At 42.6% G+C, this 144,179-nt stretch overlaps 2 protein-coding genes across 4 annotated transcripts; both read right to left on the bottom strand.

The window, feature by feature from the left end:
• Positions 1-16,383: 16,383 nt before the first annotated feature.
• Positions 16,384-41,601, bottom strand: KCNMB4 (potassium calcium-activated channel subfamily M regulatory beta subunit 4). The gene is made up of 3 exons (XM_056847184.1): positions 41,235-41,601; positions 23,499-23,626; positions 16,384-16,843 (listed from the first exon to the last, which is right to left on the bottom strand). Exons 1-3 carry the CDS (start codon positions 41,586-41,588, stop codon positions 16,675-16,677), a joined length of 651 nt encoding a protein of 216 aa, XP_056703162.1. The 5' UTR covers positions 41,589-41,601; the 3' UTR covers positions 16,384-16,674.
• A 12,532-nt stretch (positions 41,602-54,133) lies between these two features.
• CNOT2 (CCR4-NOT transcription complex subunit 2) lies at positions 54,134-126,962 on the bottom strand. 3 transcript variants are annotated; one of them, XM_056847182.1, is made up of 16 exons: positions 126,873-126,962; positions 102,767-102,836; positions 82,210-82,332; positions 76,780-76,846; positions 72,966-73,113; positions 72,045-72,227; positions 69,464-69,543; positions 65,857-65,982; positions 64,666-64,790; positions 64,115-64,235; positions 63,856-64,012; positions 61,638-61,699; positions 61,495-61,544; positions 59,753-59,853; positions 58,918-59,062; positions 54,134-55,263 (listed from the first exon to the last, which is right to left on the bottom strand). In XM_056847182.1, exons 3-16 carry the CDS (start codon positions 82,318-82,320, stop codon positions 55,177-55,179), a joined length of 1,563 nt encoding a protein of 520 aa, XP_056703160.1. In that variant the 5' UTR covers positions 82,321-82,332; positions 102,767-102,836; positions 126,873-126,962; the 3' UTR covers positions 54,134-55,176. The 3 variants fall into 3 exon arrangements, with proteins under 3 accessions (XP_056703160.1, XP_056703161.1, XP_056703159.1); XM_056847183.1 differs by lacking the exon at positions 126,873-126,962 and adding an exon at positions 126,278-126,295; XM_056847181.1 differs by lacking the exons at positions 102,767-102,836; positions 126,873-126,962 and adding an exon at positions 126,278-126,353.
• Between the last annotated feature and the right edge of the window lie 17,217 nt (positions 126,963-144,179).

The raw sequence follows: 144,179 nt of genomic DNA, 5'->3' as shown, positions 1-144,179 counted from the left end.
GTGAGCCACCCTGCTGCATGTGACAGGGGAGGGAGGAAGCACTCCCATTGGGCTGCTGGGCCGAGGGGCGGGTGATGTGAGAAATGCCCTCAGGCGCGTGTGGAGAGGGGGAGGGGAGCAGCCCGGCCCCACGTCCCTCTGGCTTTCTAGTAACAAACTCAGGCGAACTCTGTGCTGGGGCAACGGCGCGTGTACCCACAGAAAGGGCTCTGAGTGCTCCCTCTGGCACGCGTGCTATAGGTTCGCCACCACTGCCATAGAGTCCACCTTCTAAAGTGACCATTTTCTCTAAGTGAACTGATTTCTGTCACCTGGAGATCAGTTGTAATCCCAGGAGCTCTTCAGACACCACCTGGAGGTTGGCAGACCTACCAAATGTCTAGTATACCTGTAACTCCTTAATTATTTCTCTTATCCCCTTCTATGTCTCCTTGAGCTCCTCTACAAATCTTAAAAAATGCTACTTCCATTTCTTAAGCATACAAACACACACACTGTGGAAACTGGCACCCCACTGGATCCAGACTATATATATATATATATATATATACACACACACACACACATACAGTATTTAAAAAAACATGTGGCTGGGGGAGGGGGGATGCATCGAGAGCCCTTATTTGCAGGGTGCTAGGTGCCACATTCCACCTTCATCCCATAAAAGTTTTAGTTCAATCAAAGCTGACAGCATCAACCATCTGTTCCACGGTGAAAGATCCTCATACACAAGATTGTCTGCTCAACCCACTTTTCACAGGTTTTTATTTTACAAGTGAGAGTGACGCACCACCACATCAGCCCTAAATGTATTTACTCTGAGTAACAAATGAAGAGTGTTTCCGTTCTTTGTTGATTGAATCTGAATGAGTTCCCGGTTTAGTGTACAGGCTCCCTCTCAAACAAGCATCAATAGCACCTTCCAATCTAATATTCTTTTGAAAACCAATTACATTTGCTTTTTAGCTTGTCTTTTATTCTCAGAACACAACAGTTCACAGACACCCACCATCTACCTGCGTTCAGATTGCTGTTTTCTATATTGCATTTATTTATTCTTCTCTGTTGACTGGTCCTCAGGCAGAGAGATCCGTCTGCTAGTGCTCAAATAAATTTTATTTTTAATTAACTTCCAAACAGTACTTTGAAACATGTATTTACTTACCGTTGGCTATATAAATTTATCTAAGAGCCCATAGCCTGACAAACAGGGTTTTCTCTCAATAAACCCATACAAGTTAGTCTTTGAAATGCTCAGAAGATAATTTATTCATATTCAAATCCCTTGTTAAAATGTTTTGTTACATCTCTGCTCACTTGCTTACCAGTGCTAATGCTATCTACTTTATGAAGCAGAAAATAATAGTTGTAGATTTTCCTTCTTATCCTCATAAACCATTAGCTTAATAAAACTGCATTTCCCCACTTTGTTTAAATAGGATATTTACTTCCATTTCCATAATGCTCAAAGATCATTTTACATGATGCAATCTGATGCCTGATTACATTCTCATGGCTTCCTGCAAACAACTAGTTCAGAGACTGCGGGGGGGGGGGGAGAGAGAAATTACGTAGATACAGATATGAACCCGTACTAGACCTGGAGGAATGGGGCAGTAATTGGCTGAGGAAGAGTTAAATATCCCTCCAGCCCCTGCTTCTCCCATGCAAATTGCCTCTTCTACAGCCATTTTACAGCTTAGAAGTGGCAGACCATTGGAGGTTTTCATACATGAGTTGACTGATAACTAGGTTTTTGGGGGCAGAGCCTAAGGAGGGCAGGGTTTGGGGAGGGGAGGGACTTCAATGTCATAGAGTCCAATTGCCAAAGCAGCCATTTTCTCCAGGTGAACTGATCTCTATTGGCTGGAGACCAGTTGTAATAGAAGGAGATCTCCTGCTACTACCTGGAGGCTGGCAACCCTACTGATAACATCTAGTTCCAGCTTGATTTCATTTAAAAATCTAGTTAGTGACTTAATAGGTATAATTTCAGTTCATCAAAATGCCTTGCTTTTCAGTGTTTTGAAATTGGTTTGAATAGTGAGATAGCAAAAAATATAGAGAATATCAAATTATTATATACCATGGATCTCAAAACACACAACTTAGAAGACAACTCTTACTAAAAAAAAAGGTAACAGCAATTATATGGTGCTCTGTATAAAGAAAGGAAAAGTGATAGCATATAGGAAATAATGTTGATATATATTCATTGATAGTATTTTGGGAAGGAGATGTTCAAGTCATTTTGAATCCCTGACTGATAGCCTCTTCCATAGCAGTGTGGCAAACAACAACATGAACTCCTTGGTAAAAGGTTAAAAAAAAAACCTCAGTGTCAGAATTTTGCTATGAAAATCCATGCTGTTATTAAAACCTTCAATATGCTTTTTTCAAGGGCTGCAAAACCTTTTTCTGCAGCAGGCAGCTTGGACATTTACTAAAAATGTATGTTACAACTGCAGCACTCTTACCAACGTGGTCCTGATGTCTTATCTTAACCACTTGGATAATCCAGACTACAGGAGGGCCTTCACCTTGATGCGATGTAATGTTCTCCCTTCAGCTATTTTGGAAGGGAGATACAAAAAGTTACCTTATGGTGAACGTTTATGCCCCTGTTCTGATGAGAGTATAGAGACCCTCGAACATGTCATGTTTGACTGTAAAATTTATAGTAAGATACGAGAAGCCATTTCCTCTGTAATAGCTGGTTTCCCAGGGAGATCCAGAGCAATCCGTCACTCTAACATGCTCTCAGATAAGGACATGGAGCTAACTTTTAAAGTGGCCAGATTTGGATGGCAAGCTATGAGGACTAGGCATGCATGGGTTGAACTCAATGGTTGAGCAATTTTAGACTTATATTTATGTTGATTCCAATTATGTATTATATTTTAAAATCATGCTCTCAATGGCTTTTTATGAGTAAGTGATTACTTGTGACAAGTATTGGGGTATATGCTTGCTATCCTTTTTATGTATGTATATGTATATTTATGTATATCTTTTATTTGCTGGTCTTGGACCGTATTAAACTGATTGATTGATTGATTGATTGATTGATTGGACTGACTGATTGACTGACTGACTGATTGATTGATTGGTCATTTACTGATTTGAGCTTGACATTTTATTATTTTACTGATAAATCTTAATCGATGTTTTTACAGTATGTTATACTGTATGATTTAATGGCTCCTTGAACCACCTTGAACATTTGGAAGAGCAGTATATAAATTCCTAAATAGATTAATGCTAGACTTCTTCTTTTACCTCAGTTTACAACCCTGGTCACACACTGGGATGTATCCCATGGCTGCTTTCCTCCTGCCTAAGGAAGCTCCCTGGGGAAGGCACTGGCAAGCCACCCTGTAAACAAAGTCTGCCTAGTAAATGTCGGGATGTGATGTCACCCCATGGGTTAGGAATGACCCGGTGCTTGCACAGGGGACTTTTACCTTTAAGGCTCCCACTGATGCAAGATGCTTCTCAAGTCAGCATAGCAGAAGAGACAGTTCAGTCAGAACATTAGGATCCATCTCAATGTTATTCAGCTTTTCAGGTAAAGGCTATGCCTAAACAAATAAGAAGATGAGTTGCAGTATCCCTGGTGCAATGCATATTGGGTCAGGCCAAGGTCAACTCCATTACAACCCCCTTCCTCTCTGCACAAAATTAAACGAATATAGTTTTGTCAAAAGGCAATGTTTTCATATGAACAAAAACCTGCTCTGAGCCCAGCTTGCTGGGAATGAGGGCAGGATATACATATAAGGAAATAAATAAAAAAATAAAAGACAAAAGAGTAATAGACCAAACCATAAGGCAGCTAGTTTGAAATGTAATGGATTTAAAACAGATTAGTTTCTACTCAAATCAATACAGATTATCCAATCCTTTCTAAATGGATAGAAAACAATTACCTATGGTTATTCATCAAGAACATGTTGTCTTTTGGAAACCATTTGTTGGTCTCACATCCTGACACAGAAATAACCATTTTACCATACATGGTACCACATATTTCATCAAATCCCTGCATGTGATGAGTGATAAAATCTTAATCTTTACCACTGCAGGGACAACCAATTACCCCAGGTGAGGGAGCTTGGTATTGGTGGAAAGTGCCATCAAGTCACAGCTGACTTATGGTCACCCTGTAGGGGTTTCAATGCAAGAGATGTTCAGAGGTTGTTTGCCATTGCCTGCCTCCAAATGGGCTAAGAGAGTTTTGAGAGAACTGACTGTCCCGAGGTCACCAAGCAGGCTTCATGAGGAGGAGTGGGGAATCGAACCTGGTTCTCCAGATTAGAGTCCACCGTTCTTAACCATTACTCCATGCTGGCTCTCTTAAATATTTTCTGTCTGCCTTCAGGGATATTAGTGTTTCTGAAAGAGGAAGTTGTTGTTTCTTTGGCCATTGTCACAGCTGACTTATGGTGACATCATAGGGTTTTCAAGGCAAGAGATGTTCAGAGGTGGCTTGCCATTGACTGCCTCCGAGTCACGCCCCTGGTATTCCTTGGAAGTCTCCCATCCAAATACTTGCCAGTGTGGAGTCTGAGAGTGTGTGACTAGCCCAAGGTCACCCAGCAAGTTTCCATGGTAAAGTGAGGTTTCGAACCTGGGTTTCCCAGATCCTACTCTGATGCCTTAACCACTACACCACCACTCTGGCTCTACAATATTTTAGTAGTTTGCATGGACTTAGAGGCTCTGTTACCTCTGTGAGAATGTTGTCAACATGTGTTAACCTAGTGATACAGCTAGATTCAAGTCCAGTAGCACCTTGGAGACCAACAAGATTTCTGGGGTATGAGCTTTTGAGAGTCAAAGTACCCTTTAACAGATACCTGATGAAGGGAGCTTTGACTTTCAAAAGCTCATACCCTGAAAACCTGGTTGGTCTCTAAGGTGCTACTGGACTCAAATCTAGCTGTTCTACTGCAGATTGACACAGCTAACTTTTGAAAATAGCCTAGTGATAGGTATTCTGATGGCTTCGGTAATTTACTATTAGGCCTTAAACTATTATTCGCAAAATAGTCCTATCCCTACGACAAATGATAGTTTGGGGGAGTTTATTAACATAGCATGTCCAGTAATAATAATAAAATTGGATTTAATACGTTCAGAGGGCAGCACTAAAGTTCTATTGGACCAAAAATGCACATTTGTTCTCAAGGCAGCCACACTGGGGTTTGGAATGAATGAAAAGCAAAGGCCTGCTTGGAAAATGTTTGCTGCTAGTACAAGATCTTTCCAGGGCCTGATCTGTGTCTAGCCTGGTGGTCTGTTCTACAGGAAAAGCAAAGTACAAAGTACAGAAGAGTTCAAAATATCACATGAGTCACCTAGAGACCAGGAAAATATATTACACCAGTGTTAAATTGTGATGATAATGCTGCCAATGATAGAACAGTACATCAGAATTCTATATACAATGCAAGTGATAGAAGGTCCCAAATACAATATCTGAAAAATTCATGTTTCTCCAGATCAATTCAACAAGGATAAAATATCCAGTTCAAATTAATTGTGTGTCCAACTACCATCAACAAGAAATCAAAAGGTGTAGTATATTCCAGAATTATACAAGGAATTCAAGCAGCAGTCACTAAATTTGAGAAGTGGCCATTGGTGGCATTTACACACCTACATTTAGTATCCTTCTGTAGCTTATACTTTGCTTTTTCAATATGAAGGGTTTCCTTCTGGGGGGCTGTTCTATCAGGAGTCATCTATCAGTCTTTTGAGGCAAGTTCCATCTCCAGCAAACTTGGAGAATTCCTGCTCAACCTGTTTTTATGGGGTTGGATCCAGCCAGGTTTTCCTTTCAATCTCACCCAATTATCCTTCTTACTATGGCCCCTGTCCTGCATGACTTTTGTCCACAGGGGTCTCTCAATCTTCAGCATAGACTCTGGGAGGCAGGAGGGAAATGGGAACCCTATCTCCCACTGATACCCCTCTGGCCTGCTGCCTGCTCAAAAAGAGATATTCAGCATGGAAAATGTCCCTTCAATCCAGTCACTTGCTGAAGTGTTCTTTTTTTCTTCACCTGGGCTTGCCACAGAATAAGTTAACTACAGAAACTCCCCCCTCCCATATGCAAAAGGAAAACACACATCTGACAATTTCTAACACAAATGACACTATGGGGGGTTCACTTGTATAATAGCTCGCATCTCAGGCTGTCCTTGTGAGTTGTATTATTCCTTCAGTCATCAATACTGTGACTTTCAAAATGCATCAATTACACTAGGTGATATTTGGAAAAAAATAATATATCCCTTGCTGAGACAGATGTACTTTTTGAGGTTAAGTTAATTCCTACAGATATAGATTACAGGGCTTTTCATGGACATTCAACCATTTTCTCTTTCTTGTTGGGAACCTGCCATTATAACAGCACGGTTGCTTCTTTTAGTGCTGTTTTCTAGTCTGTAAAGAATAATCAAATAATGCAGCTCCTTTGTTCAACCCCCCCCCCCAAACAAAATCTTTCCCCCTGATATTTCCTATCAGTTTGGGTTTAAAAATGCCCTCCTGAGAAGATGACTGGACTAAAGAAAAACATACACAATTGGATACAAAAAAATGTGAACAGGATAAATGGTTCTCTACATAATCAGAAACAAAGGCTTGCTAGGAGCTTCAGTCTAAGCAACTGCTTCAGCACCTGCTGGATCAGACCCATGGCCCATCACACAATCCAGCATCCTGCTTCCAAAAGCAGGTGCTCAGAGACCAAAGCTTCCCCAAGCCCTCCTGTTGCTGCTTCTGCCTCTCTAGCAGCTGACATTCAGAGGTATAGTACCTCCAAACACTAAGCAACCTTGGCAATTCACCCCTTTTAAAGCCATCTTACCTAGCAACTATCACCACATTCTATGACAGTAAGTTCTACAATGTAATTACATGTTGCGTGAAGATGTGCGTTCTTTTGTCTGTCCTGAATCTACTCCCAAGATCATTTTCAGACAGGGAGAATAAAATTCTATCCACCTTTTTCACAACAAGCATAATTTTATAAACTTCGACCGTATTTCGTATTAGTCATTTTTTTTTTCTAAACAGAAAAGTGCCAAATGCTGTAACCTTTTCTAGTAAGGATAGCATTCCAACCTCTAGATCAATTTGTCAATTTCTCCACCTTTTCCAGTGCAGCAACATCCCTTTGGAAGTACAGTGTACGGAATTGCAGCAGCACCCTAGATTTTATGCAAGAATGTTACAAGACTGGGCACTTTGTTTTCAGCCACTTTCCTGATAATTCATATCATGGAATTTGCCCTTTTATCCATTGCCACACAATGCAGACATCTTCATTAAGGTACCTACTATGACTCCAAGAGCACTTTCCTGGTCGGTTGATGCCAATCCAGACAATACAGTGCTCTCAAAGGTTAAAACTACATGTTATGATTGTAATGTGTGTTGTCTTGGTTCCCCAGATCCATCTTTGAGACAGTCAGACATCAGGTGTGAAGGAACACATTTCCCAAGCACATGGAGCCTGGAAGTGCCAGCATGAGGCTTTTCCTGCCCCCTCCTGTTCCTATCTTAGTCTCCAGCCAGCTGGTTTTGCTCCCCCCCCCCCACCGCCACTCAGCTGTTTGGCGGCGGTGTGGACTTTCTTTTTTGCTTTGCCACAGCTCCACGGCTTCCCTGGCGCCCCAGTGTGCGAGCCTTCTCTGCTGCACTCTACCTGGTGTCCCTGTTTCCCAGGCAGCTTTTCTCCCTGGCTGCTTTTCCCTGCGGTTCCTTAAGAGTGCTACAGTGTCAGCTTCTAGCACTCACGAGAAACCACAGGGAAAAGCAGCCAGGGAGGAAAGCTGTCTGGGAAACCAGGAACACTGGGCAGAGCGCAGCAGAGAAGGCTCGCACGCTGGGGCGCCAGGGAAGCTGCAGAGGTGCGGCAAAGCAAAAAAGAAAGCCTGCACAGCTGCCAAACAGCTGAGCAGTGGTAGGGTGAGGAGGGAGCAAAATTGGCTGACTGGAGACTAAGATAGGAACAGGAGGGGGCAGGAAAAGCCTCACACTGGCACTTCCGCTTACACTGTAAGTGACTTCATCACATAGATGATGCTGGTCACTCCCCCTCTCTTCCCCCACCTACTTCCGCCCGCCAACCAGCTGAGAATCAGCAAGCAACAGCAGCAATGGGTGGTAGATTGGCTGCCATAACCAGGCAATTGGCAACCCTACTTGTATCCCCTTCCCCATACCATTTCCTTTTTCCCTCTTCCTGGAAGCCCCCTTTCCCTGCCTCATTCTCTCCTTCTCAGCCATTCACCAAACTACCTTTTATCTGCCTCCCATCTTCAGCTATATTTATTATCTATTTTCTTCATTTATACCCCACCTTTCTCCACAATGGGGGCCAAGGCACCTCACATAATCCTCCTATTTTTATCCTCACAACAGCCCTGTGAGGTAGGTTAGGCTCTACATCACCTAATGAGCTTTTATGGCAGACTAATGATTTGAACCTGGGTCTAATAGACCCTAGCATGAAGCTCTAGCTGCTACACCACACTGGCATTCATAGGGTGGCTGCTGTTGAACAGTAGTAAGCAGCCAGGCCTGGGTGAGTCAAGCAAGTCAGGTAGTAGATGGCAGCCTGCTGGTTGCTCCAGGCCTGGCCCACTGAGTCCTCCCTCAAAGGCCAAAACAGCTGTAGAACAGGCTCTGCTTTCACCCCCTGCCTTTTACTTACAAAAACTGAGCCTGGAATGCTGTGGTTGCCTAGCAATGACTATGGAAGGATTTTGTTTCTTAAAGTTACAGACCCTTCTTTTATTTTGTTTTTTTTTTAACTCCCCCCTCCATGGTGTTGGTGTGTGTTTTGTTTTTTTAGATTTCAGATTTTTCTGCAAAACCTGGGGCATTTTCCAGATTTGTAGAAAGATCTGGCTTGCCTGTTCACATCTCCAATCACTAGATGTAAGTACCCTCAGATTTAGCCAATGTGGTTATTAGTGTATAGATGATGTTTATTATGCTGGAATTGCATTTGAATTTTGGAAATGGTAAAATTAATATCTTAACTCATGGTTTTCCCTGCTCCTGTATTTTAAATTCAGCATACACATAATAGGCTTTCAGAAAAGGTGTACTTTCATGGTCAAATCATTTTCTTTGCCAGATTTATTGAACTGAGCAATAAAGAGCTAACAGGATTTGGATATAAAAATAAATGAAATCTAATTGCAATACATGAAAGAGAATCCACATCCTTTAATAATGCTGAACATTGGAGAGTATACGGAGGCAGAATTCTTCAAAGAAATGGCAATATAAATATTGAATAAAACAGAAAAATCAGAACAGTGGTTGTGCTTGAAACGAGACACATTCTCTGTGGGATGTGCTGGGGGAAGGCAATAAAAAGATTTCTTCAATATAATGGTACATAAAGGATGCCTAATACCAGGGAAATCAAAAAGAAGGGTTAAAAAAGGAAACGTATAACTGATTAAGTTGATGTACTAGATTAACAAATTAATTGGGCCGATGGATGGAGCTGCTGTTGAGACAGATTGTGGTACATCTCACATCAAGCCTCATGATTTTCTGTTTAAAAATATAAAAGCTGACCTGTTTATATTGACCTTTACCCTGACTTAGTGCTGTCATACTGAAACAGGACACAGAGAAACTCCTCTGCCAGATCATGTGTTGCGTCTTAAACTAATACTAATAGGTAGCCGCAGTGGCCAAGACCAGGAGTGCCTTTCACCAGTTTTGGCTGGTGAGCTAGTTGTGGTTTTTCCTGGTTAAAAAAGATCTTGCCACTGTGGTGCATGCCATGGTATCATCTAGATTAGATCACTGCAATACACATTACATGGGGCTACCCTTGAAGAGTGTCCAGAAACTTAAATTGGTACAGAATGCTGTGGCAAGAACGCTGACTGTGGGTTGCAGGGACCAATATCACTTCAGTCTTGTTCCATCTACAATGGCTTCCACGCCCAATTCAAGGTACTGGTATATGGCTTGGGACCAGCATACCTAAAGGACCACCCACTCCCATATGAACTTTCCTGACCATTATGATCATTTTAGGGAGCCCTAAGACCAGTGACCCTATCTTCAGAGCCAAATGGTTGGTAAACTAAGATAGTAACTTCTAAGTCATACCAAAACTGGGCAATTTCCTTCCAAGGGAGTTTCATCCATCCCCCTCTATCATTATCTTTCACCAGTGCATGAAGACTTTGTTTCATTTGGCATTTCCTTACAGACCTTCTTTCCTTTGTATGTTTTGGTTGTTTTATGTATGTATGTATGGTTTTAAAGTTGGTTTTTAATGTTTAGCTGTTTATCACCATGAGAGCCCTAATAAGGTGGAAAAATGGAATACTAATGTTTCAAACAAAGAGTTATTTAAAGGTGAGTGGTCGGGGTGGGGGGGCTCCCAACCGTTCATGCCATGTTCTGTCCATCAGCTAGTTCCCACAGTGTGCTTGGTAACCAAAGTGCCCATTCTCCGTTTCTTGCTCCGATACATTAAGACTGTGGAGGGAAAAACTAGTGCCAGTGTTCATTAACTATTATGTTTCATGAGAAATTAGAGAGTGCCCAAGACAGTTTGGTATAATTTCCTCACCAGAGACCGCAAGTAAATAATTTATTATTTGTTGACCTTTAATGACATCCCCAGTCTGTCACCTGATTCAAGCCACCATAAAAGCAGGGGGTCCTGTGGGGAACAAAATACACTTCCATCTCATGTTTAAATAAGCTATTTGCCCCATTACAGAAAACATACAGGCTTGGCTAGATTGAATGCTAACCCTTCTATGGTAATGCAGGGCAGAATTCTGAATATACCATACTCAGACAGGATCTGCCCTTGCTCTTCTGGCTCTATTGACTCATTAGCCCATGCCCTTTTGGAATGCCGCTTTTACGAGGAACTTCGATCGCACTATATTTCCCCCTTTTTAATATACAAATCCAATGCCTCTGTGACTGACATAATGCCTTTTTTACTAAGCGATAGGGACCCCAAGGCTACATTGTCAGTGGCAAGATTTGTTTCAATCCTTATATCCCTCCAACACTAGATATATGCTGCTCAAGATCAATTGATCAAGGAACTTCTACGGGATAAAAGGAAAGTAAAAGGAAAGGAGAAAACATACAGGTTCCTTCAATGATACGATCATCACTGTATGACAGATTCACCCACTTCTTCGACTCTGGCTTAGTGTCATCCTTAGACTTCGAGAATGGCACAAAAGGCTCCGCAGAGCTATAGGGGAAAGAATACCCCACTCATGCATGTGAGCTGACTCCTAAGAATCATAATTCATGAAAGCACCTTGGGAACCAGGAAGTACAACTATTGGTAGTAGTATCTGCAGAGCCAGTAAACTAACTGACACTAAATTGCAATACTTAGATTTGTTTGCTTTTACTCACCAAAGCCTCTTGGAGCTAAATCAGGTAAGATGTAGAAAAAACAATGATTAACTCTTCAATGTGTGCTTTTTTCTTTTCTTTTTCCTGATCTCTCTCTTTTGGAAATAGCAGCCATATGAGGCCCTAGCTCAGATCAGGATTACAGTGCAGGAGAATGGGATTAATTTATTCACCTCGGCTCTTTTGTCCCATCTTCAAATGGCCACACAGAGGTACTATTCTCTCCACTAACGGAAAACACAGAGGTTGCCTGTTTCCCACCACAGGACAAATATCAGGGGTGGACACTCAAGATCAGGAAAATTAGCACGGAAAGAAAGAATTTTTTAAAACGTTCACCAAATATTGCTGAGCTAATTAAAATCAAGCCCTGACCTGGATGGCCCAGGCTAACCTGATCTCATCAGATCTCAGAAGCTAAACAGGGTCAGCCCTGGTTAGTATTTGGATGGGAGACCACTGAGGAATACCAGGGTTGCTGTGCAGAGGAAGGCACTGGCAAACCACCTCTGCTGGTCTCTTGCCATGAAAACCCCAAAAGGAGTCGCCATAAGTCGGCTGCGACTTGAAGGCCCTTCACACACACACACAATTAAAATCAGGATCAGTCACAGATCCTCCAGTGTATCACCTGACTTGACCCTGCTCTTACATTTCTTTATGCCAACTCCTCCAAGCAAAAGTCAAGTATGTGATTTATCTCCGAACCATTATTTATAATCCACCTCTCTCAGAGACTCAAAGCAGATTACACAGTGTAAGACAAAACAATCGACAAGATGGGACATCAAACAAACTACACAATAAAAGATTTGTATTACAAAAATCCATGGGCTTCTTCAATCTTGTCTAACAAATTTATAGTGCCATCCTAAGCAGTTACACACGTCTAAATCCACAAAAGTCAATGGATTTAGAAGGGTGTAGTTCAGTTTAGGATTGCCCTATTAGAGCTGAAGAATCCTATGGACCTTAAGGTCCTATGGACCTTAAATGTGTGAAGCTGCCTTCAACTGAATCCGACCATTGGTCCATCAAGGTCAGTCTTGTCTATTCAAACTGGCAGCACATCTCCAGGGTCTCAGGGAGAGGTCTTTCACATCGCCTACTGCCAGATTGTTTAAGTGGAAATGCTGGGGATTGAACCTAGGACCTTCTGCATTCCAAGCAGATGCTGTACCACTGAGCCAAGGCCCGTCCCTAGGCCTTCATCTAAGTACCCAAACTCAAGTCTACTTCTTACCTTTACAGAGAAACAGCTCAACATTTCTGTCTCTATGGACTTCATAGCAAAAAGAAAAAATGTGACGATTAAGTAGATCTGAATTTACATGTTGAATAAAAACACTTCGTAAATCTATTTTTCTTCTTCACAAAAAAGAAACAAAGGGATTTTACTGTGAAGATCTCGAGGTTTTCCTACACAGTGAATGAGGCTCAGAGTGCATCACTGAGAACAACATACAAAAGAGTTTGCCATCATTTGTCAAATGGTAAAATAGTCAGAAGGTGGCAATTTTCTGTTCCGTGAAATCTTAGTGTAAGCCCTGGAATGTTTTGCTTAGTTGTCATGGTAACAGAATTATGACATGTGGAACAGAGGTCTTGATAGCAAGATAGTGGAGCAGTCTAAAAAAAATATGTTCTTGGCTGATCAATATGGTTTTGGATAGTAATTTCTAAGGGACACTTGCTTTTATTAGGTACTTTAAAATAAACTCACATCTTTTATTTATGGCATTTTTAACATCTATTCTCACATAGTGAAAGACAAACAGATACATAAACCATTTTCAGTATAGTGGCTGGGAGAGGAAGCTTCACACACACTGCACAGGGAGCAACAGATGCATACATAATTCACTAAGGGAAGTCTGGGGTAACTGGATTTATTTTACTGGTGATGTCTAGGTTTCTGGAACATCAGTTTGAAGCCCCTGAAACCTGGCAAACACAGTGATGGCACAATTGTCACACACCAATCACATGGAGGCTTCCAAGGGTCAGGTCTACACCATTTCATACTGGACCCAGGCTGTCTAAATTCTGGCATGAAGTGGTCCAGGTCTACAGATTGGGGCAGGAACTTCCCAAATCCAGGTTTGGCAGATTGCACTCTGCACCCTCTCCAGCTTCCATGTAGTAGCATTTTGTTTTCATTACAAACAACTACAGTTACATAAATAAGATCCCTGAATAAGCTTTAACCCTAAATATTGTTGAAGGCTTTCACGGTCAGAGTTCATTGGTTCTTGTAGGTTATCTGGGCTGTGTGACCGTGGTCTTGGTATTTTCTTTCCTGACGTTTCGCCAGCAGCTGTGGCAGGCATCTTCAGAGGAGTAACACTGAAGGACAGTGCCTCTCAGTGTCAAGTGTGTAGGAAGAGTAATATATAGTCAGAAAGGGGTTGGGTTGAGCTGAATCATTGTCCTGCAAAAAGTATCAAAGGTAATGTGCTAATCATTGTCCTGTAAGTATCAAGATAATGTGCTAATGATGGTGTGGTATATTAATATGGAACCATTGTATCCTGAAGTGATCTGTTAATGTGTGCAATCCAAAGCTAATCTGCATGGCTATTGTGGACTGTAGTCTTTGTTAGTCTGGAGGTTTTCAGGACAGGAAGCCAAGCCTTATTCATTCTTAAACTTTTTTTCTGTTAAAGTTGTGCTGATATTTATGAATTTCAATGGCTTCTCTGTGCAATCTGACAAAATAGTTGGTAGAATTGTCCAGTCTTTCAGTGTCTTGGAATAAGACCCTGTGTTCTGTTTGTGTCAGTCCATGTTCAGCCACTGCTGATTTCTCAGGTTGGCCAAGCTTTAACCCTGTTTGTGTGATTTGTGAGTTATTTTTCTGGTATATAAACGATAACTCCAACAGAATTGTGAGAACTTTAACTTTTTTAAGTGGCACGCTCACAACCATGATGAAGGAGCGGTTAAAAAGAAGCCCAATCTGTTGAGAGTTAAAGGCTTAAAGTGACCATACTGTGTAGATTTTTCAAACAGCACATCTTTCCATTCCGACCCATGGTCCCTACAATTATTCAAGTCTTTTACACCAGAATGCACGACCAACATGTGTGACCATCTTCCACCTCTCCTTTCTCAATTCCTGATGCTAATGAAGACAAAACCAACCAGTACCTTGCAAAAAAATGTAGCCAAATTAAATTAAACGGATCTTTGTTTCTTTCTTCCTTTCTGTCTCTGCTCCCCTGATGTACAGGTTTTGAGTAGTATCAAGTCAATCCTAATTCAGAATAAAAGGAAGAATTAAAGCCATAGAGAACAGGCTATACCACATTAAAGATGACTTGTTACAAGCTGCCTAAACTTTCATGGCCTGAACAAAGAATTTAGCTAAGAAAAGAATATTTGCTGGCCTAGAATCCATCAACAATTTAGTAACTAAAATATCTAGAGGAACCTCGTTTCTCTGGCATATGTGGTTTGATCCATTTCTCCCTAGCCTCCTTATACCACAAACAATTAAATAGATTTATGCCAAATTCACTTAAATAGATTCAATTAAATGTATTTATGCTAATTTAATGATATAACCCCACTTCTCCAAAGTGAATGGCAAAACTCCCATTCATTTGAAGGGAGTCAATTATACCCCTATTCATGATTTATGTAAGAATTTGGCTGGAGTGACTGCAGAATTTCATATTTCCTTGGGTGGTGAACATGATGAAAGGTGATGTCCTTGACAATGGGCAACAGCCATTGAAAAGTAGGCCTTCCTACGTCCCACTGACCGACCAGTAGTATTCAGGCTCTTAGCTGTATGTACGACTGATTGCAGCAGCAGCAGCTAGAGATGCCTAATTCCCAGATTAGCAATTTCTGTCTAGAAATGTTGCACTATTTTATGATGAGAAATAAAATTTGCTTCCCTAAAGTGCACATGAAGAGTCTCTGCATGTAATACATTTTGGGTTAACACACTGCTGATTTTTGGTTGATGGAAAGCTGCTGTTTTTGAGAAAAGTGGATATGCAAAATTGGAATGTGAGGAGGTAAATATCATGGGGTTGATAGTTTTTGTTTGCAACATATGTAATCCTAAAAATCTGAGCTTTCATGTTCCTCAATATGAGTACAATTTTCCATTCATACAGGGGATGCCACAAGGGAAGGGTCTCCCACATATGGAACAGCGTAAGGGAAGGGAGGAAGCAGAGGGGAACGGGATCTTTCCTAATGTTTCCTTTTTAGTCACCATATTAATTCAGAATCTCATATGCTTTTTAAAATTCTCAGTTCTCAAATGGCACTGCTGAATACAAGAATGAACATCAACTTGGCATGTGGAAGAAAAAAGAGGGGAATAAAACCCAACCTGAAAACAGAAGCTGGGCAGCCAAGGTTGGGTAGAAAGAAAAAATATATGTGTGTATATAAATACTAAAAATATAATTCATTAGAAGCGCTAAGTAAAGGTTAAAAATATTTAAAAACATTAGAATAGCACAATAGCATTTCCTAGGCTTAACATGTGTTTTAATTAACCACTGATGAAGGCCTAGTAGGCTGAAACGCGTTTGGTATGTGGTTACAGAGATCAACCCTAGGAAATGCCATTGTGCTATTTTAATGTTTTTAAATATTTTTAACCTTTATTTAGCGCTTCTAATAAATTATATTTTTAGTATTTATATTTTTTTCCCCTACCCAACCTTGGGTACCCATCAACTTGGCATGCCACATTTATTTTGCTGATTTAGAAAGTAAACCACACTCACAAAATAAGACCACATGCTAATTAAAAAAACAACCACTTTTTAATATTTCAGAAATACAGTCTATGAGAAAGGAAATAATAAATATCCAATACTAAATTATAATGTTAAGAAAGATAGTTTTGCTAAGATGAACTCAACCACAATGGGATTTCAGAAACTGTCTTTCAATCCGTCCTGGAGACCTGGAGCGAAGAGCCATCATTCGGGTTTCGTTCAATGCAGTACAGCCAGTTTTGGTGCAGCTTAAGATCATTTGGTGCAATAAACATTATTTGCTTTCATAGTAGCAGAAGCGGATAGCTGACATTTCACAGCATGGTCACCTAAGATTAATCTTCAGGCATTGGCAAGACCAACATCTGGCAATACACTGGGAACGGGCATTGCTGGAAACGCACCATGGAAGCGCCCATCAACTGCATTTGGCACTTCAGACTTGCCTACGACTCCGCAACTTTCCTTCAAGGGAGTCCTCAATTTAGGAGTGCTTCCTCTTCTTTATTGCTTCTGCTTTAACAGCCAAGCTCTTTGCACAAATGGTCAGAATCACAATGAGGACTCCCACTAGGAAGGTAACCATTGGCCAAAGGAAGCAGTGCATAAGAACCGACTCATCATGCGTACGTCGTAACAGTACATCGTCTGGCCTGCAACAGACAAAAGCAAAAGAGGGAACAAAAAAGTCAGACAGTAAATTATGCCAAACCTATATTGTCTAGAACCTTTTAAGAAGTGATCAAGGGGACTATTTCATTTCATCCACCACCTTTATTTGCTTGTGTATTCATTTATTGATTTCTATCCCATCTTTCACTGTGGTACACAACTTTATCTAAAAGATACAACCGATTTTTTTTAAAAAATTAACAATTTACAAACAAGTACCTAATTAATATTTATAAAAACAACACAGCAATTGCCCAGAATACCTGCCATAAACATTGTGATGCTCTGTTCACATATTAAAAGGTCCTGCAACCTTTACAAGAATGAAATATAACACAGAAAACAGAACTCATAGCACAGGTTTTCGATATTTTGATTTTGGCAAAGGAAACCCTCATGAAAATGAAAGTGCGGTTTAATGCTTGAAAGCAATGTCAGCCTTAAGAAACTGCCTGGAATTTAGTTCAAGACAATGATCTGAATTTGACAGTCAAACTCTGTTTCTGCCTACAAAGGAAATTTGAAAAAAATGATGGGCCAAGATCATTTCCTAATTTTAACAGAAATTGGGAGTAGTTTGCACCTGGAACTTCAATCTGCGCACTGTTTCCAGGCATGCAAGAAACCAGTTTGAATCAGGACTGTGGTGTGCAAAGATAAAGGGCATCAATATATTTATGTTTCCCCAACAGGGTGAACAGTAGCTCCCTGAGGCCATTTCAGATTCAGAATACTGCACAGGGAGGGAGGCTGATGCTTAAGCCCATGTGCATCTGGAAATTAAGTTTTCAGATGGCAACTGCCCCCCAAATTTTTACATCTTATTATTATTTCCATTGTAAGCTGCCTTGAGTTTCCATAAGGTAAAAAGGCAGCTAATAAATGTTTAAAATAAATTAATTAAAATGTTCATAGAAAGTCCATGTGGAGGACACATAGACTTTGTAATGTGTGAACTGGCCCTGAGCCTGCTAGCAATACGAGGACTATAGTGACCCCATGCTTTTCCCAAGCATCTTTGTGATCACACTGCTTTTCAGGTATGCAATGAAGCTGCTGTATTAGGGCAACCATGGAATACTAACTGGATTACAATATCAAAACAGATTGTGTGGGGAGCCAGCGTGGTGTAGTGGTTAAGAGTGGTGGTTTGGAGCAATTGATCTGGAGAACCAGGTTTGATTCCCCATTCCTCCACATGAGCAGTGGAGGCTAATCTGGTAAACCAGGTTAGTTTCCCCACTCCTACACATGAAGCCAACTGGGTGACCTTGGGCTAGTCACATTCTCTCAGCCCCACTTACCTCACAGGGTGTCTGTTTTGGGGAGGGGAAGGGAAGGTGATTGTAAGCTGGTTTGATACTTCCTTAAGTGGTAGCGAAAGTCAGCATATAAAAACCAACTTTTCTTCTTATGAATACACAGGATGTCATTACAACCAGCTAACATTCTTAAGTAAAGGTTCCCCAATCAAATAATTTCTTATAAGTGTGGGGTTCTGATGCACACTTGGGCTTATCCACTGAATTACTGAAGTCTGGAATCCCATGAGCACATGGATTACGTGCATGATGGCACCATCTGCTTACAGAAGTGGATATGGAAATCCACTTGCACAAGAAGAGAAGAGTTGTTTTTTTATATGCCGATTTTCTCTACCTATTAAGGAGAATCAAACCATTTTACAATCTCCTTCCCTTCCTCTCCCCATATCAGAAACCTTGTGAGGTAGGTGGGGCTTAGAATGTTCAGAGAAATGTGACTAGCCCAAGGTCAACCAACTGGCTTCATGTGTAGGTGAGGGGAAACCAACCCGGATCACCAGATTAAAGTCCACCACTCATTGAAGGAGTGGGGCATCAACCCTGGTTCTCCAGATTAGAGTCCACAGTTCCTAACCACTACACAACGCTGCTCTCTTTGTATGTCTGCTTTGAAGCTCACTGTTCATCTCCCTGTATGAGAGTGCCTACCACCAAACTGTCACCATGGGTAGGCAGCTTCTCATATCTCTGCTGTTTTACTATCACCAGCCTATTTCATTTAGCCTATCCCCCATATGTTCTGATAGCTGCCCATTCACTTCAACTCTACTACACAAATTTTAACCATGGGATCCCTGTATCATGGTCTGGCAACTGGTGGTTAACCGAAAGAGGAGAACTGCATGAAGATAACAGAGTAAAGGTTGACAGATGTTCTTCTCTACAAAATTAAACCACCTTATTACTGGAAGTCCTTTATCACAGAAGGAAACTATTCCAATAGCCTCAAGGTACAACCCAGTAGTCCACAGATGTTCATTATCATATGCTTTCATTAATGAATAATTGCGTACAGCACTTTACCCTGTGCTTGGATAAAGGCAAGAACCACTCACGTGCAGTGTTGCTGCCAAATCACAATGGAAAATAAACACAGAACCTATTTTACAACAATGACAAGGAGGTTACTGAAACCCCAAAACAATAATATTAATCACCTGAAGTATTCCAAGGGCAAACTCAGCACCTGGCAAATTACTTTCCTCATCAGTTTAATGCAGACAGGTTTCACCCATTTCTGCTTATCAGTGAAACGGTTAGCGAGTGCGACTTTTAGTTTTGTGAGCCTATGTTTATACAACCTAAACAGGCAAAACAAGAGGGGAACCCATGAGTCTCACAGGGAGGGGAAATCCCATCTCCTCCTGCTTCCCCACCAGGTCAGCCACTTTCTGGGCAGCTTGCCCAGCAGCAAGGCCACTGCCTCCACTTCCTTCCTACCACCTGCCCAGCTCACCTACCCACTCACTGGCTCCCATGGGGGGCGTGCAGCATTGGCGGCTCCTTCCTTGCCTGCCAGCATTGCTGCCCCTCCACAGCTCGGAGGGTGGCCGGGGCATTGGTAACTCCTTCCTATGCTGCCTGTCCTCACTGCTGCCCTTCCGTAGCTCACACAGCAGTGGGGGTAGCAGTGGCAGCTCCCATCCATCCACCCGTACATCTGTCCTCATCCTCACCACTTGGCAAGGAGGTGGTGGTGTGGCAGCAGATTCCAGTTCCCCTCCATCACATGACCAATGTGCCATCACTTCAGTGGCGGAGGGGGGCCAGCAGTGGCTCCTGCTGTTTCTTGCCCAGAGTGCCACCACCTAGGGCTTGGCTTCTACTCTCTTCCCCACCTGTAGGGGTTCAGAACAGAGGTGTTCATGGGCTGCCTCAGGGCACATGGGCTCCTCCTCCTCTCTTCTAAGTGTAAGTTTATGTTGTCTGTACAGATAACGTATTCCTTTGGGGGGATTTAGAACCTTCCTCCATTTTTAACAAGTTTTCAATTTTATTTTATTTTTTGGAAACATGGGAGGGTACCTTCACCCTAGATGGCCCTGATCCACAGATTTAAGTATCCACAGATGATGCCGTGTTGAGATAAAAGGAGGCACCCTAAAGTGATTTTCTATTTTCTAACTTATCTAGCTTACACAAGCCTTGTCTTAATGCAGAGAACCCTTCAACCCCCATTTCTGTCTCTCATCAAGAAAAGCAACTGGTTATGCCAGCAGTTTTGTATGGGTGCCTACTCAATTGCAGCTAATACATTTTTGGTGATGAACTTCATTCTGCCTTCTGTTTGTAAACTGCTGCATGATCAGTAAAGGGAAAACATGTCTAAAGGCAAAATACTAAAATGCCAAGCGTGTGGTTGCCAAGAGAATCCAGTTCATTAATATAAAATACAGGCATTTCCAGAGAAAACAAACCTGAAGCGCTATGCAATCAATTACAGCACTGCTGATCTTGAAAGTAATTAAGGCTGCTGCAGTGAGTCAGCACAACGGAAAGGTGTATTTATTCCGATGCTCATCTTTCAGCATTGTGAGCCTGTCTGTTGCTGGCCATTGAAACTGGGTGCCACCTGAAGAGGCGCTTGACACTGTGAGTGCTTCCTCTTCAGGAAATGAATATTGCATTGTACACTGTTGATTCAAGCCCTGCTACAAACAGACAAAGCTGAAATACAGGTGTTCAGAAAACTGACAGAAATTTTCCTCACCAGAGGGATTCAGTCTTCCTGACTCGTGCAGACTGACAAGGTTGTGGTGCTCCTGAATAGATGCGAGGACTTGGAGGCCAGTGGCAATAATGCAAGGAACGCCTTTCACTGAATCCTGGTGAAATTCCGGGTCAGAGCCCCTTTCATTAATGCCTTTCTAATGTTGAGGCTAGACTACTGTAATGCATTCAGCATCGGGCTGCCCTTGATAAAGGCATAGAAGTTTCAGCTGGTAAAAAAAATGATAGTTCAAGGACATTGCAGAAGTTCTTCGGCTTCCAGACTGGACACCAGGCCCAGGTGAATAAGCTGCTCATGAATTGTACAGCCCTAGAGAACTGAGGTTGTGCTGGACGGTATCCTAAACACTCCATCCAACCTCTTCTCTGGCAGAAGGCTCCACACGTAGAGGAGCAGACTAGTAGGATACAATCCCGTGTACCCAAGAGATCAATTTCACCTCCCTAATTCATTGCAGTGTCATTGCATTTATTACTACATGAGTTTTCATTGGTGAAAGTCAGGTTAGAGATTAAATGATTAAAATTATCCAAGATCAATCAGGAATACCTGTCGTATCAGCACAAACTAAACACAGCACATATTCCACATACTAAACAAAAGCAACAAAGGCACCAAGGGAAAACATTCTTGGTGGCTGCTGCTTCTATAGAGAATTCCCTATCCCTTAAGAACAGTCAATGCCTAAATGAAATGCTTCATTATCCCAACACTACTGTATAAGATGGCAGAATCCCAGTATGCCAATCCCCATATATCCCAGCCTAGTCTACTTAAGGTCCCTCTTCTTTCACTCTCGTCTAAACATACAGGGCTTGCTTTACACTATTCGTTAAGTAGAAACTTGTACATAGATGTCACACCTGGCATGTATCTTTGCAGCTGGCCATGGTGGGCCATGATAGACCCTCTTAAGAGGGTTTCCAGAACCCTGGACTGACTGACCTTGGTGCCCAGTTATAACATTTCCTTCCTCACTCATATGCATAGTTACTTACTCTCACTTTATGTTACAGCCAGGTAAAAAGGCTGAGGGAGTTGGGAATGTTTAGTCTGGACAAGAGGAGGCTGAGGGGAGACATGATTGCTCTCTTTAAGTATTTGAAGGGCTGTCACTTAAAGGAGGGCAAGGAGCTGTTCCTGTTAGCAGCAGACAGGAATCGCAATAATGGGTTTAAATTGCGGGCAGAAAGGTACCAGTTGGATATTAGGAACAAAGGATTTACAGTAAGACTTGTTTGACAGTGGAATCAGCTACCTAGGGAGGTAGTGAGCTCCCCCTCACTGTCAGTCTTTAAGCAGAGGCTGGACCAACACTTGACAGGGATGCTCTAGGTCGATCCTGCGTTAAGCAGGGGTTAGACTAGATGTCCTGTATGGCCCCTTCCAACTTTATGATTCTATAAACCTCCAGAAGACATTCACACCTGTTCTGCAGTTTCCCTCATTCACAATAATGGCTGTGCAATTGCTCTGTCCAACCAAGTCCCAATTGCTGGGCTACAGACTGCTGACTGGGTCTTCATGCATACAAAGCTCCTAAGAGCTGGACTGGATGGCATCACGTATCCAGCCCTGATGGTTATTCTGTATGTGCCCAGGCCTCTGCAATCAACTCCCTATGACTGCTCCACAAGCCAGGATACCCTATGTACATGTGTCAGGGCTCACATACATATATTTTCAACAGTAACATTTCATGAGCAAAGTTTTACCTTTGGCAAATGTTTGACAGAGAAATTTTTAAACATTGCATGGCTGGAAAGTGCACATTATACCCCTGATGCAAATGGGACTAATTTTTAAAACAGCACTCCCATAAACCTGGAGACATAAAGTGGGGGGGAGGATGTGGCTTGCATTCATGGCATTAATAACTCTCCAATGTCATTCCCTCTCAGCTCCAGGTAAGCAAGTGTGGGGAAACACCCTCTCTTCCTGAGAACTGCTGCCAGTCAGAGAAGACAATACTGGAGACACCAGTGATCTGATTTAGGAGAAGACAGCTTCATATGTTTAAGCCCATTGTACATATACTGAACTCAACAGTCTTCCCAAGTGTAATGTTTTTGTCCCCACAGAGACTTGCCTTAGGATTCAGCCTTCAGAGTGCAGTGTTATAAAGCTGAAGGGACAAGAGCTTCTATCTGGGTCAGGCAAGGGTTTGAAGGGGCAGGCTTATCCAACTTGCGGTCTCACTGCAAAGCTATCCACACAACTGAGGTAGCGGCATGCACATTCAAAAAGTAGACGTAAGGCAGAGTAATAGATTCCAAAGGCATCAAACGAGCATGCCACACACCACAGGAGAAAGCAAGCCGTCCCCCATCATGTACCAAAAGGCCCTGAGCCAAACTGATACAGAACAACTTTTTCCTATGCACTAAATTTACAACTGGCACAACCTGTGTTTGTCCAAGATCTACTCAGAGTGATTTCTTCACAGAAACAATGCTATGTGGAACTCAGTTCAGTTTCAGCTTGAACGTCTCCTGGGATTTGGCTTCCAACACAGTTACAACGCAGGACGGAGCTCCAAAGCAGTACATATGAAGTGACAAGATACACAAAGATACTTACCTGAGGTGTTGATTGAAGTAGCATGTAAAAGGCTGAGAGCCAATTTCATCTTGCCAGTAATCCTGCCAGCGCGTTATCGTTTCAGAGTTTTTCTGATTTTCTCTTTCACAGGGTGGGATGTATGAACACTGTTGAAATAAGATGCCATTAAAATTGTGTTGTTTTAGCATGCAACAAAATAAAGTATCATTTCTCTTTGGACCATCCGCAACCGTTTTCATAATTAAATTAACGCAGATGTTCCAGAACTGGGAAAAAGACAGGTGGGGGATTAATCAAATACCGTCAGTTACTGATAGTGTTACTGTTTAATTGCTGAATATTAAAACGATCACACACAACAGTGGGTTTTCACACACAAGCCTGACCTCATATTTTAGATTGTTATATAAAAATGGGAGTAATAGAAGAAGAATCAATCTGTTGTTTCACATGCCAAGGAATTTGATTGCCATCTTCTTTTTAATAAGAATGTGTGGCTTGCAGACAGCAGACATTATGGCAATCGCCTGAACTGGATACAAATCATACTTCTTAAAACTCTTGACTATTTTAAATGTCTGATTAAAAAGTACAACCAGCCTTTAAATGACATCTGGGTGTAATACAAAGTCTTCAAATCTAATGTCTTAAAACTGAATTACTCAAGAGGAAACATAAAAAAGAACAGAGCTCCCAAATTTACAAAGCGATAAAAGGATGAAAATGCATCATAAGATTTAGAAAAGGCATCATAAGATTAAAAGTTAATAAGTTAATAAAAAATAAAGTTAATTTAAAAATCGTGTGTCAAAGGTATCTTTTCAGTGGTCAAAAACGACCGTTGGGGGAAAGGGCTCTAACAGATCACTGGATGCAACACTATCAGCGCATTCCTGAGAGGAATGTCTGCGCCTGTCATGTGAGGCAGAGTGGCTGCGCTGCCTCCAAAGGAGGTTTCGGGGGGCCCCAAAACCTCCTCACAGTGTAAAAAATCATGGCGTATCTCGGAAAATAAAAAAGGGGTGTTCCCGGGATGCCAGCGCAGGCTTTATGCCGGTGGGACGCCGGCAGAAGGTCCCATCGGTGTCCCGGGGTGGTGCTGACGCGGCAGCGCCCAGGCCTTTCCACTGGCATTTGGGCCACTAACGCTGGCATAAGTTGCTCAGATGCCGGGAGGGGGGGCAAACGCCGGTGCAGCGCCTTCCTGGCCTCCTAAAGGGCTTTCACCCTTCAGGCTCAGGAATGCGCCGTAAGTTTTGAATTGTTCTAGCACCTGGTTAAGAGGCATGTTAAGTTCTGGAAATGTATGGCTTATGTAGAACAGAAATCTTGATTTAAATATATTATTTTATGTGGGCTTTGTGTGTGGTACTCATTGTGGTGAGGTTTGAGAAGATCAGGAAAGTCACATGATGTGTCCCACTCTTGCAGCTACCACTCAAATGAGGAAATGGGAGGTCTTGCCAGAGACCTCTACAATTACTCAGAGACCTTCATGACAATTTGTGGAACAACCCCCCAAGAAGCTAGCCTGGCATCAACTCAATAATTCTTAGGTGTTAGGAGGAAATCTTTCTACTTTCCTCAAGCTTGAATGATTTACCTGCTGTGTGATCCTGAACTTTATAACAGTTTCTTGCTTATGTCATGCTTTTAGTGATGGTGTTGTTACAAATTCCTTTATTGGATTCTGAAAACTTGTTAACTTCCTTGAGATTTTTAACTGACAGGCAGGGTTCAAGCATTATACCCTACCAAGGCCCCTCCCCTCCCTAAACCCTACTCTCCCAGGCTCCACCTTTTAAATCTCCAGGTATTTCCAAACCCAGAATTGGCAACCCTAGAGCTCAGTGATGTTATATGCTCTCAAAATACATGTTTCAAGAATATGAATGTTGATTTCAGCAACAATACTTGAGCTGGCCCCTTGGCAAATGCAGTCCATGTCAAGGAAGGCATGACGCTTGGCTACTTGACTTGTGAGTTAAGCAGATGCTCCCCAAAGCCTGTAAGCTGTCAGCTTATGGTATGGGGAATAAATACATTCCTATTAAAGCAACCAAAAAAAGTCACAATGGCTCAGTTTAATTAATTTTCTCTCCAGAGCAAGATCCACAAAGCAGATGGGCTAAAGCAGCTTTAATCCTGTTGAATATTTTTACATTCATATTTTGAGATTTAGTCTGACCTACCTGGCCTAATCTTATAAGAACCAAAACAAATTTGGGACTGCATCACTGTATCCCTGAAATGCAGATGTGATATACTCAGCAGCTACCACCCAGGAGCTTTCTGGACCTATTAGTGCAGGAATAAAATTAGCAGGTGTGATCAATCTAAATCAAACTGTAATAACTATAGGAACTAGAAAATATTTTTACAGCTCCAAGCAGTGTTTTGAGAAGATTTCAAATGGCAGCTAATTTGGTTTTGTTGTGTAGGAAGTTGTAATGAGCTCAAAGTACACATTTTTTTTCCTCCACATTATCAGTTTGACAGATGGGAGCTAATCCTGCTGAACAGTCAAATGGAACCAAAAAGGAGAGCTGGTGTAAACTAACAGGACAAAAAAACAACAACAACCCACCATCAATAATGAATTCACTGTTTTCCCCCCCTTGAATAATCAGAGCAAATTCATCTGATAAGCATTCTGAATAAGCATACAACACTCCTAGGAGTACGTAGTGCTGATTGAGGCTGCTTACACATCACTCTTAGCTGCAAAGTTAAATAAGGACTAACGCTACACCAGCCTGGTGTAGTGGTTACAGTGTCTGACTAGTATCTGGGAGACCAAGGTTTAAATCCCCATTTATGCGATGGAAGCTCACTGGGTGACCTTGGTCCAGTCACACACTTTCAGCCTAACCTACCTCACAAAGTTTTTGTGAGGATAAAAAGGAGGAGAGGAGAATGTCGAAAGCTGCTTTGGGTCCCCGCTGGGGAGAAAGGGAGGGTACAAATAAATCAAGTAAATAAATAAATGCCATGATCACAGGCCTAACTCAATAGATAGAGCCTTTGGATCACCCTGCGTTACTTCACATGCCATTTAATGCAACAGAGACAGCTTGGGCCTGCCTGAAATGTGATCCAGGCAAGCCAAAGGCACTTTCTTACCCATGAGCCTCTGCACTCACACACAACGTCTCACTTCACCTTTGCTGCAACCTGTGCAAAGGCCACAGCTTGGGCTAGAGTGCTGATTAAGCACATGTGCGTTGCTTTGCACAGGTAGCAGCCACTCACGTTTTAAATCAGACCTCACCTGTTCAGATGCAAGTGCCCAGCAGTCATGCTGTTTATATGCATGTGTGAACCAGCTGATATAGTTAAAAACTACAGGCACAGTCCAGTGAAATGCTTCTGTTGAGCAACCATAATCCTAACAGTTTCGTTGCATTAGCTCAAAGCTATAGCAAAAACAATAAAAACAGCAAACAAATAAAACAATGCAAGCACATAATCAAGTAAAATCTATACAATAAAACACTAGGCTGTTTTACTAGGCTGTGTGACACACACACCCCGCCGCTACTCCACTGAAGTTAACAGAGGATAAACAAAGCAAAGTACTTGCTGAGCTGCACCACATCTTTCTAATAAATGAGCCTGAACTCTCCTTAGAAGCTAAAATGACTAAACTGAGGCTATCATACTTTGGTCACACTCTGAGAAGACAAGAGTCATTGGGAAAGGCAATAACACTAGGAAAAGTTGAAGGCAGGAGGAAAAGAGGGAGACCTAATATGAGATGGAGGGGAGGGGCCGTGGCTCAGTGATAGAGCATCTGTTTGGCATGCAGAAGGTCCCAGGTTTAATCCCCGGCATCTCCAGTAAAAGGGACTGGGCAAGTTGGTGATGTGAAAGACCTCTGCCTGTGACCCTGGAGAACCACTGCCGGTCTGAGTAGACAATACAGACTTTGATGGACCAAGGGTCTGATTCAGTATAAGGCAGTTTCATGTGTTCATGTGACGCCATAAAGGAAGCCAAGCCCCTCAGTTTACAAGACCTGAGCAAGGCTGTTAACAGAATGTTTTGGAAGACATTAATTCATGGGGTCTCCATGAGTTTGTTTCCAATGGAGAGACTAATGCGGCGGCCAGCAAAGATAATTTCACCTTCTGCAAACTTAATGATTTCTCCTTGTAAAGTTTTAAAGAAAGTCCTTTGATTACAGTTTGGAGCATATATAACTGAGGGTGTACTTCTGCTTTGGATGGCATGGTTAGCTTGCAGAGTTGGGTTAACATATAGTGAACACTGGAATACACTGTCGTTGCACTAAAAAGACAATGACCATGCACTGAGGAAATTAAAACAACCAAGCTGGAATAAGGACAAGGGAAGTCCCAAATGGATCCATAAACCAACATGGTGAAAAAGGGTTCCTGATAATCCAACACCTGTCACATCCCTCAATTACACCCGATTTTATTTTGTTCCTTCTGTGAATCATTGTGTGCTTCTCTCATCTCCCTGCCAGCACTCACTCATTAAAGCTGATATTATAGACATAGATATAAATCACTTTAGTCTCTTGCTGAAAGGTTCAAAACTGACACTGAAATATCCTCATCTCCATTATCTCCTTTGGTCTAACAGATACTTCATTGTTTGATAACTAAATAATAAAATGTTGCACATAGAACACTACTGAAGTTTCAACACTGGGACAAACACCAAGTAGCCTTCACAACACCCCTGTGAATTAATTAAGTGTTACAGTGGTGTATAACAATCTGGAAGAGACTGAAATATGTCCCCTTAAACCAGAATAAAATAGCCATGTGAATGTTCAAAGCCACACACTCTCCCAAACCAGCTATATACGAAAGAGAGTTTCTATACTGCCATATGCTATGCTACAGAGGCTCATTACAGTCCTAACACATGTAGATCTTGTTCTGTAGAGACCATTTTTTGAAAGGTTTTGGGTTATGCTCAGGTTCTGAAAAGAAAGATGCTGGGGATCAAACAAACATACACACTCAGGCCTGGATGTCAATACCCACAAACGTAGATGGGCGGGAGCTTAAGGTGTTTTTCACTGGTGAAAGCAAGGCACTCTGCATATGCTTAGGGGCCCTGTCACTGGAGACAATTCCAATTCCAGCCCCTAGTTGTTCCTGATTTAAATGAAGCCTAATCGGCCAAAGAGGGATGAACAAAAAGAAGCCTTTTTCCCTAATAAATGTTACACTACAATATCATCTTGTGCAACTCTTGGTTAGAGCAGCAGAAGAATAATTCCGTCAGTGCAGGTGATATAATTGTGCATTTCCTGTTTGAACTAACAGACCATGCTTGGAGCCAATTTGAAAGTATCTCATCTTTTTACCAGCGAATTTTACTTCCTTTTCTTGCATCATACACCAATAATCCACTTGGCCTCTTGCCACCCACTTGGTTAACCTCTGTTACCTAAACTCTATATTTCACCACAGTAGCACCAAACTACTTGCTTGGTAATGTAAAGAGATATATAGCTGTGACCAAAGTTGGTTTGGACTCTCCATGTCCAGTGCGCTTCCACCAGTAGGCTGACAGGAGCGATTCATCTGCGGCAGTTTGTTTATTTTTTGAAGAGCATCCCAATCAGTCTTCTAATCTGGAATGACTACATCGACAGGCAGTGATCTGCACAAGTCAGGGTGGAACTGATTTAAATTAAATTGATTTAAATCACTAGTCAGTGGCTAGATTTAAATCATGGTTTTCTACATAAAGGTAAATTCTTGCTGGGATAATCTTACTATTTACAATCAGATTACTGAAGGTTTCATTTTTAGAATAATAACTTTTCAGATTAGTTTTACAATTATATCAAAAATTACTGATTTGGTTATACTACGGTATTAGAAATACATAGACAGATAATTATGAAATTATTCTGAGGTGAATTATCTCCAGTCATTTGGGTCCTGTTGGTGTGATCAAAATGGTGAGATGTTACTCCCTCCAAAAAGCTGTATCCACAGGAATATTCTGTGTGGAAGGTTTTACAGTCCCTTATTTATCTATGTATATATTTAACTGAAAATATTCTAAACTTGCCTTTCCATTGCTTGAAGTCGTTTATAATTCTTAAAATTTATAATCCTAAAACAAGGGGGATGGTTTCCTATAAACCGATGCCTCACCATCTGCCTGAGACCCTGGAGAGCCGCTGCCGGTCTGAGTAGACAATACTGACTTTGATGGACCAAGGGTCTGATTCAGTGTAAGGCAGCTTTATGTGTTCATGTGTTCCATCACCTAGAGATGCTTTTCTGTATTTCAGCATCTAATACTTTAAAGAAAGCATATAACATTTCTCTATATACACATTACAATCTATAATAAAATACATGTTAGAACACAGGTTATATAGAATTGGGCACAATGTCATCTGGACGCTCCCATTTGTTGTGGGGCTTCCCACTGCCCATGTAGGGGGAAATCTTTGTTTGGAAGAAGTCCTGATTCAAAACACACCAGCCTTTAATAAATCACATGATTCCTTGGCTCTTTAGAGTTTTATACGTTTCTTGTTTCCTGTGTTGACACGTTCTTTCCCTCCTTTTAACATCTAGACTTGGACTGATGCTGCTGCAAGGTGTTCGAATAAGTGGGCTGAGGGTTACTTGGGAATATACAGGAGCTATGAAACACTCTAGTAGGAAATGAAATAAATCGGCATATTCTATTTTTAATTACTTTCCTTTCTGATCCTGGATCAGCAGGACATATCATAGCAGCTGCCCTGAAAGCCAAATGTGACACAAAGCAATCCCAGTTAGTGCTGCAGCCATATTACATTCTTCCCACGCACTTGGATTAATGGCAATGTTAAGAAGACACATTTTCCCCTGAGTAATGATGTATTTTCCCAAAGTAAATATTATGGCTTTGCTAATATTGCCCAGAGGCATTAGTTGTTACTGCAGAACAAATACAAAACTCTATTAATGTTCACTTAATTAAAATCATAACTTTGCTCATTCCTACCCATTTTTCGTTCAAATAGATGTTGAGAAAGCAGTCTCTCTGTGAAACCATCTGCGGGTCTGCTTAGATCTCTCATCACAGTAAAAAGCTCAAGTTTTTTGGCACTGAGAGCAGGAAGGCGCTCAAGGCCAAAGTCCACCAATCCCATTTTCATTACATGCAGGTCGAGCTACACCATACAGGTTTCTCAGGTGAGTTTCTGAGTTGGGTTGACAGACATGGTCTGTGAGTTTTGCGCTTCTCAAGCATGTGGAGGTCTTGGTTTGGATTGGGACTGTGCTTGCAGGGAGAGGGGAACAGAACCTCCCCCCCACCTGTGCTGTTTTCATAACCTATTACTTGCCCTGTTAGGAAATGTTAACCTGCAGCTCCTCCACATGCATTTAAGTTTCCCCCAGGAGCAAACAGTGATTCCCCAGGGCCATTTCAGGTCAGAAAAATGGAATGGAGGAGAGACTTAAGACCCCCCTCACTCTACATGCTATGATCTAATCCAAACTGGCACTGTGTGCCCGGGAAACACAGAACTCCCAGTCCTCATCTGTTGATCTGGACCCAGAATCATGCACAGGAAAAGCGTATCATGTATTCAGGTCCCAAGTCTTTCAGCCAACAAGGTGGTCTTGACCTAGCTAGCTCCCGCTCCCGCACCCCCACAGGCCATTTGCAGAGTCATGAAGCAGCATCTCAAACTATGAGGCAAGTGGAGAAACCTGAGTATATAATACTTCTGGGTTTTTTCTTGTTTCTTGTTTCTGAACCTGTCTGGCACTCTGCTGCCATCGCATGCCAATGAGAGGTGGGGCTTGTTCATACATTTAGCTTCAGAACGTGTTTAGATACCACCTGGAACACACCACACAATTCATTGCTTGCAGAGCTCCAGTGTTACAAAGGATTGCAGGAGCTGGGGTTGACCAAGACTGTAGCCATTACCAATGTTGAAGGCCTCGGCTGAAACCCTTTAGGGAATGGACTGGCGGCACCACAAGCGCATCGGCACCAGGCCCTCAGAATTACACTGTTGAAAGACTTGATTCACAACTCCTTTCTCCTTCGTCACCACGTCACTGCTCTCCTACCAAAGTGTTGCAAGTCTACTCCTGTTCCACCTTGTGGTGCCTTTTCTGTACCCATCTGGCTGTTAAGAAGTGTTTCTGGTTACCAAGCAACTAGAAGACACATCTCGGTTACATCAAGGCAAGCAGGTTGTTTCTTTTCTTTTTTCAACTGAAAGATGATTATTTTTTTCATTTCTCCCCCACCAGCAAATAGAGCCAGCTGCAATTTCTGTGGGCGGCAGATAGTACAGAATGAGGAATAGGAAAGCCTGATGAATTAAAATGTAGACAACAACAAAATGCCAAAAAAAAAGAGAAGTCTTATGGCAACCACCTACAAAGTGCTTAAGAGTCCTCTGCCACTGAAGTGGGAGAAATGGTGTTTTACAAATTATCATAATTAATTTATACAGCATTTTCCAGTGCTCAAGGAGATTCAGGTACGTTTCCTCAGCAATCCTGATACCAGATGGTATTATCCATCCCATGCCACAAAAAGGGCAACTGAGGCCAAGAGACAACAGCTTTCCAAAGGCCAAACACAGATACTAATCCATCAACTCTAAAAGATGTGAGAAGCTGCTCAGAACAGACCTCTTTTTCAAAGCATGCTGGCAAAAACAAGACTTCTGGAGGTGAGGAAAGTTCCACAAACAGCAATCTGACTTCCTCAAAATTTTCTTCCAGACACAAGCCTTCCAGCAATGAAGAAAAACAGTCTGTTGATTCTTTCACAAATCTACTAGTGCTGGAGGACCCAGTCAATCACTCACTTGGATGAGATCAATACTCTCAGGTCATGAAAAGCCAGTCGTTTCCCTTCCATTGCCTTCCTCAGAAACTTTATGCTTGAAATGAGGAGATCATAGAAAAAAACAGATAAACGGTCAAACCCACCAAATCCTGAAGGTGCAGCCTTCAGAGCTTGAACGGCTGGTGATGGTCATTGTTTTTCATTCATTTTAAAAAAATTATTATTGTTTAGGTTCTAGTTCACCAGACTTCTCTCTTCTGTGTGAAGCACTGATGGGATAGTCGTTCCTCTTGGATGCATTGCAAACATTATTTAGCTCCCCCCAAAGAATCAACAACCATAGGAATGCCAGCCCCAATCAGCTTCTGCACCTGAAGTGGAAACACCAAGAGGGTATCCACACCCCGCTGATCTGAAACTTACTTTTTAAATGACACACAAAGATAGACAATGACTGGAAGCTTCTGCCAAACTTCTGCCAAACTTCCGGAAGCTTCTGCCAAACTTCCGGAAGCTTCTGCCAAACTTTTGCTTTATAGCAAGGCCAGATCTGCTCCTCAGAGGCCTTTTTTTCTGTCCAGCTGTATAACTTGGTGATTAGTTTTCACTCCCCTCATCCAAGTTGCCTATGCTGAGTTCAGTTATTTTTTCCATCTTTTTGTGCTCTAAAATTTTAGAGCCATTTATATCTGACCTTGATTATATTTAGCAATTTCACTTCATCCCAAACGGCATGCTTATGAACAACATGCCGCTGCAGACTTGGGGCTCTAAGACACTGCCATAAATCACAACATAACCTTCCCAGCATTTAAATAAGAAAATCTCTATCACAAGCCAAATGTAAGGGACAAACTTTTCAAGGAAACTTATCAAAAGCAAATGAAGGAACCTTGCCCAGAAATGAGAAGTGGAGGTCTCACAATACGACAATCATTCAGAGGAGTCCTTCTAAAACTTCACAAGGATATTCACCAACAAAGTAACCTAAAGCCCCTAAGAAGGGCCAGAGCTAAAGAGCATTGTGCAACGTTCAGCTACTGGCTACTCTAATCCCTACTTTCCCCATTTGCCCTGCAACAGCTGGACAGACTTTTCTTCATCTCCCAAATGTAGAAAAAATATCTTCCTCTGCTGCTGGGGATGATAGCAGCAAGGCAGACAAAGGACTGAAAGAGAGGAGAGAAAAGGCAAGAGACGACTAACAGAGAGGGGGACAGAGAGCTGGTGGGGTGTAGTGGTTAAAGTATTGGACCAGAATCCAGGAGACCAAGGTGTGAATCCCCCGCTCTGCTGTGGAAACTTGCTGGGTGATCTTGGGCCAGGCATGCTCTTTCTGCCCTGCCTAACTTGCTGGATTGTTGTGAGGAGGAAATAGGAGGGGGGATGATGCTGTAAGTCATTTTGGATAACCACTGGAGAGAAAAGATGGGAATAAATATCTACATAAATTATATAAATAAATGTTAGAGAAGTCAAAAGGAAAGACAAGAGAAAGAGAGAAAATAGACCAAGTCTAGACTGTGTTTGGATTCAGAATTTAATCCCATCTCAACAATTTAGACAATATGCTGGTTGCATCTTGACCATATATTCTCAGTGGTTGGGGGTAGAGCTGTTGAATATTAAAAAATTGGTATAATTCGGATTTGGGTTTAAATGGCCTTTTCCCCCAGGAAATCCTGAATTCCCCTATAATGGTATAGGTAGGAATTCAGGTTTAAATTCAGGATTCCCAAATAATTCAGCCATTTAAAGCCATTCAAACACATTTGCTGCTTTCCGCAGTTTGGGGGGGGGCATTTTTGCAGGTAGAAGTCCCATATTTTCAGGGTAGCTTGAAGGGACTCTCCTTGCAAGAACCCCCATGTTTGGTGAAGATTGGGTCAGGGGGTCCAAAGTTATGGGGTCTGGAAGGGATTGCCCCATCCTCCCCCATGGAAATGCATTGGCAAAGTGGCTGTGTGACTCTTTAATCTGATCTAACGTATCTCAGGCCCTGACCTGGATGGCCCAGGCTAGCCTGATCTCGTCAGATCTCAGAAGCTAAGCAGGGTCAGCCCTGGTTAGTATTTGGATGGGAGACTACCAAGAAATACCAGAGTTGCTGTGCAGAGGAAGGCACTGGCAAACCACCTCTGTTAGTCTCTTGCCATGAAAACCCAAAAAAAGGGGTCGCCATAAGTTGGCTGCGACTTGAAGGCACTTTACACACACACAACGTATCTCAATGGGGAAGCCGGGCTTTAAATGGTGGGTGGGAAAGTTTGCCCGGTGCCTCCATAGAGATACTATGTGATACACTTTGTCTCTATGGAGGTGCAGGGTGAACTTTCCCACCGATTAAAGCCCAGCTTCCCCATTGAGATACACTGCTAAGGTCACATTAAAGAGTCTGAACACAGCCACTTTTCCAATGCATTGCAATGGAGGATGGGGCGACCCCTTCCAGACCCCATAACTCCGGACCCCCTGACCTACTCTTTACCAAACTTGGGGGTTCTTGCAAGGAGAGTCCCTTCTAGCCACCCTTAAAATTTGGGACATCTACCTGCAAAAATGCCAGCACAGGAGCCGCAGAAAGCCGGATATTTGAGAATGGCAAATTTGGCTTTGCCAACCTCCCAGATTTTGCTGATTCGGTATACCTGAACCAGAAATTTACTGAATTGGCATTTATTCGGTATTTTTTTGGTTCAGTTTTTACTGAATCAACAGCCCTAGTTGGGGGGCGCAAGGACTACCACTCAATCCTAATCCTTAACTACTGTTTTTAAAAAGATTTTACCTTTCAGGATTACCCTACCTCCGTGTTGGCGAACCTATGGCACGGGTGCCACTTCCGGCACGCGTAGCCCTTTCTGCCGGCACGCACGGTTCCTCCAAGCCACTGGCCTTTCCGGCTCTGCCCCGCCCCGGATGGGGGAGGCTGTAGCCCAGGGGTGGGGAACCTCCGACATCATTGGCGGTGGCCCCTGGACTCTCCCACAGAAGCTGCCGCCATTGCCACCACTGGAGCGTGCGCGGCCGGCCAGGCGGGTGGGAGAGCGGGGAACAGAAGCCGAGCGCTCACACTCGGCATGGCCGGCGGCTTCTCCGGCGCCCTCTGGGCCTGTGTGGGCGGAGGGGCATGGCTGGTCGGTGGGTGCGAAGGAGGCGCCCTCTGCCCCACCCTGCTCGCCTCTCACAAGCCTGCCACCGCGCCCCACCGAGTGGCAAATCCAAGGCAAAACCTCCCATGCATAAATGGCCTCTTTCTTTTTCTGTCTCCCTCTATCCTTTTCTTTCTCTCCCTTGCTCCATTTCTTTCTCCCTTTCTCCCTCTGTCCTTTTCTTTCTTTCTCTCCCTCCCTTCCTTCCCTTTCCCCCTCCCTTCCCTTCCCTTCCCTTCCCTTCCCTTCTTTCCTTCCTTCCTTCTTTCCCTCCAGCGGCTTCTCCGGCACCCTCTGGGTCTGTGAGGGTGGAGGGGCATGAAGTCCTATTCCACCTTTGAAGTGCCCACAAGCTATCCTCCAAACACCTTTCCATTTGTCTTGATATGTAGAGAGAAAACACTAAGGAACTAGTTGCCAATCTCCAGGTACTAGCTGGAGATCTGCTATTACAGGTGATCTCCAACCAATAGAGATCAGTTCCCCTGGAAAAAATTGCCACTTTGGCAATTGGACTCTATGGCACTGAAGTCCTTCCCCAAACCCCGCCCTCCTCAGGCGCCACCCCAAAACCTCCCACTCATGGTGAAGAGGAACTTGGCAACCCTAGCCTCTCCCTCTGGGCCCCCTCTGGGGGTGGCATTCAGGTTAAATTGCCGCATTGGCACTCGGCGATAAATAAGTGGGTTTTGGTTGCAGTTTGGGCACTCGGTCTCTAAAAGGTTCGCCATCACTGCCCTACCTCATCCTCTGCATACAAGCATCAGGCCTATGCCAGCTCTTGATTCTTCAACGTTCTTCAAAATCGCCAAAGTTAGAGAGTTGGACTAGGATCTGGGAGGCCCAGGTTCAAAACCCTGCTCTGCCATGGAAACTTGCTGGGTAACTTTGGACAAGTTACACAGCCTAACCTACCTCACAAGGTTGTTGTAAGGATAAAATGAAGGAGAGAAGAATGATGTAAGCTGCTTTGAGGCCCAATTGGGGAGAAAGGAGGGTAGAAATGAAGCCTTGTAGATGGATTAGCAGGAGTCCTATGTATTTACTTATTGTAGACATATTGGAGGTCCATTGGACAATCCACTGATTAAGAGGCAAATTCCAAAACAGCCAGAATGAGTCTGCAACAGTAGAAGTGCAGAAAGCTCTGTGAGCCCTTTTCAGCCAGCCTCACTGGTTTATCAAGGCAATGAGCTTTCATAGATAGCCAACAGCCCACTTAATGACATGTTCTAGTCTAGGACATAGATGTTGATTCTATTAGCCTGCAGCTAAAAGTGATTTTTATCTACTCTTTCATGTGCTTGTAGCCAGAGTGCCTCAACGAAGACTCAGTCATTCATTTGCCTTCGCCATCTCTTACAATGGACAGCAGACAGAAATGCTCCATTACCAGGGGGAAAGAAATAAGGTCCTCCCACCTCTAGATCACCGCTATTGAAGTTTTAAAAAAGATTTTGCCATACAAATCTCTCAGCATTATATGTATTTCATTACCTCACAAATTTCAGCATACACTATTAGTACTGTTCTCCTACAAAACTTTGTTAAGCTTTCTGGCAGGACAACTTTATTGCACAGCTGATCACAAGTTGTCATGCAAAACTCTAAGAAAATCTCAAGGGTACACAAAGAATTTACAGTGGCAAAGCAATGAAACATGTTTCCAAAACAGGCGGGTCACACAGGAAAATCTAAAAACCAGCACCTAACTGGTATCAAGCTGCATTCCCACTATGCTGGGAAGAAGCAGCAAAAATGGATGCCACTTAATTGAAATTACAACAACAGGGACTTGATGAGCTTGAGCACTGTTACCGGTAATATGTATCTCATGTTATCTCTCTCTCACACACACACACACACACATACACATATATATAATTATAATTATCCCCTTCCTCTTTCTTATTTCTGTACCCCTATTTGGAAAAAAAAAAAAAGAAATTACAACAACAGGTAAGTCCCCCCCCCCCCACATGTGTTTCAGGTGCTTATTGAAACCAGTCTGGCTCCTACCCATGTTGCAGATAGAGAAGCCACAAGAACGCGACCCCAAGATTTTCCCTCTCCTTCTTGCTTTTTAACAACCAGCATGATGAAGAGCTCTGTATAACTCAAAAGCTAGCACACCATACTGTGTTATTTTGATTGCTCTTAATAAAAGACATGAGATGGCTTCCGTTTTCAACTATAGACTAACTCTGCCTCCTTTTTTTCCTCTTATTTGTTGGAGGGGGGAGTCTACACAGGAAAATTTGTCAGCGTGCCAACACCAGCAGCGCCTCTTTATCAAGTGTACACTTATCAAACGTACACTCTGTGACCTGGGTTTGCAGCTCTGTAATATATGAAATGATCCTGGAGGTCAGCAGCAAGCAAACTCTTCTATTTAATTCTAAGTAGAGAAAATTGCTTCAGTACCCAATAGGGCATTGTGTTTTCATGGCCAGTTTTCCTATTCCAACTTCTGTCATTAGCCACACTCTCTCTCCTCCGGAGAACTAGAAGACCAGTTGTTTGTTTTATGTTTGTTTTTATCATTCCTTTATTGGCATAAAAACATAATACAGAAGGGTACAAAAGGAATAGAAGACCAGTTGCATCCAAGGGAGGCCGCACTGTTTTTGAGTGATGCTTATCTCAGTGGGTACCACACACTGAACGGCTGCTGAGTTCTGCCTTTGCCACCCCTCATAGATCCCATTGCTTCAGGATACATCATTCCCTTAAGTTGAGTAGACATCTTAATCAGACCCAACTTCTTTTCACAAGCCACAACCACTCTGATGCCAAACTCTTAGCAGGCATTATCAGCTGCCAAGACAAGGGAGAAAAATGGCAAGAAAAAGGATTTATGGGGAACTTTAGAAATTTGAGATCATTATACTAATGTGATGGAAAGTAGCCAGATGAGATCATGAGGGCCTGTAAGTAGCAGGTAGCATGCCCTCTCTGGAATCAGAACTGGGTTCAAATCCCCAGGGCCTAAGAATGGAGGAAGGAGGAGCAGGTATTTTACCAGGGCCCAGGTGTGGAGCTGCAGCAGCACATGGCTGGATACTGCACTATTGTTACAGCGATAGCTGTCATTCACAACTGGATCTTCATGTGTGGACACACCAACCCATCGGAAAGGACTGTTCTAGTGCAACGATAGTGCAGGACCCAAAGGTATGGTCTGGGCTGCAAACCCATTACTATGATGTCGTCTATTGATTTCAGAGAGAAAAAAAGAACTGTGTCTGTCATGATTCATATGATTGTTATGTCACAGATGGGCATGTGGGGCGTTCGTGTGCAAGTCTGCACAGAGCAAATGTGCTTGTTCAGAAAACCACTCATCTGCCCTGGACTCACTAGCCGTGGGCCCCGTCACTGCCTTTCGGCCTAATTTCTCAGTTTGCAAAATCAAAAAAGTTTTACCTCACAGAGCTTTATTATTACTGCATTTTATCCTACCCACCTTTACTCCACAAAGCTCAGAGCCAAGCACACAACAACAGCAATCCATTTTATCTTCACAACAACCCTGTGAGGTTGGTTAAGCAAAGTATGAGTGACTGACATGATTGTGCTCAATTTTCTAATGATATTCTCCCCTTCTCCATTTTATCCTTGCATCGACCCTCCTAGGTAGGACAGGCTGAGAGTGTGTGACCAGCCCAAGGTCACCAAGCAAACTTCCATGGCAGTTTGGGAATTCAAACCCAGGCCTCCCGGATCCTAGTCCAGCACTCTGCTATGCCACTCTGATTCTGACAGTAAAGGAAACACAAACTGCAAGTTATGATTGTTGTTTCACATATTTTGGCATTGAAGACAGACTCTGCAAGGAGATCTGACTATGGAGGTGGGAATGGGACACTATGGAGGGTGGGGCTTCCCTTGGGATTCCCACCCCCAAGCAGAATTTCAGCAGGTGCCCCCCCCCCCCGCAGCAAAGGTCATGTAGAAACTCCCATTTCTCCACCAGTCCTCAAAGGCACTGGCATCACTAGTCTTGGTGGGGTCTAGCCCCCTCTATAAGGTGGAGAATCTAGTCAATAAAGGCCATACATTATGTAGAATGCACACGGTGTCCTGGTCTGGGAAGGGGTGCCAGGGCCATTGCTGCCAGTAGGGACAGCAAGCTCCTCTCGCGCTGAAGAAGCTGGTGGATTTGCCAGCTGTCTTTGGTCCCAGAACATTATGGCACACACCTCCCTCAGACAGAAGAATCATGGAATCGTAGAGCTGGAAGCCATCTAGTCCAACTTCCTGCTCAATGCAGGATCAGCCTAAAGCATCCCTGACAAGTGTTGGTCCAGCAGCTGCTTGACGACTGCCAGTGAAGGGGAGCTCGCCGCCTCCCTAGGCAGCCAATCCCACTGCTGAACTGGTGGTTGAAAGGGCCCTCAAGTCATGGCTGGCTTATGGCCACCCGGTATGGTTTTCAAGGCAAGAGACGTTCGGAGGTGGTTTGCCATCGCCTGCCTCCGGGTGGGCTGAAAGGGTTCTGAGAGAACTGAGACTGACCCAAGATCACCCAGCAGGCTTCGTGTGGAGGAGTGGGGAATCAAACCCATTTCTCCAGATTAGAGTCCTCTGCTCTTAACATCATCCTGGCTCTCACTGCTGAACTACTCTCACAGTAAAAAAAAAAAAAAAAATCCTAATGTCCAGCTGGTACCTTTCCTAGGCATTATTGCGAGTCCTATCCTCTGCTACCAACAGGAACAGCTCCCTGCTCTCCTCTGAGTGACAGCCTTTCAAACACTTAGGCACTTTCACAAGGCCCAAATAATGCACTTTCAATCCACTTTCACTGCACCTTAAGGACCGTTTGCAAGGGGATTTTGCCAGTTCACACACAAACAGGCCATTTGTGCACGGGAGGTTTTGCCTTGGATTTGCAGCTCTCTAGACATATATTTTCCCCATACAGATTCTCAAAACTCAAAAATAAGCCCCCGTGCAGAGTTCTGAGAATTCGGATGGGGAAAATGTGCATCTAGAGAGCGGCAAACCCAAGACAAAACCTCCCGTGCACAAATGGCCACAGTAAAATCCACCTTCAAAGTGGATTGAAAGTGCATTATTTGGGCTGCGTGAGACCATTTGTGCACGGGAGGTTTTGCCTTGGGTTTGCCGCTCTCTAGATGCACATTTTCCCCATCCGAATCCTCAAAATGCTGCATGGGGGCTTAAGGTTGAGTTGTGAACAGTTGGAGGGGGGAAATGTGCATCTAGAGAGCGGCAAACCCAAGGCAAAACCTCCCGTGCACAAACGGCCTGAAAGTGCTAAGAGGGCCATCATGCCACCCCCCAACCTCCTGCCTGAGCATTCCCCAGTCTCTCGGAGACCCCCCCCCCGCCCCGCGCCCAAGCCAGCCACCGGCACATCTGGGGACCGGGGAAGGCGCAACAGGCGCCACCCGCCCAACTGTCCCGCCTCGCAGCGCGGAGCGCGGCAGCCATCCGTGGGAGCGAAGCCGGCGCCTGCCCTCCCGAGACCCCAATTCCTTAGCACACCGACCCACAGAGATATCCCGGCCAGCAACAAGCTATTCCCTTGCTGTCCTAATACATTTGCAGAAAGGAAAAGAGATTATGACAAATTGCTAAATCAGCGGATCTTCCAGAGTCAGGGGAAGTCTACCTTGCTGTCTCACCGATCGGGGGTGGGGAGGGGGGAGAGGGTCAGGATCCGGGTATCCGAAGCCGAACGGATGTCGGGCCTGACCTCGGTAGTGGGGCGAAGAAGGGCCACGACGCTCTGCACATGGCCGGAGGCCCGGGCGCGGCTCACCTTGGGGTTGGCGAGGAGCTGGTGCTCGTCCTGGTGCAGCAGCGCCCGGGCGTGGGACTCGGAGTTGTTGACGTAGATCTGGAGGCAGGGGTACAGGGAGGTGCCCTTGCAGTCCGCGCCGCACGTGAAGGTGCACTCGAAGAGCTCGCCGATCTGCTGCACCGACAGCACCGTGCAGTTGGCCGCCTTGCCTTGCAAGTCCTGCAGGGCCGGGTTGAGCCAGCAGAAGCCCAGGATGAAGAGCGACACCACGCCCGAGACGATCAGGAACAAGCCCAGCCGGATGCTCTTGTCCTCGGCCTCCGTGTACTCGTAAGCCACCCGGATCTTCGCCATCGCCTCGCCGGAGAGCATGGGAGGAGGAGGAGCAGGAGGCGGCGGCGGCGGCGGCGGCGGGGGGAGAGGGAAGAAAAGCAGCGCCGGCCGGTGCGCGCCGCTTCCCGCCCCTGCCCGCCAGGGGACGGGAGAGGAGCCCCAGGAACCAGCCCTCCGCCGCCGGGAACGCCAAGCCGGCCAGCCGGGCGAAACAAAACTCCCGCCGCCCGCTCGCTCCAAGCCGCGGCGCCTGCAGCCCCGGGAAGGTCCTGCCCGGCTCTCCCCCGCTAGGAGGAGAAGCCCAGGCGCCGGGCCAGTCCCCCTCCGCGCACCTCCTCCTCCTCCTCCTCCTGGCAAGGCGAGGGGGCTCCCCCCAGCCCGGCGGCCGGCCTCCGCGCCGAGCCCGCGTCTGCCACGAGGTCAGCCTCTTCGCGGGCGAGGCCGAGGGAGCCGGCCCTCCCGCCGCCGTCGGAGGGAGTGACCCGGGGGATCTGCCAGGCGGCCGCCTCTCCTCTCCGCCCGGCTCAAGCGAAGGGACAGCTGGGCCCGGGATTATCCGTCCCCGGCGATTTAAATCCGGGAAGAGCTTGATTGCGAGTTCTGATTAAGAGCATCGGAAGGCCACCGCCATAAAAAAAAGAGAGGGAGGGAGAGAGAGAGAGGGCGAAAACGCACGGCCGCTTGAGCCTCCATTCTTCCCTGTTCCAGCCAGGATCGAACGCACGGACGTTCTTCCCTGTTCCAGCCAGGATTCAGCCAGGATCGAACGCACGACCGTGCGTTCGATCCTGGCTGAATCCTGGCTGGAACAGGGAAGAAAGGAGGCTCAAGCGGCCGTGCGTTTTCGCCCAGAGAGAGAGGGGAGTCTTGAATGGGGGCAGAGCCACGTGCGATCTCATTCAAGCGCCTGCAACGGGGGGCGGGGAGGGGATCCTAGGCGGAATCGGAGCAGCACGTGCTGGCCAGGCGCCGGCCGCTGGGTTGGTGCAGGCCCGGCCCAGGTTCATGGGGGCGAGAGGACCCTCGGGCTCCGTCCGTCCCTTCTCCCTTCCGGGGCTGCAGGGGCCGAGGGAGAGGCCGAAACAGATGCGCTTGGACTGGGGGGAGGGGCGCTGGGGGGGGGGAAACTTGCCGTTCCAAAAGAAGAAGCGGAAGCGCCGCCGGAAGGAACGGCTGGGAATCGCTGGAAAGTTTGGGATGCTGTGGAAACCGAGAGCTCGTTTTATATGGGGGCAGCCACGGCCTTCAGTTTGCAGGATCTGAGCAGGGCTGTCCAAGATAGGACGTTTGGGAGGACTTTCATTCATAGGGTCGCCATGAGTCGGAAGCGGCTTGACGGCACTTAACGCACGACACGCACCTTGAACTGAGGGCGTGCGTGGAGTGGAGAGCTTCCCCGGCAGCTTGGGGCGGGGGGGGGGCGAGCTTTCAGATCAGAGGATGGGCCGTGCCGGCAAATCACACGGACAATGCCTCGGAGCCCATTCTGGAGAGGCAGCAACCTGCCTACGCCGATCTCTCGCTGCTGCTTCGGGAGCCACCTGCACAGAATCGAACTCTTCGTCAGGCGGGATGTGACAAAGTGTACATGGACACAAGGGGGAGGGGAAGCAGATTCTTCCAGCCCTGGTGTGAAGGTCTGATCTTGCGTGAATACATTAGTCAGGACGTTGGAGAGGGAGGAGGGTTTTTATTCTGGCCAGCGTTTTGCGCTGCGAGGGTTTAGCTGCAGGCTTTGCTTCGCCCAGTTCCGTCAGGCTGGTTTAAGGCTGGCCCGGAGTCCCCTACCACTTTCCTCTGCCTTATGCTTGAATTAATGAAGAGAATGTGGTTTCCTTAATGAGCCATCGGCATTCTTCATCCTTAACCTCCAAGACAGTGACAGTTCATTTCTCGCCCCTAGGGTCTGGCACTCCTCTCTGGGTAGTCAATAACCAGCATATTACTTTGGCTGACTGCTTTATAGATCCCTTCAGCCTCTGAATTCAGTTGACCTCAGCCAGTTCCTTGAGGATACAGCACTTTCTTTCCTACATTGGTCAGAGGCACACAAGTGTAGATTTTGTATCAGGGTGCAACTTAGGCTGGATCTCAGCCCCTGAGTGTATTTTGCAGGCTGGTTTCAGTCCTGCATTTAGACCCTATGATGCCATCAATAACAGCATGAATTGCCTTGGGAGTCAGGGCCTATGTCAAGGCATTCAACTGCAGCCTAAAACATTCAGCTACATTTTACTTATATATAGAACAGGAGTTCTCAATAGTATTTTGAGCCTGCAGCCACCTTTGTAATTTTGATAGTATTTTGAGCCTGACAGCCACCCTAAAATGGCTGCCACACACAATACCTCCTTCCTGGCTTTGCAAAAGAATTGCATGGTAACCACCTTGAATATATTAAGCTGTCTTATTCAGAGTCTGGCCTTTGGTCTGTCAAGGTTAGTATTATTGGTACCTTGGGCGCATGGCCCAGCCTCTAGAAGGACAGCAAGGGGGGCTCTACTGCTGCACACTTATCTCCCCCCATGCAACAGCCCACCTCCCTGGACTCTTAAGACCTAGAACACAGCTCCTCTGCTTTTCAAAAGGAGCTCATAGCAAATGGGTCAGGCCTGAAGGGGGAATGGAACCACATACTGTCAAAGGAAAGTCTGGGTGTTTACCAGTCCACCAGAACCTCCAGCATCTATAGTGGCTGCTGCAGCTGCGGAAAACCCTTTCATTTACATGAGGGCAGCCAATGACGAGCCCTGCCTTACAATGGTCCCATCCACTTTCTGAAAAGCTTGGCAGGTACCAGGAAAAGTAGGGCAGGTGCTATGGCACCTATGGGTACCATGTTGGGAAAACTTGATATAGAATTTCTCGAAGATATGACAACATTCTAGTTACTGCAATGAAAGAATGGGAATTTCTGCTCCGAGTATAGAACTAGTTTTAAGTAGGGGAAACAATAGATTGAGGGAGGAGGCATGCAGTACAATTTCCTACATGGACATTTTATTTTTTTTATTTATGCCCTACTTTCCAATGGAGACCCAAAGTGCCCTATCATATCATTCTCCCAACAAACTCCATGTAAGATGGGTTAGGCTGAGAGTATGACAGGCCCAAGGTCACCCACCAAGTTTCTATGGTAAAATGAACATTCAGATTTGGTTCTTGCAGGTCCTAGTCCACACTGAGTCTCAAGGTTATCTGTGCGCAAACATCCTGCACAGAGAGGAGCAGGACCTGGGCTGTGTGGCTAGCAGCAGAAACCAAATACACCAGCTTTCATTACATTTGGTGGGGGGCTGAGGAACAAGTAGGGAGGGGAGGGGAGGCAGCAGAAGGCAAGGGCGCATTGGAGATTTCTGCTCATTAGTCCACAGTAGCAAGGCTGGAATTGGGGGGTGGGGGGGTTCCAGCACATCGTTTGATTCTCCCCAGCTGTGACATCATCATCCCGTACAAAAGCAAAAAAGGTAACTCACCGTGTAACCCAGGGCTGTCCCAGTTACTTTTACAGCACACTCAGGGTATAAACAAGATCATCTCGCAGGTCAGAGGTCACCCATTGGCCACCCCAACTTCAAACTATCCACAACCAGACCACTGTTTCTCTCTACCAATTCATAAAATAGAATGTTGGCATGTAACCAGGAATATAAAGAGCCTTTTTGTCCCATGCTTCTAATGTACATATACTTTAGACTTTATTGATGGTTGAAGCCATAGAACTGCAGGAAAAGCAAATCTCACTGCTATGGTTTCTTCATACAACTGCTTCCAAATTATACTGAAGTCTGTTACAGTCATTTATAAATGAGAGAAATAAAAGAATAGAAATTATTGGCCTGCTGGAAGTGCTTTACTTTACAGAAAGAAAATTAATGACTTGTATGTTTACCTTACCTTCTATACCCTTTTCCAAATAGGAAATTTGCTGGTCAGATATAAGCTGCTTTTTTCCTCCAGTGTGCACAGAGGTATGCACAGGGAAGAGTCAGATATGCAAATGAAATTATTGTTCTTTAAAGAATTAGACAACTAAGCTTTTCCCCTCAGTTTCCCAAACAACAGAGTCTCAAGGTAACTTAAAAACTAACAAACTGATCATGGCATAAGATTTCATGGCTGGAGCCCAGTTTGCATCAATGGTATTAATAGAGACACTGTCCTTCAGTGTTACTCCTCTGAAGATGCCTGCCACAGCTGCTGGCGAAACGTCAGGAAAGAAAATACCAAGACCATGGTCACACAGCCCGGATAACCTACAAGAACCGAATGGTATATTTCTTCTTAGGTCTGCTAATCAGGACAGACCACACATGATCAGCTTCCGGAGTACCTGTGTTTCTGCATTATATACCAGTTTTATACATAGGATTGTTAAATTTTGCATCTTCTGAATTGACACCCAAAAAGTAACCCATATTAAAGTTTAGGGGTTACACTTTGTTAAGTATAAATTGCCTAGATAGTTGGCTCTGGTACAATGTATTTTATTGCATAATTTTAGGAAGATTCTCAAAATTAATTAATACAAATCAGTTCAAGATACTGTTGAGCTCTGCTTTGTAAGTGTTAAGAAAAGAATGCCATGGTATCAAAGATAAATCCCACTATAAAGTTAATTAAATATGCAGTAATTTGATTTCTTGCTAATTTCTTAAACTGCATTCTATATTCATTGAAATAGAAATAGAATTGCTGGATTTAAACCTAAGGGAAGATACCAAAAGAGACTCATGGACGGAAGGAGTAACACTAGTTAAAGCCATGAAAAACACACATAATTTACCAAAAGGACTATTACATTTGAAAACAAAGAGTTCTGAAGTACCATCTACATCAACAATCTCTGAGGGGAAAGATTCACAATGCAAAAAAATTTCTTGAGAGCCCTGCATAGGCAGCTACTGGAATTGGCAGGAATAACAGTGCAATCCTACGTGGACTTGGGTCCTTCTAAGCCCACTGACATTAACATACTTAGAAGGGTTTCACTCTGCTATGATAGTGCTGTATGTTCTTTGAGGCAGTCTTGAGTTTCTGTGGGGTGGTTTTTTTCTTTCAAAAACCCGCCTGCAGCTTTCTGAATCAAGCAGCAGAGATTTAAACATCTGGTTATTGTAAGATTTAGTCATTCTTGCATTTCCATTAACGTTTTGCCATTAAGTCACAGCTGACTTATGGCCACCCCATTGGGATTTCAAGGAAAGAGACGTTCAGAGGTGGTTTGCCATTGCCTGCCTCTGTGTCACGCCCCTGGTATTCCTTGGAAGTCTCCCATCCAAGTACTTGCCAGGGTTGAGGCTGAGTGTGTGACTAGCCCAAGGTACGCAGCAAGTTTCCATGGAAGTTTGGAGATTCGAACCTGTGTTTCCCAGATCCTAGTCCGACAACAAGCTTCTCAGGAAAAAAGTTCAAGGTTTACTGTGATGCCAGCACTTCCACACCGACCAATGATCAGATGAATGCCTACATCACGTTTCTATAGATGTTTCCAGGAGGGAAGCTTTTATAAGGAAACAGGAGAACCCACAGATAAGAACACTTACCACCCTGACACAGCAATTGTTCAGTGGGCACAAGCAAAGCAGTAGGAAACAAGACATTAAGAATTCAGGTCCTACCTTAGGGAGAACAGGGACACAGGGACCCCCACAAGGCAAAGCCTAGCTGTTGGAAATCCTTCCTACCAACATATCTTAAATGGAAAAAGAGGAAGTAGACTAGTCCATAGGACACAATCTTCTCAGGAAGACACTCTAGCCACACAGCATTAGGGAGAGGGAAAAAAAGATGTGTCCATTATGGGGCCTTCATAGTGCCCCAGGGGCCTAGCCTGAGTGACAACAGACAAACATTCCCCATAGAGGGTCCAAGTCACATAGCCCGGGCATGAAAGGCCTCTGACTCAGTCCCTGGCAATAGGCTCTCAGGAGATGGGCTAAAACTGGGGACAAACACTGGAGACTGTGAAAGACCAAGCGAATAGCACATGGACCAGTGGGCTCAATCAGGGAGTTGTCTGAACTCATTCATGTCCCACAAATAACCAAGAGTTCCCTCTCGCCTTACAGGCTAACAAGTTTTTGTTCTAGCACAGGCATTTTTGGACTGCAGCCCACTTTGTGCCCCAGGATATTTTTCCTGTTGCCCAGCTAAACCTCCCATTTATTATTTGATTGGTTACCAGCAGTTGCTGCCAGCAGTCTTTTTTTCAGTCACCCCCCCCCCCCCGCCCCACATTTCACACCAGCACCAGTGCTGGATTCATTACACTAGCAGTAACCAGGAAAAGGGGAGACAACTGCAGGGTTGTCTCCCACGCAGCCCTTGCTGGTGCTCCACTGGCATGAGTGTGGTCAGGGTGCAGACCTCCGGCCCTGCCAGAATGGGAAGCTGTTGCCCTCTTACTGTTCTGGGCTGCATCGCGCAGATCTGAGGCGAGCAACAGAGAATCCCTATCAGCTGACTCCCCCCCACAGGCAGAGAGTCTGGAACAATCAACGACACGGTTATTAGTGTAAGAAATGGGGTTGCATCAGCTTGGATGCTCTCTCAGGTCATCTGTTTCTTCGAAAGTTGAATGACAGACTGAGGGGTAACAAGTACAGCTTTCCCCATCAGTGCATCATCTCCATGCTAAATATTGCTGCACCTATTAGATGGCTGACAGTAATATAAACACACACACACACACATACTGGAGTCCCATGGGGAAATGGTAGCATTCTCAGAGACATTTGTCTTCTCCCTGGTCACTGCTGATGAAAGCTTTGCTTGTGGACTGCCGTGCACTAGTTAGAGGACCTTTTCTGTGAATGTGGGATGACTGCGTAGAGAGACATGGGAAAGAGATGGGGACAGTGATGAATAATGGGCATTAATGATGTATTTTAGGAGGGAGGGTGACACTGTGGCAATGGATGTCGAAAACGCTGCTGCTCCGAGTGTGGAAGATATTAAGGCTTTTCAGAAGTCCTGCTTTGAGGAATGGTCTCCTCTTTCTGACTTACCAGAGTAGAATTCCTCATCCTTTCAGTCCCATAGAAATTCCTGGTAGGTGTTTGTAATTAGAGTTTCAAGTCACAGTTCCTGTTAGGATTCTGAAGAGCCAAGCATTAACCATAGAGACATATACCCCAATCTCTTGGACAGGGGGTTTGATCAAGCGATGTATGAACAGAAAACTCTTAGTGCCACTTTACTTGTGCAAGCAGTAAAACAATAGCTGCAGCACCACACAGCACTTTAGTATAATTCCTGATTAAATAATGTGAATATGGAACAATGAAGTGTACCACAGATGTTTCACGTTTTTTAATTGGGATTTGGAATTGTAACGGAAGAAATTCCTTGAGCAGCATCTCAGGTACATAAAAGCAACAATACAATAATTCTCACTAAGCTCTTCCGGTTGAATGAGGACTCTTGTGCATACAGAAGTCTTCCATGGCATCTAACCCATTAAGTACTCAAATAATCTACATAATCTTTGAATTGTTGCCTGTATACCAGTATCAAAGGCTTCACCAAAGCATCAAAGGCACTCTATAAGATGATTGTACAAGTAACAGAATAAGCTGTATGGGAAGGCTAGGAAATGTTTTCTTGGAATGTAAGGATGAAGAAGTCTTTGCTGTGTGTGCTTTAGGCAACAGGTAGTTTGTCCTGATGATGGTTGATGGTGCAGCAGTGTTCTTCCCAGCTCTACCTTTTTATCACTTGCTTCATTTAAAAATGTTACAAATGATGGACAAGGCACACAATAATGAAACAGACAAGGGGGTATGGAAAAATATTACCCTGACAACCAATTGTTCCAACCCATATTAGAACACAGAAATGTTTTACAGTAAAGCACTCTATATATTTTACTTTTCCTTGACTGGGCTGGTTCTTAAAATCAAAGGTTATTGAAGACTAATTATTAACATGCAAATCCAAAGAGTTTTGCTTCCCTTCTCTCTCCCTATATTAATTGCCCATGGTCATAATTTATCCCATGGATTCCAGTGGTATTGGGGGTGCCATTGTTCCACTAAAGTGAATCAGGCTCAGGGCACAGTTTGATGTTAAAGTAAAAGGAATTTGCATAGCCAAGGAACCAAAGTCACTTTGAATGAAATAAACTAGATACCATAACTGCATGTTTTATTTTAGTTGGACAGAATTGTAATACTGAGTTTGAATTTCTGAATAAGGCACTCTGCTAGTCAAGCTTGCATTTAATTTTAGTCAATGTAAATATACATGATCATGTAAATAGCTTAACATTATGGGAACCATACTTAAATTAACTTCTGGTACACTAGAACTTGTTGGCTATCTTTTCAGCAATTTTATTTAGGAATTGGCTACCACCTTTGAATTGTCAACAGTGAAAGAGGCTTCAGGGAAGAACACAAATATTCAGGGTTTAAAACTGTCCTCCATTTTTGCTGTAGGATATTATAAAATCATGGGGTGTAGTCCTCAGATCAACCTATTTACAAGTGGCTTTAGTAAAAGTAAACTATATTGCTTATGAGACAGCTGATTCATAACAGTAGTCTCCCTCTGTTTTAAAGTCAATGGGTACTGGAAGTGATGGGCTAGGCAAGCCTTATCTCGTGACATCTCAACAGCTAAGCAGGGTGGGTCCAGGTTAGTACTTGGATGGGAGACCCCCAAGGAAATCCAAGGTTGCTATGCAGAAGCAGGCAATGACAAACCACCTCTGTTCATCTCTTACCTTGAAAATCCTTCAGGGTCACCATTAAGTTAGCTGCAACTTGATGGTTCTTTCCACCACCACCGGGAGGGAAAAATATTGTGGATAGGTGCAAGCGGATACAAGAAATGAGCAGCACATCAAAAATGGCAAAGCTTTATTAGACACCACTGTATTTGAAGCACTTTCAGAAGTGTGACCACGCTGACCTATGGTATATCCTCATTTGGATATAGTTCTGAATACATACAGTTCTGGTCACTGTATCTGAAAAAGAATATTGCAGAGCTGGAAAAATACAGAAGAGGGCAACCAAAATGATTAAGGGTTGAAGCATCTTTCCTATGAGGAAAAGCTGTGGTGTCTGGGACTTTTCCATCTTGGAAAAAGATGGCTAAAGAGGAACATGATAACAGGTCTATAAAATTATGCATAGGGTAGCGAGTGAACAGTTTTTTTCTCTTTCCCTAGCACTCAGGGTCACCCAATGAAGTTGATGGGCATTAGGTTCAAGACAGACAAAAACCTTCATTACTCTGCAAGTAATTAAATTGTGGAATTCAGTGCCAGTGGATGTAAAGATGGCCATAAGTGTACATGGCTTTAAAGGGGTTGGACAGATTCATAGAGGATAGGTCCCTCAATGGCTACTCACCACGGTGAGTTAAGGGAATCTCCCCACACAGGGGCAACACGTTTCTGAATACCATTGCTGGGAGGTCCTGCCTTGGCCTCTATGCCATGTATGTTGACTCTCCAGGGCAACTAGCTGGCTGGCTGCTGTGTGAAAGACTACACTGGACTAGATGGACCACTACTATGATACAGCAGGGCTCTGATATTCTTATGATAATACCAATAAAGTTAATTAAAGTCTTTCTAATTTAGTCCTTTCTTTTTGGTGAAGTAAGATTCATTTCTATCAAAAGGCCATGGGTTTTTTAAATACAAAATAAGGGTCGAGGAGACAAAAAACTCCCTATTTATCTAGCCTTTCACCTTAATAGACCTATTAATAATATTCACTTAATAAACCTCCCACAGGCCAATCCAGAATACATCATGGTACCAAAGCAGAACAAATAACCTGATCAAGACAGCCAAACCTAAAATGCAAGGAATCTACTGATTCTGAACTGGGTGAAAACGCCTTCTTGAACACATACACTGCTCCCCCAAACATTAATTATTGTTAACTCCCACCAATATAAATGTGGCAAATTAGTGGTGATTAACAAACCTTTCTGATTTCAAAATGAAATTTAACATCTACGGGCCACTAGTGAGGCATTAAAAAGAAATCGTAATGGTGCCCTTTATAAATTTATCTAGCTCTGCCTTCGAAACTAAGGACGTCCACTGTGAAACTATTGTTCCAGAATTTTAAAACCCCAATAAATGCAAACATTTTTGTGATATCCAGCCTAAATTTGTACTTCAGAAAATGGCCCAAATGCAGTTCTATTGTTCAAACTAAGTAAAGTCTAGTTGTGGACTGGAAAGTGCCTAGGAACTATAAGCAAAATGCTCAGATAAAACGCAAGGTATTTGAAATAATTGTGTTTAACCTTCTCTCTCAATTGTTATGAATGCTCCTTTTCAGAAACGATAAACAACTGGTTAGCATTCATTAATGTACTTGTAAGAAACAGATATGGGTAACATCCATAAAAGCAGCAATTCCTCAAACCAGCAAAAGGGACTACTTGAGGAGGAGATATGAACCCTGAACCCAAGGAATGGCTTGGAAAAAATTAAAACTTTACTATTTCTGGGGGGTGGGGGTGGGGAGAAATACTATTTTAAACTTACCTTGTAAATTGTAATGGAAATTTAATGATTTTCACCAATAAAAATGAACTAATAATAAAAGTTGTGACTGTATCTGCTAATATGAGATTGGTGCAGGAAGTAGTCTGCAACTCATTTGCTCCAGCATTCATAATCACTCAAAGCCAAAGTTACAACTAAAAGTGCAATGTTAACCAGTTACACCCTTTAAAGAAGAGTACATGGTATTGTACTGTAACTGTAGTTAATAAGCCATCTTCTGTTCCATGCATGACATACTTAACGTACCATAACTGGTGCTGTAGTTAGCATTCATATAATCACATTTACTATAGTTAGTTTAATTAAACCATGATTCTACATGGTTGGTGGCCATGGTTTCTCTCTTCTGAAACTAGAACAACTTCATATGTATTAATCGTAAAGCAAAGAAACCAGCAATGTGTTTTAAGTTTATGCTTCATACAATCACTTGCTTTCCCCCCCTGATTTTTCATGAAAGGTAGATTAAATAATCAGTGAGTTTCAGATTTATGAATGTCTCTCTTAAACAGAAAATAAATTGAATGGAGGATAAACAGACATTCAACATTGTAAGGAATACTCTCTCTCTCTCTTTCATACACTCAAATTTTTAAATATATCTTTAGTTCACTGTTAAGAGATCAAATGTATTCATTTGAATAACTGGATGAAATGGTTTTCACAACTCACCCTTATCTATTCTCAGTTCCACATCAACAACAGTCTAAAGTAGAACTCTGTTCTTGGCAGCATGTAATGCTTTATTTTGTTAGCATTAGCATCAAGATATTCTCAATCCTGTTTTATTCATCTCAAAGTTTGGATCATGTACAATATTGCAAGTTAGACCACAATAAAGTGCATCTGAAATCATATTTTTTTCAAAATATGGAAAATACACACTAACTTTTTGAAACAAGGTTCTTTCAGGGTACACTGCTTCGGTAATCTTCCCATAACTATAAATCTATAGGGCATTTGAAAGCACGTTAAGCATAAAACTGGGGGGGGGGGAGTCATTTTAGACACAACAAAATGTGCTGGTGCCATAGGATTTTTGTGGAGCTTTCTTGTGGTAATGAGTCAGTGTTCCACAAATGTCTACATTGTGCATAATATTTTTGTGTTGTCCCTTTTAAACATCTTTGTAAAAGTGTATTTGAATCGCTAAGAAAAAAATAGATAATCTGAAGCAATGTGTGTCATAAAGTATGTTACCAGCATGAACACAATTCAGGTTGAGGAAGCACTTTGCTTTAAAATAATAAGATGACAGTGGTTAGTTTATATTTTTATGTCTGTCATTTAACCCAAAATACATATAAAATGTAGATTTATTTCTGATATACACCTGATATAGAAACAGCAAATGTTATTAATGGCTGGTTTCCCATTGACATTTGAGGGGGGGGAAAACCTCAACAAATTTCTTTTGCACTAGATTGAGGGGGGGAAAACAGTTTAAAATTAAACATTTCACTGACATTATTTTGCTTCTTTTCTCACTTTGGTAATTTAAGGTACGATGTAATGTTTTACAACATCTGATTGTAGTATTATTCAAAGTGGACTGACTGAATTACATATTAATAAAAATGGGTCACACACTATCCCTCTTTCTCTTTGTCTAGAGAACAGTTACAGTGGCTTTCACAAATGAAATGTTATTCATGTTGATTTATTTAAATTTGAACCTCCAGGAAGAAAAAAATAGGCATCAAATGAAATGTACCTTTTCAGCTCAAAGGTTTAAAACAACATGCCCATGACAAAAATGAAGTAAATCTTTGGACCGTCCTCCCATGATCGCCCATTGCTAAAATACATTGTTCAATTCTGTTAGCCTGTCCTGAGATGACAACATGTTTGATCATGAGTTCAGGCCGACAGTGGAAGGGTATGCAACTCTTATTCAATGAAGCGTCAGCAGCAAAAGAGACTCTTCATTTTAAGTGCCACAATCACTTTATAGCTTGATATTTTTAATACTTCAACTTTTTCCATATTTTTTCCACTGTCGAAGAAGCAATATCACAATCTCAAATCAAAGTCAACACTGCAGTGAGGAGAGCTTTTCTACTTTATTACAAAGAGAAGAAGCCTTTATGTGGTCAGAAAATACAAGATTGATCTTTTTTTTTCTCTTCCTATGAAACGCTGCTGTTCAAACAGCCAAAGTGAATTGTCTCAGTTCACTTCGTTAAGTCCCATCACATTCACTTGGGTATGGATGTCCTTGGCTGCTGAAATCTGGCCCTTTAGTGCACAGGGCGACAAAGAAGTCCCCCGACCAGCAGTTCCAGAATGTCCCGTTTTCATATATTGCATCCATGCACACCTCCTAAAAATGAGGTACAGCAGGGCAAACATTTTCCAAAATAGATGTCATATATATAATATATACACATTCGTACATACATACCTTTATTCATGTGATGTCCAAAAATTTAAAAAAAATGTACACATTTATTACAAAATCGTAACAAAGACTGGACAGTGTTTTGCTCATTCTGGAAAGATGAAGCTCAGTAACACACAACCTTGGAAATGAACCCGAGGTTGTGGCAATATCTTTCTTCTAAACAGTCAGATATTCTTGCATTAAGTTGGCGAAAACTGCCTTTTCAAAAACTGAAGGGGAAGCAAAATGAAGGAAGCAGACCTTGCTCATCTTTCCAAATGAAATACGAGAAGGATCTTCACATAAAAATGCACAAACATTTCTTTTATTACCAAGAGTGCTACAATGAACAATGCAAATTTTGTTGTCTATTTCTTTTTTTCCTTTTTTTTACATTTTGGAAACTAAGTGGTAAACTTTGTCAGTGTACTTGCTTGTCTTTACAGACCCAAGCTTGTCTGCTGGCAAAAAAAATAAAAATAAAAAAAATCAGACCCTGCTCAAACTAAAGAAAAACAAATTATAAATTTAGTTGTTGGGCAGCACATAATTAGTAAGGCAGGACTTCAAATGGTGACCCCTTTGCATGAGCCAATTGCCAGATCCTCAGAAGGAATTAAAACCAGGATGCCTGAGCCACATCAGTTTTGCAGTTATGTTGAGTATTGTGCTGAGACAGCCATACCCCAAGACAAGGGAAGTCTTTAGAAGGCTTGCTGAGCAGGGTTGTAGTTGAATGTTGACGGCAGATGAGGCCTTTCTTCTAGTTTGTCGTATTCCAGATGGAACTCCTATAACCCAAATAAAAAGGTAATAATTTCATTATTAGCAGGTGGTCCATCAAGAACCACGGGCTCATGCATCTAATACACACACAAAAAAAATACAGATGCTGCTTTTTATAAAGGTCAACAAGTCTTCTTTTGGCTTGTTATCAGGAAAAATAAAAACCTTGCAAAACCAATATTCTTCACTTTACCAGCAATAGACTGGATCCAATGGTTGTTCTCCACAAGAATAACCACTTTCACCTTTCCTCCATCACAAATTCACCCCTTCCGCTGCAATTCACTGAGTTTCCCAAAATGCTGCTCCTGGTGAGTAGGAGCCAAAAGGCTATTTCTGCCAGTGGAAAGAGGAGGGGGAGTTACACTGATATTACTGAGTTACACCCTCAGGAACAAATGATGGGCAAAGTTGGGGTCTGCAGTGAAGGGACGAATCAGCAAAAAAACCCAAAACACCCTCCCCCCGCAAAAAAACAAAAAACTTCCCCAAAAGCGTCTCCGTCAGATGTTTGACTAAGTGGCTACAGTGAAATTGAGCTGATTCTTATGAAGTAAAAAATTTGATCAAGTTGGCCATTTTACTCTCCCCCCCCCACATCTTTTTACATGTTTCAAAATAAACTTATCTCCTATCAGTGCCATATTATGGACTCTGCATAACCAGGGTTTTGGAAGAAGGCAGGCTATAAATATACATAAGAATAAATCCAGCTGCTAGCTCTGTTACAGGAAAATAAAATATTTGCTGATGACAAAATTCAATTATTTGGAACATAAAAACAGAATTGATTACTTTTAACTCTATTTTGATATTCAGTCTGTGAACAGCCAGTTATCCAATCATTTGTGACATTTAAGAATTGCTTTGAAGTGACAAAGCAGAGAAACTTTGTAAAAGTGAACTAAGTATGTGTGGGAAGACAGCATAGTAAAAACACTGATCTTTAGCCTTTAAAAAAATCAGCAATTTAAATAAAATAACAAAATCTACATACCGGTACTCCATGATCATTAAAAACATAAACATAATTTCTGAGAGTTGCTAGTATATTAAAGCTGTAATCCTGATATGCCTGCTTAGCTCAAGTCCCATTTAAAGCTACAGGACCTCCTTCTAAAAAACACAGCTTAGGATCAGGCTGAAAATCCCTTTCGGCTTGCACGTTTTTTCTAGCCATGCAGCACAAGATTGCCCATTGTGTAAACACTGATTAATAATAATTTTCCAGTTTGAGTATGTTTTTCTCTGTCTGCTATTTCAAAGTTCTTACTTCAAATTAGAATCATACTAAAATATCAGTGTGGTTTTTTATTTCAACACTAAAATATTAAGTTCAGCTCTACAACACCCTTTCTAAAACAGAAGAGTTAAGAAATAAATTTATATTCTTTCAACCTCAAAACGTCACTTCTAGAAATTTTGTCCTCCTTGCTCCAACCCAGCATCGCCTGACATGCACGACGGTCCCTGAAAGGAAACAACGGCATGGATCCAGGCGTCCAGAGGTTGGGGGGGGGCTGTAAGGAGGAATAATGCAGGAAGGCTTAACAGGGAAACTCCAGTGCTCCAAGGCACAAGCACCCGTTTGGCTCTAAGACCGCTACTGTGGATGCAAAAGCATCCCTATTCATCTCACTATCTGAGACAGCTCCTTTGTAGCACAGAGCAGTCCCAACACACGCAATCAGTACAAAGTCTGCGCTTGAGAAGAAGTCCACACACACTTTAATGAAGCTCCAGAGAGCTCATGATCCAACTGTGGACAGCTGCTAATAAGCTGATACTGAGAGGTAGCATTAAAAGACATAAGGGGTAGACAGCTATTTGGAAGTCTGAATTCCCCCTCTTCTCTTTAACACTTGTGTCTTAAAATATTGTCGAAGGCTTTCACGGTCAGAGTTCATTGGTTCTCGTAGGTTATCCGGGCTGTGTAACCGTGGTCTTGGTATTTTCTTTCCTGACGTTTCACCAGCAGCTGTGGCCGGCATCTTCAGAGGAGTAACACTGAAGGACAGTGTCTCTCAGTGTCAAGTGTGTAGGAAGAGTAATATATAGTCAGAAAGGGGTTGGGTTTGAGCTGAATCATTGTCCTGCAAAAAGTAACAAAGGTAATGTGCTAATCATTGTCCTGTAAGAATCAAGATAATGTGCTGATGAGGGTGTGGTATGTTAATATGGAACCATTGTATCCTGAAGCGATCTGTTAATGTGTGAAATCCAAAGCTAATCTGCATGGCTATTGTGGACTGTAGTCTTTGTTAGTCTGGAGGTTTTCAAGACAGGAAGCCAAGCCTTATTCATTCTTAAACTCTCTTCTTTTCTGTTAAAGTTGTGCTGATGTTTATGAATTTCAATGGCTTCTCTGTGCAATCTGACAAAATAGTTGGTAGAACTGTCCAGTCTTTCAGTGTCTTGGAATAAGACCCTGTGTCCTGTTTGTGTCAGTCCATGTTCAGCCACTGCAGATTAGCTTTGGATTTCGCACATTAACAGATCACTTCAGGATACAATGGTTCCATATTAACATACCACACCCTCATTAGCACATTATCTTGATAATTACAGGACAATGGTTAGCACATTACCTTTGTTACTTTTTGCAGGACAATGATTCAGCTCAAACCCAACCCCTTTCTGGCTATATATTACTCTTCCTACACACATGACACTGAGAGACACTGTCCTTCAGGGTTACTCCTCTGAAGATGCCGGCCACAGCTGCTGGCGAAACGTCAGGAAAGAAAATACCAAGACCACGGTTACACAGCCTGGATAACCTACAAGAACCAATGAACTTGTGTCTTAATCTACATAAAGTAACTGCTACCCATCCTATACCTTTGGGATAGGCCAATCAACAAGGGGCAACTGGTTGTCCACTGTGTGAAACAGCATGCTGGACTCCAGAAGGGCTCTTCTTAAATAATAAATTAAACTAAATATATACAAAGAAAATTTCTATTGGCCCATCATTGTCTGAAGCATCTGCCCTAATATATCCGTAGCAGGAGAATTAAGCATTCAACTGCCAGCTTCTTCTCCTGAATCTCCATTGCCATTCTTTGGTTCATGTGATGACATACAAGTCTTATGTCACAACTCTGTGGGGGAAACATCAAGTAGAAAAAGTATGCCTTAAGCTCAGATTTCATCCCCCTCCAACTCTCTTAACATGTCTATAGGCATGTGGCAAAATAAACTGCTGCGATTTTGCGATTCATATATTCAGCTCAGCTAAGATTCACAGAAAAATGCAAGTCACAGGATATCATTACATAATTACCTATCACTTACATGGCAAAAAATTAATCAGAGGCTGAAACAAGTTGGAAATGAGAACAGCTCCCACTTAATAGTGGATCTTGAAACACTTCTGGTTTATCCTAAGTAGGTAGGTAAGCAATAATAGGGTCATTAACTGAGACATTCAAGTGAATGGAGGTAAGAATGCAAACACAGCGAGCCAAGAGAAACACAAGGGATGCATCTACCCACTACAGAACTCTATCCTTGTAAATCAGGCTTTGGACAGAATTGGATATGTTTCCTTTTACGAACAAATTCTTCTGACAATACATCCAAATAGACACAGCAATGTAAGAGAAAAAAAGTTCTACAAATGCAGGTTTTAAAGATTTGACTGAGGGGAAAAATACCTTAGCTACTTTTCTCCAGTTAAGACAGTCAAAGAAGTAATATGTTCCCCTTTCGTATGTATTGGTTTTCATTGTTGGCTCCATGCCTGGTGCCCTGGTAATCCATACTCTTTCTTCTTTGTGGTATCTCCAATCTCGGTTAAATCTATTATTATTTAATCAGGAAAGAAAAGCATCTGTCAGCTAGAATGATTTCAGTGTAATTTTTTTAGAACTGCATAATATACCCAACTTTAATACTGTTGTTTGATAAATAATTAAATATATGCCCTGAAATTTAATTTAACTAATATGAAAATAAAGTTTGTATTCCAAACACAAGGATATTTTAGAACATCCTGACTTGTGTGAGGAGAGGGATTAATATTGGAAGTATTTACATTCATTCAAAATACATTTTGATCCATAATTCTATTCAACCTCACATAGCATCAGTAAATTTTAGCACCATTTGTAAATCTTGAAATATAATTTAGAGGCTCCAGGCTACTAGCCAAAAGTTTTAGATAAGAAACTGAGGGACATTGCTGGGGAAACCAGCACATATCTGATAAATCCTCACAACCACAACCCACTCCTCCAGTCTAAAAGATGACTGGTGCTGACCATAATTTAACCAACATGTCCACACATGCTGGATGATGTAGGGGGGGTCTTCTTCCCAGCAAGAAGGAAGTTTCCACTCATGCATTACTCTTACTGGATGAAGAAATCCAGTAACATGGCATATTAAAATAACTTGCATTTGAAACAGAACACTTTTAAAAAATCAGCCTAAACGTGTCTGCCATCCCCTCCCAACCCCAGTATAAAATTCACTGAAGTCAGAACCTACAGCTCTACTGCTGCTAATAGCTGTAATACATCTCCTCCATTCATGTAATACAGATAAAACAGTAGATCTTCCCCATAGCGGCCAAGCTTTATTGCAGCCAACTGTAAAGGAAAAGATGAACACTTTTTAAACAAAAGGGTTTGCATAAAGACATTGCAATCTGATATGAAACTTATTTAGTTACGATACTGCATTAGGGGGACTATTAAGCAACAATTTATTGTGGCAGAATTTCAACCAGCTTCAATGAGACGACAACAACATTTGCAAAAGAGATCTACAAGTATGTTGCCAGTGCTTTTTTTTTTAGGAACAAAATGTCATTCCCCTGTCTAGCAGTAGTAGTGAAATTAATCTATTTATAATTTTATCTATTAAAAATATTTTATATCCCACAACTCTCAGCACATAGACTGAGGCAGCTTCCAATCTCAGCAATGGAACAGTTATCAGTGAAACAAAAAACTAGCAAAAGGACAATAAAACAGCAACATTCTCTTAAGAAACCCACATATAAAATACATACAGTGCATTCCTGAAGGGGGGATCCAAATGCACTTAGGAGCTGGCGTGACCCCTATGCCGGTGTCTGTGCCACTTGCGCCATGCAAACTGGCACAGATGCTGGTGTTGGGGCACTTATGCCGGCTACCCCTGGACTGCAGCGGGAGTGCAACCCCTGGATGCCAGAACGGCCTCGTGCCAGCATTCTCCTGGTGTTAAGTCCTCACGCCGGCATCCCAGGAGGTGTTCCCAGGGATTTCGGGGGGGGGGGGGAAGGGCTGAGCTACCACTAGGAAACCTCCTAACCCCTTTCGAGCTGGGAACTTTCCTAATGCAACAGTGCTGCTGCAACACCATTTTTGGTGGTGCAACATCACTGTTTGCAATGGGGCCTTTCCCCCCATTTTCGAGTTTTTATAAATTTAAAACCCTTTTCCCCCCTGCAGCAGCCATGAAACCTTTGTGGAGGCGCTGTGGCCACACTGTCCCTGGATGCTGCAGGTTTCAGGAATGGGCTGATAAATATTGGTGTATTTATTTTAGCTGTCAGAGCAGTTGGGGGGTGTTAAAAGGGATATCAGGCCATATACCAGCCAAAAGACTGGGGAAAAGAAGGAAATTTGGCATGAAGTGAATAAATGAGATGAGGGTTGGTCCTATACTGGTTACATTCCAATTCAGAGATAGTTGTGTTATTATTTGTTTACACATCTTGTGTTAGCAATAGTACACACTTCTGTGAGGGAGGCTACTGAGCTACCTACAGCCATTAAAATAAGCATTTTTATAGATTTGTATTTGCCTGTAAAAGTGAAGATTTAATTTACTCTAAGCTAGAAGTCAAATCACAAAACAAGTAAAATAATAAGTCTTTTCCAGAAAAAAAAAGTGTCTGGAATTTTTGGAGATGAAAAAAGATGTGAGCATTTTATTAAGTGTAATAAAACTGAGTACATTCCTGAAGTATTCAAAAGAGTGTCAGTCTTGCACACTCTATTTAGTGAAACTCTCAAAAGACACATATACTATTTGTAAAATGGCATCCAAATAGAACAACTACTAAGAGCGATAGCCTTTTATGTAGTATTCTGAACACTTGACAAGGCAACATTTGAACTTGGGTCTCCCTGGCTCATGACCTCAACCATTATACTGTACCAGATTCTTAAATATAGCTTCTTTTAAAAATAGTCTGTTATGCAAGCTTCGTTTTATAGGGGCACAAAAAGTATACTCACCTTATCCCTAATATGAATGTTCGTTAAGTATTCAGATGGAACATGGAAGTCTACATAAGGAAAACAAAAAAGAATTCGTAACCCATGACAGACTCTTTATTAGGCATTTAACATTATACAAAACAAAAACAAATTAAGCCTACCTATGTCTTGAGGTCGACAAGGTGAAGAAGCCCAAGGTGATGCAAATTTGGGATAAAGATTTCTGCACAGGAAAACAAACAAACAAACAAACAGGTGAAGGAGTCAGTACCAATATCCATTTTTTCCTTGTGTTATTTTTTAAACAATAACCCATTTAGGCTTGGTTTACACAGCATCAAGACTGCACAGTAGTCACCAAACCTAATTTTACACAGGTTGATTCCAGGTCACAAAGGTGATTTATGAAAAAACCAGTCACATAGGTTATCTCCTTATTTCCCACACCAGTGCTGCACCTCAGGCCTGAAAACGATCATACAGCCAACCCTAGGACTTGCCAAAGTAACTGCTTTCTTCCTGAGGTTCCTTATAAGAATGGGAAACAACTGTTCGCACCCCAACAGAACTACAACCTTTAGTGTTTACCTCTGAGAGAATGGAGAGGGATGGATGAAAACAAAGTTCCAACTTAATGGGTACCAGGTTCTCAAATTCAAAACGCATTCGCCACTGAAACCTTTAAGCTTCTGAACATTAACTATCCAGCTTAGTCTAACTTCTTGCTGTGCTAAGCACGCACAGAAATGTTGAGGCATAATTGTCAGGACACTCTTCACATATAAATGCACGGATTAATGTTGCCAACCCCAGCTTGGGAAATTCTAGGAGATCTGGGAATGTTGTGCAGGGACAGAGTTTGGGGAGGAGAGGAAGCTCAGTGGGGATGGCATGCCACAGTGTGTGCCCTCAAAAGCTATCATTCCCTGCAGAGGAACTGATCTCATCTCTGTAGTTTGGAGTTCAGTGCCTCCTTGAGGCTGGTGGTACCACCACCAAGTTGCTATCACTTGATGTACTGAACATATTTTTTGTGTGTGTAACAAACAGGATAACGAATTTAAACAACTGATTAAATAACAATGCAGTCATAGTTTTGGATCACTGGGGCTTATTTCTCAGTAAACATTGTTAGCATTCATCGGTTCTTGTAGGCTATCCGGTCTGCGTGACCGTGGTCTTGGTATTTTTTTTCCTGACGTTTCGCCAGCAGCTGTGGCAGGCATCTTCAGAGGAGTAACACCCTCATTAGCACATTATCTTGATACTTACAGGACAATCATTAGCACATTACCTTTAATACTTTGCAGGACAATGACTCAGCTCAAACCCAACCCCCCTCTGACTATATATTACTCTTCCTACACACTTGACACTGAGAGACACTGTCCTTCAGTGTTACTCCTCTGAAGATGCCTGCCACAGCTGCTGGCGAAACATCAGGAAAGAAAATACCAAGACCATGGTTACACAGCCCGGATAACCCACAAGAACCAATGAACTCTGACCGTGAAAGCCTTCGACAACCTCAAGTATGTTGCATAGATTATTAATATGATATATAAATCCTCACACTATAAACCTGTATCAGAACCAACAGTGGACAGCTGCTCCTTTTCCAGGAACATGGGACGTTAAATTTACAGTACATCAATGGTTCTTGCTCCATAAGCAGCAAAGATAGCAATTTAAGCAATCTGCCATAATAAGACCAAGGTCATCCCAATGGCTTATGGAGAATGGTGGTGGGGGTGGAAAGTGCTGTCAAGTTGCAGCCATCTCATGGCGACCCCGTAGGGTTTTCAAGGCACAAGATGAACAAAGGTAATTTGCCTTTGCCTGCCTCTGCGTAGGAACACTGGACTTCCTTGGTGGCTTTCCATCCAAATACTAACCAGAGTCGACCCCACTTAGCTTCTGAGATCCGATGAGATCAGGCTAGACTGAGCCATCCAGGTCAGGTTGATTAGGAATTAAATAATGGCAAGTGAGAAACAAATCGTTATAGGCATGCTGCTATATAAAGGTAATGGTTGCTGCAGCATGATGCAGATGTTTTTATACACACAAGAAAATATGCTGCATGCAACTGCATAAAGACATCGAGAATTAAGTTTTTTAAATGGATGTATGAAGTATATCATCTTCCTTCAAATGGAAGGAAATGGAAGGAAATGAAAATACTATCCTGATCTATTGGAAACTTGCAGATCTGAATTTTAACACCCTGAAGCAAACTGTGCTATTAAGGTTTGCTTTACTATCAATACATTTTCAGTCCATCTTGCAAAACAGCTTTGAAATTTTGATACCTTGAGTAACTAGATGAAGCCATTATTTTAAGCAACAGAAATTGTATTAGAGCTAAAAACAACTTACTCAGGAGAATTCAGATTGAGACCTAGTGTTGTCAAGTCACTTCCTAATGCGAGATGCACCATGCCAGGGTCCGTCTCTGCTGCCCTGATGAATGTTAACAAACCAATCATTCCGAACTGATCTGTCACCATCCCTTGAGGAATGTTGGTTACCCGACCTATGCAAGACCAACAGATTAATCTTAAACTGTAAAGAATGAATTTTGTGGATAACATTCACAAGAGAATTAAAATGGAGGGGGAGAATCCAGCATGCCTACCATCAGGTAACACCTGGATCCCTTTTTTCTGCTGGTTATTGTTTTGCGTGGTTGAACTTTTATCTCCAGGAAATTTAGGTCCGTCCGCACTAGAGGAAGTTTTGCCCGATGTGTTCAAATTCTATTAGGAAAAACGATGCAAGGAAGTCAAGTGACAGAGACACATAAAAGAGCAGGCATGCACGGGGCTTTGAGGATAGCAGCCTTGTAGCTGTACATAAAGAACTGTGCGAACACCATAGGTTTCCCACTTGGTTTTTTCCCCAAAAAGAGAACTTTTAGAACTATGTCAGAGGCTGATCCTGAAGTTACCGTAAGTTTGGGAGGCAATCTGTTTTGCAATTACAGTGGACAACTACCAAGGTCAGAAGACTGGCTGCGCACACAGAATTCATGATTATCAGAGCCTTAAAGTACCAATTCTTAACTGTAATCTTTTGAAAAAGTCTTTGTCCAGCTGATAACCACAGGATGAAATTGCCTTAACATAAATTACATGTGGGGTTTTGGGGGGGGGGAGGGATCATTTTTTCTCTTTGAAACACACTTACAGATTTACTGTCATCATTACTTGATGTTGGGTCTTTGTAGTTGGAGCCTGGTAATGCTGGAAAATCTTCGTTGTGTATTGAGAAGTCCTGGGTTTGCTCACTTGCTGGTTTTGTTACCATTCCAACTGTATTGAAGACAAATGTACCATATCAGATATTATAAAATATATTTTTCTGTTACCACTGAGTCAGGGAACACTGATTTCAAATTCCAGATGTTTCTACCCCAATAGATTCTGAGATAAATAAAATTACAAAAACAAAACAGTGAATGAGTCTGTAATAATTGTCCAATTTAGCTACATTAGTGTAGGGGTTTGAGAAAACTAATGTGAGTCTACTGAATGATTCTGGGTATATCAATTCATTAAAAAAAACACCAGTGGTCTTATTAATATTGGCTCCTTCCATAGCATCTGAATTTATAGCACATTTGCACATTAAAATTCTATGACTCTTAATTCAAAAAATCAGGCCAAGCCATTCAAGATTGGAATATGGTGGTCTAGGGCTGGAGAGCAGCACTCTTTACTACAGTGACAAAAAAGCACATCAGAGCCCACTTTCCCCCCAGTAATAATAAATGCAAACTAGTCACAAATTACTAAGCAACTTTTTTGACAGAATAGAAACCTATAGCATATCTTCCTGCAGGTTTGGAAGACACCAATAATGCTAGTTTGTTTCTAATTTGACAAATTTGCTGTTTTATCCCTTCATACTAGTTGATCATTTACATATCACTTTATTTTGCCATTTCCTTTACAATCTTTACTCCTTAAAAGTTTTATAAAAGCACAAAAGACCTTGTAAGAAAATTTGTGGTGTGTTTTTCTTTCTTTTTTTGAGCTCTTACAATCAGTAAAATAATGTCTGGACATTTATTAAAATACACTGAAATTGTAAATAGAACCTATTCCCAATTTAAACTCAAAATGTAAACGCCATGTAAAAAGAGGGTAAAAAAGGAATCTACGAACAACTGGAAATTACAAGTGCCAAAAAACAACAACACAGAGTTTAACTATTCTCCTGTTGGATTCTTGTCTTAATTTATCTGAGAAATAAAATTAGCTATAGAACAATGTCATGTTGCAAATTCAACAAAGCCCATTTTAAATGACTATTGATGCCTTGCAGTGTCAAAGGAAATGTTCTGAAGAGATTTTTAGAAAGTTCTTACAGACTTACCGTAGGGTGCCCTCCCAGCTAAAGGATTTATTAATGGAGTTGGGTTCCCACTTCCTTCCCTTCGGTTTCTGTCTGCTAGTGCTGGAAAATCTGAAAGGTCCAGTCCCGTCACATTTTCACTGCCATCTAAAAATAAATACATTTAACTGACATTTCTTCTAAAAGAATTTCCCCCAGAAATGGCTGCACTTACACACAATATCATTAAAAAGGAATTAGTAGCTTTCTAATACCAAGATTTACATTGCCTTCCTATCCTACAACCATAAAAAAGAGAGATCCCAAAAATGGAAAAAAATGAAAAAAACCCCCAAAAGTTAGGGAGAAATCCCAGAGTGGTAGAATTCTATAAAATAGGAGATTAAACTACTTAAGTGAAAACACCTAATTTCATAAATAGCAATGTATTTAAATATTTATATCCTGCTTTATAGCTACAGTTTGAGGTGGCTGCAGGTATCACACCTGAAAACTGAAGATTCAAAATGCTTAAAAGTAAAGCAGCTGACCTGAAACAAAATACTGCAGTAAAATACCAGTAAGGAAGGCGTTTTAAGAGATGACGAAATGGCATTCATGATAGCATATTCAATCAGGCTCATACACACCAACAGTTTACCACTGGTTTACCACCAGGACCAGATAATGTACCCGCTGGATTTTCATTTGACCAGTGGTAATCTAATATTAAGATTACCGGCAGGGGATCCAGCAATTATTCAAAGCATCCTACAGGACCCAAATAATTCAAAGCATCCTTCAGGAAGCAGCATTTAAAAGAGACAGAATAGCCAGAACAACCCCTGAGAAACCAATGAAAACTTGAGGGTCAATTACTATGGCCACTAAACTATTGCCTTCATTTCCCTGTTCGTGGCTAAAAGATTTTGCACCTGATTAGAGCATTGGCAGAATCCACTGGCTGGGAATGGGGAGAAACCAGTGGTAAAGCTGAGGAAGCTACTTCTCTTGTGCTTACTAGGGGTCAGCTGGGAAAAGAGTTGCAAGCATAGCACAGACTAATAGACTGGGCCCATGATTATACCCCTAAAATTATATGCAGAAGGTGTGACCACATATGCTAAGAGAATTTTTAATTATGCAAAATTAATTTTGTCTGTGCAAGTGGGGCATTTCCCTGCCATCCAAAGGGTAATTTTTAAGTCACTATGGCAACCCCGTGCCTGGATTTGTCAAACCCAACTGTAGAGCACAAACAAAATGGAGGCTTTGGTGATGAACTCTGGAGAAAGTGCAAAATGCCCTATCAGCCAAAGCTGATAATAAACATAGCAAGTGCATATTGCTGCCTGCTCAGTGCATATCGTTATCGGCCCCATGGCCATTGGCCTGTGGGGTTCCGCAGGGTTCCATCTTACTTCCCATGCTATTTAATGTCTATGTGAAGCCACTGGGAGAGGGCATCAGGAGGTTTGGGTTGTGGTGTCAACAATATGTGGATCATACCCAGCTCTACCTTTTCCCCCCACTAATTCCAAGGATGCTGTTGAAGTTCTGAAGCAGTGCTTGGAGTCAGTAATGGGCTAGATGAGGGTGAATAAACTGTAACTTAATCCTGATAAGACAGGTTCTTTAGGTGAGTAGAAAGGTAGACCTGAGATCTCTCCTGTCTGGGATGGGATTATACTCCTCTTGAAAAGCCAGGTTGACAGCTTGGGAGTGCTACTCAACACAGCAGTCACCTTAAAAAACCAGGTGGCTGTGGGGGTTCAGAGTGCTTTGGCCCAGCTTTGTCTAGTGCGCCAACTTGCATCCATTCCTGGGTCAGCCAGATCTAGCCACAGTGACCCATACCTTAGTTACATCCAGACTACTGTGATGCAGTCTACTTGGGGCTACCCTCGAAAATTGTTCAGAGGCTGCAGCTAGTGCAGAACACTGTGGCTAGACTGCTGGTTGGGGCCAATTATCAGGAGAATGTGACCCCAATATTATAGCAATTACATGGGCTACTAAACCACTCCCGAGCCCAATTCAAGGTGTTGGTTTTGTGCTTTAAAGCCCTGCATACCTTGGGACCAGGCTATCTGAAGAACAATCTTCTTCCATACGTTCCTACCCAGGAACTAAGATTACAGGGAGAGGCCCTCCTGACTGTACCATCACCCAAAAAAGCTCATTTGGTTGGTACACAAGAAAGGGCCTTTTCAGTAGCAGCCCCAGAGTAGCAGTTCCACTGCAACCTCCTACAGGGGAAGGATGGATACTGTCTCAATAATTACTGAATCTCCCTAAGCAGCTGAATCCCAAAGTGTGGTCAAATGCTGGAGGTAGGGGAATAAAGTACGGGTACTGCTAGGGCCAACTAACTATTAGGAGCCCTGTGGCGCAGAGTGTTAAGCTGCATGCAGTCAAAAGCTCTGCTCACGACCTGAGTTTGATCCCGACGGAAGTCGGTTTCAGGTAGCCGGCTCAAGGTTGACTCAGCCTTCCATCCTTCCGAGGTCGGTAAAATGAGTACCCAGCTTGCTGGGGGTAAAGGGAAGACGACTGGGGAAGGCACTGGCAAACCACCCCGTAAAACAAAAGTCTGCCTAGAAAACATCGGGATGTGACATCACCCCATGGGTCAGGAATGACCCGGTGCTTGCACAGGGGACCTTTACCTTTACCTTTTACTGCTAGGGCAGCTAGGTGATGCCACTCTTATTCACTTGCTTATCAGCCCTTATTGAGTTCCTAAGCCTAGATGTCATCAGTTGCAGATGCTGACTATTACCATTACTGTCTCTGTTCTACTCTTGGGCTCTTTCCAGGCAGCCCTGCAACAACTGCAGAGGCAAGGCTGTTCCCCATTCCCAGGGTAGTGTAAACCATGAAGGAAGGCCTACAGCAAGAACTAGGGACATAGCAGTATCAAGCGGGCATCCAGCTGCTCCCCTACAGAACACCAACTCTCTTGCCCTAGCAAAGTGACTACCGGACAATTATGCACAGAGTTTAGTTTTATCTGAGACGATAATAATGAGGAAAGCTGTCCATCATGTAGCCATCAAAGAAACAGAAACACTGCTAGAGAAAGGAGGTCAGCAACTTTATTCATCTGACTTTTTTTCAAAACTCCATCACAGGACTGGAATTTTACAGCACTCTGAGTTAATTGTGTTTGATAGTTAGGGGTCTCCCCCATTCCCAGCTTGTTGCTCACCTGAACTATTTTCAGTATGGTATGCTAAGTGGGAGTGGAGTCCCCAGGGGTCCTCTACTCTCTGATTACTTTAGTTCCAGCAAAGGTATGGGAGAAGGCTTCTAAGGGCTCACAGTTCCCTCTATTAGTGCTGGTGTCATAAACCATGCAATTTATGTCATACACCATGCACAAATTATGCTTCCTTTCATCTTAACCTGCTGAAGCGTGACAAATGACTGCCAGTGCGGTACAGTGGCTAGACAAGGATTTGGGAGATCTGGGTTCAAAACCACATTCAGTCACGAAACTTATCAGGTGACCTTAAGCCATTTTTCCTCTTTCAGTCTAACCTACCCGCAAAGGACTATTGTGATGAAAAGATCATGTATGCCACCCTGATGACTTTGGAAGAAGGGTGGGATAAAAATGCATAGACAGAATTTAGAGTAGGCTTACCTGTTCCATTAAAAATGTTACTTGATAAAGAGTTATTCATTCCAAATGTCTGATTCCTGTTCATTCCAAATCCAGACATACTATGTATAAAAGAAAATGAAATTAATTTAAATCACCTTATTTTAAACTATGGGAGATGTCAACAAATAAACCTAACAAAACACTTTAGAACTTTTGCCTTTTAAAATGCCCATTTAACATGATGCCTGATATTAATGTAAGTTCTGGCTTAAAATACCAGATTTTTTAAATTAAAAAGGCATACAATATTGGTGTTTATCTCAACTTGCATTGATCATATGACAGAATTAACCAGTTTCAACTGGGAAAAATACTAGAAAGGAATTGAAGGTTACAATCCAACTACCTGAGCTTATATACCTAGACTTGGAACAACTGAACTCCTATAAACAATCCAGGAAAACAGGAGCCATGAACCTAAAGCCTGTACAGAAAATAGCTGCATTATATTCCATGCTAGTCAAGAATTAGTTGCTATCAACTTTGACATGAAGTTTTAAAAATAGATGCTAAGAAATGAAATTATCAGGAAGTGTATTCCAAGATTGCTTGGAAAACCATAATGAGAAGGATTGCTGATAAAAAGAAAGCTCCAAACAGAACAAGGTATGAAGAGCAACTCAGAGGGTAGGCAAGGTTTACACAAATAAACCCTCAAATAATGCAGGAAGTCCAAAACCTCATCAGGAAGACAGCAAGATCATGTACTACCATGAAATTAGTCAGTATGTGGCTAAAAAGAAAAAAGAAACCAAACAGCAAAAATGGTCTCTTTGCTTGAGCATGTCTCAGTTCTGAGAAAAAAAAGCTCTCTCTCTTCCTGTTGCTCACTCTTATGACTGTTTACATTTATTCAGTCACTTCTCCGTTTACACTTAAGGCACTATTAGGTTTACCCATACAATTGTTCTTTGGGGATAAATCTCAGGCAGAAGTGCAATAGGAAGGCCATTGCTTGTTTTTCTTAACATGAGCAGAGGCACTAAGAAGCTTGTTTTAGTCATCTGGAAATGGCATTTTGATATTCAAATTCACAATCCAGAATTCTCTATGTGAATTAAAGGGAATGGCTAGAAACATGAATCAACAAGCAGATTGCATTCTAACATCCTCATTTCTTGAAGCAACTAATATGGCTCTTTAGTAGAAAATGAACAATAGTTTGAAGTGGGCTTTAGCTTGAACAACATATAAATTGAATATATTCTAGTAACATAAGGAAGGTTTTTTTCGTAGACAGAACACTACCATACCAGTAACTAATACTTCAGTAAAATCTGTCGTGTGCTCCTATTCCTAAAACAAGAGTAATGATAAAGCATGCTTTCCTTGCTAAAAGTATTCTATAAATGAATTGTGGCCAACAATTGCAGCCTGTGAAACTTTGAGAAAGAAATTCCACACCTCCCACGACTCTGACTCCATGATCATAGGCTACAAACAGTGAAGCTTGCAGTTCTCAATATCCAAGGTATGAAAAGAAAGAGGCAGACTCTGGTAGCTAGTAGTTCAAAATCAACCAAAGCCTGCTATAGCACTGTTCCCTATCCAATAGGCCACTTTCAAAACTCTCTCTGGCTAACTTCATCAAATACGGATCTACCCCTCCCCAAGATATTTGGGAGCATCTTTATTAGCAAGCATATTGTTTCTATCAACAATCTACTTCCTTATTTATAGATCTAAAGTGCATATCCTGAACAGATATAAAAATGCCTCTCACTCCTTATCACAAGTATCTTGTTGTTTTTTCACCTAGGATCAATATGGCCAAGAAGTAGAATGGTACATGCTAAATACTGCTTTGGTTAATGAGCAAAGATCACATCTAACTAGCTTGACATTAGGTAAAAAACCTATCCCTCATTCAACGAATCTGAAAGGACTAGTTGGTCAAGCTTAAGTTCTAGAAGATACGTATTAATTTAAAGTTTCCTCTTCTCCAAAAATCTATATAAAAGAACTAGGTCTGAGAAAAGTAGTTAATGGGATACATAGCAACATTAAGATATGAACAATACACTACCAGAAAAGTATGTAAAACTCCATCAATATAAACCAAAACAATGCAAGTTCTGCTTATAAATTTAAAAAAAACAGAGCTAGAATTTTTGTGTAGCTTTAACATAACCAAGCAATTATACTTGTTAAATAGAAGTGATCCAAAGAACCATGTTAACAGTTCCAGAAGGGCACAGGCTATGCTAGAGACTGCATCTAATGCTCCCAAGTGGTTTGGAATAAAAGCATTTGGGTTGGAAATTTCACATCCATAAAGCTTGCTGCACGAGCCTGTGTACTTGTCCTACCACAACCGTTCAGTGGAACTCCCTAATATCTGTGCAAATTTACCAAAAGTAACCTTCAAATATTAAAACATTACATTTTTATTTTAAAACATTACAATGAATCACTGGTGTTCAAAATATTTTATTTCAGATTAGTCTGATTTATTTCTCCACAAAGAATTATTATTTACCTCTTAAATCATAGATAGAATCCAAAGGGTACTGCTTACAGCCCATGGCACAGACAATTAGCAGCAATAGATCCACCTTACCTGTTCACAGTAAAAGGTTGTCGAGAGGGTTGCTGCTTTGGCATACAGATTATGCTGGGTGAGCTTCGGTTGGGGCTGCCTAATCCTGAACTGCTCATGCTGTTTGTCCTATTGGGAATTCCGATGCCCTGTCCAACCTGGGAGTGGTTCATCATATTCCTCGGATTCATAGGCAATATACCTCTGAAAAAAGATGAACCAGTGGAAATAATCAGTGAACCAATGCAGCAAAATATAATTTCCATGTTATGCTGTCATAACCTACTCTTAAAAATATAGTTTGGACACAGAACATAATTTTCAGAATTGCATCTAAGTAATTTGGTTGTTGGATATCTGCAGATGAAGAGTTGCTTAGACCAATAATCTTCCAGTACCAACCTTCTTGATAGTGGCTCCCAAAGTTTATCTCAGATGCAAGTCTTGCTCAGCTCTGAATCTCAGGGTTTAAAAAATTACACTATGGGTCTAACCTGAAACAGATAATTTGTGCAACTGTGCCAGCAGGCATAGTTTACCAAAGTTACTTCAGGAAACCAGGCTACTCAGACCAAATGCAAAATATCAGCAAGCATTCAAATACAAGTTATTAAAATTAGGAAACGCTAGAAAAATCACTGGTCATCAATATATGAATGCTCTTGGGATATCAACTGGAAATGCTGTGTAACATACACTAGTTTGTATAGCAGAATGCAATTATTATTTTCTAGTAGACAGGAATCAATATTGCATTACAATCTTTTACACAGCACCCTGAAGCATAGGCAATGGTCTAGAAAATTAACAATTTTTTCTTTTATTTTTCTAAGTATCTGGAATGCTGAACACCTTAACGTTTATACATACACAGACACACTCAAACACAAACAAAGCACATTTGAAAAGGGCCCTTTAGAAGCATTTGCTGTCAATAAATACCTGCTCGGAGATGGAGGCGTGTGAAGTGACATTGTTGGTACCCCTGTTGTTGGCGTTACGTGGCTCGGTAACTGAGTGCCTTGCGATAAGCTGCGATTTAACTGAGGGGTATTGTTGCTCATTCCCCTCATTGGAAGGCCTAGTGCACCTATTAAAAAAATTCAGAGGAGTGGGAATGTGCAGAATCCAGGACAACTGCTGTAGATTCTGTAAAGGTGGGAACTCTTATTTGATAGTAAAAAACATTTCATAAAACTATGGAAGGAAATGCAGATTTTTTTAAAAAAAATCAGATATAATTTCAGCAGCACCTATTCCAAATTGAGTTTTATTGAAATGTTCCGATTTTCATTTGGAGGAAAAAATGTACTATCAAGAAAACTTCCCCCCTGAAGTTTTAAATTTATTTTGAATGACTGACTGTTGGTTTGTTAGCCACCTTGAGCGTGACATAAGGTGTTACATAAACAAATAAATCTTTTAAAATTTGACATTTTCTAGCAGAACTCATACTAAAATTGAAAGTCACCATAAACCTTCTAATCTATGGTGTGCTTTCAAACAATTCTGATAACTGAAACCACTTATCTAATAATCACAGTGGAACAATATTTTTAAGGGTGCACCACAACAAGACTGCTATCTCGCACAGGGATATTCATCTGTCCCCTTCCATAGTTATCTTCCACCAACAGGTAAAGACATTTTTGTTTTGTCTGGCGTTCCCTTAAGAACCTCTCCTTCCCGCCCTACATCATTAATTGTCGGGTCTGTAATTTTAAATATATATATTGCTCTTTGTTTTAAAGAGGTTTTATGATGTGTTTTATAGTTTTCTGCTTTCAGCTACCTTGGTGACCCAGGTTAGGCAGAAAGGTGGATATCAATTTTGTAAATACATACATCACACTGATGCCTCAACAAGTAGCAAAGGATCCAAAACTTTTGCACGCTTACTAGGAAAAGGGTCCTATTGATTCAGTGGTACCTTCTTCTGACTGAACAGTGTTGTGTGGCAACTAAAGCACCAGATTGGGATCTGAAAGGCCCAGGATCAAAACGCCACTCTATCATGGAAGCTAGCCGAGTGCCCGGGGCCAGTCACTCTCTCAGCCTATCCTATCTCACAGGGTTGTTGCTACTGTTGTGAGGATAAAAACAGAGAAGGGGGAGGGATGATGTAAGCTTCTTTGGGTCCAAATTAGGGGACAAAAAGAGAGATATAAAAGGGCATACATTCCATCAAGGTTTCCCTCGTTGCCACGATGCCTGCCTCTACTATAGCATGGCAAACATGCTGTTCTGTTGTCTCAACCAAGCCCTGCTGCTCTGAGCACTGGACCATCTTGCCCACTTGCTGAGGTGAGTATAGTCACCAAGTGTTTTTGCTAAAAACACAGGATGAAATCCCTTGTTTTTAAAAAGGCCTTAAAACACCTTCTAAACTTTGAACTAACTGTACTTTTAGTACAAAGACACTAATGATTAAGACACTGAATCTGAATTTTAGTCCTTTTTCTTGATCATATAATTGTATATCAATCATATTTCTAAGAGGTACAAGAAAATCACGTGTGTCTCCTGGTCTACATGCGAAAATACGTACTTGCTGTATGTAGCAGACTATTGCCATTTTAACATGCCCAACATTAAAAGGCAACTTAATAACAGATCATAAAAATAAGAAGTCTTGCTATTATACTGTTTCAATAATCCATTCAAAGATTTTCAGGAGATGTTGGTACTCTTTGAATTGACAAAAGCACATACACAGTTGTAACGACAAACCTATAACCTGTAGCAGAGGAAAACATCTAACATATTTTCCATATAGCTGATTTAAATTCAGTTTCACAAAAAAGGCTCATTTGTTTTTCAGAAACTGATCTGGGCTCATAAAGAGTTGTTTCATAATCAGGCTTCTGCATGATATTAGAAAGCACACTGGAAAGGATAGGGTATGTCTTCAAAAGTCAAGTAGTAACTGTATTATTTAAGCAAAGAGTGAACTGAGTGGATGTTATACTTTCTATTCAGCTATTATCACCAACATAAAAAACTAAAATGGAAACATCAACCCTTCCCAAACCTTTGAAACATACTTAATAAATTTGAAACATAATTAATAAATTATGTTACCGTCATCAATTTAAAAATTCTGTAATGTACATAGTGCTGAAAACACGGATTAATTGGTGCAATAAAAAGTCTATTAAAAATGAAGGCATGTGTGCCTTTTGTTTTACTACAAGCAGTTCTAGCAGAGAGCTCAAAAAGGAACACATATTGCTATCTCCATGGATGAGCAGGGAGCACAGCCAATACTGTTGTCCACGGGGACCAGTTCACCCATATGTGTCTGATCTTCAGGCCCCCACAAGATAAGCATGTCACGTGCTTCTGCTACGACTATTATTATCCTTTGTTGTGAAAAGCTATGTCACTTCATTTGCTAAACCCATTTTCCCAGGCTTCCTACTGCCTGCCAAACCTTGCTCCCATATCAGCTTTGGAGAACAAGGTTCTCCTGCCCATCTGGAAAAGCAGAACAGAAAACACATACCCACACATATGCTTACATAGCCTTTTTGATCTATCCAAGTGTGGTGTTTTGGAGTGGTGAAGAATCCTAGGCCACCCTAGTGTTAGAATTCATGAATTAAATGATGCCTATTCATTAAAGTAATTTTGATTATTTATATGAATCAGCACTGATCTGTGAGGAAGAACACTAATGGTCACGCTGCTATATCATGGAGAGTATTGTGGGAAAATAGTGACTTGATGATGTTACCCTGTTGAAGTGTGCATGCATTTTGAGACAGATCTTGAGGGGGAAAATTGTTTTCAGCTTTGCTTTCCATTTCTGTTCCTAGCTTTGTCCAGGTCCTAATGGATTATTGTCAGACATCCAGCAAAATATCACAAGAAACCCAGATTATTTTCACATCCGAACGAAAGGAGATTGCCCATCCCAGGACCCATGTTTCATGAATATTACAATGATGGCTGTTACACTGAATGACACTATTCTCAAAGACCAAGGAACCAAAGAAGATGTCCCTAACCCCCCGCAAAAGATATAATGTCCAATAACCTAATCATTTAATAAAAGTAGGGACAGGTCTAAAACTAGGATGGGTACAAGTAACCCCCCCAAACTGTTTTCAACCTATAAGCTTTTGATACAATCCAATACCTAATTTGAAACACAAATCAACAAAAACAGCATGATTTTCAGTACAGGGCAAGTTGCCTACCACCTAGTCTAGAACTATCGCTCTTTGTAAATAATTTAAATGCTTTGAGAGAGGGGGGAGAGAGAGAGAGGGAGAAAGAGAGGGAGGGAGAAAGAGAGAGCGCGAGCGCAAAAGCTACTCCTGAGCATGGATTCAGAGAACTGGGAGTGAAGCAAAGTGCATGCTAAGGATCCTTGCCATCTTTCTCTTCTTTCTGCAGCTGCCCCCAAAACAGGAATTCCTGATGGTTGAAGAGCTCTCAAACAGTGTGGGATGTAGCATGGGAGGGCTGCAATGGAAAGGGGGAATCAGCAGGACTTGCTCCTGATATACACAAGCCAGTGGAGCTTTTCAAAGGGGCTGAAGAAAGGAGAGGAAGGCAGCAGAGATCCATTCTGCAAGCAGTCTCCCTCCATGGTTCTCTGATTCAATCCCATTTTTCTAAAATAATATGGATATGCTGAAATCATATAGGGAGCCAAATAAAGAAGTCTACAACAAACCAGCACAGTTTCAAAACAACGTATCTACCATTAAAGGAGCTTGTTGCTTAAAAATAAAAATAGAATTCTTACTTTGTTGCCCGTATAAACTTGCCCCAAACTGAGACAGTTGACCTGATGTTGATGGTGATGCCAACATCTAGATTTGAAAATTAAAAAGTCAGTCAAGGTCAGAATAATGACGTCTTTCTACAACATTACACACTTAATACAAAGTAACACAGGCCAACTATAAAATAACTTCATCAACTGAAAGTTTTACAAAAAAAATTAGCAAAACATGGTTATAAATATAGAAACCAAGTATTTGAAGGATGTCCATGCTGTGATGATAGAACCAACAGATGAGACCCACAGGGAGAGCATTTTGCCTATGCACAGGACCTGCTGAGAGCCCCCCTTCCCCACAAAAACTGCTCCTTAGGCAGGGAAACCTCGGGAGAAACTTCCAATGATCTAAAAGGAACTGCAGAAGGAACACAAAACTGAAAGAGTCCTGACATGCTTGGGCACATGCATGTGATTTTCTGGATCCTCCACGCTGTCTTCCCAACAGTACCAACAAACAAAAAGCAATTTTAAAAAACACTGATGCTATGAAACTCTCTATTAGGCAATCTGGCTTTAAAATCAAGGGAAATAGTTTTTCAATAAGATATGCAGAATACACACATAGGTTCATAGAGATTTGCTACAACTAAAGATCACTTTCTAATGTTCAAAAGAGGCATCCAAAATGCACAGCTATAATACTATGTGGTTTTTATTTAAACACACGGGCGCGCACACACACACATCAGTGATGTGGGATGGAAATTTTTCCAATATTGTATGTTTTCCTGCAGTTTGGATTGTCTACTTTAGAATGCAGGTGGATGCTCATACGACAGACTACTCCTCAGTAGAAAAAACTTACTAAGAAGAATTCCAGTCCAATGCTTTCCAACCCAAGGCTTTCCCTGACAGGTTACTTTACATGGAGCAGGGATCCCCAATGTGGTGCCTGAGGGTGTCACGGTGCCCACCAACACCTTTCTTGGTGCCCACCAAGTGTTTTTAGAAAGTGGGTGGGCCTAGATGGAGCTTTTGCACAGCAGGGCTTCTGATTGGCTGCATAGATTAAAAGGCATCCCGTTACACAGGGCTTCTGCCTGAAATGCTGGAGAGTTGCTATTAAAGATAACCTCGGTCTCTAACATTTTGTGGTTGTGCCCACCACCCTACGCCAGAATTCCAAAGGTGCCCTCAGGCTCAAAAAGGCTGGGCAACCCTGACATAGAAAAAGAATCATGTAAACTTTCAAATGCAGTCTGAATAGGTACAGCAGACATACAACTTTACCATCTCACTGAAAACTAGGCTATTGATTTCTGGCTTTCATAAAGAGCCATTTGCCTGGGTGTCTTCAAGTAACCAGACAAGGAAGTTTTTCTGTCTTGTCCAGAAAAGGCAGATTAATTGATGGAGTGGTGGTGGGGCAACTCCAGGTCTTCCTATGTGATACAACTGCTCTAGACCGCTCTGAATCAGGTTTCAGGCCAGGTTATGGGATGGAGACAATGTTGGCTGATGTAGTTTATGATCTCCATTTGAATGTAAATAAGAGATGTGCTTCTCTGTTGTTGGATTTATCAGCAGCCTCTGATACAATGGATCATACCATCCAGCTGAGACATTTGGAAGTAGAAATAGGTATCAAGGGATGCGTGCTTTGGAATGGTTTCAATCATTTACTCTGGATCAGATTCAGAAAGCTGCTGTCGGAGACCAGCAGGGCATTACTTGCACTGTGGGATCCTATAAAACTTAGTTTTATTTACCATACAGTTCAGTTGCTATGTAACGCCCCTGGGAGGGATCACTCATAGTTTTGGAGTTAGACATCACCAATATGCTGATGATACCCAGCTCTATATTTCTTAGTCTAGACCAAAGCTTCTTAAACTGTGGGTTGCGACCCCATATGGGGTTGCGTAACTGAATGTGGGGGTCGTGAAAAATTTGGCAACAAGCACATCCATCTCATTAGTATGCACATTTCCTTTCGTCTTTAATAAATGGTAAAATTATATGTGCCAAAGAATTGTTTTAAAATAAATTTCTTTATGATTTATTATTAGTAAATGTTTGATTTGTATACTTATTTTATATACCTATGTACCCAGGGTTGCATAAACATTTCTCGAGCAAAAAGGGGTCACGACCGAGTGGAAAAAGTTTAAGAAGCCCTGGTCTAGACCTCCTGATGTACCCTACTTTAACCCAGCCAATCTGGCAACATGGATCCATGCCACAGTAACCTCAAGGCCAGAATACTGTAACTTGCTCTACATGGGCCTGTCCTTGGAGACATCTCAGAAACACCAGATGATACAGAACACGGCAGAGCAGCATTCTCTGTTGTGGCTTCCACCTGGCGCCTGCCTAACAAGGTCAAGAAGGTTCCCATACATATATTGTTCAGCAGAACGTTTAGAACAGAACAGTTCAGGAGGGCATTTTATAAAGCAAAAAGGGATGTTATAAAATGGAGTTATTCATGAATACACTTCTTAAAAAGGAAAGAGGGTTTTTGATTATCTGTGGAAAATTTTAGGGAGTTTCTATTCTCCCCCTAATATTGCATTGTGTATTGGATGTACTGAATTGCTTTTATTATTCTCAAATTGTGAACTTGTTTTATTGCATTATTTAATGTATTGCAATGGTGTTTATTGTATTGCTTTATCATTCCAATGAAAAACTTTCAGGAGCATAAATAGTATAACTACCTCTCAATTTTGTAATACTTTGAACGATCCTCAGGCTTTGTTTCAGTGGAACTCAATGGAAAAGTGTGGAGGTTACTGAACTGGCACAAGCAAAAGAGCCCCCCACTTTCTGAAAAGGAGCATGTAAGGATTTAGACAAATTTATGACAACAAAGTGGGACCTCCATGCTAAGAGGCAGCAACTGCCCAGCATTGGGGATAAACAACTGAGAAAGGCCATCGCCACCTTTTGAGATTCAAAGGGGACGCAGCTGGCTCTGCTACCTTTGGCTCTCCTTGCTGTACAACACTTGTAATATAAGCACCCAAGCTGACTTTTTGGGTCACACAGAATTTTTGCGCTGCAGTCAGATGTCTTATAATACAGATGGAAGAATTTTAAACACATGGCTAAGAGTGGTGCGTCCGCTCTTGAAAAAACTATCTTCAGAGATCCAAAGGATCTTACCAACTACCGCCCGGTATTGAATCTTTCATACCTGGGTAAGGTAGTTAAAGAGAGCGGCGGCCAAGCAGCTGCAGGCTTTCCTGGATGAGTCATTGGCTTTGGACCCATTCCAGTCAGGCTTCCACCCTGGTCATGGGACACAGACAGCTCTGGTCACCCTCACAGACGATCTCCATTGACAGCGGGATCGTTTTGGATCAGGGATGCTGATATTATTAGATCTTTTGGCAGCCTTCGACATGGATGACCATGACCTTTTAGACCATCGTCTCGCCAACACTGGAATCTGGAGTACAGCCCTTCAATGTTTGCGCTCCTTTCTCCAGGGTCAGGGACAGAGGGTGGCACTTGGGGAAAAGGTATCACAGCGGTGCCCTTTGGTATGTGGGGTTCCACAAGGTGTATCCTCTCCCCTATATTGCTTAACACCTATATGCAACTCCTCACCCAGCTTGTCTGCAGTTTTGAGCTGGGTTGTCACCAATACGCTGATGACACCCAGCTTTATCGGCTGATGAATGGCCATCTGAACTCCGCCCCAGATTCACTGGCCAGGTGTTTGGATATCATAACCGGCTGGTTGAGAAAGAGCTGCCTGAAACTAAATCCATCAAAGACGGAAAACCTGTGGCTCGGCTGGGGCAGCTTTGGGGTGAGGTGCCAGTTCTCGACTCTTGACGACGTGCAATTAACATCTATGCCTTCCGTCAGGAGTCTGGGAATGATCCTTGATGCCTCCTTAACAGTGAAGGCTTAGGTCACAGCCGTGGCCAAGGTGGCCTTTTTCCACCTCTGCTGGGCCCGGCAGCTGATGCCTTCCCTCTCCTGCCCTGACCTATCCATGATGATCCACATGATAGTCACCTGCAGGCTAGACTATTGTAACTTGCTCTACATAGGGCTTCCCTTGAGACTGATCTGGAAACTCGAGCAAGTACAAAACGCTGCAGCCAGGGTCCTTACGGGGACTCCACTGAGGGCCCACATTATCCCGTGCTATGTCAACTGCCCTGGTTCCAGCTGGAATACCGGATCAGGTTCAAGGTGCTGGTTTTAACTTTTAAAGCCTTACACTGTCTGGGATTTCCTCTCCTGGCATGCCCCCCAGAGAGCGTTACGCTCTATAAATAACGATCTTCTGGTGGTCCCCAGCCCAAAGAGCATCCAGCTGTCCTCAACAAGGGCCAGGGCATTTTTGGCCCTGACCTGGTGGAATGCCCTCCCTAATGAGATCAGGACCCTGCGGGACCTTAAGGAATTCTGCAGGGCCTGCAAAATGGAGTTATTCCACTAGGCCTGTAACCGAGGGCAGCTACAGTTGACCATCTGTGCTGGCCTCCTGCTCTCCCCCACACCTCAGATTCCCGTTTTTTTTTTGTTTTTTTTTGCTTGCTAACAATCTATGTGTGGGGGCCCTAATTGTTCACTGGCCCTTCAGTGGCCTCTATGACCCGATAGTGAGCGCCATCTGATGTTATATTTAAACCAATGTTTATTGCTGATGTTTTATTATGTTTAGCAGGCTGTCAAATTGTTTCCTATTTTTATGTTATTGTGATTTTACTGTATGCATTATGCAATGGGTTATTATCCCTCCTGAGCCTGGTCTTGGCTGGGGAGTGAGGGAAGGATACAAACTGAAACAATAAATAAATAAATAAATAAATAAAACAGTGTACCAGTTACTCTGGAGGGTCAACAATATGATACAATGGCCAAGGCCTTCCCCTGATGTTGCCTCCTAGCACTGGTATTCAGAGATTTATTGCCTCTGATCATGAGGCTCCCTATAATCACCATGGCTAGTAGCCATTGATGGAACTCTCCTCAATGAATGCATCTAGTCCCCTTTTAAAACCATCTATGTTTGTGGCCATCTGTACATCCTCTTGCAGTAAATTCCACATTTTAATCATATCTAATTAATACAATCTTAAATACTACACTTTTAACAATGTGTTCTATAATTTTGAAATATTTTTCCATCCAGCCTTAATTGCCAGTTAACTCTGCACAAGGACTTGAACCTCTTAATCTGTCAGAATTATTAGTTGGAACCCTTGAAAGTTTTTGACAAATGGAGAGGGGGCAATTTTAGTTAATTTCCCTGTCCCACTGCAGACCTCTGACTTCCCCCTCATGGTGTTCCAGCAGAGGGGTGGAGGCAAAGAAGGTCTGCTGCACTGATAGGATGTAGTTCCAGTTGTATGTGCTTGATTTTTTTTGGGGGGGGGGGGAACACCTTTAACTTGTGAAAAAAATACAGAGGGTCACAGAACTTACATCTTTTTCTGATCGATGTGGGAACATCGAAGACTGGCTGTAGTACATGTTTTCATCGTGGTAGTCACTGTCGACCCCCTCTACAAACTTCTTTCTTGAAGCACCAAACATGCTGTTTGTCACCTAGAGAATAAGAAAATAGCATTAAGCTTTGTACACAGTTAGTCAGTGAAATAAAAAAGTTTCCTCAGTTTATAGATGTTCTTTAAGAAAGACTTGTTTTGTGACATAATTTCTCAAAATGCAAGAATGGCTAACCCCAGCACCATGGGAGGCTTCTCTTAAAACACTGTGGATGCAACCCAATTCCTGTTTATATTACTTTAAATTATTCACAGCTATAATTTGTACCTGCTACTCTAAAAAATAACTTTACATTCATACAGATGTACAAAATGCTTCACTAGCTGTATGCGCTGACAACCACCCGGAGAGGTATACATCTGTCACCTCTCAGCTTCTATTGTACGTCAGCACAGTAGTTATCAATTCAAATCCCTGTTAGCCAGGGCATTCTTAACACTTCATCTACCAATGTGCTCGTCTGGGTTATAGTGACAACGCAGACCACGGAAGGAGGACAAACTCAGACATTAGAGGGGCCCCATGCTGGACCAGCTTGTGATGTACTCAGCCACCAGGGACATCAGGTTCAGCAAAAGCTGTTATTGAAACACTTTTCTATTGCACCAAAGAATATTCCAGATTCCCCAATATACTTAACTAGTGCTCTGACTTCACTACTTGCATATCCCATTGCACAAATCTCCTGAGAATGTAATTATCACATATAAAATGGAATGCATATTTAACAGGCTCAGGGGATTATCTCCTCTTTTACTTTGGCTGAGCAAAGCGATGATGAGAGGAGAAATCCTTAATGGCAGCTGCTCCTAGCAAAGATGAGGAACAGCAGACTCAAACAAGTCAACAGTGATCTTGCTTGTGGTAAAAGAAGGCAGAAAATTCTTTGCTAGATTACACCTCTCTCATTATTGCTTCTGTGCAGGGGTAAACACATCACCAGAGAATAGCCCCCCCACTATTAAAAAATATCATATTCCTAACATTATGCCATTGAATTCAGCACTACGACAGTCAAGAATATAAAAGTTATGCCTAGCTAAAAAAAACCACTAAGGAAATATATAAAGAGAAGGTCAATAGTCAGGGCTGCCATTGTAACATGGTTAGGTTTGTGTAGGGAAAGTTTCCTTAATCAAGGGCAGAAAATAACTACTTACAAAGTAACACATGACAGCTTGCTCAGCTGATAACAGCCCAGGGAGTTCTGGTCTTTGATGTAGACTTAATGTAGCTATGTCTTTGATGTAGGTGTAATACTAGCAACTAGTCTCATTCGTAAGTATGTGCTGAAAAAGTAACAGGAATAGAGCAAAAACAGTACAGCCTTAAAATAACCCAGTCATCAACAAGTTGAGGAAGCATAAGAGGAGTCGGCAATTTATCAGGAGATGTAAGGTAAATTATTTTAGGGTAGTGATGCTAATTATATCTAGACAAATTTCAAACCACTCTGCTTCACATACTCAAACTACAGGGAGATATAAAGGACAAAGAATTATAGTGCTGTAAACATAGTTAATAGGAGCCTAAATATTAAGCAGAAGCAACAATGAACAGGATGCAGCAATTCTAACCAGTGACAAGATCAGCTACAGCCAAACCATTCAAGAGGGAAAAGATCATTAGGATAGGCCAGCAAGGGCACTGTCACAGCATTACACAATATAAGGTCTGAAAGTCATACTCAGGTCAACAAAACTTCTCATTTATGGATCTCACAGAATCCTGTCAAAACCATATAACATGAGTTGCTGGTTCAGGAACATGGAGTGTATGGACTCCAAATAAAAGGATTTTGTGCACTGTACAGGCTCTTAAACCTTACATGGTCAACTCTAACTTTAGCTGGCGTAGAAGCATGGACACAGATTTTAACAGCAGACAAAGACAAAAAGCAAGTCTTGGCTGTGCTAATAAGAAACAGTATGACAAACACACAGTTGAATGAGAAAAAAAATGCTACAAATCTAGCTTGATACCTTAGGTAGAAGCCTAATTATAGATCTGCTTAAAGGTCTTTCAGAATATACTACTTTGAGAAATTGTTTAAATAAACTTCCTCTACTACATTACGACCATGTTAAAAGTACATTATGCAGTTGTGGATAACTGATCAACTACATTCCAGATGGCAGAATAATGACATATTAGAATACCTCTCTTCCTGCACTTTGTCACCTTTTCTAGATAAATTAAAAAAAAGATTTGCTCAAGCCTCCCCCCAACCCCAAGAGACTGATGCACTGGATGGCACTTCTATCACAGACAACTGATAAACAAGTTTAAAAGAGCAGTTATACTAGCCTACTACATGTTTTAGTTGTGTAAAGGAGAAACAGCTGGGAAACAACAAATGACTGAATAATATAGCATTAAAAGCACACCTCTTAATTAAATGGGAGGGGGTGCACATCTGCCGTTTATATACCAATAAAGGAAACTGCAGCCTAGAGGTCTACACTTAGACTCATCAAAGCACACCTAAGCCCTCAGTGTGAAGAAATCCATACCTCACCAAGAGCTACACAGGTTCATCAAACTTGGAGAACAGTTACTGGGTTTAATTGAAGGCACTGAATTAAGGCCCTTCATGGCCTTAGAACTTTACATCGTCAAGGCAGTCTCTCCTCTGACAATCCGCCATAACAACTACTTCACTCATCTGAGCAGGGTGTTTTGCAGGTGCCACCCTGCAAATGGGCCAGATCAACAAAAACAGTGTTGCTTACCTGTAACTGTTGTTCGTTGAGTGGTCTTCTATGCAGTCCCACATGGGACTGCGCAGGTGCAGGCCAGCCACGAAGATTAGCAAAGCTTCTGGAAGAGTCGGCTCCCAAGGAGCGCTCCCCTCCCCCCCGTCAGTGACCAAGCCTTAACGGCTTTTCCCGCCCAGGAGTCACCTGACTGGGGGGTGGGGAGCACTCTTCCCTCAGTTCTCCTATCGCCGCTGCGGGGAGTACACTCTTTTATGGTGCCAGCCCACAGCGGGGAAGGAGGGAGGGATGTGTGCATGTACAGAAGACCACTCAACGAACAACAGTTACAGGTAAGCAACACTGTTTTTCGTTTTCGTGGCTTCTGTGCAGTCCCACATGGGAGAATAGCCAGCTCACTTACTGTGGAGGTGGGTGTGTGATGGTCAACGAAATAACGTGTTCAACACCGCTTTCCCCACAGCTGCGTCAGCTCTTGAGTCAACATCTACGGTGTAGTGATGAATGAAGGTCGTCAGTGTCGCCTTGCAGATGTCTGCGATGTCGACCCTCGAGGCGAAGGCAGCTGAGGCTGCTTGTACTCTTGTGGAATGTGCAGGCAGGTGAAGAGGGCAGTCTACCCCTGCTGATTGATAAGCCAATCTAATGGCCAATACCACCCATCTGGATAGTGTCTGAGTGGAAACTGCCTTCCCCTTATGTGTCCCCTTGATTGTCATCCTGTCTGAAAGGTTTTGTTCTCTGTAAGTAGAATAACAGTGCTCTACGCACATCCAAGGAATGTAGTTGTTGTTCTGAAGGGAACTGTGGGTTTGGAAAAAACACAGGCAAGGTGATGTCCTGTGAGAAGTGAAATTTTGAAACCACCTTGGGGAGATATGCTAAACTTGGGCGTAGGATGACCCTATTAGAGAAGAACTTGATAAAGGGAGGGACTGCCCGTAAGGCTCTCAGATCACTGACCCTTCTGGCCGACGTAATGGCTATCAAAAATGCTGTTTTATAAGATAGCAAAGACACATCACAGGAAGCCATGGGCTCGAAGGGTCTTGTTGTTAGATGTGACAGGACTAAGGAAAGACTCCACTAGTGAACTGGAGCTCGTACCTGGGGAAATAAATTCTGTAGGCCCTTCAGAAACTTCTTACAAAGTTTATTAGAAAACAAAGAGAAGGAATCCACGCCGTCATGGAAGGCAGAAATAGCCACTAGATGACATTTGATCGATGAATTAGATAAACCACCGTCTTTCAGGGACAAAAGGTATTCAAACAATTGTGGTAAACGACACCTCTGCGGTACAATGCCCTGAGACGAGGCCCAAGCGGAAAATCGTGTCCACTTGAGTGTATAAGCTCTCCTCAGCAGTTTGCGTGCTGAGAGGAGAACATGGGCCACCCTGTCTGACCATTGTGTCACTGAGTGACTCTCCAGGCTGCTAGGCTCAGTAAGGCTGGGTTGTGGTGCAGCACTTGCCCCCTGGTCAGTAGGGAGGGGGAATCAGGAAACCTGATATACCTCTGCTGGGACATGTTCCAAAGGGTGGCAAACCATGGCCTCTTTGGCCAAAATGGGGTTACTATGATTAAGTTGGTTCCGTCCTGGAGGGCCTTCCCTAGCACCCTGGGGATCAGAGGGATAGGAGGGAAGGCGTACATCAGAACTGTTGACCAAGGGAGCTGAAATGTGTCTCCTAGTGACAACGCTTCCCGAGATGCCCTTGAGCGAAACCGAGGGCACCTTGTGTTGTCTTGCGTAACAAACAGGTCTACTTCCAACCAACCCCACGCTTGGAAGATAGGTTCTAGAAACCTGATAGGGATGGACCACTCGTGGTCCTGGGAAGTATCCCTGCTCAGGGCATCTGCCATAATGTTGGAACAGCCTGCCACGTGAATGGCCTTGAGGGATATTTGTCATTCGATAGCCCATTCCCATATGAGGGACGCCTCCCGGCATAAAGCTAGGGAATTGGTGCCCCCCTGCTTGTTTATGTAGAACATAGCCGTGATGTTGTCCGTGGCGATGAGCACAGTTTTTTGAATGAGAATATCTGCAAAAGAAAGAAGGCCAAATCTGATAGCCCTCATTTCCAACAAATTGATATGCAAGGTGGCCTGGTGGGGGGGGTCCATCTTCCCTTAGCTATAAGGGTTCCACAATGTGCCCCCCAACCCCCCATGGAGGCATCTGTAAATAGCTGGACGTCGTGTGAGGTGACACCGAAACCAACACCCCTGAGAAGGTTCGTCTCCTGCACCCACCAAGTCAATGAACGAATAACTGTTCTGGGAATAGATAACATTTTCCCCTGGGGGTCGACATTGACTCTGAAGGCTCTCAAGAACCAATTTTGCAGGGGTCTCATGCGTAACCTCGCGTATGGGACCACCACAGTGGTAGATGACATGAGTCCCAACAACTTTTGAATCACCATCGCCTTCTGATACCTCTGTGATGTGAAGAACCTCACCAATTTCTGAATGGCCCTAAGTCTAGGTATTGGCAGGAAGGCAGAATGCTTATCGGCATCTAGGGTCGCTCCGATGAAGTCTACCACCTTAGAAGGCGTTAGATGGGATTTCTCTAGGTTGACAATTAACCCGAGGTGTGCCAAGGTGTTGGTCACCCTAGTGAGAGAGTCGGCTAAGTCCTGACGAGGCCTGCCTACCACCAGCCAGTCGTCAAGATAGGGGTAGATGGTGCAATTTTGTAGCGTTAAAAATTCCACCCCCTCCGCCATCACCTTCGTGAAAACTCGCCGGGCAGAGGATAACCCAAACGGTAAGACCATATACTCATAGGTGACCCCCTGGCATCTAAATCTAAGAAATGTCCTGCATTGTCTATGGCTTGCAATGTGGAAGTAAGCATCTTTGAGATCCACTACTGCAAACCACGTCAGCCGAAAGGAGGGGTAAGATGTCACGTAGGGATAACATCCTGAATCTCTTGGTCTGGATGTACTCATTCAGATCCCTTAGGTCCATAATGGGCCTCTTGCCTCCACCCTTCTTGTTAATCAAGAAGTATCTGGAGTAGAATCCTATTTGCGGTTCAGTGGGCGGGACAACCTGAATCGCTCCCTTCAGAAGCAGAGTCTGCACCTCTTGCAGGACCTATACTGAGATCCTGTCCGTTCCTGGGCCAGGATTGGTACACGGCGGGGTATCAGTGAACTCTAGGAAGTAACCCGATCTTATGATATTTAAGACCCAGGAATCATCCGAAATCTGTAGCCATTTACTAAAATAAGGAAACAGCCGTTTGAAAAACATTGGTAACACTGATACAACTGGGTCTGGCACTGGGTAACACTGATACAGCTGGGTCTGGCAGTGTTTCACCAGGTAGTCAGGACACGTTCTTTTTCCCCCTTGGTTGTCACGTGGGGGGTATCCTTTCTTCTTACCCCGACCCTTGGCGTGAACCTCTTTTCCTGCTGGGCAGCGGGGTAATGGCGGGACTGGGTTTGTTGGTATCCCCATGACTGAGGCCTATTGAATTTCCCAGATTAATAGGACTGGGATTGCCTGTAGAAGGGTCTAGGCTTGCATGAGGGACCAGCCTGCTGGGTAACCCCTAAGGATTTTGCTGTTGCTTTCTGTTTTCGGAGATTATGTAAAACCTCATCAGTTAAGTCACAGAACAGCGCCTTAACATCAAAAGGCATATCCTCAATCCTAGCCTTGACATCTGGTGCCAGTGAGGATGCCTGCAGCCAGGAGTGGTGTCTGAGGACTATACTTGACGCCATGCCTCTACCAGAAGAGTCCGCCATATGGCGGGAGGCTGCAATCTGGTTCTTACCCAGTCTCTGGCCCTCTAACTGGAGGCCCTTCAAGAGGGCTCTCTTGTGTTCAGGCAGAGAATCAAATACCTCTGATACCCTGTCCCATAGAGACATTTGGTGTCTTCCCATAAGGGCGCCAAAGTTGGCAATACGGATACCCAGAGCGGCCAAAGAGTAGAGCTTGCACCCTAGTCCATCTAACTTACGCCCTTCTTTATCAAGGGGTGCCGAGTGGGACCCCGATTTGTATTTAGCAGCCAGGACCTCTGTGATGATGGAATTGGGCTATGAATATTTATATAGAAACTCAGCCTCTTCCTCATTGATCTTGTATAAATTCTCGATCTTTTTAATCGAGGCTACCACCGAGGCCGGTCTTTGCCAGCTAGCCATAGCAACCTCTTTAATGCCCTGGACCATGGGCAGCTTAGCCAGTCCTGTATCAGGGCTAAACAGAACCCCCATAATGGGGTCAGATGGTTTGGGATCTGCCTGAATGGCTAACAACCCTAGGGCCTTTGCCATACGACGTAAGAGTTGGGAAAAACCCTTAGGTCTTCCATGGGGAAAACCAGGGTGGGATCTGCCACGTTGTCATCTGGGGACGGAAGGGAAGTTCGTCGTCGTCGCTGACTTCGATGTCGATGACTTGCCTGGGTCTCGACGTCGAAGCCGCCGCTGAAGGTTGCTCCTCGGCGCCGACCGCTGTCGAAGTCGAGGAGAGAGGATCAGCAATGCCCGGATCCAGTCTCGGACCCGTCGAGGACTCGGAACCACGAGGACGTGGGTTCCCTGTGGCGTCGAGGAGGGTTGACGTCAAGCGGTGGGGGTTGGATAGCTGCACGATGTCGATGGCCCATAACAGAGTCGCCTCGACGTTGATGGTAAGCCTCTGTGTCGATCTGGCAGTAATTCTCAGCGTCGACCTGGCGTTGGCCGACGTCGTACTGGCACCGAGGGTCAAAATAACCGAACTGCAGATACCAGGGAGGAGGACAGTATACCCATGGACCCCAGTCCTGATATGGGACACGATCCCGATGGTACGTCTCCGTCGTCAGGGATTCCTCTGGGTCGGAGATAACGACCTCGGGGACCTCCAAGACTTCATCCTCCGACGAGGAGAATTGAACCTCCAACCCCGATGGTAACGGCGTGTGAGGGCGCCTTAAGGCAGGTGCAACAGCACTCTGCAGGCGATGGTGCGGGCTCCAGCCCCGTTCCGCAGGAGGCATTGAGTCTCTTCTCGATGGTGCACTGCGTCGTGGCGAGGCGGATGTATGCCTCAGGGACCCGGATCCCTTTCGAGAAGGAGCTTGGTGCCTTGGTGATTTCTCCTCGATGTCGACCGCTCTCTCATGTGCACTCGGGGTCAATGGACTCGATGCCGACAGGGCGATCCTCGAGGCGGAGGTTTCTGGTGCGGACTGAATAGACTCTCCCCCTTTCTTTGTTTTGGGAGAGGATGGATTCTTCTTCTTATCCTTGTGCTTTTTTGTTGGTGGTTCGGAAGTGGCCCTAGCGTCCCTAGGCATATGGGAGGTCCCTCTCTTGGACGAGGTAGCCGGGGAGTCTAGGGAACTTGGTCTCGGAGCCTGATCCGGACGGAGGGACTTTTCATACAGAGCAGCCATTAATTTCTTTGCTCTGTCTTGGCGACACTTGTGCGTAAATAGTGCGCAGGCCTTACATACCGCCACTACATGCCCCTCGCCCAAACATAAGAGACAGTCCTGGTGCTCATCTGACAAACTCATTTTAGTATCGCACGTACGGCACTTTTTAAATAAGACCATGTCCATACACTCTTCCTAAGTCTTCGAGGTAAATTTATCTAAAAAGTTTACCTCAGTCAGTAGATATGCTGAAGCTCAATATTTCGCTGTTCTCTCCGCGGCGGCAGAATGAGAACTGAGGGAAGAGTGCTCCCCACCCTCCGGTCAGGTGACTCCTGGGCAGGAAAACCCGTTAAGGCTTGGTCACTGACAGGGGGGAGGGGAGCGCTCCTTGGAAGCCGACTCTTCCAGAAGCTTTGCTAATCTTTTCGGTGGCTGGCCTGCCCCTGCGCAGTCCTGGCTGGCCTGCCCCTGCGCAGTGGGACTGCACAGAAGCCACGAAAACGAACTGCCCAAATACATGAATTCTCACCTTATGGAATGGCCTGCCTGAGGAGATCAGGAAGGCTCTCAAACTTTGGTCATGCTGCAAACTATGTAAAACAGAATTGTCCAGGAAGGCGCTTTTATAAAGGGAATGGGGTTATACTACTGCATATAGTACGTATTTGTTGGCTGTGCAAATGACCCTTCTCCCTTGCACTGTTTTCTGCACTGTAATGCCATTTAAGCACTATTTAAAATATGTCTAACGCTTTTTGATTTATTTCAAATTTCTGTAATCCTAAATCAATTGCCTTGCTTATTAGGGGCCACATTTTATTGATTGCATTGACTTACACTGTGTAATCTGCCTTGAGACTCAGTGAGAAAGGCGGACTATGAATAACATATCTGCGAAAAATATTCTAACTTCCCATAGTATATTTGCCTACATACCACAAACACCTATTATTCATCATCAAAATTTAAAACAATTTCTCACATCTTGGTTTACAATCCCATACATTAGTATCCCAATCCAGCTGCTATTGATTGGCAGCAGCAGACCATGTACTGAGTCACTAGGAGGACTTCAGCTACCACCACTGAGAACCCGTGAAGGGGGAAGCAGATGTGGTACTCCCCCCAGGGAGCATCAGGCTATGGTTACAGAACCACAGCATTGCTGTGTGCATCGCTGAGTGGATAGCAGAACCTAGGATGGACACAAGTGAAGACTGACGGATGGGGGCAAAAGTGCTGGAGAAAGTGGGATTAACTTTTTTGCTTCTACATCTACTGACAGCATGCCATCTGCGGTTCCCAAGTGCCTGACATGTTTTGCTAACTGTTAGGGGTTTTTTCCTGTTGTTTTTTAAAACTAATTTTGGGAAGTTTCCTAAGATAGCTGGTTGCAAATTTACCTACACTGGCTATGTATGGCAGTCACTATGAAACTTCTCCACTGTTCCTGAAATCATATACCTGCAAATACAAATTGGGACAATTTCAAGTATCCCTTTAATCTAAAGCATCAGTCATTAACTGAAACAAATATGACAGCAAAAATACTTATTAGTTGGTTAAGTAAAATCTCCACAAAGCTGAAAAGTTTGTATTAGCTTCAACTTTCACTTCTCCAGTTCAACATCTGTTCAATTCCAGAAGAATTTGTTTACTTCTAACTTCTTAGGATTAAAAAGAAATATAAAGAACTGTCACGATGCCACATTTCATCAACTATGAAAACAATGACAATGCACTGTATCTTCTGTATGACTATGGAGTTGCCCTGTTCAGTTTTAAGTAAAGTATATGATTCTTGTTGGACTGGGAGGCAAGGGAATGTGCTTTGTCATTTTGCCTGTTTTGAATGAGCTCCCACTTGTTCTCTCTCTGAAGAGTCTTCATTGTGCTAATTTATTTTTACCTTCCTGGCCTCAACCTCAGATATCAGATATTAATTCTTGTCAACTAATTTTCCTACACTTATTTAAATTTCCTTTGTTCAAAAATATTTCTAACATAAAAATTATATTCTTTTCTCTTGCACGGTTCTTTTACATTATGGTGCAGATTAAATATCAAGTCATCACCAGCTTCACCAGCTGAAGAACCTATGCAGCATTAAACGCTACAACTTTGTTCAAGGCAAAATTGCTTGTAGCATTGTTTGTCCATTACAAAAAAAAAAAATTCAAAAGCAACAGCAGAATAACAATTTTTATTAGAATCAAGTAAAACAGCACAACGTAGGAAACAAGGTTTTGGAGTTCCCAAAGCTCTTCTTCAGGCTAACTGCTAGGTGTGTTTGTTTTAAGGTGGGGAGTGACGATATGATGATACAGAGGATAATGGAAAAACTTCAGCTTCCATTTTGTATTGGGAGACCGCCAACAGAGTTTCTGAAATATCTTAGACAAGTCCTTAACCTGTGATCTTCAGGGGATACGTGAACAAGGTGCCCCCGATTTCCAAAACCCAAAATAGGCTATGAATCACTGCTGTAGACTTTCAGTTCATTCCGGCAGGGGTGGGGGGCCACAACGGACAGGATGGCACAGTTGAAAAGCCTCCTCAGAGGCTGCAGAAGGGGAAAAAGCTGCAGAAGGGGGAAAAGCTTTTTTTCCAAAATAAAAACAGGAAACGGAGCCTTGTTTACTTACATGAGGGCTCCTTCTGTTCTGGGATCGAAGGCATCTTGCAGACTTTGGTTTTACCATCACATGCCCAGGGAGGCAGGACTAAAAAAATTTCACTTCCTGTCTTCCTGGGTGGGAAAACCTCCCAATCCCAGTTTTCGGACTCGCCAAGCTAAAGGAGACAGGTAAGTGCAAGGACCAACAACACTATAGGTACAAGAAACAGGTATTAATAACAAAAGCTGAAAAAACACAAGGAACGATAAGAACCATTATAAAAAACATTAAGGAGAAAGAACTCTTTCTGTGGTACGAGATGGCGGACGAAGAAGCTGAAGCTGCATATCTGATAGTGTAACTGAATCAGAAAAAATGATTTATCAAACACTGCTAATGTCTGGAGGTAAACTACTCTTGGGCGGCCAAGATGCCTTCAATCCCAGAACAGAAGGAGCCCTCACGTAAGTAAACAAGGCTCCATTCTCGTTCTGGGCTCTACAGGCATCTTGCAGACTGTGGGATCTCCAAGAGCTGATTAGTTTGGGTGGGCTTAGGTATCCTCCACGACATGTTGCAGAACCCTTCTGCCGAAGGCTGCGTCAGAAGAGGCCATGGAGTCTATTTTATAGTGTCTGGTAAAGGTGGACACTGATGCCCAGGTGGCCGCCCGACAAATTTCCTCCATGGAGGCCTGCCTATCAAAGGCCGCTGAAGTGGCTGCACTCCTTACAGAATGGGCAGTAATGCCAGCTGGCACCTGAATCTTACTGGCCTTGTAGGCTTCAGCGATGCACTGTCTGATGGCATAACTAATGGCCGACCTAGACATTTTGAGGCCACGGTTTGGGTTGTTTATGGAGACAAATAGGAACTCTGAACGCCTAATGGGGGAAGTATGCCTAATGTAAACTTTTAGTTTTCTACAGACATCCAGTTTGTGCCATTCCCTTTCTTTGGGGTGACTGGGATTAGGGCAAAAGGATGGGAGCTGAATCTCCTGTTTTCGATGGAATATGGAGTTCACTTTGGGAATGAATGTCGGGTCAGGCAGGAGAACAACTTTGTCCCTATGAAAAACACAGAAACCCTTTCGAACTGATAACGCGCCCAATTCGGAAACCCTCCTGGCGGAGGTAACCACCGTCAGAAAAATCGCCTTCATCCTCAGCATTTTTAGAGGTATTTCCCTAATGGGCTCGAAAGGTGAATGAGTCAAAGCTGTCAGCACTACATTTAGTCTCTGGGTAGGGAAACGGTGAATGGGAGATGGTCTAGTCTGAATTACGCATGTTAGGAAGGTTTGAATGTGAGGGTGTCTGGAAGGTATGATACCGTCCACTGAGGTGATAACTGTGGAAATGGCCGCCACCTGCCTGCGCAACGTGGCCGCCCTGAGACCCTGCTCTGCGCCCTCAAGAAGAAATTCTAAAACTCTGGAGACGTCTGGGATGAAAGGATCAGCCTTCTTACGTCTGCACCAGAGAACAAAGGCCTTCTATGAAAGGTCATAAATTCTCCTAGTAGAGTGCTTTCTGGATTCAATCATGGTATTAACAATCCCGATACCATAACCTTGGCCTAGGAGGTTATTCCGCTCAATTTCCAGGCAGTTAAGTCAAGCCATTATGGGCCTGGATGAAAGAGTGGTCCCTGGATCAGCAGTCTGGGACCGGCGGCAGTTCCCACAGTTCCTGAATGGACATCTCCTTGAGACTGGGAAACCATGGTCTCCTTGCCCAGCAGGGGGCTATTAAGATGATCATAGCTCTCTCTTGTCTGATCTTCCTCATTACCTTCGGTATAATGGGGAATGGTGGGAAGGCATAAAGAAGAAGACCCTCGGGCCATGGAGACATCAGGGCATCCATTCCCTCTGCTTTGGGGTGGTAGTACCTCGTGAAGAAGCAAGGAAGAAGGTGATTCTGCTCGGAGGCGAACAGGTCCACCGATGGCTGGCTGAACCTCTTTGCTACCTGCTGGAAAATGGATCCGTTGAGGGACCATTCCCCCTCGTCTAAGGTCTGACGGCTCAGCCAGTCGGCTTGGAGATTGTGTACTCCCCTGATGTGGTCTGCCGCGATGGAAATCACGTTGTTTTCTGCCCAGGAAAAAATTAAGGTTGCTTCCCTGTGAAGCTTTGATGATTTGGAACCCTCCTGCTTGTTTAGATGTGCCTTGGCAGACACATTGTCCGTTCGAACAAGAACATGACGACGTGCAAGCCAGTTCTGAAAATGAATTAGGGCTAGGCGTACGGCTCTGAGTTCAAGTACGTTGATGTGCAGTCGTTTCTCCATATTTGACCAGATGCCTTGAGCTATGTGGGATTGGCACGTTGCTCCCCATCCTTCCAGGCTGGCGTCTGTGAGCAGTTGGATTTGATTCTCTGTTAAGAAGAAGAGACCCTTGCTGAGGTTCTTGGAGCTGCACCACCACGAGAGGCTGTTCCAGAAGTCTTGATCCCAGATTATAGACTTGTCTATCTTTCTGGCAATCAAGTGCTGATGAGGTCGTAAGAGGCTCTGTAGAGGTCTCGAGTGGAACCTGGCCCAGGGAACACAACTTAGACAAGACACCATTAAGCCCATGAGTTTGGCCAGGAATATAATTTTTCCTTTGTTGACTCTGATTTGTGACTGCGCTATGGATTTGATTTTGGAAATCTTGTCCGGAGGCAGAAAGACCAGGTTCTGGCTGGTGTCTAGAATAGCACCTAGGTGTTGTAGTCTTTGTGTTGGGTTTAGTTGGCTCTTTTCTGAATTTATTAAGAAGCCACACTCTGTCGGCAATTGAACTACCATGTGTGTGTGAGTTATTGATTCCCCTCTGGATCTGGAGCATATTAGAATGGTGTCCAGATACGGAAAGATTCTGATTCCCTCCTGTCTGAGACGGGCCACGATGGTTACTAGAATCTTCGTGAAGACTCGAGGGGCTGACCCCAGGCCAAAGGGGAGGGCCCTGAATTGGAAATGTTGTCCGGCATAACAAAATCTGAAGAACTTTCTGTGAAGAGGGTGAATGGGAACATGCAGATAAGCCTCCTTTAGATCTAATGAGGTCATAAAATCCCCTATTTGGAGGGTATCTAGGATGGACTTCAGCGTCTCCATCCTGAATTTTCTGTATTTTACCGACCTGTTTAGATGTTTCAGGTCTAGGATGGCCCTCCAATCCCCCTTTCGTTTTGGGACTGTAAAGAAGGTTGAGTATGCCCCTTTTCCCAATTCTAGATGAGGGACTGGTTCTATTGCCTGTATGGAAACCAGATGACTTATGGCTGCCAGGGTTCTGGAATGTTTTTCTTGCTTCCCTGCTCTCGGGGAAATCAGGAATCTGTCCCTTGGAGTGTTCAAGAATTCTATTAGGTAACCTGAGGACACGACTTGGGCTACCCACGCGTCTGTGTGAGGTGGAGACCACTTGCGACTGAAGTTGAGTAGCCTCCCCCCAACTATCAATGAGTTGGTGTCATTGTTTTGTGTTTTTGGAGAACTTATCTCCCTTGGCATTGAACTGTGTCTGTTGTCCCTGTTGGGGACGAAAAAATCTGCCCCCACCCCTTCGAAAGGATCCCCCGTTGTTATTCCAGCTACCTCTTCGCTGCTCTGGTTTGAATCGGTTGAGGGTATGAAAGGATCTGAAGCTGGGAAAGGAGGAAGGATTTCATCCATCTTTCCTGTAGGATTTTGGTAAGACTTTCTTTTTGTCTTTGTCCTTGACAATAATCTTTTCCAGCCTTTCCCCAAACAGTTTTCCCCTTTGAAAAGGGTAGGAAAGAGTAAGGGATTTGGTCTTAAATTCATTCTGCCAGGGTCTTAACCATAGGGCCTTTCGGACCACTATGTTGGAGGATAGACCCCTAGCTGCGAAAGTCATAGAGTTAAGGGAAGCGTCTGCCATAAAGGCTGCTGCCTTTAGAAGTCTATTGAGCCCATCAGTGATCCTGCGGTTGTCGCCAGAATACAGCTGGGCTATTTTCCTAATCCACACAATGGAGGCTCTAGCCATGATGGATGTGTCTGCTGAGGCCTGAATGGCCAGTGCTGAGGAGTCATGGACTTTTTTAGTCAAAACCTCAGCTTTCCTATCCATTGGGTCTCTTATATTTCCCATCCCATCTTCCACAGGGAGGTCGGGAGAATGCACTGCCGCAACTGGGACATCAATAATGGGATTTTTAAGGAGATCCATGCCTTGAGGGACCATAGCATACATCTTTTTATATTGGCTGGGAATTGTCTGTTGGCTAGGGATTTGTCTAGTTCGGCTCTGACCTGGTTTTCAAAGAATTCCGGAAAGGGAATGGTATGGATCTGAGAAGTAGATCTAGGGAAAAACTCTTTTGCTCCCTTCTTCCTAGATTTCTTGGACTCTGGGGCAGGCTCAGGATCCTCATCCAGGTCAAGAGCCACCAGAGCCTTGCTTAAAAGATTCTGGAAATCCTCAGCCCCGAAAAGGCGAGGCTGTTGTTCTTCTAGTATGACTGGGGAATCTTCCTCAGATTCATACTCCCAGTCCTCTCTACTTTCGTTTTCAGAATTGGCCATATTGGAGGAATCCTCCTCCTGTGTAGGTCTAAACTGGTTTTGAACAGAGGCCTTTCTGGCTGCCTTGGTCGGCCAAAGGCCTCTAGAGGGTTCCCCTTTACCCTGCTTCTGCTGATCTAAATGGCTCTGGGAGAGAGGATTACTCCTTGGATCAAGTCCAAGATTTTTAAGGAAAGGAGAAATAGATTCGCTGAAAGCTTGGCGCATTTGCGACTGTATCTAGAACCCCATTAAACAAATTGAAGGTTTCCCTGCGGGACAAAGGGGACTCCGGGTCGCTTAAGCTTACGTTACTTCCAAACTCCGATACTGGACTCCGTGCGAGAGATCTATCCGCTCCTTGTAAAGGCTCTCCCGCCTCATTGTGGTGCGTGTCTCTTTTGGTGCCATTTCCAGGCGGGCCGGAGGCGCATGCCTTTTTTTGAGAGCTGGGACCGTCCGCGCCGAGCTCCGCGGGACCGCCAAGAGCGGCCGTTGGAACTATCTTTACGACTCTGCCCTGTCGAGCGACGAGGGCTCGGTCGTTGTCTCCCTCGGAGAGGAGCTCCTCTTCCGAAACCTCTCGTTCGGCTGCCATCTTGCTCTTCAGAGCGAAGAACAAACAAAAAAGGGGGGGGAGGAGCGGGAGGGAGAAAAACATTTTTTTTGTGAAGCGGGGTGGGTGATAGATAAGAAGACATAGGTAGAAGAAAGAAGAAGAGAAAAAATCCTCCAAAAGATCGTCCTTTGATGGAGCCGAATGGCGAAGCTGCCTCCCTTTACAAAGGCAGGACGGAAACTGGGATTGGGAGGTTTTCCCGCCCAGGAAGACAGGAAGTGAAAATTTTTTAGTCCTGCCTCCCTGGGCATGTGATGGTAAAACCACAGTCTGCAAGATGCCTGTAGAGGCCAGAATGAGAAAAGGCATTTTTCCCTACAGGGGAAAGCGGGCCTGCAACACCTAAAAAGGTGGTGCAAGACTGCTGGCATCCCGGGAGGCGTTCCCAGAGTGAAAGTGGTTGGGAAGCTGCCTAAAGGCAGCTCCGCCCCCCCTGGAACGCCCCAAGAATGCCTCCTGGGACACCTCTCGGGGATTTGTGCCACGACAACGTCGGCAGAAGGCCCCACTGGCACCCAAGCCCCGCGATGTGGCGTGGCGTCCCGGGGCCGGCAGGGATTCCCTCCACGGCGGCGTACGTGCCCATTATCCTGGTATAACTGGGCACGTATGTTGCCGCAGGGTCACATCAACTCCTAAACTGATTGCCCCCCCCTTCAGGAATGAACAGTTTATATTGGCATCTACTCTAGAAAACAATCTAGAAACCTGCTGCAGGAATTCTTAGTAAACTTCATCCTCTCTCACAAGGCGATATAGTTAAGCATTTTCATCATGAGCATGAGAATTACTTCCACTCGTGCTCCCAAGATCACTAAAGATGAAATCAAAAGCATCCTTAAATGGCAAAGTAAATAACTAACTGGAATGATAATTCCCTTTCCTGATTTACAGTGCAAGAGATTCTCCTTACAACAGGACTTGACAAATCCCAGGTTTATAATTTCACATCAGAATAATGTTTTGTTGATGACATAAAAATGCACGTGCATGAAGCTGTTGTCATTGCTTGTTCACATGCTAACTTTACACCATTCAGTGGTGATAGATGAATTAATTTCTAATCCAGTTACCGTATTTTTCGCTCCATAAGACGCACCTGACCATAAGACGCACCTAGTTTTTAGAGGAGGAAAACAAGAAAAAATATATTCTGAATCAAATGGTGTACTAAACGATTTAATAAGCTACCGGTATATTAGAATAATATTTCAACCATGTAAAGTGAACAGCAGTCAACAGTGGCATTAAGAACCATCATCACTGTCATTAACAAATGAAGAGAGACTTTAAGGTTCGAGTACTCTTCTAGTCTTCTGTGAACCCAAAGAACTCATCATTGCTAGAGTCAGAATTTATTTGTAGCACTAAAGAACTTTTCTTACGTGCCAAGGGGGGAATCAGGAAATAGAACCTGAAGAAACTTTGGCACTTGTTTTTGCCGTCAAGTCGCAGCCGACTTATGGCGACCCCGTCAGGTTTCCAAGGCGAGAGATGTTCAAAGGCGGTTTGCCACTGCCTGCCTCTGCGCAGAGACCCTGGACTTGCTTGATGGTTTCCCATGCGAATAATAACCAAGGCTGATCCTGCTGGATCTGTCGGTCTAACCAGGTTAAGACATCTCAGCTTTCATGAAAAGCAATGGCACAAACTCCATCTTCCAGCTCGGTTCTGAAGAGCAATGTTTGAACTGAAGGCAGGCTAGATATTTCCAAGCGGACTGCTTCTTGACTGGAGCCCGATGGTTGAGAAGCAGAATTAAGCCACAACAAAATCAACCCTAGCCATGATTTATGCACTGGAGATTTTGCCGCTCTCTAGATGCACATTTCCCCCCCATCAAAATTCTCAAAACACTGCATGGGGGTTTATTCTTGAGTTTTGAGGATTCGGATAGGGGGAAATGTGCATCTAGAGAGCGGCAAATCCAAGGCAAAATTTCCCCAATGCATAAATGGCTGCAGGGCAGACAGCCCCATTGAACAGGCCACAGATCTGACTCTATGCCCCCCACCCCCCTAAAAAGAGGCCGAGGTTGGAATACCATGCAAGATAAATAGATTAGAGCAGCCGCCCCTGCCCCCCCCCCCCCCCGGTTTTGCAATCCCGTGAAGGAAGCTAATTTCGGGCTCTAGCCCAAAGGCAGCTTTATTATTATAGGCCATTTATGCATGGGAGGTTTTGCCTTGGATTTGCCACCCTCTTGATGCACATTTCCCTCGTCCGAATTTTCAACACTGGCCATTTATGCATGGGAGGTTTTGCCTTGGATTTGCTGCTCAATAGATGCACATTCTCCCCATCCGAGTTCTCAAAACTCAAAAATAAGCCGCCATGCAGAGTTCTGAGAATCTGGATGGAGGAAACGTGCATCTAGAGAGCAGCAAACCCAAGGCAAAACCTCCCGTGAATAAGTGGCAATAGTCTTCTCCCAGGCTGCGGGATCCACCACGAAGGGGGCCGCCAGCCGCCTCGTAAAGCCGGCCTAATTGGCCTGCAGCAGCTCCCGGCCCTGCAAGAGAATGAGGCCCCGGGCTTGGCAGCCCCCCCAGCCATTACAATGGCGTGTCACCACGAGAGGCGGCGGGTGGGGATTATTAAAAGCCACGGGAGACCCCGCGGACCCCCTCCCCACCTTTTCCAATGGGGGCTGGGAGTCAGGCTCGAGCCCTCTCCCCAGATTTGGGGGGAAGGCAGCGGGGAAGGGAAGGCAGGCAGGCAGGGAAGGAGGGCCGGGCTGATTTTCTCTCTCTCTCTCTCTCTCTTCCCCCCCCCACCCCCAATTTCAGATTTCTCTCTTTCTCCCTCCCCCTTCCCACTCCCCCTTCAGGGCTTTCCCCCCACACACCTTTTTAAATAAATGCAATCCTAGTTGCCGTCTGGATGGAGCCCCTCCTCGGGTTAAACCTTGCACGCATTGGGCAGGAGGAAGAGAGAAAGGCGTTGCGAGGGAGCGACAAAAGCACGTCCTGAAGTTTGCGGTGAGGCAGGTTGGGGGGAGAGGGAAGGAACCCAGGGCTTTCCCGTGCGTGTGGAAAATAACGTGGCGACGACCCACCAGAAAACACTTCGCCAACTCTCCCAGCAGGGCTTCAACCTGATTGGCGGGGACGGTCTCGGCGATTCGGCTCCAGTTACCGGTAACACACACACACATTCATTCCATAAGACGCCCAGACACTTCCCCTCACTTTTGAGGAGGAAAAAAGTGCATCTTATGGAGCAAAAAATACGCTACTTTCTAAATTGACCTCTTTAAAGCAATAATGAAATTACTAGAAATTTAGGGGAAATTATGAAATTAACTATTTGTTGTTGTGATGACAACCAGAGTTACCCCACATTTATTTATATACAACTTTTGTCTTATCCTTAATAAAATTACAGAAAATGTACACAGTTTAGGATAATGTAGAAGCAATAATTAGAAAATGTGGTCATTAAAATACAAAAAATGCTGGAGGCTGAAAAATAGTCTGGCTCCTAAATTTTTGGCCTGGATCCTACAGCCAAAGAAAAATTTGTCCAAGTCTGCGTTACAACATACAGACATAACATGTGCCTGCAAAGATAAAACAATAGCAACTAAGGTAAAGCGGGGGCGGGGGGCTCTGTTTACACAGTGAGATGGGATCGTTCATGATCCGTTAACAAGAAGTTTCTATCTTCGTTTGAGAAATGATGCAAGATTGAAAAACTACAATCATTATATCAGAAAAGCAAGTTATTTAAGCAGAGGAAAACTGACAGGCTTCAAGATACACCCACATATATACATATAGACCTGAAGCTACATGGATAAAATCTATGAGGCATTTTGAAGAAATTTAAACCACACCATGTTTGATTAATCATGGAAAATCAAAGTTGGAAGATCCAAGAACACCTAGCAATTCTGACACCTGATTCCTGTTCTCACTGCAGCCCCAGGACCTCTCTTTTTTGCCTGCAAACGTTCCCTGATCATGCCTTTTTAGGGATCACAGAAGGTTGCTAGAGGAAGAGAAAGGTAGGGGGAAATCCACTTCTGCCTGTAGAAGATCTACAGGACAAACCCCCATGAGTTTATACACTAACCTAAAGGGCCTCAGGGTGGTTTACAAAATGGCAACAGTAACAAAGCCATGCAATTAATGTAAACACAGTTAAAATGAATCCCCACAATTTAATCAATACATAAATAAGAATGACCCACTAAAACTGCAAGGGGTGCCTACAAAGAATCAGATGAACATTAACAACCCAGTTCAAAAACAAATCTGTCATAAAAACCACCATAGGGCTATAATATGGAAGGATTCATTTCCAATTAGGCATCTCCTTTCCCCATGATTATTTAATATTTATTGATAAGCGAAACACATCTCTCCCTCTCTTTTATAGACACATACATCAACCCTGAATACCACTGTGCAGTCAGTTTAACATATGGAAAGTTCACAAAAGTACCTACAAGTTTTAAAGTGACTTTTTCATCCTGAATTTCAGTACTCAAATATTTCATTTATCATGTTTTCAATAATTTAAGGTCTTTCCTAGAAAAACCTAACACACACTAGGAAAATATCTACCTACCTAAAAACTGTACTTTTGCCCATTAACTTTTTTGTGTCTGTTGAAGCAAGCAAGCTTTGATGGACACTTCCTGTAAATGAAGTAGATTACGTTATTAGTAAAGTTCTGTGAATTGGCAACATCAGCAAATACAATAGCTTTCACTTTGCTATAATGAAGTCAAAATAATATTATAAGTTCAAACTCTAATTCAACCATTACTATTAGAAATTTGGAAAGGATCTTTAAGAGTATTATTGTTGTGAAATGTGCACCATATACAACTTACTTGAAAACGAAGTATATTGAATTTGAATGTATTCATGTTTTATAGAACTTTTAAATGTTAGGCATGATTAGGCATGCCTTCCACTGAGGCACTAAGCTACTGACCATAAATCTTGTGGCAGAAATTCCATGAAGTAATTATGTGCTGCATGAAAAAGACACTTCATTTTAACATTACCCAATAGGAAAAAATTTCACCTGACAACTTGAGCAGTAGGTTTTGAGAGAGAATAATGCCTCTATTCATTCTACACACAGTTCAAAGTTTTATATGTTTTTATCACATCCACACCTACTTGTGCAATGTAATCCCAAACAGAATTACACTCTTCTGAGACACTGGCTTCAATGGGTTTATACCCTTCTAAATCTGTTAAGGATTGCATCAAACCTTTTTTTTTTGTCCCCTAATCTGAAAAAACAAAACAAAAACCCAAAAAACATAATCTTGTTAGTCTTTCTTCACTGAGGAATATGTTCCAACACCTTAATCGTTTTAGTATCCTTGTCCAGTTCTACAATATTAATGCTGAGACAGAGTGACTAAAATTGTGCACAGTATTCTAAGTTGCGGTTTACAAGGCTTTATGGAATTATTTCTAGATTTATTTCCCACCTCTTACTAACAATGACTTTGCCTTTTATAGCTGTCACAGCATACAGAGCAAGTTTTTTTTTTTAACTGTGATATCAACATCTCTTTCCTGGGTGGTCAGTAAGTCACAGCCAATTCAGATCCCCACCAACAATACCATATATATTTATATTCAGAGGGTAGCCATGTCGGTCTGCAGTAGAAGAACTAGATTGGAGTCCACAAGCACCTTAGAGACTAACAAGATTTTCGGGGCATAGTCTTTTGAGAGTCAAAGCTCTTTGATATATCTGGTAAAGAGAGCTTTGACTCTCGAAAGCTTATACCCCAAAAATCTTGTTAGTCTCTAAGGTGCTACTTGATTTGAACCTAAATTATATATTTACATTATGTACAAACCTGACCATTTCACAGTTTTCACCCCAACTCAGATTCAGTTATGACTAAATTGTGCCAGTCTCAATACAGTTCATCAGGAAGAACAGTTAATTCTATCCTGAACAAAACAAGACTTACCATCAATTTACCTATGAGAGAACCAAACTCCTGTGACTTCGATTTATAACTAGAAGCCCCTCCCTGCGTGTCAAAGCAACTGTACCCTTTGACATTGTCGTCTCAATGCAAGTCTTTACATGGCACATAAAATACAAGTCAATAGGTTGTCATATCCCATCCAGAAGCCCAGGGTGGATTTGATTAAATCAATTTAAATCACAATGTAAATCACTAGTCAATTAAGCGAAGATTTAAATCATGGTTTTCTACATAAAGACTCATTCTTGCTGGTATAATCTCAATATTTACAACTGGACAAAGGCTTCCTTTTTAGAATAGTAACTTTTAGACCACGGTTACACAGCCCGGATAACCTACAAGAACCAACTTTTAGATTAGTTTTACAGTTATATAAAAAATTACTGATTTGGTTATACTATTAGAGCTACATAGATAATTGTGAAATTGTTGTGAGGTGAACTATCTCAAGTTTCATTCGGGCCACCAGGCCTTGCATTTCTTTGTTGCAGTGTTTGTATTTTACATGATGCCCACCATACCCAAATCACCTTTGATTCCATATCTTATACACACACTAAAAAGATCAATGAATACCATTACTGCAGAGAATTTTTTGCCAACCCTGTGGTGATACCATTTAAATTTCATAGAAAAGCAACAGATAAGGGAAGGTGTTTCCATGCCCAACCTTCTCTTTGCTTGGACAGTTGCAAACAACAAAAGTGGGAGGAAAATGCCAATCAATGAATTGTATTCTTGATACCACAATTGAAGGGAATTACCACTTTCTCCCTGTTGTGAAAAGGAGAACTGATATAGTATAGTCGGGCTGAGCTTTCCTTTATGATATACTTTAATCTGTCCTCTAACCGAATATAGAGGGCATAAAACATCACAGTCAGACTGGAAATATATAATTTAACATTGCAAAGAAAGGGGCCACAAACCCACAGGCATGCTTAAATCTACCCAAATAAATAAGATATGCTTACCAATTTTGAGCATGTATCTCTACTAAGAAGCAAAACTCACAGAATTAAATGGGACATACCCAAGTTAACATGTATCAAACTGCAGCCTCTCCAGTATTTAGTTAAGGAAAATGGAAGGGTAATTTTAAAAGATTCTGAGTTTATAATTTCCGGAAATCTAAGTGGAAATGCCATTGCGTGTTTTAAATTACTTTCCTTAGCAGTTGTATTCATTTTAAAGACATTAATATTTTATTTAGTTTTATACTACTGAAATGGGTATGTAAAGGTAATTTTAAAAAACTACATGTCTGGTCAACGACTGTAATAATAATAAATGATGATGATGAAGCAATGAAGTGTGATTAGATCTTTAAACCAAAAAACAACCAAACTATCATTAAACTGCAGTGTTTCAATCCAAATCACCTGAATGTCAGAGAAATCAGTGGTCACTAAAAGGGTCTCATAAACTTTTTAAAGGCCAAAGAGAGACCCGTCCTTTTCTTTTCCTGGCCACTTAGGGTGTCCTCTCATCACTGCTAAACACAGTGATGTGTCCTCTCATCACTGCTACACACAGGACACATAGGGGCTCCTTTGGCAGTAGCAGTGGTGGATTTTTGCTTAGGTTGTGATATAAACAACAGTTCATCCCATAAATCACTATCAACTACAGCAGTACAAATCAAATATATAGGTTTTAGTATTCTGTATTTCTTCTTTGGGCTGTTGCTGTGGCACAAATTATCACCACATATACAGTTTCCTTGGTTTCACCAGCAGGTAAACATTTAAGAAAAGGAAATGAGAAGTGAGGTAACATGCTTATGTAACAGACCCTTCCATTTCCCATATTCCCGCAATACCACACTACATTCACAGAAGCAGCAGGTACTAGAAAAACACAGATGGTGAGGAGTGATGCTCAAGTGTTACATGTAGGAAGTATGACACAAAGGATACAGTGTAAACCAAAGAATTCTCAGTGGTTCACACTCTGCCCCACCCAGATTGACCAAATGTATGCACTAGGAAAACAGATTTGACTTGGACTCCAATATAGGTTTCAATGGTTAGATTATAATCTGTAAAGCTTTTATTGTTGCTGGTGACTGATGCTCATTTTACAGTTTGCAAGCCATCATGAGGGCCTTTTAAAGGCCACGTAGCAGCATACAAAGGGGGAAAATGTATTACTGCAAAATACCTTGGTAACTCTCATTTTTAAAAACATCTCATCAATTTAACAGTATATTTCCTCCAACAGTTATTGATTCAAAATTATGCAAGACATATTACAAAATATAGGAAACCATTGGCTACACAAATCTACTACTTCTTGTATTCTTTAATATGTTCAACTTTTTTAAGATCAACAGAGTGTTGAGGGACTTGCACAACAGGTAAGTGAGCAGGTTCTGCTCACTTACTCCCAACAGTTTTAAACAATTTGCACGCACATATGGAAACAGTAACGTACAGAAAATAAGCCCTGCAGCATGGTCACCGAGCAAATTCGAACAGAAATTTGAAACAGACTTTTATTCAAATGTTGACCTGGCCTCTACAAATATTTTTCTCAGTTTTGAAAATGTAGAACAGAGGTACTCATGTTTAGACATTCCCAAATGACAACCTTAATCTACAATCTTTGGTTATACTCAGGAAGCCAATAACAATCACAGAATTTCTGTGTTTTTGATAGTAGCTCATCTAGCTCCAAAATGCCCTGCATCATCTAGCATTAGTATTTCTATTTACAAGACAGTATTTACTTAAATTCTTCCATTAAGATCATTCCAACACCATGTTGTGCCCAAGAAAATTAGCTATTTACATCAGATGAAGTAAGCTCTGACTCACAAAGCTTACACTAGAAATAAATTGTTAGTCTTTACAATGCCACTAGACTCCTGTTCTACTGAATTGGAGTTATCTAAGTAAGTCTGTTGAAAGTGGTTAGTATACAAGATCCTGCAGAATCAGTTCATATGCTAATTTATTTAGTGCTTAATTCTGTTTCCAACAGTAGCTAGTCAGATGCTTCCTGAAAGCCGCCCACAAAACAGGCATGAGAGCAAGAGTCCTCCCCTCATTCGCGCAGAAAACCACACCAAAGTGGGGGGGGGGGGACAACTATCATCATCAGCCAGCTAGGAAAAGCCAGGGCCATGAACCAAGCGGCTTCAAGATTTGCAATACTTCTCTGCTCCCACATACGTCCCAGCAAGAGTTAAAGTAACAAGGACATGCACAAGTGAAAGCGCAGATTAATGGGAGTAAAGACAGTGTAAAATCTCTCCAATATATTACACACATGTGGGTACACATCGTTTCAGTACAACCACATTCACTGTGGTTGCATACAGCCCACATGTACAAAGCTGTTTTCTTAAGTTTTTTTTTTACCCACACCTCCAGCACACAATAGGGCAGAACGTTGCTTGTGTGTCACTGATTCTATTGGAGTGTGACAGTATTTAAATGTTAAGGTTTGTTGTTTTTTTCTCATTTTGACAACTCCTAATTATGTTAGATATTGCCAAGTGGAAGAAAAAAAGGACACTGATCAGACTAGCATTTCACATATTTACACTGAAAATGAACTCATGTGGAAAGTCAAGATGACTAAGAACTACATGTGGAGAGAATGAATGTACAATTTCTACCAACAGTTGTTTTTAGAGGGGGGGAACACAAATCTGGAAGCATACTTTACTCCCCCCCTCAGACCTACTTATAATACTGAATAACTGCTGGTTCTCTAGTTGTATGTACCAAATGAAGCTATAAAACATATTAAGTTCACATTCAGTATATATTAAATGTTCTCAAACAATTTTACTTCCATCCCCAAGGTGATCTAGGACAGGTAAACCTTGTAGTCTGATACAATAAATCAGGGGTCCCTAACGTCATACTTGTGGGCACTATGGTGCCTACCAACACCTTTCCTGACACTCACCAAGTGTTTTTAGAAAGTGGGCAGGGCCAGGTAGGGCTTTTGCCTAGCAAGGCTTCTCATTGGCTGTGCAGATTTTTTAAAACCTTATTTTAGAAGCACCTGCCAACACAGCACAAGGATCTTTACTGTGTGACTGAAGGTAAGATGCAGCAGCCATTTTGTGGCTGGATACCCCTCCTGCAGCAGCCATTTTGTGTCTGCCCCCACCACATTGTATCAGAATTCCAAAGGCTCCTGCCCGCTCAAAAAGGTTGGGGAGCCCTGCAATAAATGATCCTTCAGGGGGGGAAATTAAGACGGATACCTAATCAGCTAAATTTTGGAACAGCTAAATTAATTTTAAAAGCTATCTACGGAATCAGCAAGCATGGTTAAAAATAATCAGTCTGAAAGGGTATATTTGTAGCTTGCTGTCACCTTTGCTATCATCTTAGCACTCAGGGAGCAGATGGGAACACAAATTAGAGAAAATTATATTGTTCTCAGTATCCTGGCACAATTAACAATGCAATGTAATACAGCAATGACAAGAGATTAGGACATCAATGTGTGCTGGCATTCCAGATAAAGCATGGTATTGTAACAAAAAGGAGTGGGTTGATGAGAAGCAAACTGTATTTTGAATTTTTCCCCTTACTGCAAGATCTGAAGTAATCCACTCTTGTCTATATTAATTTAAAGGTTATACAACATGAAATAAAGTGATCTCAGGAGAGAATTTAATAGATGTTGCAGAAATGTTATGAAATAGTTTTTCACTGCAACTCCCTAAAAAGTTTGTATAAATACATCTGACATTTTGCACAACTATGTAATAACATATTTTAATTCAAATACAGAAAAATCAACTTAATATATAAGCCCATACAGAAAAATCTTATTGCTTCCTCAATACATTAGAGACATTAACATAGTTCTCAGAGAATATTTCCCTCATCTAGAATTTGTCCACTTGACTTAACCACATACTGAGCCTGCTGGGTTAAAGTCAACATTTCCATTGCTGGACATACTCTGGAAGATTCTCCTACCACTATTTTTTTCAAATCATAGTTATGAATTCTTTCCACCTTTTATCACTGTACTGCCAGTAGCATGGTTAGAGTGTCAGCTTGGGTTAAAGTTCAAAACTGTTTACCATGAAGTTCTCTGGATGACACCTTGGCCCAGTCAGTATCTCTTCGCCTAACCTAACCTACCTCACAATCAAGCTTGTTGTGACTAATGAAAGTTTCACATGTCACTAATACATTGCTTATAGACCTGCTTGGGTTGGCACAGGTGTAACACTGGGGGTTACCGCACTTTGTATTCCCAGCAATGTATTAAGAGTTTGAAAATGTTATAAAAAACAGCGCTTTAAAAGGGTTTTTGGATACCACAGCTAATAAATGGTTGGAAGACGTCTCCACAGCTAAAGGGGCCAAACAAAGTGCGAACAGTATTTTTTATAACATTTTCAAACTCTTAATACATTGCTGGGAATACCTAGCGCAGTAACAGCCACTCTCAATTCCTTAACATGGGTAAAAGATCGGGAGCAGACTGCCGCCTCCCTGATAACAGAGGTTTACCTAATTTGTTCTTATGTAAATCAAGAACTGATCAATAAAGGTAAAAGTATCTGGAGCCTTCTAAGAACCATGGCACACAGATGCTGATAAACAGCCATTAATTGTGGCCATCACCCATTCCTCTAGCATAGATTAGGCCGTAGAGGCGCTGCGGGTTATTGGAAGCAACAAGAAGCCTCTCCCACAGCTTGTGAAAATCTTCAAGAATACATGGACTGTGCAAATGACCTGCCCTTTCCCCAGGGCTTTGCACTATGGTTTGTAATTACTCAGAATAATTCTTCTCACACGGAGAATGACTTCAGAACACAGCATGAAGTGTTCACTCACCATACTATGACAGAAACAGTGAGAGGGATTCTTACTACTTTGCATGCCCACAAATCCCAGCACGAGGCTGACCATCTTCCCTTCTCAATGTGCATATGTCAAAATGGGGGACTGGGGTCACACCCAGCACAATCCCCTCCTCCCGGGGGGGTGTCACAAGGTGTGATTGAATTGGAAAGGCAATCAGAGAAGAAAATAATTCATAGTGGCCAACAGTGTCTTGTCAACAGTATTGGTGGAATTCTATACAAAACTATAAGCCTGTAAACTGAGGAAATACTTTAATAGCCATCTGAGTGCTTTTATTCAACAAAAACTCATCCAGTACTTTCTATCATAGGTGTGGACTTTTTTTGTTAACGTTTCCTTCACATTTCTGTTTAATCTCCCTTTCTATTAAAAAAGAGAGTGAGAAAAGAACAGATTCCCAAGATCCACCAACTGGAGCCAGGCACAAAATGGTGACTTGAAGGGTTCAGATAATCACAATTCCCTGCTGCATTTCACAAGTCATAACCTGAGATAAGCTTGGAGATGGAAAGGTGCACTCCCTCCACTGTTCCTAAAAGGTTCTACAGTTGCCTTGGAAGTAAAGTGCACTTGCAGAGATCTTGTTTTCCCATCTCCAAGTTCAGGAGGAAGGCTGGGGGCTCAGCTGTGATGCACTGCAGTGTAGAAGTGCTTGGACATGCAGACATGAGGTCTTTTTTAGAGTTCAGAGCTAGGGAAAAGCACATTGTGTTTCAGGGGTTTCTGAAGGACCTCCAAAATTCAGCATGACAAGATCGTGCCTGCCTGTTGGTTGGCTACAAAGATTTGTGGATGCACACAATTACATGTACAATCACATACAAAACATGACTTGTCCATTGCTGCACTTGGGGATTTTTTGTCTCTTCCTTTGGTGGCGGCATTTTTGCACCACAGTAGTAGCATGCAAACCCATTGATGCTAAAGAACTGACCAGCCAGCCTTCACATTTAAAAAAAGCAGCTGCTGTTATACCACACTCCCTGTTCTCCAACAGCTACTGCTCCAAAACATCCATTTTTAATTTAATAATATAAAATAGTGCCAAGCAGCACTCTGACAACTGAGGGGGTGGGGCACAACTGTAGCTGGCCAGACATCATCCTGCAACCTACCACTCAACTACGTCTGAGGTTCTATCTGCAGACACCCGTCTAAAAGTGTGAACAAAAGTATTCCAATTCAGCTTTCAGTATCATTGTATTCAAAATTTTAGATCATGCTTAACATTTGCAGCGGTCAATATTCTTAACAGCAGAGATGTAGCTACATTTTGAAGATGTCATACCCTATTATACTATTTCATAATGTATAACAAAATCAGTGACAAGAGCCTCCATAAACTGCAATTCTTGCCCTTAGAGGCCAGCCAGAACTCAGCAGCATGACACAAAGCTGCAAGGGAACAGTGGTCTATGGAGGCAGGAACAATTTTAAATGGAAAATATGGTATGCAAAAAAAAAAGGTACTTCTTCTATCCCCCTAGTATTCCTTGGCATTTATACCCAACATATTTTGTCATTCACATGCTTCTTGTGATTGAAACACAGATGTCCTTTCAGTTCCTTTACACAACCTCATGTGACAGATGTAAAATGCTTCAATTCAGGTGTTTCCCCAGGTACTGGTAACACCCAACAGGACATAGACGGAGCAATGCCTCCAAGAAGTGGTACTACCTAGTGACAAATGTAAGAGAAACAGATCATTTAAAAAATCATATATGACAATCTTTCAGAAAAAATATCATTTGACCACTATAGTCAGCAGAAAGCAAATAATCATAATCATTACCTCTGGGAATACTCTTATGCTTCTGATGACAACGCATTGCAGTTGTCATTTATTAAGGAAATTTTCGCAATTCCTCTTTATCATCACGTTTACCTGCAATACTAAATATGCCTCAAATATTTAGGAGATTCTGCTCAAAGCCCCTCTATTGTCATCAAAGACTGCCTGAAACTTATGAGCCAGCAGCAGGAAGTAACCAATGGATATTTTGGCCTCTTGAGATCCAGGAACCGAAAAGGAACTTTATCCCTTTTTATCCTAGGAAATTTATCTTTTTTAAAAAACCTGATAGATTTTATTCTTATACTTTTTTATACTTATTCCAGGTATAGGTAAAAGTTTTGTCTTTCCTCAACATATTTTCTCTCACTGGACCCAAGAGAAACTTCTTGAAAATGTGAATCTTAGTAAACCTTTCCTCTTTATTTGCTGCTGAACCACACATGTAGGCAAAAATCTCTATATTTAACATTTACATTTTGCAAGCAGAGATACTATGCCAACAGAAGCACCCAAAGATGTAAACGTGTGCATTGCTAGAAAGGGCCTCAAATCTTGAAAAAGGAGAGCCTGGATTTCTGAAATGTGCTTCCTAAAAGTACTGCAGACATGAATACAATGAAGATGTCTCATGAGAAAAGAAATAGACTTTAAAAAGAAAGTTGCATCCAGAGGGTCTACAAGTTAGCCAGTCAAAATTTGTGGTCACTACCAATCAGGTCCTGGTGGGGAAAACGAGTGTTCTTGATTATGCTGTCACACAAAGCTCTACACTCCAAGCAGCTTTAAAGCTCACAGAAACTGCAAGGGCCACCTCTCACCCTCTTCTGTCCTTAGTACTATCATCTAACTTACTACCAACACATATAAAGTCATGTTCTTCACAGAATCAGAAACAAAAGGATGTGATGAAAACAAAGTTAAGTCAGTCCAACACGTAAGTCCAAAAGTAAATCGTTTGCTCATTAGCTTACATTAACCAAAGTAGGGAGTGCTCTAATTAGAGTGCAGGTGTAAACAAGGAGTTCTGTACTGAATGTAGTTTTGTATAGCAATTATGTTAACATTACAGAAGAATTCTAGTCACTACTTTAAAAAACTGTAGTGATAATAGGATTCAGAAAGCAAAAGACTGAAGTAACAGATAGGAATATGACTGGGATTATTAGAAGCAGGACTGACAACAGTGTAACCAAACTTCCATGGGAAGTAAGTCATTCTGAAATCAGTGGGATGAACCTATGAATAAATGTGTTTAGAATTGTTCCTTAAGAGTTTATATATAAATATTATACTCTACAATGTAATATATTTTAAACTAAATGTCTTCTACACAGCCTATGCAGTAGCAACTTTTACTACACCAACCTCATTATACTCCACTCTTGGACATTAATGATTTTACAATCATGATAAGCATTAGCAATTGAGAAGCCAGCAACCTGTTGCGTACTTTTATGCACTATGAGAACTGTCCACAATTATGATCTTGAGCATTACACACAATGTAAACAACAGGTTGTTGTTTTTAACTGCAGGTTTAAATATTTTTTCCTTCTTAAACATCCATACTGTATTAATCTCTCAGGAAAATAATTTACACACCAGAAGGAAGGATTATAGTTCAAAGAAGGGGCTCAAGAATTTCAAGAGAGGTACTTGATTTTAAAAGCACACTGACTATGAAGTGCTAACATGGAACAGAAACAAATTTGGTTCAGCAATTTTTCACTGAGTTCATAGCATCTTACCAGAAGCTTCTTAGATTACAACTAGACAGACTGGATTTAGTGTCAGTCCCTTGCAACTAGTAAGAACAGACACAAGTCAAGTCAAGCAGGAGCAATAACCTTGTTTCCTTTGAGATGCACAGGTTTAAAGATGGCTGTCAGGAAAGTATTTCTGTATGCATGGGTGTATGACAATAACATGCTGGGCATGGATTCATGCAAGACACTGAGGATCTGTGTTCTTGGATGCAATTCAAAAACCAATCTAAAATTGACATGTAAATCCCAGATCAAAAAAATATACTTATTTTGTGATGAAGTACTCCCTGATATATCTGATCATGTTCATATACATATTTACTTCAGTGAAATGAAGGACTAACAGACTCCAGGATCATTCACTCTTTTACTGGAGATATAGAGAAGATCAGCTAAGCAACAAACTCATTCCTAATAATAATTTATGTGGTTTTAAATTGTAAATTGTTGGGTTTTAACTGTATTATGATGTGAGCTGCTTTGGGCCCAACCAGAATTTGGGAAAAGGCGGCATATAAGCCAAATAAATAAGTAAATAAACAAGGCTCACAGTACAATCCTACACAGAGACCACTGCATTATCCAGGCTTTATCCCAGGTAAATATGCATAATATTGCCACCTCAGTCACTTTCATGTGAGTGCTGCCTAAGAGTTTAGCAACAGTAAATAAAAGTCAAAGGTTTTCAGAAAACTGACTATTCATGTCAACAGTCATATGAAGTGCTTTTACAATATAATCCTAAACAGACTTGTACTCTTATTAACCCAGGGTGTAACTCTGTTTAGGGTTGTGTAAATTCAGTCCCAGTTCTCTGCAGAAAGCTTTGATTCTTGTTCTTACATAGAGAATTCTTGCAACAACAATATGTACTGAAGTCAGTCTATAGATTTAGCAGAATTTATATATACAGACGTAACACCATGACGTATTAATTGAAACACTTCTAATTTTGCCTATGTACCTGTTTTTTTCGCTGCAGTTCCCTTCTCCAGCTTTAGAATTCCGTTTTCAAAGCTATGTATCACTTATATTCAGTAACTGCCACATGGTATCAAAAATGTTTGGAAGTTAAATGCAACACAGTTGCCATAACTCAGAACTCAGATTTTAAATCTTGTTGAGATCAATGAACTTGTGGGTAACTACTTATAAGCAATTTACAAAAAAAAAAAAATCTTTATGCTGTAATTAAGGTACAATTTAAATGAGCAAAATGTATGTACATGTCCCCATTAAGCATTGGTTACATGATGAATAACCACCCACTAAATAAACCATTCATTTGAGAGGCAGTGTGGAAGACTGGTTAGAGTGTCAGACCAGGACCTGGAAGACCCAGGTTTGAATCCCCACTTTGCCATGGAAGCTTGCTGGGTGACCTTGGGCTAGTCACACTCTCTCAGTGTAACCTACCTCACCAGGATGTTGTGAGGATAAAATAGAGGAAAAGAGATGACTTAAACCTCCATCAGGGAGAAAAGCAGGGTGTAAATCAAGTAAATAAATTCAGGTTTTTTTCAGGACAGTGCCTACAATTATGAAACTTGATTACTTCCAAATATCCTACAGCATTCCCTAGCATGTAAGATATTTTCTCCTCAAGCATCTTAACACCCCACGCTTCAACTAAGCATCATCAGGAGGGGAGGAACATTTGCTTTGCATGCAGAAGGTACCAAGTTCAATCTCCAGCATCTCCAGTTAAAAGGATCAGGTACTAGGTGACATTAAAGACTTCAACTTGAAATCTAGAAGAGCCAGTACCACAGTAGACAATACTGCTCTTGAAAGACAATGGTCTGTCTCAGCATAAGGCTTCATGTGTTCAATCAGAAAGAAAAACTAAAGATGTAAAAAGATGGTGCAAAATCACAAACCTCCCCAAATGTATGTTTTGATACCTCTACTCTTAATTATTAGGTGGTGCTGAAAAATCTTACACCCACTCATGGGCAGTGATACAAGTGTGTTTGAAACGTACCAGTAGAAGAAATAGTGCTAAACAATAGACCTAATTTGCTCCAGTCTTACTAGCTGGTTAGGCAAGACAAATGCAGAAATGCCTCTTTGCACAGCTCAAAATAAAAATGCAATGCACCTTCCTTACATATGATATTCTGATTCTTCGTTAACAGCATTACACAGCCAGCCTATTAACACGTGAGACGAAGTACAGAACAAGATAGAATATTTAACAATGCAGAATTACACCCCTAGCCAAGGCCCTTTGCAGGGGGGGTGACGGTACTGGCACCTTTTCTCAGGGCTCTCCCAAGACCTGATCCTTGCATGCCACCCTGCCCCTCTCAGCCAGAAAAAGAGAAAGTGGACCTTCAGGAACAGCCTAGTGGGGATCTGCAGAGAAAGGGGGAAAATTGGTGAAAATTAGTGCAACCATATGACTACTGGCACTTTTTTATCTTCCACCTTCCTCTGGCTATGTAATGCACATTATGCTGGAAACACATTACTTTGTCCTACTATCCCAATATGGCAGAACAGCAATGCTCACTCAGTGGCTTCTGAGCCACCTGTGGCACACACCCAATTTCCAAGAAAATGAGCAAGGTCATTGTGGTTGGAAGGTGGTTTCCACCTTGAAATAGCTGTGGCTGCAGGGACTTGAGAACAAGTAAGCAGAAAGCACTGATGTAGGCTGGAAAACTTCCCAGCCCACATTTGTAAATATGGTGTGTTCATCTATAGTTGTCAGGACTGTTGTGCTAAATGAGGAATATGAAGTATGGACAAATCCCAGTGTTCGTACATGGTCCAGGTTGTACATGGCACATTTCCCTTTTGCTAAAATTATTTTAATGTTTATTTATATTTGAATAGGAACATTGTCCAATTTAAATTTTACTGGAAAACCCATATCACTGGATGGAGGCAAAGAACCCACCCTCTCGCACAACTCCCCATCCTTCTCCATAACCTCTGCTCTCTTATCCCAGCTCCTAGAAAGCTGCTGGGTGAACAGAGTGTAACACCACCATAGCAGCCACCCAGAAAAAGAGCAAGCTGGCCCCAATGAGGTGGTGGTTGTTTTACTACCGTTTCTCCACAGCCAGCTTGTTCTGCTCCAGGATCCTTGTCCTTCATTCTGAGGAGAGAATAATGAGGCAGACAGGGCAGTCCTTCCCCTCACTCCAGATAGACAGGGGCTGGCAAAGGTTCAACAGTGGAGTCTACATGCTGAAAAATAATCTGATAATTTAAAAAGTTATATATTTAATATTAATAGTATTACTGTAAGTGTGTGTTTGCTGGGGAGGTGCACAGGGAATACAGTACTCATGTGGCTTTTTTCATTTGTGGTAATGTTGAAGTTGGCTCTCTGAGAGTCACAGAGTGAGTCCCACTGAGTCAAAAGTATTCTGCTGGCTTAACAGGTTCAATGTCTTCTTATTTTCCTTGAGATGAGAAAACTGTCTCATTTCAATTGGAAGAGTTGTTGTGGACTTCAGCCCACACTATGGTTAATCATAAGCAAAATATTTCCAAGCGCAAGACAGGAAATTTTAACTTCACAAAATGCCTTAAGAACATGCTAGCTCTGTGGAATGCCAATTATACAGGCTACATTCAAATGTGAAACAAATTGTTTGTGATGAGCACAAACAATGAAATGCACAAGGACATATGATACCTCTCCTTTGCACACCAAGACTGAAGATCACCTGGTTTAGAACCAGTTTTTGTTTCTGGTCTATAAATCAAGATTAGACAGTGGTTTAGAATCCTCATATGCATTCAAGAAACAAACCATAATTAGTTAAAGCACCTAATTCAGATATTATGATAAACTTATTAATTTTAAACTAGGAAAGTTTTAAATACTGGAACAGTACACAAGGAGAAGAGCAAAGGTCTTTATTTAATTCACTCGTACCCCATTTTTCTCCCTAATGGGGACCCAAAGCAGCTCACACTGCTCTCCTCCATTTTATTCAGTTCTGTTCTCATCTGAATACAGCCTCACAGTGCAATCTAAACAGAGTTACACCCGTCTAAGTCATTGACTTCAATGGACTTGGAAGGGTATAACGCCACTTAGTCTAGTACGGTGGTTTAAACTGTGGTCCTGGGACCAAAAGCGATGGCTGATACATTATTTATTAATCCTTAAGAAAATTACAGAGCCAGTGTGTTGTAGTGGTTAAGGTGCTGGACTAGGATCTGGGAATACCAGGGGCGTGACAGGGAGGCAAACCACTTTCTCAGTCTCTTGCCTTGAAAACCCTATGGGGTTGCCATAAGTCAGCTGTGACTTGACGGCAAGAAAATAAAAGAAAATGCACTATGATGAAGATGCAAACTCTTTTAGTTTACATTTGTAAACCTTAAACCATACTGCCTGTTTTCAGCAGTGCAGACAGCTTAAATGGTAATTTCAAAGTATGAAAGGAAGTCAATAGATCCAAGTGAAGAGAATTCCAGAATGGAAAGCAATAGGCCAGGAAACTTCTTGCATGAAGTTTGCAAGAAAAGCCTCTGTCCTCCTGCAGTGTGTTGAGAGCAGACTTGCTATAACAATCTTTAAACACTTTGGAATGGTTTTAACAGGCAGCTATAACACAAATATGGAGATAACACAACTGACTTCACCCCAGGCATCTTAAGCTTTGAAAACAGGAATCTGGCTGTGAAAAAGACCCCATGAAAGGCAAAGATCTGTCATGCGTGAAGTGGAAGGAAGCAAGAAAAGTCAAGTGCGTTTTTCTGCCTTGGTTCTATAGGAGATAACACTGCTTCAACATGGTCAGCTTTGACTTGGTCTACTCATATAGGAAAAAATAGTAGAATTTGGAGCTGGTAAAATAGGCTATACCATTTCAGATTGCAAGCATTTACAACTGTTCCCCTACACACACCACCCCTGCAGCAGAAAACTAGCACAGTAAGAAACACAAGGGAATAGTCAAAATGTTGTGTTGTTAAAACCACTTCCAAGTGTTTAAAGATTGTTGTTACAGTATTTCAAAGTTACATATGGTTGCTAGAGTTTGTAGGACTGAAACACAGATGTTATAAAGGACCAGGAAACTTATTGCATGAAGTCTGGGGGAAAACAACAATCAAGACTAAACCACAACAAACAAGACTAAGTCTCCTCTCAACATACTGCAGGAAGAGAAAGGTTGTTGTTGTTGTTTTCCAGACTTCATGCAATAAGTCCTTTACCTTTCTGGTCCTTTATAACTTCTGTATTTCAGTCTTACAAACTCTAGCAACCATGTGTAATTTTGAAGTACTGTAAAATAGTTTTGACCATCCATAAGACCCAGGATACTGAGGGACTGTACAGTGAATATCAAAGGGGGTGCTGACTGTACACCAACCTAGCATGTCTACATGCAGTACTTTTCCCTCCACCTTGATTTCTTGGTTGAAGCAAAGTACAACTACAGAAACAACTGGACTTTAATACTGAAATCATTCAAGTGTTCTCCCACAGAGTCTGCAAACAACAAACAAACCAAATGGTGATTCCCAGTACAACAGAGCACAAGAACCACTGTACTACCTACTCCAGGATTTTATTGCACATGAACATTCTATTAGTAAACTCCAAGCAAAGATTTTAACAACCCCAAGGCATATTTAATAGGCAGAAGCCTTTCTTCCGCATGCCCCTCCTGCGGGCCACAGTAATAACCCTCCCCACTAAATTCTACTAATTCCAGCTAGAGATGTAAAAAAATAGGAATTGGAGTGGGACGCTGAAATATACAAAGTACTTAAAAAACCTTCAGTATGCTAAATATGAGTCTTAGCAGTTAGTCACAATTAGTATAAACACCTTTGTCATTACACTGCATCATTGCTAATGGTAAAATATCCAAATAGCTCTGACACATACAAACAATAATTGTATATCTACCCAACATTACAGTCAAAAGTACAAGTAGCTCCACCCAAACAGTGCCATCCTAAGCAGTTACACCCTTCTAAGCCCATTGAAGGGAGCTTTAATTCCTGAAAGTTTACAACCTGAAACTTTTGTTGGTATCTCAGGTGCTACTGGACTTGAATCTAACAAGTCTAGCTTATACTCTACCTGTTGGGAAAGCAAGAGGAAAACTTTAAAAAGCTGTAAAAAAATAAACTATTAAGCAAACAGAAAGTATTATAATCTGGGTTTAGAACAGTATGCAGACGTTAGCATTTTTATGCAGAAATAGAAAGAACTCGTTTTTAGTATAAAAGCTCAGGTAACAAACAACCCTATAACATTTAAATATGGATGTTACACTTTATACTGCTATTGAGGAATTCACTGCTATATCACCACTGTACACAGGAAGTGTCCTAGTGACAGTAGAGACAAAATTAACCATACTTTTAAATTTGAATTCACTACATTTCAGTAAATAATATATCCTTGTTTCAGTTCTGTAACCAGAATCTATCTCAACAATCCATTTTCACTCTGAAAATAATCTGAATTTCACTCAAGTTTCAAGACATGGGAACTGCATCAACTGGGGAAAAAACTTCCCAACTCTTTTGACATGTTAAGCTTGTTCTTTGATTTTGTGCATTGTTTAAAATATGTTTCTCTCATTTGATGCAAAAGGAGAAATTCAAGACAAGGAAGAAGAATGAAATCAGAGCCAACCTTTTATAGAGCTTTTGCCACCATGTTGCATGAGCAATATGCTTGGCAGGCTCCCAAGTTGCAATGCTGCACCAAAACCATGAAGATGTTCTCTACTCTGCAACATTTTAAAGTACTTCAGAAACAACACAGCCAAAATGCATTGCCAGTTTATAATCCAGTCATATGTAGTCGGCAGTGTTATCAGTACTAACATCTGATTGCTATCTTTGAATCTTAAAACAAAGATCTGTGGCAGTGTGAGCTGGATGCACAGCAGCAGCAACAAAAATACAGGCTTTAAGAAGTATTTTTCAGAAAAAGATTCCAGAAAAAGATTCCAGAAAAGTTTTTAATAATACCTCCCCTCTCACCCAGTTTCCAATTGTTCCATTTCAGACTTCAAATAACTGTGGGGGGGGGGAGTATATATTTTTCCTCAAGAAGGTTTCTATTTTTCCCTCAGGCTTTCACATCTTTAATGTTTACTCAGAAGCCCTTCAGAAGCTGGAGGATTTACTCCCCTTTAAACAAGCTTAGATCACTGCCTATGTCTAAGCGGTACCTTTTCTGATGTACATTGACAATTGCACCATTAATAACAGATTAAGGCCAGAGTGGTGTAGAGATTAGACTGTGGCAGTAGGACTACGGTTACTTTAGTTAAATCTCCACACAATCTGAAATTCACTAGGTGACTGCAGCCCAGTCACTCTTTCTTGGTCTAGCCTACCTGACGGAATTGTTGTGAATAAAGAAGGAAGGAGAGAGTTTCCACATGCATTGCTCTGAGCATCTTAGAGGGAGAATAATGGAGAAACATAATATAATCAACAAACTACAGATTTAGTTACCAGTATCACTGTACAGTTTGGAGCATCTCTTAAATCTGATATGAAGCTAGCTGCTCGGATTTTTTAATATAAAAAACCGTCTACAAGATCCAGCAGGAAACCTATATAGTCATCGTTATACAAACATTTACCTATATTTTTAGAAAAATTGAGGACATCATTCAAGCAACACTTGATTAATTGATTTCAACATGAAAGCTAAAAACATACTCCAATCTTCTCCACTGAAAATAAAGGAGAGCTGGCACTGGGGTTGCCAACATTGGCTTAGGAAATTCCTAAAATTTGGGGTGGAGCCTGTGGAGAGTGGGATTTGGGAAGGGGAGGGACCTCAGCAGGGTATAATGCCATACAGTCTGGCCTTCAAAGCAGCCATTTTCTCTGGGGGAACTGATCTATGTAGTCTGGAGATCAGCTATAATTTCAGGCCCCACCTTAAGGTTGGTAGCCCTAGCTGGCACACCAGTTGGATTGTTTAATTGACTGCCTATTATTTGAGTTGGAGTATGCCAACCCTCCTTCAATTTCAGGGTGGTAAGATTTAACTATTTTTAGAATTCATGTTGAAATCAACTGATTAAATGTCTAACATTCGTTGTGAAATAGTCCATGAAGCTGAGAACATCACAGTATAGGGGGCAGCTTACTTATTAGTTCATTATTGAATAATTTGGTATCAAGGCCTACTTGTCTTCTAGCCCTGCAGCATCAGGGGCAAATCATAGCTAACTCATTTGTGATTATTGTATCAACACTATCAAAGTGGTTCTTTGTGGTTTTCTAAAAAAAGTTAATGTTCTTAAAATACAGGATCCAAATATGACAGTATCTGACTAGACAAGAAACCAAATTACATTTGACTGATCAAATACCTAATCCCTAATAAAAAGGAATTAAATGTATTTAACTTTGACTTGAGTGTGCTCTGATGCCTCAAGTAAAATTTACACACCAGCATATGTATATAACTACATTAGCAATAAAGCATCCTTTAGCTATATGTTTTAGCTTTGAGTATATTTGTTATATAATCTATTAAAGAACATGAAAGATTTTCCACCTAATACTCCTAATGTAATAAAAATACACATGTGGTTAGTGAGATATTTTGAAGTCCTTCCCAACCTTCCAAGGCATAAAAGAATTTTCTCTTGCCACATTTTATTAGATATTATTTGCCCTGCACTTCCTTAGCACCTACAGTTTGCTCCTTTTTATTCTTATGCAACTTAACAACTCTAGCCCATTTCAAGGTCATGTGTCATACACAAGAACTACCTTCTAAATGGATCAACATTTTTTTTATCTCTGTGGGAGAGAAAAATAGACTATTCAACACAAAATATAGTTCATGAAACAGATACAGTCCATGAAACCTTTAACAGCTCGATGCCATTTTTCCCCTCTAGCTTGTTGGCATATTCCCATATGTCCCACCTTGAGCAATCCCATTACAATAGGGAATTTCCATGGATATGATTTCTCTCACTGAGTTGTATTCAATGTTAACAATCAACAATTTTAAGATTGCAAAGATTTTCAATATTAAATTGCAATTTTAAGATTGCAAAGATTTTCAATATTAAATAGTGTACCCAACTTCAGCCCTTTAGTGAGTAGCGTTCTATGCATACCAAGCCTTCATAACAGAAGTCCAGAGGGAATAATTTCATTGAAGCTTACAACCACCTTAGTCCAGACAGCTCAATGTTTCAATGTCTCAAATGAGAAACCTCTGCAATTAAAAAAAATTACCAACACTTTGCATAAAGTTAGGCTGCTAGATTTTAATTTGTATAGTACACTGTCTAGAGAATCAGACTATGACCCCACTGTGAGACTGAAATTTCCACTCTGCTAGAAAGCTCACTGGTGGTAGATAATTCTCTCGCAGAGGGCTTTAACCCTCCGGATACAATGGGGTTAAAGCCCACGTGCACCCCCAAAACATCTCAGAAGTGAGAGATTAAAAATTAAGAGCTTCTGAAAAATCACTAAAAATAACAAAAGTACCAAGTTTACAGTGCAATTTTAGGCAGACATATGTACGCGTAAAGTGCCCATACCCCATTCTAACTCCATTAAAATCCATGGGTTTTGATGGGTGGAACTTTGTACAAGACCACACCTTTTGGATATTTTAGTTTCAAAAGGCTGAGTTATTACCGGTAAGTATTTTTAAAACGTATCAACCCAAACTTTAAAGGTCTTTCAGTTTACCTTAAAAAGGTAAACACTAGAGCCCAAATACAGTCTACCATTTGAATATGGTGGAACTCTGCATTGAATTATCCACTACTCTGAAGTGAAATGAGAAGCCCTTATTCACAGATAATCTTTCTGAACAATAAATCCCATGCAAATCATCAGACAGCAGATTTTTCAGCTACTTGTAAGAGTATGAATGCAACTTTACCAAAATTATTTGATCTTCAAATAATGCAGTCCTCTTTCAATTTCAGATTGTTTTCTGAGAAGTCTCCAGTGAGTGAGGAAGTACAAACAGCTTTTATTTCCTGTAGCCTCATGAAATGTCATTAGTCGAGTAGGTCAGACTATGTACTGAGATACCATAACTAAACCAGGAAGTGCTGGGAAATTTCAGAGAACAGACACCAAGAACTGCTTCAAACATTATAAAGTACTTCCATGTAGGAAAGTTTGCAAACAACATGCTACTCATAATATTTGATATCACTACAAGCATCAACTACACATACCACTCTGAAAAGCCACAGACAATAATTCTTGGAATTATTCTTAATATAAACTCTTGGATTAATTTATATATTAGATACTATAATTTTAAAAACCTGGTTTAAGACCTCAAACATCTCTCCTTTTTTAAAAGAACAAGATAAATTCATCACCATAAGATGTTATGAAGGAAAATAACAGAAGGAATGTGTGGCAGTAATAGTATGAGAAAATTTGGAACACTTACTCTGGATCCTTCAAATACACTCAATTTTATATTAGTGATTATATTTCAGATGAAGATGCTTCTTATGAAGACATATGTGTCCAACACACCTTGTTTAGATAAGGGATCAAACAAAAAAGTTTTTAACCACTTGCCACTGAGTTAAATGGAACTTTCTCCCAGATAAGTGTAAACAGAACTATAGTCTCAATCAAAGAGAAAAGACCTCAGTTAACAATGCATATGCTTGGGATTGTCAGACACATTATAAAGGAATGTATATTGAAGAATTAACAATTAGTATGCTTATCACACCACTTTTCATCTATAAATGTATAACTATTTTGCAAAATTACTTCCGTTGAATACACAAGTTGTGTAGCTTACTCGGATAAGAGAAAAAGACCCAAAGTTTTGTGCAGATATATCCATTCCATTAGGAAACCTGGAAAACCTATGTTGATGGTATCAAAATATCTGTTATGCATTTGAAGAACAAGATTTCAGTTATGTGAGCATTTAATAATTTTTCAGACCACTTTCATCAAATGGAAAAAGTTTTAACTTTCCATTGTATTATATTAAAGTGACAATCAATGTCTGCCCAAAGTTTTAGGTCATATTAGAAAGTCAATGAAAACAGGTACTTTGTTTAACTTTCAGTAACTAGATTTGTGAATAACACTTATCCCTTAATGTTGTGAGTGAATGCGTTAACAGGAAGAATGTACAACCTTTTCTAAAAGTGGATTTTTCTCAATGAGCTCCCCCCCCCCCCCCGCAATTCCTGCATGTAATCAAAGCATCTTTAAGGTTAAAGACTAATGTCAAATTCCCATTTCAGGAATATCAGACATTGCTTTTTTCTTTTCCACATAGTAAATAAAATGACCATAGTTTTCAACAATGCTTGTTTGTATGTGGGTGGGTGTTTTGCCAGCTCTATCGTTTTGGTCAATTTCATAACCTGTTCCTCTTTACACTTTTAAAAATGTTGTTTACCCATTAGACCAGATTTATCTTACCCATTTTCTGGTTACAGAACAAGGGACCAGTTTTGGACTCCCTGCCCCCACAAAGGCAATATCTGAAAACATGGGAACAACATGCATAAAAGGACAAACATGGCAGGGGCTGCAGAAAAGAAGGAATATTGGGTAAGATAACTCCTTCTCCCACCTGAGCCACAGGAAGATGGAAGTATCCATACCACTGACTTCACATTTTCCTCCAAAAATGTCCTGAGTGTTTGAAAAGTATAAAGCAATTAATATGTAATAAAACTTGAACTGCATTCTCCTGGAAAAACAAATCTAGGACTGAAGCAATACCACAGATTACTAAGAGTCCGCAAATGTATGATAGGCTGGCATATTTCAGAACCATATAGCAGCATTAGGCCTACTGAAAGCAACTGGATTACACATCTGAACTGTGCATAAAACTGGGTTGTTTAGTACCTATGCCATCAAGTACCTGGAATTTTAAACCTCCCCTATAATTTTTATATCAACACCAAGCTCCTAAAATGTGATATCTACAGATGCTGCATCACAGATATCTACTGGAAGAGTAAGAATGTTTTAAAAGCAACAGATGGGGAGGGGGGGGCTCAAGCATACCCACTATTATTGGGTTATAACATATAATCTATAGGAAGAAAAGTGTGTTACATACAAGGCCCAATCTCCACACTTTAAACACCAAACACGTAAGGAAAACTCCACCGCAACATCTGAAGCCAGCTGTCTTGATGGGACATACCCCCCTCAGTCTCCCCAAACCCCCACTTCTCCTGCTCACTCAACGTGACAGGTCCGGCCACGTTACTGCACACAGCCTGGACTCAAACAAAGGGTTCGCCTTGCATTTTCCGGGGGAGGTGGGGGGAGAGATTTGCCAGTTCACTACTTCCCACCCCCATCCCCGTTATCAACTGATCTCCAGCTAGCTGCAGCGCCCGCATCGAAGCGAACAACTCTCCAAACAAAAACACGGACCATCCCCGCAGCACATCAGCCAAGAGAGGCTGGAGCGCGCAAAGCCTGGTTTTGAAGTTTGTTCTGCAAATATCGTCGGGGCCGGAAGAGGACTCTGTGCAGAACCCGGAGGCAGCAACAAGCAACGAAGGGGGGGGGAACACCCCTATTCAAGCTGGCCCTGCTGTCCTTATCGCTGGGGGGGGGGCTACAAAAAGGCCGCAAAGGCTCCCTTCCCCCCCCCCCGCCAAGAAAGACCACCCTGTGCAGGAGGTGGGGGGGGGGAGAGGAGAAGCAACGAGGCGGCGGGAAGCCGCTCCATCGGTTCCTTACCCAGAGCCCCAGGCATGAGGGGGGGACGAAGCGCTCGGCAGCGGGCCCCGACCTGCGCTCGCACTCCAGCGGCATAAAAGGCGAGCCCGCCGCCAAGTAGGCCAAGCCGGAGGCGACGAGAGCGGGAAAGGAAGCCGAGGGGCCAGGGGAGGAGCGGCCGGAACAGCGGCAGGACGCGGCCCTGGCCCTGGCGAGCGCGGCCTCCCCTGTGCCGCCTCCCGCGGCGGGGCCTCCCCCCCTGCTCTGGGCACCGGGGCAGGGGAGGCCGAGGGGCGAGCGGGCCGGGCCCGGCGGTTCTTGCGCGCCCGACTCAGACGTTGCGCCGCCGCCGCCGCGCCGCCTTCTTCCCCCTCCTCTTTCCCTCACACCTCTCCCTCTCTCTCTCTCCCCCCTCCCCTCCTCTCCTCTCCTCTCCCTCAGAGAGACAAAAGCAAACGGAAACCGAGCGGGATGAGGCCGGCCCCGGCCAGCCCAAAGCGGAGCGGAGCCGGCGGGAAGCCTCCCCCGGGCGCCCGCGGACTCCCCCGCAGGGTTCTCGGGTGGGCCGCAGCGGGTCAGGAGGCGGCGGGGGGAAGAATAATAGAGCCGAACTCACCGCATGAATTTTCTTGTCCCGAGGATCCAAGATGGCTGAGCACCCCGCACGGAGGATGCTGGGGGAGCGACCTTTACCCTCTGACCCCGCCGCTGCCGTCGTGACCCCGCCGTCGCCGCCGCCGCCCGGCAGCGGCAATCGCGGCGCCGGCAGGACGGGCGACGGGCGCGCTGGGCCGGCCTCGGGCCGCGGCTGCCGCCGGCGCTTCTGCCCGAGACTCGGCCTCGCTGCCGCCTCCCTCCTGCCCGAGCGGCGGCCGGCCTCGGCCTCGCTTCCCCTGCGCTTCGCCCGCTGCGGGACGGCGGGAGGCGCCAGCGGGGCCGCCGCTTCACTTCGAGGCCTAGCCGGCCGCCCAGCCGCCCTGCAGGAACAGCGGAGAGAGAGGCATCTGGGGAAGGGGGCTTTTCTTACAGGGTGGGTGGGTGGGTAGGAGGGAGGGACCTTATTCACAGCCAGACACACAAAGGCCATCGGGAGGGTAGGGAAGCGGGATCTGCATCACTTGGGCTTTCCCCAGCACACGGTGGGGAAGGAGGCGTCGTCCTCCACCTCCCTTGCCTTTGTGGAGCAGGTTGTCACAACTCTGCTCCCCGCCACACGAATCGGGCCCCTTCAGCCTCCACGGAAGTCACCTCCCAGTTGGGAATGACACACGGGTTGGTTGCCATTCTAGGCTACTGCCAAGAAGACACCTGTTTGGTTCCTCCCTATGTGGTCGTTCTTTGTCTTTTATGATGAACGTACCAATAGGGCATGAGGGTAGGAATTAGCTGACAAGGTCAGCACCTCCTTTTCCCCCCACTGGGGGATGCGTATGTGCGCGTCTCTGCCTCGGAAAAAAACGCCTCCCTTCTCACCTGGAGGAAATGAAAACATAAGTCTGTCAGGTAACATGCTCCCCACCCCCTCTTTTTTACTGGGTAGGGGGAAATGGCAAATTGAGCCTAGCTTAATGGAGCTTAAGGCCAGGTTTAAACTTGATGAAGTACCTGAAGAGCTTGCCCATCAAAGTATTGTGTGCACACACGGCATCTCATTTAAACTGAGCCCTCAACCTCCATGCATGCTGTGTTAGCAGGCCAATACAGTGGCTAGTTAGATTGGGGATAACTGACATGTTAACAGTGGCAAAACAACCACTTTAAATGAGATACTGGACCCATTCAGTGCTGATGGATAAATTCTTCTGGTTTGCTTTGCAGTACATTTAAATCAGGACCCCTTTCCACTATAGAGGAGCATGAAAAAGTAGAGACAAATAACTGCTTCTGGTATCTCCTACAAAAAGGGAGCATAATGCAGAGTTCTTCTTTCCACTTCAAAATGCAGGCAAGCTCTGCTTTCGTAAGGTTAGATCACATCTAAATGCCATGTACAGAAACGCAAATTCCTCACCTCCCAAACTACCCTCGATACACTGCTTTTGGAGGTACAATTATATTTACATCAGAGCCTCCATGTCCCTCTGAGGGCCATTTCAGACTTTCTTTTTCTATATAAATAATTGTATGTAGGACATTCTTTGTATAAATGTTTTAAATAAATAAATTGTTCAATGGAGGTAGCAAATTATGATGACCTCACATGCATCTATTCTGTTGTGTCTATGAATGATAATCTACAGAAAAGTTCTACCCATATAGGAAATGTTCAGTGTCTGTGTAATGTTATATACAGGCCTGGGCATCTTGGGAAGTTCTTTGGGCATTAACTTGGTCATCTGATATTGATATGTTTGATTGTGTAACATGTAGAATATTACTATGGTGATAGCATGGTGTTATCTAGGTAGAATTCTGAAGGCGATCTGTCCACCCACACCTGCATTGTTTAACCATGAATGTTTTATCTGGTGTCTTTCAGCATCAAATCATCTCTGGACAACCTGTCTAGACACCAGCAATATGCGTTCCAATCCAGCTAAAGATTGTGACCTTACTCACCACAGTACTTGACAAGACTTCCACTAAGCACAGGCAAATTTCATTCTAGCTCAGCAAAGACAGTTTCAATGCTGTTGTGAATCAATTAGGTATTAGCATAACTTTTGCAGACTTTACTAACTTTGATGGCTGGTACTGAGGAGAGTGGCTTTCTCACACTGTGTGTACTTTGACAAGTTGAAATAATCAAATAGCATTCATTATGTCCCCACTATAAATAACACATAGTAGCCCAGTGTGACCTATCAGTTTAGAGGGTGCTCTGATTATCTCTAGATGATAGGTGACAAATCTCTGGGTTTTATTTTAAACACAGTTTTGTATGCCATAGCATGCATGTGATTGGAATTCACAATGTTTTACTGTTTAAAAGAACTCAGAATGGCAAATTGTCTTAATTTTAACTAGCCCAGTACATTTTCTTCCTTTTATGTACAACTTACTTGTGCCATTGGAAATATTTTTGCAATTACACACTATTCTTTCTTATCGATGTGTGATGATAGCTTTTGTATTATACTTAACATAAATTATTCGATAAGGTTTTACAAATGTTATTCTCTGTCTTTATTGCTGTTGAGTCTAGGCCAGAATTTAAGACAAAAAGAGATATTGTTGTACTGTGGGGAAAGGTAAAGATTTATCTGAATAATCTTATATAAAAATAAAAATTGAAATAATTGTTTAAGTACTTAGAATTAAGTTCAACATTGCAACACAATGACAACATACTTACATTTTGTATTTATATATATTCTGCTGGGTCTGGACTGCATGGGTTTGATTTTTAGGGAGGGGGTGCATTCTTTTGTTCCTTCTTCAGTGTGATTCTCTGCTGATATTTGCCTTGTCCATTGTCGATCTTTCTTGGAACACAGTCATATTGTTAATAGTTTGATGTTATGATACCTATTTTTATTAGTATAGTTATTGACAATTAGCCATGTATGTGAAACATTTTCGTTCATTTCAGACATAGGACGTTATTCTTTGGCAAGCAGGAGTGATCTCCAACCCTCTGATTGGCTGCAGGTGCCACTGCTGCACTCCAGCGTGGCGGTGGCAGTAAAAACGGGGGAACCCCAAAATCCCTCCTTTTACCTTCTGGCCACTATGGAAGTTTCCCCACAAGCAGCAGACCAGTGGCGCTGTCACTGCATCACAGGCAGCCACAGCAGCCATCACAGGCCTCAGGATTGCGCTGCCCCAAACGATCAAGCAACTGTTCATGGCAATGCTACTATTGATTTTCAGGAAGTTTACCAAATAAGTAATGGCAACATAAATTGGTTTGAATATCTGCAGTTCAGGAATTTTTTTTATTAAGTGGATGCCTACAGGATTAGGAATAAGAAATCTGACAAAGTCTGAAGAGACCTTAAGTAAAAATCAGGAGAAGTTTACTTTCCAAAATTCAAGAGATTCTACATTCAGCAGTCATTGTCTCTAAACATTTGTTTTAATCCAAGTGAGAAAAGGATCTGGGATCCTTTTCTGGGATACAAAATCTCCAAGGAAAAATGGAATTATGTTTTTATTCACAGTTTAACCATTTCTATCTCCCTTAGAATCAGTGGAAATTTAATAAAAATGTTGTATCAATGGCAGTTGTCACTACATAAATTAGCCAAAATTGACAGAAATGCGCATGACATATGTTGGTATTGTAAATTACCTAACACAGATTATTTGCATATGTGGTGGACATGTTGCAGAGCAAAAAATTACTGGTCTTCTGTGGTAGTGTATCTTTAAAAAAAAGGCTTTGGGATAGATTTTCCTTTCTCAGCTGAGGTTATTTTATTAAGTTATACTTCTCTGTTCCTGAAAGATAAACAGAATATTATATTACATATGCTAACAGCTGCTAGAATAGTCTTCATGCACCACTGGAAATCAGATTCAAGTCCCACAGTTAATGAGTGGATTTTGAAATGTAAGGAAACCTTTCTCCTAACCAAAGGGACAAATCTAAAGAGAGGTTATGATGTGTGTAAACTGCATAGGATTTGGCAAACCTTTCTTGCAGGAACTCTGTAATGAACATTGATATGTTTGTGTAGTAAAAATAAGTAAAATCAATAAAGTCCTTTTTTTAAAAAAAATGACATTTTTGTATGAGGAAAGATTTAGAAACCCATTAATTTGGAAATGAGACAATAGCGGAAAAAGGATAAGCACATAAAAAGACACATCATGTTCAGAAGACAGAAAGAAACCATTATTATCTTACAGCAAAAGAAGAAAATGAGTATTTGGAATTGAAAAATTACACATTCAAAATTGATAAAAAGAACTTGATCAGTAAGCATGGATGTTAGGCAGTGGAATTCATTAAGAGAGTCTATGATAAGAACACTGAGATGTAAGAAAGCTGGACATTAACTGTCAACTTGAATCATCAAAGCTAACTATCAAATGCTATCAAATTTAGCTTTGGGGCAAAAAGAACAGACTGTTATAGAACAGATTTTCTTACTTATTTTGCAGTATAGGGCCTTAAAACTAAAAAGCATTTGATACTGGCCATTAGGATAGCAGACTTGAAGGACCAAGTATTTGATACAATTTTAGCTATTAATTCAGAAATGATTAATCCCACTAGAGAATTTGGAACTGCTAATACTTAAAAACAATAATATCAAATGCCTACTAAAGTGCAAAAAAAGGGGGGGTTGGATCCTACAACTGTCTGCAAAGTGAGGAGTTTTACTCTGGAGGAAGTTTTCTTTTCTCTGGAACAAGATTCCTTATTTGGTGGGAATCGTAAGGATCCTATCCATAGTATATTCATCTCAACGATAGTCACTAGAAGTCAGCTTGAACAACCACAAAAATCATTCCTAGACAATGTGCAAGCTTCACACATGCATATTATGGACTTAATATTGGCAACATTGGATCCCAGGGTGTGGATGGAAGGCACATAATGCAGCAACCTTGCTGAAGGTAAGTAAACAGGAGTCTATTCAGTCCCTGGATATGAGACTTGTTTCGTTCTCAATGTACATGACCTTAGGTTCCATGATGGAAGAAAGGTAGGATATAAATGTCATAATAAATGTGGTGACTTCGAGGTGTGAATAGACCATCACCGATGCAATGAAACAGACAGAATTTTCTTATCTCTTAAATTACCAACGCCACAATGCTTGTCAATGGAGTCAGTTTATGCAATCAGCTGCCAGTCACCATATGCAGAGAAATCGTGATATTGTGCAAGTGTCAAGTAGGCCTTATGGTTAAACCCAACTTGACTTGTGTACTGTGATTTCTGGGGGGGTGGGGGTTAAGTGAATTGGTTCTTGTAGGTTATCCGGGCTGTGTAACCGTGGTCTTGGAATTTTCTTTCCTGACGTTTCGCCAGCAACTGTGGCCGGCATCTTCAGAGGAGTAACACTGAAGGACAGTGTCTTTCAGTGTCAAGGGTGTAGGAAGAGTAATATATAGTCAGAAAGGGGTTGGGTTTGAGCTGAGTATTGTCCTGCAAAAGTATTGTCCTGTAAGTATCAAGATAATGTGCTAATGAGGGTATGGTATGTTAATATGGAACCATTGTATCCTGAAGTGATCTGTTAATGTGTGTAATCCAAAGCTAATCTGTATGGCTATTGTTGAATGTTGTCTTTGTCTGGAGGTTTTTCAGGGCAGGAAGCCAAGCCTTATTCATTCTTAAACTCTCCTCTTTTCTGTTAAAGTTGTGCTGATGTTTATGAATTTCAATGGCTTCTCTGTGCAATCTGACAAAATAGTTGGTAGAATTGTCCAGTCTTTCAGTGTCTTGGAATAAGACCCTGTGTCCTGTTTGTGTCAGTCCATGTTCAGCCACTGCTGATTTCTCAGGCTGGCCAAGTCTGCAGTATCTTTCATGTTCTTTTATCCTTGTTTGTATGCTGCGTTTTGTGGTCCCGATGTAAACTTCTCCACAGCTGCAAGGTATACGATATACTCCTGCAGAGGTGAGGGGGTCTCTTTTGTCTTTTGCTGATCGCAGCTGCCGCCAAAGCAGCATTTTAAAAAACTTGAACAGCCAATCAAATCTCCAATAGCCAATCAAAAGCCTTGCTGGGCAAAAGCCCTACCTCCCGCCCCCGTCCCCCCCCCCACTTCCTAAAAACACTTGGTGAGCATGAGAAAAGGTGGAATGGTTGGGTAGGTTCATATGAGAGTAGGCAGTCCTTCAGGTATGCTGGGTCCAAGCCATATAGGGCTATACAGCACCTTGCCCTGGGCCTGGAAGGAAATTGAGGAGTGATACAACCCACACCAGTCAGTGTTATGGCTGCATCATGCTGTACCAAGTGTAGGTTCTGGACAGTCTTCAAGGACAGACCACAGAGAGTGCATTGTCGTAATCTAATGTAGACATTACCAGGGCATTACCTGTGTGCATGCATTAACTTGTGTGTGTCCATTTCTCATCGTCAAGGAGTAAAAATAAATAGGGATATTACTGAAATAAATTTACACCCATGAGGGGGAGGGGAGAAGTCATACATTTTCTGTGATTGTTTTATAGTTATTTAAAAATAGATAGTAATAAAGTCAGTGGTGGTTTTGGTAGTCTTATAACGATGCACACATCTAGTGACTAGGCCACCAGCGGGGTCACCACTATGGAGCAGCCACTGGTAGAGACACAAGGGCCCAGGCCTGTATCCTTGTTTATAGAGCCAGAGGTACTAGGAGGGCTAAAGGGCTCATGGGTTGGTGGGGTGGGGGAATCCTCGTCATCAGCTGTCAGGGAGATAGCCAGTGGGTATTTGCCTTGGGAAGGGGGCTGCCACTCTCTTGATCCTGGGTAGAGGGAGATATGGTGGTGGGATGCAGACTAGGGCTATCGATTCGGTTTATCCCGAACCGAAAAACAGCCGAATTTCCCCTGATTCGGCAGTTTTAGTTCGGATGGAACCGAACTCAAAAAAGGCGGGAAAACGGGGAGCCGAATTCAGTGAGTTCAGGGTGTTCAGTGAATAAATTCAGCAAATTCGGGGTTCAGCGCAGCAGCATAACCGTCAGTTAGTAAGCAGCATTCTCCCCGGCCAATTGGTGGCCAAGCTGGGTGGTCTTCTGGCCAATCAGTCGCGATTGAGTGCATGAGCCCAGCTGCTGCGCGACCCGGGCAGAGAAAGAGAGAGTATCTGTTTGTGTGAGAGAGAAATCCCCGTGGGGGAGTTCTTGTGCACATTTGCTCCTTTCTGTGGCTGCAGGGGGTGCATTTTTTGGGGTACAGCCGCCAAACTTTCAGCATAGCTTCAGAGGAGCCTTCTTGCAAGAATCCCCAAGTTTTGTAAAGATTGGATCAGCGGGGGCTGAGATATGGGCCCCAAAAGGGGTCCCCCCCTTAATGTGCATTTTTAATCCATTTACAGCACACATTCGAGCCATTCCGTGGCTGCAGGGGGCGCATTTTTGGGGGTACAGCCCCCAAACTTTCAGCGTAGCTTCAGAGGAGCCTTCTTGAAAGAATCCCCAAGTTTTGTAAAGATTGGATCAGCGGGGGCTGAGATATGCCCCCCTTTTCCCTTTGCATGGTTTGCATGGTTGTGTTGCTTTGCATGGTTTGCAAACTTCTTCGCACCTGCCCCGCCCTTGCTCCCCACAGCTCAGCTGTTTGTCAGGGCTGGGAGCTTTGAGTGGGTGGCAAGCTCTGCTAATTGCAAACCCGCATTGTCAGATGCACATTAAGGGGGGGACCCTTTCAGGGCCCATATCTCAGCCCCCACTGATCCAATCTTTACAAAACTTGGGGGTTATTGCAAGAAGGGTCCTTTGAAGCTACGCTGAAAGTTTGGGACCTCTACCCCAAAAAATGCTCCCCCTGGAGCCACGGAAAGGAGTGGATGTGTTTTTAATGTCTTTATTCGGCCGAATTTTTCCCCGAACTCCGAACCTCATGCCGAATTGCATGGACCCGAAGCGGGGGAGTTCGGACTTTGGCATTTCCCAAATAAAAATGGGCCGAATTTTGCCGAATCCAAATTTTACCGAATTTTTTTTCAACAGCCCTAATGCAGACTGGCCATTCCAGGAATAGGAGGCCTGGATGCTGGTTGGCAACTCCTCCTTAGGTCTGCCTCCCAGCTACCGGAGACCTGGTTGCACCAAGGTTGGGCCCCTTGGCCTTTCGATCCTACTGCAAATGCCAGGTCAGTAAATGGAAAACCTACCACCATTCAGGATTTAATCCTGGATGAGCAGGCTGACCTGGCATGTATTACTGAGTCCTGGCTGATGAAGCTGGAGGTGTAAATTTGACCCAGCTGTGTCCTCCAGGTTTCTCTGTTTAGCAGCAGCCTAGGCAAGGGGGCTGGGGAGGGGGAGTCACAGTGGTCCACCATGATTCCATCCATCTGTAGAAGTGTCTCAAACAGCAATCTGCCAGTTTTGAGTGTGTGCTCCTGAAGATGGGTATCAGGGACAGGGTAGGGATTCTATTGTTGTACCGTCCGCCCTGCTGCCCAGTCATCTTGCTTTCTGAGCTAACTGATCTGGTCTCGGACATGCTAGTGGAGCCCCCAAGACTGGTGGTCCTGGGTGATTTTAACATCCATGCTGAGTAGGGTTGCCAGGTCCATCTTCGCCACTGGAGGGAGGTTTTGGGGGCAGAGCCTGAGGAGGGCGGGATTTGGGGAGGGGAGGGACTTTAATGCCATAGAATCCAATTGCCAAAGCAGCCATTTTCTCCAGGGAAACTGATCTCTATCGGCTGGAGATCAGTTGTAATAGCAGAAGATCTCCAGCTAGTATCTGGAGGTTGGCATCCCTAATGCTGAGGCCTGGCTGTCAGGAGTAGCTCAGGATTTCATGGCCTTCATGAGAACTATGGGCCTGTCCCAAGTGATTACTGGTCCCACTTGTTTAGCAGGGCGCACACTGGATTTGGTCTATTACACTGCTGGGCAGGGTGATCTGGAGGTGGGGAAATTCAAGCTTACTCCCTCATCATGGACTGATCATTACCTGATAGTGTTCAGATTTACTACTTCCTCTTTCCTTTGCAGGAGTGCTGGACCCATTAAGATGGTCTGCCCCAGGCGTCAGATGGATGCTGATGGGTTCCTGTCAACATTTGGGGGTTTTCCCACCTCAGTTGCTGGCAATTCTGTCAAGGCTCTGCCCACTCTCAGGAATAGGGAGATGGCCCAGGCTGTTGACAATCTCCCCTAACTGTCCTCTCCCCACCACCTATGTTCTCAGCCCTTGTCCTTTGCTGCTGATAAAAGTTGTGAGGGGAACTGGCTGAGTAGGTAAGGGGAGTGGTAAATGCTTCCTTGAAAGCGGGGGTTGCACCACCCATGCTCATGGAGGCAGTGATTAGAATTCTTTTGGAAAAAACCATCCCTGAGCCCTACTATGTTAGAAAATTTCTGACCAGTCTCCAATCTTCCATTCTTGGCAAGGTGCTAGAGCAGGTTGTTGCTTCTCCACTCCCGGGGTTCTTGGAAGACACTAATCTTCTGAACCAATTTCACTCTGGCTTCAAACCAGAATTTGGAACAGAAACTGCTATGGTCACATTGGTTGATGACCTCTGCCAAGAACTAGATGGGGAATGTGATCCTGCTAGTTCTGCTGAATCCCTGAGCAGTCTTTGATACTATCAAGTATAGTATTCTACTGAGCCACCTCTCAGGACTGGGACTAAGCAGCATTGTACTACTGTGATTTGAGTCCTGTCTGGGGTGGTGGTCTCTGAAGATAGTGTTGGGGGATTCCTGCTCCGCCCCATGGCCTTCAGCCTGTGGAGTACTGTAGGGTTCGATCATATCCCCCATGCTATTTAATATCTATATGAAGCCACTGGGAGACATCATCAGGAGGTATGGGCTGTGGTGGTGTCACCTATATATGGATGACACCCAGCTCTACTTTTGTTTTCCACCTCATCCTGAGGATGCTACTGATGTTAAAGACCTCTGCCCGAGACCCTGGAGAGCTGCTGCCGGTCTGAGTAGACAACACTGACTTTGATGGACCAAGGGTCTGATTCAGTATAAGGCAGCTTCATGTGTTCTGAACTGCTGCTTGGAGTCAGTAATGGACTGGATGAGGGTCAACAAGCCTTAGTTACATCTAGGTTGTACTACTGCATTGCACTCTACTTAGGGCTACCCTTGAAGAATTTTCAGATACTGCTACTAGTGCAGAATGCTACAACTAAACTGCAGGTCGGGGTCAACTATAGGGAGCATATGCCCTCATGCTATAGCAATTACACTGGCTATTTGGGGTATGCAAAAAAAAAAAAAAAGTCCAGGAAAAATTGGATTTGGGTATACTTGACCTGAACATTTTTGGGATTCTCAAATTTTCCCAAATACCCATACCAGTATGGGGTTATTTGCAGGGGGGGGGGGGGGATCCTGAAAAAAAGGTCTACCTTATAGCCTATGGGGGATCTTTCCAGAGCTCTGGGGGGTTGTGTTTTAAGGTAGAGGCATCAAATTTCCAGCATGGTTACTGGTGATGGTCCTTAGAAGTAACTCCAAGTTTGGTAAAGATTGGGTCAGGAGTGGTCTAATTTTATGGCCCCCAAATGGAGGAAAAATGGGGCCCCATAAAATTGGAAAACCTGACCCAAACTTGGGGGTTTGTGTAAGGAGAGACACCAACAGCTATGCTGCTAATTTGGTGCCTCTACCTTAAAAAAAAACAGTGCCCTGGAAAGATTCCCCATACACCCTCCCCCCCCATCCCTCCTCTGTTGTTTTCATTGGAAGGGGGAAAAACCAAGGAGCATGCCTGTCAGCAACCACAGATCAATGCCTCCCACCCCAAGAACCAATACAAACCCAACAGAGCCAAATCAGAACCCAGGAATCCAGCAGAACCACGTGGCAAATCCTAACAGAACCAATGTCAAACCAGAGAATCACAGCACAAAAAAACAAGAAGGGGGGGTGCTTTTGCTAGCCCAGATGAACCAAATGCAAAGTGAGCACAGATGCCTGCCAGGACTGCCCACTCTGGCAGTGCAAGCCCAACAAAACCATTGCCAAAAAACAGAATGCCAGCATTTTAAAAGTTTTTTCCCCTTTTATTTTTTTCCTTTTTCACACCCAAGGCAAGAGGTCTGGCACAGCATGTAGGGGGCCTCTTTAGCTAGCCCAGCAGGACAAATCCAGAAGCCCATCAGATCCCAGGCCCACTCAGGCAATGGAAGACCAGCAGAACCAAAGTCAAACCAGAGAATCTCTTGAGTGGGAACTGAAGGGGGGGGGATTTTGCAAGCCCAGAGGAAGAAATGGCAATGCAGAATGCCCAGCAGAACCCCGTGCAAGCTCCACAGCTCTGCCAGTGCAAGCTCCACAGGGGGACTAATGTGCATCCAGAGAATCACTGGCAACCTTCCACATCCATCTGTGGGGGGATTTTGCAAGCCCAGCAGAACCAATTTCATTGTAGAGAATGCCCAGGACAACCCAGTGTCAGTGCAAGCTCAACAGGAGGAATAATGTGCATCCAGACTGAGAAAAAGAAATTAAAGCATTGAGTGAGCATTGCAACAGTGTAACAGCAAAGGGAATACACAGCTTTGAAAACTTGCAACAACAAAAAACCCTCCTGAAACTGACAGAAGTAGCCCTTGAAACTTCCAGCAGGCAGAAGAACAAAGGCAACCTGCAACTGCAAATCGGGGAGGGGGGAACAGTCCCTGGGAGCCTGCAAACATTGGTTGTTGATCTTCCTGAAAGTGCCAAACTTTTTCAGGATTTTTCAGGATTTTTTTTGGGGGGGGGGGATTTTCTGAAAAATCCCAGAAATATGTGGGAGAGCGAAAAAATACCTGAAAAATACTGTTAAGGTATTTTTGGGTATGTTTTGGCTTGTTTTCATCCAAATGCACACTTCTACTGGCTACCAATCATCTCCCAAGCCCAATTCACGGAGTTTGTTTTGTCCTTTAAAGCCCAACATGGTTTGGTATCTGAAGGACTGCCTTCTTCAATACATTCTTGCCTAGGATTTAAGATCAGCAGGAAAATGCCCTCCTGACCATCCCACCAATTAAAGAGTGGTCATTTGGTGCATACACAAGAGAGGACCTTTTCCGTGGCAACCCCAAAATTATGAAACCTTCCCAGAAGGCAGTTGAAGACAGTTTTATTTAGGACTACATTTAATTTATGTAGTTTTTATTATTGGCAGTCCTAATTGGAGTTTTTAAATTGTGACTTTTAATGGGTTTTATAATTGTCATTTATTGTGTTTTTATAATGTTTTATTTATAGTGCAAGCCCCTTTGAGTTCCACAAGGGAGAAAGAAGAAGAAGAAGAGTTGGTTTTTATATGCTGACTTTCTCTACCACTTAAGGAAGAATCAAACCACCTCCCCTTCTTCCCCCCACGACAGATACCCTATGAGATAGGTGGGGCTGAGAGAGCTCTAAGACAGCTGTGACTAGCCCAAGGTTACCCAGCTGGCTTCATGTGTAGGAGTGGGGAAACCAACCAGTTCACCACATTAGCATCTACTGCTCATGTGGAGGAGTGGGAAATTAAACCTGGTTCTCCAGATTAGCATCTGCCACTCCAAACCACTGCTCTTAACCACTATACCATGCTAGCAGTGAAGATATGTTTTAAATAAATAAATTTGGAAAACACTATTTTTTAATTTTGTCCCCAGGTTAGTGCTATATTGAAATTCAAGATGCTAGAACTTGAAACACCCCAGAACAGGCATACCAGAAGTTATATTCATTTAAATTGCAGGACTGAAGCTGCATTAGGATGTACTTGATCAATACTTTTCCAGTCTTGAAAATCCACAAGGTAGTAAAGTTGCACAGTGCTGTGTTGCTGTTTATTTGTGATCAAATACAATTGTTAATTGTATTTATTAATTGTATTCTTACTTACATTTTATTGTTAATAGTAAACCTATTCTTCTGTTTTACAACTTTTGCTTCTTGTCACATCCCCCATGATTTGGATGTGCTTGTTTTTTATTCTCTCTTCTTCTTGGATTCCTTTAAAATATTTTAATCAGTCTTTCAACATTTGCAAGTTGCCGGTATATTTTGTGCAGACATCCAATGTCCCCCATTCTATTTTCTCTAGCCTAAACACATTAAGTTCCTTTAGCCAGGAAATTCCATTGGATTTTCCTTTTGAATGCTTGACCATCTTTGGAGTTTTTTGCTGAATATTTTCCAGTTGGTCAACTTCACTACGTTTTCATGTTTTGTTAGTGATAAGTTAGAGTTTGTGCTTTGTTACTCTCATTTTTTTTCCAGCTGAGTAACAGTATAAAAAACATGTTGGAAGAGACCAAATGGGATTTTAGGGAGGAAATTAACACACATGGACAAATATGAGACATATGAGGATTCTGGAAGCGGAAGGCAGCAAAGAAAGAGAGCATGATAAGTAACAAGTGATCAAAGGAAGGAAGGAAGTTTCTTCCTTTAGGGAAGAATTGAAGGGAGTGGGGTGGAAATGCATTCCCCAAAACAGACTGTTTTATGGTGTTAACTTCTTAACATATGAGCCAAAGAGTTTGCTTTACTTTACGTTTCACTGTATGGAAGCCATTGGGATTTGTATCTGTGGAGCAGCTGTTTCAAGTGCGTGGGGTGCCAAAGTTTAGATGACTTAGATGTTATTAGAAACAAAGCCAGAGTAAGCTACCCAGTTAATATATAGAGAAGGGAAGGAGTAGGTTGTTCCATAATAAAGTGCTATAAACACTCACAGCCACTATTAATGACCATGCCCCCCAAAATTGAGAAGCTTTACTTTGGGTGTTGCAGTTATAAAAACTTAATGTAGATATTGAACCTCTAAAGTGCTTGCTGATTTCATGCTGGTGTTTTAACACAGATTTGTATGGACATAGATTAAAATCAAAGATGGGAGCTTTGCCAGTTTCATGCTGGAAAAAAGTAACAGATTATTTCATCTGATTAATCTCTCCTTCTATACTCTGTACTATGCTGGCTTCAAATAAAAATAACTTTACACCAGAGGTTCAATTCAAGGTGAAACATAGTAGAGATACTTAACACATGAAAATTAAATTGTGCAAAAATTATTTTCCTCCTTTCAGCATTGACATTCCAAGTGCTTTTTGGAATTGTGAGTGACCCTGATAATTATTTTATTTTTATTCATCTATTTCTACTCATTTTGAGTGGAGCAGTTTGCCATGGGGACCTGTCTTCCATGTCATGCCACATGTTGGCCTTGTCTTTGAGCCCACCTGATGTAGAATCATAGAGTTGGAAGGGACCCCAGGGTCATCTAGTCCAACCCCCTGCACAATGCAGGAAATTCACAACTACCTCCCCCTTCCCACACCCCCAGTATGTGCCTATAGGAGACATTCTACAGAGTTCTGTAAAGAGGCCAGAAATCTTATACTCAGTGGAAAGATGGAAGTTTTCCTTTCCTAGGTCAGGTTGCCCCACAAGGAGACCATGCACCGTCTTGCAGTCTCCTCTGTAACACTCACTGGTCAGGGACAATGGGGAACATGAATGTATGAACCTGAGTTGGTTATGGTCTAACTTGTCCAGTATTGTCTACTCTGACAGGCAGCAGTTCACCCCACCCTCTCAGATCCTTTAGAAAGAATCCCAGGATAAAGTATCTCCACAAACACTCCATTTAGATACTTATCATTTAAGGTTCCAGAGGTGGAGATTGAAGCTAAATTGTAAGCTGATGTTGATCCTCGTGTGACTCTTGCAGTGGCAAAATTCCTGTCAATGGCATTTAATAATAGCAATGATGTCTCATAATGTAACTGTATTATTTATAATTATGTACCTTGTTTTTCCTATATTTATTTATGCTCACAGACCAATTGGTCATAAGCAAAGAAGTGAAGTGAAATGTCCTTTAAGGAGGGAAGGGTTATAGCCCAGTCAGGTGACCAGCGAGCAGGGTTTCTGCCGATCTGGGAAAATCGTCAAGAAACTTAAACCAGCCATATGCAAAAGCCTGAGGTGGAGGTTTAGGAAGCCCTATTGCCAAAGCAAAGTACCATGCAATAGAGAAGACTTTTCAGAGAAGACTTCTTTGTTCTTCTCCTTTTCTCCTCCTTTCTATTTCAAGATTTATTTTATAAATCATACCTCCAGTTCCCCCTAACCCATGAGTCCCCAATGTGGTGCCCGAGGGTGCTATGGTGCCCACCAGCACCTTTCCTGGTGCCCACCAAGTGTCTTTGGAACCAAGGTGCGGCTTATGCCCAGCAAGCTTTCTGACCTGCAATTGGAGATTTATTTAGCTCTGCAGATTTTTTAAAATGTTGCTTTGGCAGCAGCTGCTACCACAACACAAGGATCTTCACTGTGTGGCTGAAGGTAAGCAGCATCAGCCAATTTGGGGCTGGCCTCGCCGCATACGGCCGTGATTTTGTCCCTGCATCCACCATGTTGTGTCAGAATTCCAAAGGCTCAAAATGGTTGGGAACCCCTACCCTAATCTATTCCAGGGGGTTCCTCATCCCTCAGGAACAGTATCCCTCACGAACTGCAGCAGGAACAGGGAAGTCATGACTCCCCAGACTGAAATCCTTCCGTCAGTGGAAACTAGTCAGAATCCAAACCTATCTGCATATACATAAACTTCATTTCTGACTTCTCTCTATCTGAATTCTCAGTGTTCCTAGCAAAGCTTATTGAGGAGCTGCATCACTGTTTTCAGCAGACCCCTTTTGCCATTTGTGTCTGTCACTGCCTAAAGGGGGAAGTGCTCCCTTTGCCAGGTGCAGAAGGTAAGCCAGCAGCAGCTCCTTTAGACTAGGCGTGAGAGGTGGCAGGAGGGCAATGGTCTTCCACTCAGTTGGTCCTACTGTGCAATTGAGCTGAACTGGAAAGTGGGTCACATTCACACAAACACGAGCATAAGATACTCATCTCTCTCCAACCACACATGGAAACACCATTAGCAGCACGGGTTGAGTATATCTTAGCATCTTATCACTTTAAATCTGAGCATGTAGGGATGGATAACAGGGCACCCACACAGCTGTTTTACACAGCCTGTTAGTACATGTGAGGCACACTGAACCCTGGAGTATTTGCAGGGAGATGCTGCTGCTCCTCTTTTGTTTTTGGCATCACAGAAGGGAATCGGCCGGGTCAGGCTTCAATCTGAATGCTCAGCTCTCTCCTCTCAAAACCCCAGAGGAATGATGTTCTCTATCCTCCCCACTCATTTTCATGACAACACTAAACTGGTCATGGGAGAACCGCCATGCAGACACGAGAAGATCCAGAGAGCAGCATGGAGACTAACTATCAGACCATCTGATTTAACACCAGTCTCACAAAGCGACACCCCCAGTATTGCATTGGTTAAGAAATAAACAAACAAAAAACAGAACCAGCATGGCATTTAATCAAGTGGAACTGGAAAGTCATAAATGGTTTTGTTTGGTTTTTAAGTAACAGGACAGCCCATCTCAGAAAGGCCATTCTCCCTTTCCCCCCACAAACAAATTCATCTCAAACTAAAAGCAACTCTTATGACATAAATGTTAAAGTTTCTCACAAAGAGTTCCTTGTGTCACAATTAAGGCAGGAGCTACAGGCAGTCTCAGAGGCCTATATTAGTAAACCAGCAGGAAGCCAACATGATGGGCACATATGGGGGTAATTCTTCATTTTCCATGCAGGGGTTCAGCTGTTTGTTCAGCAAAGCAGAACTTGGAGAGGAGTTTGCTTTATCATTAGATAGAACATGATAAAAGAAGCACTTTGAACAATAGGTAGCTTGGCATGGTATATGTTCATGGGGTAATTAATGCCCTTCCTTGCGGAAATGCTAGTTCAGGATGATGTAACAGATTCCTCCATCTGTCCTCATGTTCTTCCTTCAGCAGCTCTGCCTGTTCCTGTTTTCTTGTCCCTTCCTAACAAAGTGTGAGATCTGTAGCAGAGAGGATCTTGTTAACCAAAAGCAGGAGGCTGGTGCACACATGCAGATCCATCCCTGTATTGATGTCTCATCGCTGGATGACTCACAGGGGAACGTATGATGAACTGCATCAGTGTACCTCCCATGGAAAGCATGCAGTGAAAAGCTACGCCTGCAACCTCGTTATCATTTCATTAATTACGAGCCAAGATCAGTCAACGCCAACAGAACTGCATAAGCTGATCACAAATAAAGTATATAAAAACAATAAAAGTTATTAACCTAGTTAAACACTAGTTTCAGTAATACAAAGTGGTTAATAAAAAGATTGAAGCATCTACTTCCTTACCAACTGAGCCAAAGCGCAAAATTTAGCAACCTGAAGAGTGGTTTCATCAAGGCAATCCTGCAAGAAGAATGGATATATAAAATTTATCAGATCTGCCTGTAAATTTAGATAAAATAGGAGTAATATACAGGGAATGAATAT

This window comes from Euleptes europaea, chromosome 3 (genome assembly GCF_029931775.1).
Source record: "Euleptes europaea isolate rEulEur1 chromosome 3, rEulEur1.hap1, whole genome shotgun sequence".
Classification (NCBI taxonomy): Eukaryota; Metazoa; Chordata; class Lepidosauria; order Squamata; family Sphaerodactylidae; genus Euleptes; species Euleptes europaea.
This window is presented reverse-complemented; position numbering and strand designations above follow the sequence as displayed.

Excerpts from the sequence above, each read along its gene's own strand:
- KCNMB4 (XM_056847184.1), bottom strand. The coding sequence starts at position 41,588 with ATGCTCTCCGGCGAGGCGATGGCGAAGATCCGGGTGGCTTACGAGTAC. Across the intron at positions 23,627-41,234 it reads AGCTCCTCGCCAACCCCAAG|TGTTCATACATCCCACCCTG; the intron begins GTGAGCCGCGCC and ends TTATTTCAACAG. Across the intron at positions 16,844-23,498 it reads TACTTCAATCAACACCTCAG|GCCAGACGATGTACTGTTAC; the intron begins GTAAGTATCTTT and ends TGTCTGTTGCAG.
- CNOT2 (XM_056847181.1), bottom strand. The coding sequence starts at position 126,352 with ATGCCGCTGGAGTGCGAGCGCAGGTCGGGGCCCGCTGCCGAGCGCTTC. Across the intron at positions 76,847-82,209 it reads CACATCGATCAGAAAAAGAT|ATGTTGGCATCACCATCAAC; the intron begins GTAAGTTCTGTG and ends TTTCAAATCTAG. Across the intron at positions 64,013-64,114 it reads GATCCAGGTGTTACCTGATG|GTCGGGTAACCAACATTCCT; the intron begins GTAGGCATGCTG and ends GGTCTTGCATAG.